The sequence below is a fragment of the Ornithorhynchus anatinus genome, chromosome 3 (genome assembly GCF_004115215.2).
Source record: "Ornithorhynchus anatinus isolate Pmale09 chromosome 3, mOrnAna1.pri.v4, whole genome shotgun sequence".
Taxonomy (NCBI): domain Eukaryota; kingdom Metazoa; phylum Chordata; class Mammalia; order Monotremata; family Ornithorhynchidae; genus Ornithorhynchus; species Ornithorhynchus anatinus.
The window spans coordinates 29,928,907-30,068,674 of record NC_041730.1 but is presented as its reverse complement, the minus strand read 5'-3'; the positions used below and the strand labels follow the sequence as shown (position 1 = coordinate 30,068,674).

At 41.4% G+C, this 139,768-nt stretch overlaps 1 protein-coding gene across 10 annotated transcripts; it reads left to right on the top strand.

Moving 5' to 3' along the window:
- Nucleotides 1-46,227: 46,227 nt before the first annotated feature.
- On the top strand, nt 46,228-137,458 carry CD44 (CD44 molecule (Indian blood group)). Of its 10 annotated transcripts, none has more exons than XM_039911435.1 (16): nt 46,228-46,413; nt 79,790-79,955; nt 85,644-85,777; nt 91,204-91,272; nt 92,027-92,263; nt 101,183-101,293; nt 103,483-103,599; nt 112,606-112,779; nt 114,358-114,459; nt 116,077-116,220; nt 118,365-118,454; nt 119,409-119,501; nt 123,132-123,188; nt 127,520-127,585; nt 129,046-129,124; nt 134,095-137,458. In XM_039911435.1, the coding sequence occupies exons 1-16, from the start codon at nt 46,347-46,349 to the stop codon at nt 134,306-134,308; spliced, it is 1,920 nt and encodes a 639-aa protein (XP_039767369.1). In that variant the 5' UTR covers nt 46,228-46,346; the 3' UTR covers nt 134,309-137,458. The 10 variants fall into 10 exon arrangements, with proteins under 10 accessions (XP_039767369.1, XP_039767368.1, XP_039767373.1 ...); XM_039911434.1 differs by having other exon boundaries at nt 116,074-116,220; XM_039911439.1 differs by lacking the exon at nt 101,183-101,293 and having other exon boundaries at nt 46,229-46,413; nt 116,074-116,220.
- Nucleotides 137,459-139,768: the final 2,310 nt, after the last annotated feature.

Genomic DNA, 139,768 nt, shown 5'->3' with positions numbered 1-139,768 from the left:
CTGGTCCCTTTGGGAGGTGGATGCTACCTGGAGGGAGTGCCCCAAGGCTACCCCAAATCCCTGTGGAGATTCCAGGGAGGCTAGGTCTAAACTCAGAACTTCTGGTGCAATTGGCTGGTGGTCAATTAACTGCCAGTCTGCTGGGAAATCATGCACACTGAGTATTAGTAAATTGCTCATTCACCATTTCATCAAGTCATCTACCCCCAAACCTGCAGCTTCAGTGGGGCCTATTTATCTTCTCCTGGAATATGTTAATATTGGTCAGGATGAGAGACTATCGACAAGGCTCTAGAAATTGAGGCAGCATGGTTTAGTGGAACGAGCCTGGCCTTGGGAGTCAGAGAACGTGGGTTCTAATCCTGGCTCCGCCACTTGTCTGCTGTGTGACCTTCAGCAAGCCACTTAACTTCTCTGTACTTCAGTTACTTCATCTGTAAAATGGGCATCAAGACTGTGACCTCATGAGAGACAATCTAATTACCTTGTATCTACTCCAGCGCTTAGGACAGTGCTTGGCATATATAAAAGCTTAACAGATTCCATCATTATTATTTGAGCAATTAAACAGTCTGTAGATGGCGCTGAGTTTTGGTTCCTGTCCATCTTGGTCACATTAAAACCCCAAATTTGGGATAGTTGTGTGAGCCTTCTACCTTATCCCCTTTTAAATTTCTTCTACCAGAGGCATTACTTTGACGCCTCTGAACAAGTTTCCTAGGCAGTGATCCTTCGGCTGGGCTCTTCGCCTCTTTTCACGTTGTTCTCATGCTGCTTGTTATCCTCAGAAGAGAACACATTTTCTCAAAGCACAGGTAAGGACTTCTTATTCCTGGCATTTGTTGTTGTTAAGCCACTGTCTCCATCTAAAGACATGACAGGGAGAGTCGTCAGCAAAAAGGAGTTATTGTGGTTAATGAAAGGGCTAAGCAGGGAGTGGGGAAGGGTTCTCCAGTCTGAAAGATTCTCATTAAAATGCTTCTAACACTCTTGCTGTTGAAAGCTCTTGGTGTCCACTGGATGTTTATTTCAACACCCAGGGCTGCAGGGAACAGAGCCTTCAAAATAGATTGGGGCAACCCAACCAGTATTGTAAAAACTTTTCCGGTTCTTCAAAGAACGAACCTCACAGAAATCAAGAACAAAAATAAATAAGTATTTGAATGTCCAGCCCAGATGTTGTTTTGACTGTTTCCAGCAATGTAACTAGGGTTAGTGCACTGTCATGGTGCAACCAACCTGACTCTGAAGAAATATTTCCTGATGTTGAGGGTACGTATTCCTTTACATGACTCTGTTCTGCCTTTCCTTTGTAAGTGTGGTTAGCTGGGTCCTGCCTGTCTCTTCCTATATGATTGGGCAACCTTCTTGTTTCACTTTATAATCTGTGTGGTACCTAGCATCCTGTCCTTGCTTTAATAAGCATACTGAGAGAAATTGCAAAGAGTAATAATCATAATTGTGGTATTTGTTAAATGCTTACTAAAGGCCAAGCACTCTACTAAGGTCTGCAGTATATCCAAATCCCTGTCCCACATGGGGTCGCAGTCCAACTAGAAGGGAGAACAGGTATTTCATCCCCATTTTACGGATGAGGAAACTGAGGCACAGACAAGTGAAGTGTCTTGTCGTGGCTCAGTGGAAAGAGCCCGGGCTTTGGAGTCAGAGGTCATGAGTTTGAATCCCAGCTCTGCCACTTGTCAGCTGTGTGACTGTGGGCAAGTCACTTAACTTCTCTGTGCCTCAGTGACCTCATCTGTAAAATGGGGATTAAGACTGTGAGCCCCACGTGGGACAACCTGATTCCCCTGTGTCTACCCCAGCACTTAGAACAGTGCTCTGCACATAGTAAGCGCTTACCAAATACCAACATTATTATTATTATTGTCCAAGGTCACCCAGCGGGCAAATTGTAGAGACGGGATTAGAAGCCATGTCCTCTGACTCCCAGGACCAGGTTCTTTCCACTAAGCCCGGGATAGAGGGTGGAATCAAATCTCTAAAGCTGTCAGGTTGCAGAACTGCTGCCAAGAGCATTTTCACATAGATTTTCAACAATCCTTTAAGAAAGTCCGAAGAAGAGAGTCGCCAGTAATAAATTCTTCTGTCCCACGTTCCCTGCATCCCAAGCTGTGACTTGTCCTTGGCTTATGGGCCTAATTTTGACTTTGGGAGAAATACTGTGTCATAGCAGCTTCTGTCTGAGCTTGAGGGTGGTGGAGAATCAGTCCTCCCTTTTGGATAAATGCACCAAGGACTGCTCTCTCCATCTCAAAGTAGAAGAGTTCATTACTGTAGCTAATGGGAGATGCTGCCCTGAATTTTGACTTTCTTCATAATAGATGATGTTCCCCAGCAAGGGATGTCCACTCTGCATTTAGAATGCGAGGGTGCAAATTTGCGAGGTGAGGAGGGTGTCAAGCATTGAGGTGGCAGGGCTTGGGGAAGAAATAGAGAAAGTGGGGAAGAAAAGAGGAGGAGTAGAAGAAGAAGTTCTGGGAGGGGGGAGAAAGGAAGAGGGAGGAAGAGGAAGAAAAAAGTACTTAGTGCTTTCCTTCCTTATCTACTCACTTTTTTTCATATTCGTAACGAAGCACCAGGGTGACTTACAGGAGGAGGAGGGGTGGAGGCCAGGCTGCAGGGTTGTCTTGGAAGAAGCAGCTAGGAAATAGCTATTTCTCTTGTCTTTGCCTTAAATTTTCTGGAGGTGCCCCATTATTCCCATCAGCGATCAACAGGAGCTGCACAAGTCCCCCTTGGCTAAGCAGACTTGCAAATGTAGCAGAAACCACACTAACACAAGGGCTTTGGAAGCTACAGGCTCTGAGTTCCAAGATAAGGGGAGGCCCCTAGAGGTGCACAACGCATGTCACTGCAACTTCATACCCTCCAATATGGCCATCATCAGGGACATTATGAAGATGGCATCCAAAACCGACCTGCCTAAAATGGCCATCAAGCATGTGCAACACTGAATGGAGAGGGTGAGGGGGACTATGCTGAGCATATGCAGTGGCCATTTTAAATTTCTCCCCTTTTCTCCCCTCCTTTAAGAGACCAGCTAATGGAAGAATGAAGCTTAGCTCCTGGCCTTTGGTGCTCCCCAGCCTCTGAGCACAGCCCCTAGAATGATGCAGACAAGTTCAGGGTGGGGAAGGAGATGGCCAACCTGATAAAGAAGCCTGCCTGTCCCAGAGCTAGCAGACAAAGTATTCAGGACTGGGGCTCTCCTCGGCTCCCAATTGCTACACCCCCTAAGCAAGTGCTGGTAAAATCTGTCCTAGGTAGGAGGTCCTGGATGGGTTTGGGAATGAGGCAGGTACCACAGCAGTGATGGGGCTGAGGTCCGACCAGCCACCTCCACCCACCCTTCCTCATCCTCCAGCATTTCACGATTTTGTTGCTGCTGCAGGAGCTGAACAGCAATGAGACTGGGGCCAGGAGCACTGGGTGGTGAGTCAGAGTAGGGGCTGCCAAGTACTCTACATCCCTGCAACACTTCCTTGTCACTCACCCCAAGTGTCAGTCTGCTTGACTCACCGCTGAACCATCTGGGCAGGCCTGGGGTCGTGGGTGCCAGAATCCCTGGACAATGGAGTCCTGGGTTGCTGATTTAAAATTTCACCTCCTTTTCTTTCCCCACCCAAGTTAGCGGTCAGTCCACCCTAAGGAATGACATTGAGCTATCAGTCAGTGCTAATAGGCAATCTTTAGGGCTGAGTGACACACCTCCTCTCCTCCCCATTTTGGGTTAGCGCACCCATGAACTTCACAGTGAAATGTCAATGCATATTAATGTACAACCAGCACTCATTGCTTTTTCTCTGTTGAAATCTTGGCTCTGGGATGAGAGCCATGATTCAGCGGTTTAGTAGCCCAGAGAAGGGGAGTGAGGGCCTGCTCTGAGCCCCAGACCCCAGCAAGGGTTGATTTGGCTGTGACTGAGGAAGAGGCCCAGTACTACGGTTGTGGAAGACAACCTGGATGGTTGGACCTTTGAGCCACCTGGGTTCTGCGGTGCTGCGAAAAAAATGGTCCCATACCTGAAAGCCCACCCAGTATTGATACTCAGTGGGATATGCACATAGTGGATTCCTGGCCAGGTAGCTGCCACTTCCCATGGAAACATGAAGCAGGGGAGGGAAAGCTTTTTAGCCACTGAATGCCCACAGCATGGTGGATCCATAGTGCTGGTTCCCAAGCCTACTAGATAGGAGATGCAGCAGGTAGGTGGCTTTATTTGTGGAACGGGGTTCGGGAATTGGGAAGCTGCCTGGATCAGGGTCCAACAAGATCCTAAAAATCAGCAGCATCCTCCTCTTCTTCCTCCCCTGCTCATCTCATCCACTGGGCCAGGCCGGGCAGATGCTCCTCGTGTCCATTTCGCTTTCCTGGTGTGACACCCATTCTTGAGAGCTCCAGCTTAGCCAGCCTGCTTTTGCAACATTGTTACTAGCAGCCGGAGTTTGCAGAGGCAAGGGGCAGCTTGTCCCCATGGCAGCAGCAAAGGGGTTGGCTCACTTCTACAAGGGTCTGATCTTGGGGAGGTGTCCTACTGAAAGAGGGCAAGGAGTAGAGCTGCCATCTTGCTACCCCTCTGGCCCCTTTCCAGCTCCACTGGGCTGAGCAGATCGGTTTGGTTTAGTGTGGGGACAAAGCTAATGCAGTGCTCTCTCGCTGGTAAGTTGTTGGAGCCATGGTCTCTTGGTTCCTTTAGGTGAATAAGTGAAAAGTCAAGAAATTTCCTGGAAAGTACATGGTTAGTGTACTGCAGAGAATTAATCCACAAGAAGAAGCATGGCCTAGTGACAAGAGCATGGGCTTGGGAATCAGAGGATGTGGATGTTAATCCTGTGTTCCACCACTTGTCTGCTGTGTGACCTAAGACAAATCACTTAACTTCTCTGGGCCTCAGTTACGTTATCTGTAAAATAGGGATTGACTGTGAGCCCTATGTGGGACAGGGACTGTGTCCAACCTGATTACCTTGTATCTACTCCAAGGCTTAGAAAAATGCTTGGCACATAGTAAGTGCTTTAAAGAATACGATAATCATTATTATCATAATCATTATTATTATTATACCCAATCTGTGAAACTCAAGGTTACATTTTCCTGAAAACACTATGCTGTTATGGTTTGAAACCAATTTAATCCACAGTGGAGAGCTAACCGCTTTAAAAAAAAAATCCTGGACTCATTTCAAATATGAACACCCAGAATGACAGAAGCTTTTCCATTTAATCATTTGAAATAACCTAATAGTCATAAAATGGGAAACTGTAAATTAAAGAAGTTGCCCTAAAAATAGCATTACAGCTTCACTCAAGAGACAGCCTGACACCCCTGAAGGGTGGGGCTGCATGACCAAAAGGCAGAGAGAGAGGAAGTGACTTGCCTAAGGAATTTGGGGATTCAATGTTAGGAACCCAAAATTGGCATCCACTCTCTGTGATCACTATATTACCCAGCTGATTACTTTCTTCTGAGTTGGGGGGTCATAGCTGCAGCCTATGTTATGGTGAGATTTTGATGAATGAACAGATCTGTTACAATCACATGACTATAGAAGAGAGCTTCCTGCCATTCAGTCTCTTGGACTGGAATAAGACACTGCCAGAGATTTGCACTTGGCATCAAAGGCAGAGTTATGAATGCTTCAATCATTGATACTGTTTCATCTCCAAGAATAACTGAAACTGTGAATGAGACAGTAAGTACAGGGTGCTGAATGGGTGGTGATCCTGGAATCCACACTCATATTTGTCATTTTGATATCCTGCGGGCTGAGTGGAAGTGAGCCCTAAGGATATTAGAAGACATTCAAATTCAAGTCAAATATGGTCTAAAGTACTTAATGCCACCCTTCACCCCCACACCCACCCCCGACCACATGGAAATATAATGTTCATAACTTCCAAAGCAGGACATCAGAGCTGAATCTTACAGCCTCCTCCAACAGGGCCTACGAGCCAGAATTTTATGGAGAAATAAGGGGCTGCCCTGGGTGGGAGAGCTCGTGACTTGGAAGGATTCCCGAAAGTGAAATCACCAAGGAATGCAAGGAATAGCTTCATCACCTCCATACATTCCACTGATTTATGCTTGGTAGATTATAGACCCCATAGCCCCGCTGCTGCTTGGAGTGCTGGTGGCGTAGTATTCATAGTCATAACAGTATATATTAAGCATGTCTGTGTTCAGTGCACTGTACTGTTAGGAAAATTCACAAGTGGAAATTAGACAGAATTCCACAGTCTAAAAATAAGGTCGAGAACACACAGTAGGAAAGATGAAAACATATAAATCCAGAATCCAAGTCTATTGGTAAAGGGGATTGGTAAGGGCTTCCTAAAATTTGTAGAAAATATGTGCTGCTGCTGACTAAATCTTGCTTGTCAGGCCGAGGGGCAGCTCCACACTGCATGGTGTGTGCAAAGCATGTTGTGAGTCCGGGCCCTGGCAGTCATGATGGGAAGGCAGCAAAGGTTCTTGGTGGTTTCCAGTGGGAAGAGCTCTGGATTAAGAGTCGGCAGTGCTGAGATGTAGTTCCTATCCACTACTGAGTCACTGAAGGCACCTCTAAGAAGGAATTGAAGGGCAGTTTGGAGGAAAAAGAAATAAAAAAGACAAGTAAATGGATTCTACATACTTGTTAATGGGGCAAACTTTGGCAGGCTCATTTTGCTGCAAAGACCATGTGTTTTTACATTTCACTTAAGCAGTGTGCTAGGTCTGGAAAAAGTTAGGGTGGATTTCTGGGGACAGTGTACAGTTGCTAGGAGACATGAGCTGAGGCACGTTCCTGCTGGAGGCCTCCTCTTGTCAGCTGCTGCCTGGGGATGCGGATGGCTCAGTGCTCTACTCTGCTCTACTCCTACTCTCTCCACCAGTCTGAAGGGGTAAGTCCCAGGCCTGCCCTGAGCCAGTCACTATGGCATCAGGGTCAGGGTGGTCAGGACTGAGGTTGGGGGAAGACTAACAATATACTCTCGGCTTTCTGCTAAGAATAGTACTACTATTACAGAGAGGGGTCAGAACTGGAAGCCTCGCCCCTCATTTGAGGCTATCAGTGCTGTCTCTGGCCACTCCCCAGTTCTGCTGGACCCTGGCCTGGGGGCCACCCCTCTAGATTCCTTATGGGCAGGGAACATGTCTACCAAATCTATTGTTCTATATTCTCCCAGTGCTCCGCCCAGAGTAAATGCTCAATAAAAAATATAATTGATAGCAAAGGTATTTATTAAGCACTTACTATGTACAGAGCACAGCACAAAACTTGGTATGGGCAGGGATTGTCCCTCTTTATTGCTGAATTGTACTTTCCAAGCGCTTAGTACAGTGCTCTGCAAACAGTATGAATTCAATAAATACGATTGAGTGAAGCTCTGGGAGAGAATTCAAAGGTAGGAATTACAGTGTCATTGTCTCTCAAGGGCTCACAATCTGACAGTTATTGGGTAAATCTAAGATTCTTCTAACAAACAAGTGAACACTATCTTAGAAGTTAAATTTTTTTGCCCTGTGTCTTCCTGTTCCATCCAGTAGCCTGGATTTTCACCTCAATTGAGTGTTTCTGAGGATAATGTAAGCTCACTTTGGGAGGGGCATATGTCCATTAGATTATTGTGTGTACTCTCCCAAGCACTTAGTACAGTGTTCTACACAGAATAAAAATTCAATAAATATGATTGATGAATAAATACCAGAATATTTACACTCTTGCAAAGGATGCCGGGAGTCAAAGGGACTATAATTCCCAGAAGCATTCAGGGAGGATGTCTCCCTCTACTTCCCTCATCTTCTCACACTACTTGGCAGGACGGAGCCTCCTCTCTTGACCCGCAGACAACTCACCATGAAGTGGCAGTGTGATCCGGAGCAGGGAGTCCTGGGTTCTTTCACCCCCAGCTTGGCTTGCTATGAGGTAGTTCGATGTGCCTTTGACCCTCCTCTGGCAAGCACTGCCGGCAGCCTCCTTCACCAAACATGTCGTTGACCCCGCCTTTCATCTTTTCAGCCCTCAGAGCCAGCCGTTTCTATGGAAAGTGTCTGGCACCGTGAGGTTTAGAAGGGGGCTGAGGTGTTTTTCTTCTTTTCTTTATGTATTATTCTCTTGGGCAGCCTCAGAGATGTTCAGGGCCTGCATTCTCAGACAGATTTTGAGCAAAAAAGCTCACAGTTTCCGAGACCACGCCTTTCTATTTTCAGCTATCTGAAAAATGAATCCCATCTGCAAGGGAAGGGAACTCAAATAAAGCCTTTTTAGGGTATGCTATCCTGCAGTGGTGGAATAGAAGAACAAAACAAAAAAACCGGTACCGCTGAGCACTGGTGAAGATGTCCAAGTCAAGTGACCCAGAGTTATAGAGGGCTCCTGGCCCAAGCCAGCTCTTTTCGTTATGACCTCGCCCACCTAATTTCCACCCATTACTGATCCTTTGAAGCTCATTAGAGCAGAAATAAGTGCAGAAACAGCAAAACCTTCAGACTCCACTCCTGAGGTTTCTCTCATCTTGAACCTACCTTAACCCTGGACCTAGGAACTAGTTGCTATAACTATTAGTTCTTAAAATGCTTTTTCATTTGAGGGTCTTCATTCAAAGCCTTTTTCTGATCCAAGTTATTGTTTCCATTTAGGCAAATGGAGGCTCAGAAACAGTGACATTCCCAAGGAGGTCACTCAGTAAACGCTCTATAAATATGATAGAATGACTGATCAACTGACTGAATCTAAATTCCTGGTTTATAGGATAATCAAGGTGTTGTTTTTTTCTTCTTTTGCTATAACTCTTCCTTGAGGAGTTCATTTTTTTCCTCTCCTATTCCCCTCTGGATCTTCTAGGCATTCCTTCATAACAATAATAATAATTGTGGTTTTTGTTAAGCGCTTACTACATGCCAACCACTGTACTAAGCGCTGGGGTAGATACAAGTAAATGGTGTTGGACACAGTCCCTGTCCCACATGGGTTTTACAGTATTAATCCCTGCTTTATAGATGAGGTAACTGAGACACAGAGAAGTTAATAGATTTGTCTAAGGTCACACAGCAGACAAGTGGCAGAGCTCGAATTAGAACCCTGATCCTTCTGAATCACAGGCCCGTGCTGTATTCACTAGGCCATGCTAATTCTCCATACCTGGCCCCTCCTCCTGCCTCCATCATTATTCTCCCTCTTAAAATCCCACTTGAGTAAAGTATAGGTGATACACACACTACCTAAATCTCACTTTCCATCATCATCTGCCATTAGTCTCCTCCCCACCCATCATTCCTCTTCCCCATTTAGTTGTGGATGGGAAAGGTTGCCTAATCAACCAAAGGTGGAATTTACAAAGAAAACCACATCACAAAAGATGAAGGTCTAGACCTCTCTAGCTAGCTTTTGAATGAGAGTTCCCTTGAAGGACATTGTTTCTGGGAAGTTTGCCCAGGGGTAGAATATCAATGGAGGTCACTCCTCAGGCACCGATGTATTACTGACAGCCCAAAGGCTAACCAGCTTCTGGCTCAGCCATGAAACTGCAGTTCCCTACTGGGACTCTGGCTGAGCTTCAAGGCCTTTTCCGGTCTGGAAGACCATCCCCCTTAGAAAGCTGATAGAGCACCTAACTAAGAAAACTGAAAGACCATCTATCCTCAGAAATTGGAAGACTGACCCACCCAGGAGACTGGAAGACCACCCTGTCCAGGAGGCTGGAAGAGCTCTGTAGGGGTCTCAGAGCCTCTGTGCCATTCTGGAAGACACTTAAAGCATTTGTTGGGAGCGAGACCCATAGAACCAGTCCTGCCCTTGTTCCATAAGAAACTGGAATCTCTGTGTTTGTCCAAGAATGTCTCCATTTTCCCCAAGGTGAGGCCTTTGGGGCCAGGCCAGAAATCTTGAGAACTAGATTAGCTCCAGAATTTGGTAGGGTAGGGGGATGGTCATTGAGGGACCATTTGTCTGGTTATATTTTTCTGACAGCCAAACTTACTGATGTTTGTCTAGTATTTAACCTACTGAGAAACTAGGATGCTTACATACCACTAGAGAAGAGGAGAACAGATCCTTTCCAACAAAAGACTCTGGCTCATCTATCCTGAGAGTGAATTAGAAGGCACTGTCAACATCATCATCAAAGGTAGTTAATGAACAGCAGCAAGGCCTAGTGGATAAGAAGGGTACTGGTTGTCAGAAGGACCTGGGTTCTAATTCCAGTTCCACCACTTGTCTGCCAAGCCACCTGGGGCAAATCACCTAACTTCTCTATGCCTCAGTTACCTCATCTGTAAAATGGGGATGAGTGTGAGTCCCATGTGGGACAGAGACTGTGTCCAATCTGATTAACTTGAATCTATCCCAGCATTTAGAACAGTGCTGGCCACATAGTAAGTGCTTAACAAATACCATAAGTATTATAATTATTATTTGTGCAATGGGGTGCATTTGGCAGTGAGGGAGATTTGAAAATAAGAGAAAGTCCTGCCCTCAAAGAACTGTCAGTGTGAAGAGGGGTTGAAGGGAGGGGGAGAAGACAGGCCAATCCAAAGAAATAATGCTACCCATAAATAGCAGAAAACTATACATAAGATTACACTGGATTGTAATGCAAACTCCTTGAAGACAGAGATTCTGCTTTTTGACTTATTTGTACCCTCCCAGATGCCAAGTAGAGTACACTGCATACAGTAGAAACTTGATAAACACAGCTAAATAAATGAAGCTTAGGAAGTGGTGGGGAAGATGAATAAATTGACATTGAGAGGACTGGAGAAGAGGTTATGGAAGTCTTTAGCCTGGAAATATGCTTTTAATTAGAATTCTGGAATGATAGAGGATGTTACTTAAAGACGTGTGATGGTGTGTGCTATGGGTCAGAGGAAATCAGAGAGTCAAGCCTTGATTCAATTCCCTCATTTAAGCCAACCCATCAGAAGTATTTATTGAGTTCTCTTTGTCTGTAGAGCACTGTATTATGTGCTTGGAAGTGAACAATAGAAACAGAAGAAAAATAACATAAGTGGCATAGAATGGGAGAGGAGAAAGTCTACATTTGGAAAGTCAGCTGGTAGAGTAGCCCATTGTTGGATAGGGATTGTCTCTATCTGTTGCTAAATTGTGCTCTTCAAGAGCTTAGTACAGTGCTCTGCACACAGCAAGAACTCAATAAATACGATTGAATGAATGAATGAAAGATGTCCATGTTCAAGAAGTCACATCAGAGTACCACTGTAAGGTTGACGTTAGAGAAAATGATTCCTACTGTGGTGCGTAGGGTAACTCTACTCTCTCCCCCTTAGACTGGGAGACTCGTGAAGTGGCAGGGGCTGTGCTCTGATCTGATTATTTGATATATACCCCAGTGCTTGGCATATAGTAAGCACGAGAAGCAGCATGGCATAGTGGCTAGAACATGGGCCTGGGAATAGGAAGGTCATGGATTCTAACCCTGCCTCTGCCAATTGCCAGCTGTATGACCTTGGGCCAGTCACTTCACTTCTCTGGGCCTCAGTTACATCATCTGTAAAATGGGGATTGAGACTGTGAGCCCCACGTGGGACAGGGACTGTGTCCAACCCAGTTTGCTTGTATCCACTCCAGTGCTTAGTACAATCCCTCACACAAAGTAAGCACTTAACAAATACTGTAATTATTATTACTATTATTAATTACTTAATTCAATTATATTAGTGTGTGCTTGGGAAGGGGCTGGAGATAGAAGTTTGCTGCAGAAGCTTAGTTGTGAGGTGGGACAGGTTTGCACTAGAATTGTGACAATAGGACTGGAGATGGGAGTGGCAGATCAACAAACTATTGTGAAAAACCTATTACCAAAAAAAATGTAAGCAAACAATTCACTCTTACGGCTTCTAGTTTCCCTTAAATTGGGAGCAAATGTATGGGGAATGGGAGGAATTCCCTCAAATCAGGTTCATTGTTTTCAATCCATTAATCAATGGTATTATTTAGTGCTTACTAGGTCCAGAGTACTGTATTGAGCACTTGGGAAAGTACAATACAGAGTTGATAGACATGTTCCTTGCCCACAATAGAGGGAGTTGTTTTCTCTAAAGCTTCATAATAAAATTATTTTTAAAAATTGGAATCCATGATACTTTAAGATGAAAATACTATTTTTTTTGGTGCTCTGTTGTTCAGCTGTTGGTTTCAGGAAAAACAAAAAGAGCTTTAGAAGCAGTGTGGCTTAAGGAAGGAGCCTGGGCCTGGGAGTCAGAAGACCTGGCTTCTAATCCTGGCTCCACCACTTATTATGTGACTTGGGCAAGTCACTTAACTTCTGCATGCCTCAATTACGTCAACTTTAAAATGGAGATTAAGAATGTAGGCCCTATGTGGGGCAGGAATTGTGTCCCACCCAATTATCTTGTATCCACCCCAGAGCTTAATTCAGTGCCTTTCACATAGTAAATGCTTAAACAAATACCAAAAAAACCCAAAAACCCCACCACTGCCACCACCACCACCACCAACCACAAAAAAAGTAAGCAAAGAAGGCATTCTCAGTATGCTGTTATTTCTGAATATTGGGTGTTTCAGAGAGCAAAGACCAAGCAAATCAGGCAGTCCTAGCTGAGCCTGGAAATTCCTAGGGAAAAAATACCCAAGAGGAAGTCTGGAAACATTTTTGAGAAGTACAAAAATAATGAACATTTGTTAAAAAAAAGACAAATAGTCCTATAGCTTGTTTTCCTTGTAATTAAGCTCTCTTGATTTTTTTGTGTGATGAGCACTTTCTCTACTATGAAAGGACAATTTGATCGCCAAATGTTTGCTAGGAGTATTTCTTTACATTCAATGTCATGTACCTACATGTTCAAAGCAGGCATGATTGGACTAAGGTGGATACGAGAATGTTTGTTCGGCGGCACACTGGAAAGTTTGTATATAAATCTTTGTGGAGACCATTGAAGTGTTCTTTTGGATTCCATTTTAAAGCCTGTTGATATTTCCGACAAACACCTTTACAAGCTGACTTAAAAGATGAATGGTCAAAAGTTGCAAAACTGCTCAAGATTACTGCTACTTCCTCATTAAAACTGGGACAACTCCGAGGCTGTCGGTTCCAAGGGATGGCAGACACAGAGCTGAGAAAGATTTTTCTGAGTGCCACTGTTTCCAGAATTTGGCTCAGTCTGGAGATGTGAAGAGAAGCAGTGGGTCTAACGGAAACAGTCCAGGACTGGAGGCCAGAAGACCTGGGTTCTAATCCTGGCTCCACCGCTTGCCTATGGGAAGTCATTTTTCTGGGCCTCAGTTTCTCTATCTGTAAAATAGAGATGAAATACCTGTTCTCCCTCCCTGTGTGAGACAGGGACTGTGTCTAATCTGATTTTCTTGTGTCTACCCCTATGCTTGATATGGTGCTTGGCCCATAGTAAGTTCTTAACAAATGTTATGTTATTATTATTCAGTTCTCTGCATCAATCCAGTGAAGTTCTTGAGAGAGCAGGGAAAAACTCAGAGAATAATTAAGGCTGATTCTTTGTCCATTCCCTGTCCATCCCCATGTGCAGATAGCATCTGAGACTTCCAAACAAGAGAATTCCATACTCTTCCTCTCTAACTCAATAATGACAGCTAAACAGGACAAAAAGTCAAATGTCTTTCCATTTTATCTACTCCAGGTTGGAATAATCCCAGTTTAAATTCAAATTCACAGATCTTATTTTCTAAACATTTAAATACACACGTTTGTTAATCAACACTGAGGGATCCTCCCCAAACTACACATTCCATTCATTTGTACAGCACAAAACTGGAGCCAGTGGCCAGCAATCACCTGATCAATCCTGTGTCTAAGGGAGGAATACCTATAAGTGATAATCCTAGTTAACATTCCAAATTTGGACACCCTCTTTTGCCTACTGTGCTAAACTACTGATGCAAATTCAGGTTAGTAGACGTTATGACCGTGATATGTTGCATTTAGCCCTCCTTTCTACAGCTTGTGTTTATGCAATTGTGTGTTTGCATAATTCATTCATTCAATTGTATTTATAGAGCGCTTACTGTGTGCAGAGGACTGTACTAAGCACTTGGAAAGTACAATTCAGCAACAAAGAGAATCCACATGCCCAGTGGATAGAGCAGGGGCCTGGGAGTCAGAAGGAGCTAGGTTCTAATCCCCGCTCTGCCACTTGGGATCTTGGTCAAATTACTTAACTTTTCTGTGCCTCAGTTACCTCATCTATAAAATGGGAATGAATAGTCTCCAAACTTGTATCTACCCCAGAGCTTGATACAGTGCCTGGCACATAGTAAGCACTTAACAAATATCATTAAAAAATGGATTTTCTTTTATTAGGTGTCCTATCTTGTACTCATTCTTAATAACCTGTTTTCTAAATTCAGGCTGATTGTCCTCTGCACACAAACCCTGACATCCAAGTTAGTGTCAGCAGCCAAGGTAATGAGTCTATTCTCCAGTTCATCCTCCCCTTCAGTGATGAAAGATGCTAAAAAATGGGGGCCCTAGGTCTGGCTGCTGCAGAACACCACTCGCTTCATCCTGGCCAGTCAATGATATTTATTGAGCACTACTATGGGCAGAACACTGTACTAAGCACCTAGTCCTTTGATGACCTCTAAATCCTCTGCTCCACCCCCACCAGAAAAAACCTGGTGTCGGGACCCCATTTTCCCATTTTATGCTAATTAAGAAAAGCGACTGATGTAAGAAGAAAAAGAGAAGTGGAAGGGCTTGGCTACCACTTCAGGCAGAAGAATGAAGAAGTGGAAGAGCTTCATCTCTATAGTGTTCTCCTGCCACTTCCCGTGGCTTTCATCTGCATGTCAGCAGCTGCATCTCTCAGTCCTGCAAGTGTGCTGGATCCTCTGAACACCCCTCCCTTCCCCGGAACACACCGCAGCCAGCCCTCAGACCCCAGGATAATTTCAAGTTCACTAAACTAGTGGAATGGTTTCAGCATTCTTTGGAAAGTAGGATGGCATGTTGGGGAGATCAGAAGTCAGTCAGTCATTGGTCTAGATTAAGTGCTTATTCTGTTGAGAGAACTGTACTGAGCGCTTAGGAGTACAACACATTTGACTAACTGGTGCAATTGACAGGTCTTAGAAATATGTTATCAATCCATTAATCAGTGGTATTTACAGAGCACTTACTGTGTGCAGAACTCCATACTACAGTGCCTGATACACAGTCAGTAGAGGCCTTCCCAGACTGAGCACCCCCTTTCCCTCTGATCCCCCTCCCCATCCCTCTCTCCCCCACCCTCTGCTCCTCCCCTTCCCCTCCTCTCAGCACTGTGCTCACTTGTATATATTATTTATTAGCCTATTTATTTTGTTAATGAGGTGTACATCTCCTTGATTCTATTTATCTTGATGATGTTGTCTTGTTTTTGTTTTGTTCTGTTTTGCTGTCTCTCCCATTTAGACTGGTAGCCCGTCATTGGGCAGGGATGGTCTCTATGTGTTGGCAAATTGTACATTCCAAGCGTTAGTACAGTGCTCTGCACATAGTGCTCAATAAATGCTATTGAATGAATGAATACCATCATTATTATTATTGCTAAGCATTTGGGAAGGAATAATACAGCAACTTTGGTAGACATGTTTTCTGTCTTCAAGGTGCTCACAATCTACAGTGGGAGACGGACAATGTTGCAATAAGTAAAGTATGAAGTGTACATAAGTGTTGTGGAACAGAGGAGGCTCAAGCGCAAGTCCAAGTGGAGAGCCGACACAGAAGGTCTCTGGGAGGAGATGTGATTTTAATAAAACGTTGAAGGTGGGGAGAATGGTAATTTGTCATATATGGAGGGGATCGTGGAAATGGGGTCAGCAGCGAGATCAAGGTACAGTGAGTAAGCTGGTGTTAGAGGAGCAAAGTGTGCAGGCTGGGCTGTAGTAGGAGATCCATGAGGTAAGGAAGGAGGAACAAGCTGATCGAGTGGTTTAAAGCCAATGGTAAGGAGTTTCTGTTTGATGCAGTTGGGCAACCACTGGAGGTTCTTGAGAAGCAAGGAGATGTGAAGTGAATTTTTTTAAAAAATGATCTGGGTAGCCAAGTGAAGTATGGGCTGGAGTGGAAGAGGTAGGAGGCAGGGAGGTCAGAAGGAGGCTGATGCAGTAGTCAAAGTGGGATATGATAAATGTGAGCCCGTCATTGGGCAGGGATTGTCTCTATCTGTTGCCGAATTGTACATTCCAACCGCTTAGTACAGTGCTCTGCACATAGTAAGCACTCAATAAATACTATTGAATGACTGAATAAATGCTTGGATCAGTGTAGTAGATTTTGGATGGAGAGGAAGGGGTGGATTTTAGTGACTGTGTGAAAGTAAAGCTAATGTGATTTATGTAAGTTGAAAGAGATGAGTCAAGGATAATACCAAGGTTATAGGCTTATGAGATATTGAGTAGAGTGGTGTTGTCTACATTGAAGGGGAAAGAATAATGACGGGTTTCTTTTGAACAGTTAAACAAACTGAGTTTCTTTTCTTCCTAATTCTGTTGATTGCTTTCTGCTTAATCTCCTTCTTCTAACAGGAATTATCGATCAGAAGTATTTATTGAGCACTAACTCAGAGCATTGTACTAAGCAATTGGGGTAATACAATTGAGTTAGTAGGTACAGTTCCTGCAGTCAAGGAGTTTACAGTCTAGTGGGAGAGAAAGACACTAAAATAAATTACAGGGAGAGGAAAGAAGCCATTTAAAGAAATGTACATAAGTGCTATGGGGGAAAGTGGTATGTGAGTACTTTAAGTCCTCAGGGGATGAGGACTCAGGCTCATAGGTGATGTAAAAGTCCAGAAGTGTCAATAGGGGGGTAAATTGGTTGGAAAGATTAGAGAGTAGTCATGGAAGCCCTTCTGGAGGAGATGTGATTTTAGTAGAACTTTGAAGATGGGCAGAGTGGGGATCTGTTGATTGTGAAGAGGGAGATATTTCTAGGTGGCATGGAGAATATGAGAAAGGGGTCAATGGAAAAGAGACATAAGAGCAAGGCACAGTTGGCATTAGAGGAGCAAAACATGCATTGCAGGCTGGCTTGTCATGCGACAGGAATGAGGATTACACCTGCCAGTTCTTTTTGGTTTTCCAGGCTCATCCCTGTTTCAAGGAGAGACTAGATTAGTCTGACAGAACTTCACAAAGCCATGTTGCTTCCTATCCAGTATCTCATTCTCTTCAAGACATTAAGTAGGCTGTGGTGAAATTTACTCCTAGTATCTTCCTGGGCACAGAAGTTAAAACTGTTTTTCAGAGTAATCTCTTTTTCCTTTCTCAAATAAAACTCCATACTGGTAATTTCGAACTTCAGGTATCACCTCAGAGCTCAGATCTTGTGTGTACTTGTTTTTTCCTTCTTGCTCAAACTTTCTTCTCAAAGGGAGACTTTTAGTGCTGCAGATGGGAGAGAGCTGGAAAGGTGAGTCACAGTTCCAGAGGATTAAGGACCCATCAGGGCATTCAGTTCATGGAATAACTCGTGACTATAGCCCTGAACAGGAAAAGGTCACAGAAATAAATCCTGGTGGCCCTCCTTCTCTCTCCCTCCTTCTTCTTCTCATGTCCCTTCCTATGCAATTCCTTTTACTTACATTTCATGCAATCTGCCCTGCAGCTGAGATTTTGGTTCTTAGATCCAGATCATGGGCTCTGAATATGTAGGGCTCACCACTTAGAAATCCTAAAAATAGAGATAATAAGGGCAGTTATTAATCCTTCACTTGACTATGGCTTGTTTGGTGAATGACAGTGCACTGGGGATTAACTTGGACTGTCAATACTGAAGGTGAGGAAAGATGAATGAAAGATAAGGAGGGACCCTATTTCAGTAGTATTTATTGAACAGCTACTGCGTGGAAAGCCCTGCACTAAATACTTGAAGAGTATAATAGAGGTAGCAGACACTCGCCCTGACCTCAAGGAGATTACAGCCTATCAATATGCCCTCCTGCAGACCTTTCCATAGTCTTGCATCCACTTTTCTGAGTAATAATAATAATAATTATGGTATTTATTAAGCACTTACTGTGTAGTAGGCATTATACTAAGAGCTGGGATGGGTACAAGCAAATGGGGTTGGACACAGTCCCTGTCCCATATAGAGCTCACAGTCTCAATCCCCATTTTACAGGTGAGGTAACTGAGGCACAGAGAAGTGAAGTGACTTGCCCAAGGTCGCACAGCAGAAGCAATGTGCCCTAGTGGAAAGAGCCTGTGCTGTGGGTCTGGGAGACTCTGAGGACAAGGGTTCTAGTCTTCGTTCCACCACTTGACTGCTGTTTGACTTTGGGCAAGTTACTTAACTTCTTTGTACTTCAGTTTCCTCATCTCTAAAAAGAAGATTAAATACTACTGCCTCCTACTTAGACTGTGAGCCCCATATGGGCCAGGGACTGCATCCCACATGCACATACTGTAATTACTCCAGTGCTTAGTACAGTGTTTGTCACATAGTTAACACTTGATAAATACCAAATGATAATAATAAAAAAGAATTAGGCTGGAAAAGTTACAATTTTGCTTATCTGCCACTTTGGGGCACATCCAAAATTGCACCTGCAAGATGTCTTTAATTATGAGATGGAGTGGTCTAGTGGAAAGAGCATGGGACCAGAAGTCAGGAGATGCAGATTCATTCAATAGTATTTATTGAGCACTTACTATTTGCAGAGCACTGTATTAAGCGCTTGGAATGTACAATTCGGCAACAGATAGAGACAATCCCTGCCCACTGACGGGCTCACAGTCTAATCGGGGGGAGACTGATGGACAAAAACAATACACCTTAATCACGATAAATAGAATCAAGGGGATGTACACCTCATTAACAAAATAAATAGGATAATAAAAATATATACAAATGAGCAAAAATATATACAAATGAGTATTCCAGTCCCAGGTGTTACTCACCAGCTGAGCAACCTTGGGCAAGTCACTTAACTATCATCTCAACATCTCTAGTCCTCAGTTTTCTCATCTGCTTAATGAAGATAAAATACTATCTCTCCCTATCTCTTAGATTATGAGGCCTTTGTGGAACAGGGGATGCCTTGTATTTATCTGACACTTAGAATAGTGCTTGACACATAAGTAATTGCTCAATAAAGATAATATAGTAATGTAATAAAAAATAATGCATAATAAACAGTAAATTATTTCATATTAATATCTGTCTCCCCCTCTTGATTGTGAACTTGTTATGGGTAGGGAATATATCTACCAACTCTGTTCAGTCAGTCAGTCATATTTATTGAGTGCTTACTGTGTGCAGGTCACTGTACTAAGTGCTGTACAATATAACAATGAACAGAAACATTCCTTGCCCACAATGAGCTTACAGTCTAGAGGATGAGCTTAGTTGGTTGCATATTACTCTCAAGAGCTTAGAACAGTGTTCTGCACACAATAAGTACTCAAATACAATTGATTGATTATCAGTATTAATAATAATAATAACAATAAGCCATGTGGACCGTATACAGTGCACTGAAGTAACCTGCCAACTGCCACATACCTTCATGGTTTGCTCATCCAGACTGAGAAAGAGGCGAAGATGTGTGCTCCGGCTAAATAAGATAAAGTCAGGAAGCAGACTTGGAAAAGGCTGGAAATGGATCGGTCTCTTAAAGCATGCAACGTCCACATCTCTTCATTCACAAACTATAGTACAGTTGTTACCTCTAGGTTTATTCACAATGTAAATAGGAATTTGTAGAAATGTTTGAATGGTCTTTAAATGGTCTTTAGTGTTGGCCTGTAGGGTCCTAGAATTTAGATGATCAGAATTACCAAAGCTTGAGGGTCTGGCCTCAAGCTTTCTTTCTTTTTTCTTCTTATATAGGCCGGCCTTAAAAATCCTCTCAATGACTCAGCAAGCCAATCCTTTTCTTCCTTTCACTTCCCCTCAAAAGCATTAGTCTCAGAAGTAAGAACTGGAGGCTCTCAAAAGTTTTTGGTGCCAGTCAGGGATGATGGCGAGAGTGGGAAGGGAGCAAGCAGGACATCATTGCCTCCTTTTCCCAGAAGGTGTCATGATCACCGGGTCCAGGGACCCCAATAGGCTCGCTGCCTGAGTGGCCGGCTGGGTGGATGCCAAGGTGATAGCTGAGGGGTCAGGTCAAACTGGACCAAACCAAGCTGGAGAGATGTCCCTCTCCACGGACAACACTACAGCTCTGGAGTCCAGCCTGGCAATACTAATTCCCCGAAAGGCTCTCCAAGGAGGAACAGTCCCCTTCTCCTGAGCGGCCTCTGGCCCAGCCTCCACCATCCTGATCCAGGCCATGTTCAGTGGGGGCAAATGGCACTGCTGCTGCACTTTAGCCTGTGTGCTACCCGCGGGCACCACCCTAGGTCCTGCCCCTGGCTCATTCTGAAGTCTGGTGCCTGCTGCAGCTGTGGCAAGGGGAGGCTAGGCCCCTCCAAATAATTCATTGTCTTAACCAGGCCTCAGCTCCTGGTTTTTACTTTTGCTTTTGCCTCCAGAGGCTTGCTGTGGGTAGGGAATGTATCTGCCATCTCTGTTATAATGTACTCTCCCTAGGGCTTAGTACAGTGCTCTGCTCACAGAAAGCATTCAATAAATACATTTGACCAATTGATTGATTGACATACTCAGAAAGAAGCAGCTTAATAAAATGATTTTTCCCTCTACTTGGTTTTCCTGGGCTCGTGGGTGTCTCTCATCCTTCTCACCATCGCAGGCAGAGGAACTCTGTCATTCTGAGGGATTCACTCAGGAAAGAAGTCCCTTGTACACCTCACTTGGAATAGAGCCTATCTAGTACATTATCACAGGCAGATAGGTATCATTTGTATTTCATTTTGATCAGCATGTACAAATGTGGCTGAAAAGACTGATGGGCAACCAACAAACTCTTCCACAACAGGTGTGTGTAGATCTAGCCCTATTCTGCCCACAGTGCCTGCTACCACTTATCTCTGGTGAGATCTGCTGTTCTAAGCGTCAGTTCTGGGAGTCACCCCCTTTCTAATTGCTGTCTGTCTCTTGCTGCGGTTTCCCAACAACCCCACCACTGCTCTGCCATATCGTTTCAGGTTTTGTTTAAATTGAAGCATTTCTTTTGCCCTCTCAGTTTGTGGTCCTCCCAATTCAGCTTCTTGGGAGTAGTGTTGCTCTCAGATCTTCTCAAAAAAGGCAGCTGCTCAGTAAATATCTCTGATGTTGAGGTTCATCCAGAAAAGGCCTCACACACCTGGATCTATACTGAGGATGGCTAAGAGGAAACCAGATGGACTCCAGACATTGTGAATTTGGTGGGAGAGTGAGGAACTTAGAGGCGGTTGAATGACTGTGCTCAGCTTCAGTCTTAGCAGTGTTTCTTTACAGGACGAGAAGTTCAGGACTCGACTCAAATTTCCATTTCCCATTTCCCAGCATAAACTTTGAGTAGCATTACTAATGTGACTTCACTGTGGCCTGTTAAACTAGCAGGCTGCATTTTTCAGCCTGAGAATGAATTCCAAGAACATAGTGCTCTGGGGGGGGGGGGGGGGTGAAATTGAATCTGGCAATGAGCACACTCTTGATGTGAAAAACAGTGAGACCATGGCCTTTCTGTAGTAGGTAGAAGTGGTAGGTGGTATTTGTTAAGAGCTTACTATGTGCCAGGTACTGTACTAAGCAGTGTGGTGGATACAAGCAAATCAGGTTGGACATAGTCCCTGTTCTATATGGGGCTCCGAATCTTAATGCCCATTTTACAGATGAAGTAAATGAGGTCCATAGAAGTGAAGTGACTTCCTCAAGGTCACACAGCACACAAGTGGCAGAGCCGGGATTAGAACCCAGGTTTTTCTGACTCCCAGGTCCATGCTTTACCCACTAGGCAATTCTGCTTTTCTAGGAGTGGAGAGGCAACAGGAAGGAGATTATTCTCCTGGACCCACCTGAGATGGTTACCAGAGTTTGAACTGGATAGGCCTAGGATAGGTACAAGGTTATCTGATTGGATGCAGTCTCTGTCCCTCATGGAACTCACAGTCTAGATAAGAGGGAGTAGGATTTAATCCCCATTTTACCAACGAGGAAACTCAGGTGCAGAGAAATGATTTGCCCAAGGTGCCGAACAGAATTAGAACCCAGAACCTCTGAATCCCAGGTCTGTGCTCTTTCCACTAGCCCATGCTGCTTTTCTGGGGTTCTTCTGAGTTTACTTTGTATGAACTCCACACTTTAGTATAATGTGAGTGGCAGTGGCAGGAGGGGCCAGGTCGTCAGGGGGACCCAACAGTTATGGAGCTGTAAGAAAAACTAGAGGTGCAGTGCTAGGGTGTGAAAGGAAAGAAGCCATGTGAGTCACTTCTGTGGTTCCGGGAGCAGTGAAATGCACTGTTCTGACAGGAACCTGGCAGGGGATGAAGAGGTTGGGGATAGCCACATAGAATAGATGAAGTCATGGGAGCAGATGAACTTCCAAAATGAGTGACACTGTAAAAGGTAGGGGGCTCAGAAGAGAGCCTTGAAGAATAGCAGGAGTTGTGAAAGGTGGAAGAAGAAACTGGAAAATTGCCAGACTGGTAGAAAGAGAACCCAGAGAGAATTCTCAATAAAGTCAAGGTTAGGTAGCATTTCTATGAGAAGGCAAATGTCGACAATGATGAAGACAATTGAAAGGTCAAATAGGATTAAGATGAAATAGAGTTTGTTAGATTTGACTGTGGGCAGTGTAATGTGTCTACTATATTGTTGTATTTTATCTTACTGTCCCAAGCACTTAGTAAAGCGGTCTGCATACAGTAAGCACTCAGTAAATACAATTGATTATTGAAGAGGTCACCAGTTGACTCTGGAGTGGGCAGTCTCAATGGAGTGAAGGGGCAGAAGCCAGTTTGTAGCGGATCCCGAAGGAGTTGGAGGAGTGCAAGTGAAGGCAGTGAATGAAGACAACCTATTCCAGGAATCTGGATTAGAAAGGGAGTAGGGAGATGGGACAATAATTGGAAAGTACAGTGGATCCAGTGGGAACTTTTTAGTATTTTAATAGCATAAATGTACCTGATGACCCTTCCACTGCCCATTTTCTACCACTCCTTAACTCCACTTACTTCCTGCTCCACCCAAGTTCGCCTACTCACCAACTTGGATATACACTTGATCTCATCATCTCTAGTCATTGCATAATCTTTACCCTCACCAACTCTGAAACCCCTCTATCTGACCACAACTTTCTCACCCACCTTCTCTCCCACACACCTCCTCCCCGCAAATCTATCCTGTTTGCCTACAGAGACCTCCAATATTTTGACCTCATCCAATTTTCTCAAGTCATCATGACCCATTTAGCCTTAATAATAATAATAATAAAGTTATTTGTTAAGCACATACTATGTGCCAGGCATGGTACCTTCCCTTGATGACCAAATTTCAGCACCACCCCTCTCTACAATAGTAATAATAGTAACTGTGGTATTTGTTAAGCACTTACTATGTACCAGGCACTGTTCTAAGCATTAGGGTGGATACATGCAAATTGGGTTGGACACAGTCCCTATCCCACATGGGGCTCACAATCTTAACCCCCATTTTTCAGATGAGGTAACTGAGGCTCAGAGATGCTGAGTGACTTGCCCAAGGTCATGCAGTATACACATGGCAGAGCCAGGATTAGAATCTTCTAGACTGTAAACCCTCTCCTCTATTGCTTAGTCGATCTCAAAGCAGTAACCCACAGTTCTGAGTCACCTCCACAGTCCACTTCCTTTGCTCCTGTGCACAAGCAGCAGTGCATTGCTGGTGGAAATCTACGTATCAGGCAGAACTCGTCCGCTTCAAGTTCAACCATGTGTACTTTAACTCTGCCCTTTCCTCTGCCTGGAAAAATTATTTCTCCATCCTTATTGACACCCATACCCATTGTCTTCATCAGTTGTTCCAGATGTTTAACTCCCTCCTCAAATCCTCCTGCCTCCCCCATCTCTTGTCCCTAATGAGTTGGCCACCTACTTTACGGAGAAAATTGAAACTTTCAGGTGTGGTCTTCCTAAAATCTCCCCTACTCCCCTCTAGTCCCTCCCTTCTCCTGCCCCTTCTTTAACTCTCCCATCTTTCCCAGCAGTATCTTGAAAGATCTCCTGCCTCGCTCAACATCCATCCCCTCCACCTGCACATCTGATCCTATCTCTTCCCACCTTGTTAAAACACTTGGCCCCTCCCTTCTTCCCTCCTTGACTGCCATCTTCAATGGCTTCACTCTCCAATGGCTTCTTCCCTACTGTTTTCAAACATGCTCATGTCTCCCCTATCCAAAAGACCCCTCCCTTGACCCCCAAAGCTTCCTCCAGTTTATCGCCTCATTTTACTCCTCTCCAAACTCCTCAACTGAGTTGTCTACACCCGCCATCTCAATTTCCTTTTCTCCAATTCTCTCCTTGACCTCCTCCAATCTGGCTTCCACCCTCTTCATTCCACAGAAACTGCCCCCTCAAAGGTCACAAATGATCTTTTTCTTACCAAATCCAATGGTCTCTACTGCATTCTAATCCTCCTCAACTTCTCAGCTGGCTTTGACATTATCGATCATCCTCTTCTCCTGGAAACATTATTCAACCTCAGCTTCACTGACCCTGTCCTTTCATGATTGTTATTACTATTATTATTATTATTATGGTACTTGTTAAGTGCTTACTATGTACCCAGCACTATTCTAAGTGCTGGGGTAGATACAAGTTAATCAGATTGGATACAGTCCCTGTCCCACATGGGGCTCACACTCTTAATCCACATTTTACAGATGAGGTAATTTAGGCCTAGAAAAGTTAAATGATTTGCCCAAGGTCACAGAGCAGACACCTGGCAGAACTGGGATTAGAAACCAGGTTCTCGTCCTATCTCTCTAGCTGCTCATTCTCAGTCTCTTTCACAGGCTGCTCCTCCTCTGCGTCCCACCCCCTCACTGTCAGTGTCCCTCAAGGTTCAGTTTGTGTCCCCTTCTTTTCTTCTACACTCACAAATCCTAGCTCTGCCACTTGTCTGCTGTGTGACCTTGGGTAAGTCACTTCACTTCTCTGTGACTCAGTGTTCTCATCTGTAAAATAGGGATTGAGACTGTGAGCCTCAAGAGGAACAGGCACTGTGTCTAACCTGATTTCCTTGTATTCACCCTGGTACTTAGCACAGTGCCTGGCACATAGTAAGCACTTAACAAATACCTCAGTATTATTATTATTATTATCTTCTGGAGGGGTGGATTTTCACAGAACGGGCTGGCCTGAGGCAGGTTCAATAGCAGAGGTGGTCCTCCACTCCGCTGAAGCAGGGCCTGTCTTCACATGCGCACAATGTGAAAGAGCCTGTTGATCATCTCAGTCTTTCCAGAACACCCACATGCAGAGGCAGGATTTCCCCATCAGCCTCATCATCTTCAAACATGGAGGGCTGGTTACTTTTATATCTCATCCATTCTCCTAGGGGGCTAGGAGAACTCAGAGTAGGTCTGAGAATGCGGTTTTAGGATAGGAGACCAGAATGTCCCTAATGAAACCACTAGCTCAGGGCTTTTGTCCCTCAAAGGGTCACCAGGCTTCTTGCAATTCCAAGCAGGGTCCTAACATTAATTACAATAACAATTATAACATTAATAATTTTGGTATTTAAGTTATAACTATATGTCAAGCCCTCTACTAAGTGCAGAGGTAGATACAAGTTAATCAGGTCAGACACAGTCCCTGTCCAACATGGGGCTTGCAGTTTAAAGAGGGAGTAAAATTTAATCCCCATTTTACAGATGAGGGAACTGAGGCACAGAGAAGGTAAGTGATTTGCCCAAGGTCACACAGCAGGCAGATGGAGGGGATGGGATAAGCACCCAGGTCTTCTGACTTACCTGCTCATGCTCTTTTCACTAGGCCATGCTGTTTCTCCTTCTGCTCTGAACTTTTCTGCCTGCCTGCTCTACTGCCAGGGCCAGGTCTCTGGATTCTGGCCTTTCATCCTCTCCCAAGTGGGCACCTAGTGTCTGGGCACAGGCACTAGCTGCTTTGAGATGAGGGAAACAATGTCTGTGTCAGTCCTTCGACTTCAGCTTGTCTCTTCTTGCTGGCCTCTTGTCATCTCTGTGGCCACTGGTTCCCATTAGCCTTGTAGGCAGCTCTCCAGGGGTCCTCTGGCCTGTCTCCCTCAGGCACAGAGAGACTCTGATATGCATCTGCCCAGGGGCTTGGAGTCCAGGCCCAGCTACCAAATACCTTTTCCCCTACGGCTGAGGCTCAGGTGAAACGGTGGCTCACTAACGGGATTCATTCTCTTCAGACAACTTCCCCCATTAAGCAGTAGGCATGGCACAGGGGGACCTCACTTATCCAGAAACCCACCTCTTTCCTAAGCTAAACCCCCATAGTTTCCCCCTCATAACCAGAAGAAGCATGGCCTAGTAGAAAAAGCCTGCCAGTCAAAGGGTCTGTATTCTAATCCTGGCCCTGCCACTTGCCTGCTATATGATCTTGGATAATCATTTGACTGCTCTCTGCCTCAGTTTCCTCATCTGTAAACTGGGGATTCAATACCTATTCTCCCTCCTACTTCGACCCTGAGGCCCACTTGGAACAAGGACAGTGTCTGACCTGATTATCTTGGATCTACCCCGGCACTTAGCACATAGTGAGCACTTAACAAATGCCTACTTTTATTCTTAATATTATTATTATCAATAATGATTGATACTTGAGCAATGCTCACTCAGGTGGCAAGGTGCCAGAATAGGAGTACTACTACGTTTCTCCAGACAAAGTGGGGAGAAGATTTTCTCTCTCCCTCAAACACAAACAAGAGCAGGATGCAGTTCCAAAGTCAGCTGTGGCATCTTTGAATGGAAAAACAACTCTCCTCAAAGGAGAAATGGTATTATTTATTAGGCACTTACTGCATGCAGAGCACTATTCTAAGTGCTGGGAATGATTTTACAGGTAGGGATTAGACCTTGGGCCTCCAGGGGGTTCCCAATCTACTCTTCTGGGCACCCTGGCAGAAAGAACTGCTGATCGCAAGTCTTGCACAGACTCGTAGTCCCTTCCAGAGCCTCTCCAAATTGTGCCTTCAGAAAGGAAGAGTAATTTTCCCGGTGAACATTCTTCCTTCAGAATCGATGGAGTCGCCCTCCTGGAAGGAGTAAGCACCCTCCCTAGCCAGGGTCTCGAGATGCTGAGGTGGTGAATCTCATGATCTACTCTGATCAAGACGACGCAGGCCTCCAGCTGTGACACTTAGACACAGGGCGTTTTCCAGGGAAGAATCATTTTTCCCCTCCCCCCGCCAGCCCCACTGCTGCTGAGATTTAAATAACAACTCCAGCAATGCCAGAGCCTGACCTCATGTGTTTGACTTGTTGTTTAGAGAAGAGTCATAGTATAAATAGACCCAGTTACTAGCCAGCAGCTGCCGTCTAATATTCACACTCCAAAATATAAACCATCTGACCCAACAGAACGATTTTAAACTCCAGGCTCAGAGCTCAGCCTTTGCCAGGCCTTCCTGGAGATGGGGGAACTGAATAGTTTTGGGGTGCAAATGATAGGAGGGGCAGGGCAGGTGTAGCCAGCAGCAGGACTGTAAACGCTTCCCCCACCCAGCTGAACAAGTCTCCCACAGTCTGGCTTTTGATTCTGGTTTCATTTGTTTCTGTTGTGAAGATCAAGGTGGCTTCAGTGTGAAGACACTAGAGAGGCATTGGTTCAGATCAAACACTGGGCTGCCATATGCTATGCCCAAAGCTGGAGACAAATGGAAGAGCTTTGTAAACAATTTACCCAGCGCTGCAAGGGAGGAGCTCTTCAGATCCATTTTGGCCTCCATTTGTAGTTTCTAGGAGCCAAGCAACTAGTGCATTCTGTACACTGTGGACTGGCTGGTTTAGGTCTCTGGATTTTTCAATCAGTTAGTATTTATTGAACACTAGGTGCAGAGCACTGTACTAAGTGATTGGGAGGGTACACGCTAGTGGAAAAGGGAGATATGATCTCTGCCCTTAAGGAGTTTACAATAATAATAAATAATAATAATAGCAATGGTAATGGTACCTGTTATGCACTTACTATGTGTCAACCATTATTCTAAGCAGTGGGGGAGATATGAGTTAATCAAGTTGAACCCAATCCCTGTCCCCCATGGGGCTCACAATCTCAATCCCCATTTTCCAGATGAGGGAACTGAGGCTCACAGAAGTGAAGTGATTTGCCCAAGGTCACACCTCTACTCCCTCTGCCATCCCCCCTTTACCTCTCCGCAGCTAAAGCCTCATTTTCCCCTTTTCCTTCTGCTCCTCCACCTCTCCCTTCCCATCCCCACGGCACTGTACTCGTCCGCTCAACTGTATATATTTTCGTTACCCTATTTATTTTGTTAATGAATTGTACATCGCCTTGATTCTATTTAGTTGCCATTGTTTTTACGAGATGTTCTTCCTCTTGACGCTGTTTAGTGCCATTGTTCTTGTCTGTCCGTCTCCCCCGATTAGACTGTAAGCCCGTCAAACGGCAGGGACTGTCTCTATCTGTTGCCGACTTGTTCATCCCAAGCGCTTAGTACAGTGCTCTGCACATAGTAAGCGCTCAATAAATACTATTGAATGAACAGCAGAGAAGTGGTGAAGCTGCGATTAGAACCCATGACCTCCTGACGCCAGGCCCAAGCTCTATCCACTATGCCATCTAGCAGGGGAGCCATACACTGAAATAAATTACAGCAACAGAGTATAGGACTATGTAAATAAGTGCTGTGGGGGTGGGGTGAGTATCAGAATGCTCAAGGAGTATGGATTTAAGTGTCTAAGTGATGCAGAATGGAGGGACGATAGGATGAAGGAGTGAGAGGTTAGTCAGGGACGGCTTTCTGGAGGAGATTAGATTATAGTAGGGCTTCGAAAATAGGGAAAGTGGTATCTGTTGGATACAAAGGTGGGGAGAGTTCCAGAAAGGAGGGAAGGCATGAAGACAGGGGGTCAGTAAGAGAGATGAGAATGAGGTAGAATAAGTAGGTTGATTTTAAAGGACCAAAGTGTTCAGACTGGGTTGTATTGGGAGAGGAGCGTAGATAGAAAGGGGGAAGAGTACTGATTGAGTGCCATAAAGTCGATGACAGAGTTTCTTCTTGAGGTGGTGATGGATGGATGGAGCTGAGAACTTCCTCTTAATTAGGGAAAGGCGTATGCAGAAATTTCATCATCAAACTGCATCATTAGAGATACTGCCAGATTAGACTAAAGAGGTCTGCCCAAACTCAAGAATGAGGCAAGTCTTATTCCAGCTGGCTTTAGAAGCCCTTGTTAAAGAACCAGAAAGATGGAGTAACCACAGGTAGTGACACAAAGATGGAACTGAGGACAAGAGGGATGCCATTAAGAACAAGGAGATGAGGAAGACTTCACTAGGTAAAGAAGTCAGGGGTTAAAATACAATTTGCAGACATTAAGTAAAGCAACTATACCGCCTGAGCTCTGAACCAAATCTTCTCTTGGTTCTTCTCATAGTCTTACCCCTCCCCTGAGTATTAGTCAGTATTGTCAAATCAAGAGAAAGTACCACATTCTCCAATCTCCCTACAAATCAATCAATCAGTCATATTTATTGAGCGCTTACTGTGTGCAGAGTTCTGCACTCAGTGTTTGGGAGAGTACAATATAGCAGAGTTGGTAGACATGTTCCCTGTCTTGCATTGTCTCCTAGATGGTGAAAGGTTTAAAGGTCATTAGAGTGCAGGGCTCTTCAACCTTTTGACTGATAGCACCGCTAAGGTGGACCTGCCACTGGTTCAGTATGACCAAGAACTCTCATGGTGGGAGATAAAACAACTGATGAAGCCTGAAGAGAGACATAAAATCCTTTTATGGCTATACCAAATTTTAAAAGTAAACAGTCCTCTTTCAGCTGAAGAGACCTAGTAAGTCTCTAGATTGAACCAATAGATAATCCTCTTCCTTCCTTAAAAAAGCGCACATGACAACCTTATCATTAAGGAGTTCAGACTGAGTTTCCCCTCATAGGCTGTGAATTACCAGAATTTACTTTGTGCCAAGCATCATATTAAGCACTGGGGTAGAGACAAGACAATCAGGTTGGACACAGTCTCTATCCCACGTGGAGCTCATGGTCTAAGTAGGAGGAAGAACAGATATTGAATCTCCATTTTACAGAAGAGGAAACTGAGGCACAAGGAAGTAAAGTGACTTGCCCCAGGTCACACGCAGCAGACACATGGCAGAGCTGGGACTAAAACACAGTTTCTTTGATTCCCAGGCTCATGCTTTTTCCACTAGGTCATGCAGCTTTTCAGGGCTATGTAACAAATGATTGAAAAACACTGGTCGTGATCTTATCATAAATGTCAGGGATCTTGATTATTCTCTTATGCACTTTCATGCCCACTTTCAAAAAACATTATCCTTGCTTTGATTTATGGTCCCTATTCCATACAGTAATAGCACATGGGGTTCATATGCCATCAGAGCAGATAAAATTGGACTACTTCACTCTGGCTGAGTGATTAAACATATTTTGTGCTTAATTATACACAGCTAATATTAACAGATATTAAGCACTTACTATGTGCCAGATACTATACTATGAGCTGGGGAAAATACAGGAAGATCAAATTAACCCTGGGCCTCTGGCCCACAAAGGATTCACAACCTGCGGGGGAAGGCAACATATATAAAAGAAGGAAGTCCTGGGAACACAATGAATGAGGCAAGTCAATATAAGCCAGTGAAATAATGAACAGTGAATAGTGCCAGCACTTAGAACAGTGCTTGGCACATAGTAAGCGCTTAACAAATACCATCATTATTAATAAATGTATTGAACACTTCTCGGAGGGGGAAAGGCATAGGTATTTCACCACTTCAGATCAGCCATATCCTTCCCGTGTTCTAATAATTAGGGATGTAGCTTCTGCCTGCTCTTTGCTCCTGTTTGGAGGTGGGGAGAATTCACCTATCTCAAACTCACTGTCCAGCTCTTTCTGTCTGGAACCCCCTCACTGTCTTACACCTGTCAAACTACGACCTTTCTGACCTTTAAAGCACTCTTAAAAAGCCACCTCTTCTAATGGCATTCCCACTCCGCTCCCCTGGTCCTGACATCCTATCAATAATTGCTCTTTCAATGCAATCTTTGAGTCAGTTCCTCATCATCCAAAAGTAAGTTAGTGATCTAGGCTGGACTTTCTTAGCTTGTCTAGGTGGCCTGACCTTCTCTCTTGGAAGGACTGTAAATTGGCTTAACCCAATTTGCTTTTCACAGAGTCACCTTGGGGTTAGGGCTTAGGGTCTTGTGATCCTGAAAACCATGAGAATCAAATTCTGAAGTAATTATTTTGCCATTTAAGTTCACTATTGTCTTCTTACGAAAAATGTAAATAGTAGGGAAGACACTTCAAAATACACCCACCAATGCTGGGCCCTGTAACTGAATCAGCAAGATTGCCTTAGCTCTTTTCAGGCCTTCTGGATGGTTTAAAATTAATTATCTCCCTTCCTCATTAGAAGCCCAGGGGTTGCTCCTTCTCTGATAGCCATATTGGTCAGGTTGTTGCTTTAATTCTTGGAGGAAGACTTTTGCCCCTTTTGGCAATGGAGCAAGGCATTCTGGGGATTTGGAAAGTGGATGAATGTTTTCAAACTGCCCAGAGGACAGAATGAGAGGAAATGTTTTAACTATAGCAGGAGAAATGAAAGTTAAGTATGAGGAATAACTTAGATAATAAGAGCTATGCGATTTGGGAGAGGCTTCCTAGGGAGGTGGTAGAAAACCATTCTCTGGAGAAATATAAAAATGAGGAAGACTCCCTGTGCTCTGAGGTGGGTTAAAGGCTGTTCCACTTATCATCTTCAATGGTATTTATGAGACCTTACTATGTGCAGAGTACTGCACTAAATACTTGGGAGAGTACAGAGTTGACAGAGTTGGCGGTCATATTTCCTTCCCACAGTGAGTTTATAATCTAGAGGGAGAGACAGACAATATTAAATGACTTGTATAATTTAAAGATATGTACATAAGTGCTGTGGAATTGTGGGTGGGACAAATATCAGTATCACATTGTGAGCCCCATATCAGGTAGGAACTGTGTCCAATCTGATTAAGTTGTATCTACCCCACCATTTAGAACAGTACTTAACTCACAGTACATACTTAACAAATACCATAATTATTAAAATTTTTATGGAAATAGGAAGGTGGGCCAGGGAAATAGGAAGGTGGGCCAGGGAAATAGGAAGGTGGGCCAGTCCAATCTGGTTCAATGATCCTCCAGGTTTTATGAAAAGGTGGTTCAATATTTCCTGCTCTCTAGCCAGGAGAAAAGCAGGCGGTTTGGACTCCAATAAACCCCAAACTGTGGAATCAGAGGGCATGAGGGAGGGGAGGCAGCAAAATGCTGACACTCTGGGCGTGTCCCAAACCCCATCTCCTTTCCCTGAGGCCGCCTCTTAGATTGGCCATTTTTGGCTCTCGGATGCCAGTACTGAAACAGTCCCAGTGACAGTAAGGCCCAATTGAGGCCTTTCCTTTTCAGTCTTTCTTTGTTTCCTTAAAATGAAGGCATTCTGACAGCAAAAGGTCCCTCTGGGGCAGATGTTCTCCAGGGTTTGCATTTTTTTAAACATGCAAATAGTCACTTGCCCACTTACTCTTGCCAAGATTGATTTAAACAGGTGAGTAATTGGCAGTTTAACCGATTTCATGTATTTGGGTTTCTGGGGGTGCTCAAGGGAAGACAAAAGAATGGCATCTTTTTGTGGGTTGTTTTTTGTGTTGCATGGTTTACACTGAGGTGGGCTCACCAGCGGGATTTCCCCTTATTTTTATGGTATTTGTTAAGCACTTATTATGTGTCAAACACTGTTCTAAGTGCTGAGGTAAATTCATAATAATCGTGTTGGACACAGTCCCTGTCTCACATAAGGCCCACAATCTAAATTGGAGGGAGGAGGACTTAATCCCCATTTTAAAGATGAAACACAGAGAAGTTAAGTGACCTACCCAAGGTCACACAGCAGACAAGTGGCAGAGCCAGGATTAGAACCCAGTTTCATTCAATGGTATTTATTGAGTGCCTACTATGTGCAGAGCACTGTACTAAGCACTTGAGGTTCTCTGACTCCCAGACCCGTGCTCTTCCCACTGGGCAATACTGCTTCTCTTCTCTCTTTCAGTCAGAAGAACTGGCTCTTGCCAGTGGGGCCAGCTTTTAATCACCCCAAGGTGGGAAAAAGGTTGCTACCCACTCTTCATGTTGGCCTCCCTATTGTACATGATGCTGTGGGAATGGTATTGGAACCGTAGTGTCTTGCGACATGGTCATCCAGAACATTTTTCAGAAATCCACCCCATGTTAAAGGAATTATAATAATAATAATGATAAAAATAGTATTATTAAGCAACCACTAATGCTAAATGCCAGGGTCATGTAAGAGAGTCAGATCAGGCAAAGTCCCTTGTCCCACATGGGGGTCATATTCTAAGAGGATGAGAAAACAGATATTTTACCTCATTTTTCAGGTAAGGAAACTGAGGTACAGAGAAGAGAAGTAACTTGCCCGAGGTCACACAGCAGGCAAGTGATGGAGCCTGTAGTAAAGCCTGGGTCTCCCAACTCCTGGGCCAGTGGTTTTTCCACAAGGCTACTCTGCCTCAAAATGCATGATACATTCAGTCTGATCTATTTTAATCTTTCCATTGGTGGATCCTAAAATTGCCATATTTCAAGTTCTGAATAGAAAATTCTCAGAGTTGTGAGGCCGTACCAGCCTGTGTCTCTCCAGGTGTCTCTCTCTCTGACAACATGCCCTGAGGCAGCTACCTTTCTTGCTTACTGTCTGAAAAGGGAAGGCCCTGCTGATCCCTGTCAGAGACAATGTGATTGGATCGCTAGTACTCCTTTATGAAAGTCCATTTTACTTTTCGTTCCTGTGGCATATTTATGTGCTACTCCCTGAGTTGGGGCTAGACCCTGGGTTTCTGCTTTGCCCTTATGAGTGTGCAAATGGGAACAAATTTTCCTTCTTCAAACTTCTCCCTCATCACAACTTCTAGTTTTAACTTGCAGGAAACAATGGGTAGTTCCACATGGCAAGCCCAGGAAATATGAAAATATGGTTTCCTCCAGATGGCCAGCTGGGAAGGAAAAGATTCAGTCAGTTATTGTCCTCCTTGAGCACTAAGTTCCAGAAGGCAGTGAGTGTTTCTCTTTTAAAACTATCGAAGGCAATTGCAACTGCTTCTGACATTATGAGGGGAAGGTGGTGGTGAATTGCAGAGAGCACCTGAAAACCAGAGTACTCCCATGAGCTTTCTCTTCAGTGGAAAAAAAGAGAAAAAAATTAAAGAGTGTAAGGGAGTGAGATTGGAAAAAGCTTTAGGGAGAAGTCATGGGCAAAAGAGTCAAGAATTATGGTTCTGCGTCTGCTCCGAGCTTCGGCCCCATCCCATCCTACACGGCAGGCCTTGAATGAATGTCTCCAAGCTAAATTACTTTTGCCCTTCCTTATGAATAAGACAGATACCTTGGTTTGTCATGGTTATGGAGTCAGTGAAAATGTGAAAAAAACCCACCCTGCTCCCATAAAGCAAATGTAGCTGCAGAGAGAGAGAAACTCCGGAGGTGGGGAGAGAAAAAGGGACAACCCCAGAGTTAGAGACTGGCAAGAGACAAATGAAGAGAAACCAGAATGTGGGTGGGGGAGAGAGAAGGAGAGTGAACAAGTTTTGGGTAGAGAGAGCCTGCAAAAGACCACCGGACCAGGAGTCAGAAGAATGGTGTTCAAGTCCCAGCTTCACTGCCGGCTTGCTATGCAATCCTGGGTGAATCACTTAACTTTCTGTGGGCCTCAGTTTCATCATTTGTCAAATGAGGATAAAACACCTGTACTCCCCACTGTTTAGATTTGGGACATCATGAGTGACAGGGACTGTGTCTGGTATGATGATCTACTCCAGTGCTTAACACAGAAAAATAGTAGGTGCTCAGGGACTGTGTCTGGTATGATGATCTACTCCAGTGCTTAACACAGAAAAATAGTAGGTGCTTGTTAAGAGAAGGAGAAAAGGAGGAGAAATTAATAATGTAATAATAATGTTGGTATTTGTTAAGTGCTTACTAAATGCAGAGCACTGTTCTAAGCGCTGGGGTAGACACAGGGTAATCAGGTTGTCCCTCATGAGGCTCACAGTCTTAATCCCCATTTTACAGATGGGGTAACTAAGGCACAGAGAAATGAAGTGACTTGCCCACAGTCACACAGCTGACAAGTGGCAGAGCCAGGGATTCGAACCCATGGCCTCTGACCCCCAAGCCTGGGCTCTTTTCCACTGAGCCATGCTGCTTCTTATTGGAGAAAGAAGAAAGTAGGGGTAACTCAGAGAATAAAGGGAAAGTGAGGTAAGAAAAAAAGGAAAGAATGCAAGATGAAATAATTGTCCTTTGGACCTCAGCTGTGCCCATTTACAAAGCACTCCTGAAAGGCCACCCCCTCCATGAAGCTTTTAGGAATTCATTTTCTTCTCCTCGGGTCACAGCTTCTCGACTCTCAGCATTTTTGCATTCACAACCTGCTGTTGCTCTTTTGCACACAGCTATTTACATACTCTGCCCTTTAAGCATTTGCTTCCTCTTTTCTTACTACTATTTTGTGCCTGTCTCCCCTGTCAGATTGGAAATTCTTTGAAGGCAGGAATAGTGTCTTCTAACACTATCAAACTCTCCCAGAAGCTTAATATAGTGCTCTTCATACAGTAGGTACCCAATAGATAGTACTGATGAATTGTCTGAGAAGAAGATGGCAAAGCCATAGAAGAGGATAGGAGGCAGGGGGTCAGGAGAATGTTATAGGTACTGTATAGGTGAATGTATAGTATGTGTATGCAAAAGCCATATACATATATATAACACATGCACCCCTGGAATTCTACTAATCTGAAAAGGTTTGAGACAGATCTATCACCACTCAATCACTAGCCTTTAAGATGGCCAATAGTGGACCATCTACCATCTATTACTTTCACCCCCTCTGAGAAGGGGAGGGAGAATATGGATTTTTTATTCCTCTAAGAGCACCTTCAGACCCCTAAATTCAATGTTTTATTGGGCTGAATGACTTAATGCTTCTGCTGTCTGTTTGCATGGATGTCTGAGATTTGGCTACCAGTATCGAGAGGATGGTGCAAGACTTCCTCTCTACGCTTCTTCCCCAACTAGGTTGATGGTGGGGGAGTGAGGGGGGGGGGGAAATGAAGCTTCCTGTTTAATGTTCTGCTACAGGCAAAATGGGTAATGAACAGCATGAAGTGTAAAAACTGAAACTGGTGGGGGACATTCACTACAGGCTGAAGGAACTGTGCACCAGGGCTGGGTGGATGGGTATATGTGTGTGTTTGTGTATATGTGTGTGGAGTGTTGGGGGGTGAGGGTGGAAGAAAGCAGCTGCACAAGTGTTGTCTGACACTTATCTCTAATTGTACTGTAGCGGAAGATGGAGCAAAATGAGGTCACAAACTAGGTTGGTTGTCTGAACAGCTTCCTCTGAGAAAGGGTGGGTCACTTTACACCCCTCCCTTGGCCAACCAGGTGAATGTAGTGTTTGTGTGTTAAGACCGTGTTCAGAAAGGGACTTTGAAATGATGTCAGTGATTTGAGCAGGGAGGGGGGCAGAAATACACCTCTCTATTGAAGGGGGAGGTGAAAAATACACAACGGATGTTCACCAAATGTTAGCCCTCCCAGAAAACAGGTTAGATAGGAGAGAAAAAATAATTGGTACCTCTGAGCCCCAGTTTGACATTCCCAGTTCTGGAGTCAAGGCCAACATTATAAAGCCTTACCACTTTCCTCTCTGGCTCCTCCCACTGGACACCAGCCAAATTTGGATCAGACATGGACATTTGTGGGAACATTTTAGAAGAAAAAACTCACTGAGATTATGTCATAAGAGCCAAGCTTTAGAAGTGAGGACTGTACCTTCTAGCCAACAGCTCCACCCAGCAAAGCCTCTCCTGGGCCCTCTGGGAGAAAAGATCCTGCCTTTCAAGAGACTCCTCTGAAGTCATTCTCTGGTCTTCCACCTGAGGTGCCACAGATCTGCAGAAGTGTGTGGAAAGGATAAAACTTCCCAGAAGCCCATTCCTGATACAAACAGCGATTCTGAGAACCATCATTATAAAGTCCTATAAGTATGGCGTCAAGACATTGTCTTGGAGCCAGAAAAGTGTCTCTATTCCTGGCTTGATTGGCTGACCTTGGAAACACAAGGCATCTCAGAACCTTGTTATTCTTATTGGTAAAATGGGGGCTCCCTCTCAGCTGCATTAGAATGTGGTTAAGAGGAACATAATTTGGTGATGAGCAACTCCTGAGAAGGAAAGATGCATTTTAAAGTGAGGTTACTGGGGCTAGTATCCAGGAAGAATGGAGTTTTGTCAGAGTGCTAGTCTGAAGATGTGACCTCAGATGGGGAAATATTTGCATGCCTTGTGTATGAAAAAAAAAAAGACAGACCGAAGTCACAGTGGGAAGTTCTTTGAAACGGAAATTGCTGCTTGTTTGTTCTGCTGAGATGAATGATTTCAGGTTAATTTAGCTTCCTCCTAGTGAGGATTTACTCAATCTGAGTGTCCAGTAATAGCATTTTCATGCATCAAAGGCCCTGGGTCTAGTGGAAAAAATCATGGGCTGGGAGCAAAGAGTCCTGGAGTCTAGTCCCACATCTACAGTGACTAGGGAAGCAGCATGGCCTAATGAATAAAGCATGGGACTGGGAGTCAGAAGGACCTGGGTTCTAATCCTGGCTCCACTATTTGTTTGCTGTGTGACCTTGGGCAAGTCAATCAACTTCTCTGTGCCTCAGTTACCTCAGCTGTAAAATGGGGATTGAGACTGTGATTCTTATGTGGGACAGGGACTGTGTCCAACCTGATTAGCTGTTATCAACCCCAGCACTTAGAGCCTGGCACATAGTAAGTGTTTAACAAATACCATGGAAAAAACCCCAAACAAACAAACAAATGAAAAAAACTAACTGGAAGACTTTGGGTAAGGTCTTTTTGGCCCTCAGTTTCCTTAGGTAAGATCTGTTTGGCTCTCAGTTTCCCCATCTGAAAAATGGAGCTCTTAATTCTTGCCTCTTCCTACCTCCAAGGTGTTGTGACGACAAGAGTCAAATATGTGAACTTTTTTGAGTTCTTAAGAAAAAAAGAGACTATAAAGCCAAAGTACAATGTCATTATTCCCTTCAGACTTGCCCATCTTTTCTAATTCTCTCACAGGTAGGTGCTTTCCTCATAACTCTTCTTAGCCATTCAAAGTCACATGTAAATGGTACATCTGGTAATCGAACAACTTTTCCCTTTAGTTCAATAGCCAAGTTGACGGATCTGGATATACACCCATGTTTCATACCTGTTCTCTTTGCCATGGAAGCTGAATCTGAGCCCAGGGTTGGGTCAGAGATTTAAGCCTGAACTTAGATGTTTGGCCCTTTGGGCATTCTGAAGAATAGCAGAAGCTACAGCCTGCCAGTCAAAAGGTTTTCTTTTGAAAAGCCTCTCGGGCATGTGCAGGCAGAGCGGCACAGGGAACTGGGCATTGGGTTGGCAGTCAGAATCTTGAGTTGGACCATTGCTTCGGCTCTTATCTTGCAAAGTAATGGGGCGCAAGTCATCTTTCCCCAGTGGGTGTTGATGTCACTTGCAGCAAAGTGAATATAATGATTCTGAACACTTAAGCACTTGCTTTATGGAGGTTTTTTGTTTTTTTAATGGTGTTTATGAAACGTTACTATGTTCCAGGCACGGTACTAAGTGCAGATGTAGATGCAAGATAGAAGATACACTTTATGTCCCATATGGTGTTCACAATCTTAATCCCCATTTTACAGGTAAGGTAACCTAGACATAGAGAAGTGAAGTGACTTGCCCAAGGTCAGACAGCAGACAAGTGGCAGGATCAGGATTAGAACCCAGGTCCTTCTGCTTCCCACGCCCATGCTCTATCCACTAGGCCAGGCTGCAACTCATACCTGAGTTTCAAGTATGATTAATCATTATTCACTAAACTATGACTGCAGAGTCTTGGTAAATAAAAAATTCTCAAGAAATAAGAAATGTCGGCAGGTGGCATGACAATATTTTCACAACCAAGGTTCAGCACCTGTGCCCCCATTCTATAACTGGATTATCTGGCTAGCTCGAACTCTGAATTCCCTCACAAAGGTCTCATGGTCTAGTGGAAGGAGCACGGGCATGGGAGTCAGAAGACCTGAGTTCTAATTCCAAATCTGCCACTTGTGTGACCCTAGGCAAGTCACTTAACTTCTCTTCGCCTTAGTTACCTCATCTGTAAAAGAGGGGTTAAGATAGTGAGTCCTATGTGGGACAGGAGTTGTATCTAACCCAATTATCTTTATCTACCCCAGTGTTCAGCACAGTGCCTGATACGCAGTAAGCATTTAGCAAATACCAAAAAAAAAAAAAGCTATAAAGAAGTACTGGTACTGGGCACTGGTGCAGAGTCACCAACTTTTGGCCCTCCTGTTTTCCTCAGCCACTGAGGTGAAGGAGAGTGAAAGAGGGAAGATATCTGACAGATCAACACTTTCTTCACCTTCACCATCTTATTAAAATCACATCGGCTTCAAGAGGGCTTCCCTGACTAAGCCCTCATCTCCCCCACTCCCTTTTCCTCTGCAATTGCCCTTGCACTTGGATCTATCATTTCCCCTATCTGTAGTTTATTTCAATATCTGTCTCCCCTTCTTAAATCTAAGCTCCTTGTGAGCAAGAATGGTTCTACCAACTCTATAAATTGAACACTTAAGCACTTAGTATAGTGCTCTGCAAAGAGTAAGAGCTCAATAAATATTGTTGATTAATTGACTTTGAGGTCATTTTATAAAGTGATATTTTAAAATAGGTTTCATGTGATTAAAACCAAGACATCCAGACTCCTGGCCTTCTTGTGTTCAGAAAGGCTTGGCAGTAATTTAAATTTCACCATAATCGCAATGATTAAATTCAGACTAGAGCAATTAGCTGGTTAATCTGCCATTTTATCTGGAGGAACACCTCCCAAATTATTAGTCTGCTTAGATTGCACTAGCAGTTATTTAATTAGAATTTTCATAATTATTCTTTGGCAAAAGTAAAATCCATTCTCTGTGGCCAGTACTTGAATAGGTTGTTTGTGTTAGATCATGACTGTATTTTATGTTTACTTTACAGTACAAAATGCACTTGTTTTCAGGATTTTAAGCACTGAAGTTAGCTGGCTGCAATTGGTTCCAGATAACATGCCTACTCATATTAATTCTCCAATTCTGGGATTTTCTGATCAGTCCACCCCCTCCCTGTTCAATCCTTTCTTTCTATTCCCTAATTCTGTCTTGGAGCTGTTCCTGCCCAGTCTGTTCCCCACCCCCAGCTCTGCTTCTACTTATAAATGAGATTGTGAGGAGTTTGATTATTGTGTGGTGGCCCCCCGACACAGAAAAGAGGTAAAGGCTCCAAAGTTTCTAATGCAGAAGAATTGCTCATTCCTCAGGCCCCCAACCAAAAGGAAAACTCATTTCCCTTTGTTCATATGTTCAAATTCTGGTTTCACCCTTCCTGAAATTTATTTTAGTGACTGTCTCCCCTGCTAGATTGTAAATTCCTTGAGGGAGGGGATTGTGCCTAGCAAACTCTTTTTCAGTCTCCCAAGAGATAACTACTGTACTCAGTACTATTGATGATTGATTGATTGATTGACTGATTGATTCGCATGGATGGCCAGACACCTACCTTTTAGATTATGAGCCCCCTGAGGAACAGGATGCCTAACTCCCAACTGTGTATTCTTTTCCAGGGTTTAGCACAGTGCTCCGCAGAGTAAGTGTTTAATAAATATCATTACTATTTCTTTCTGCAAGAGCACTGGCCGTTATACAGGAGAAATTGGGCAGGAAGAAGGGGACTAGCCAAATGGGGGAAGAGACCCCAAACCTATCTTTAAACCATTCTTAGACATCCAGCAGAAATGACGTGGAGGGGTGGAGAGTTGGAATTCACCAGGAAGGCCTGGGGGTTCAGCAGGGTCAATGATCGGGAAGAACTTCGGGTGCATTGCCCACAGAAGAGCTGCTAGGTGAAGCAGAGTAGTGGGTTTTGGGAGGGTTCAGTCACTCTGGATTCAGTTAGGGAACCGTACAGGATTAAGGGAGAAGATTATTCTTGCATCTAAGATTTCCAATGGCAACAGACTTGTAAAACAATCTTAACTAAAGAAATGCCAGTTATCTATTTATAACCAAAGGTGTCCATGCCATTATGTGGAGAGCCTATTAATCTAAAGACCCATCAGTAGTGCAAACCAAGTACCTCCTATGTGGTGAGAAGTCTACTAAGCAAGTGGGAGGATACAGTAGCAAAACATGCTCTCTATACTCAAGGATTTTACAATCTAGGCAGGGATAGAGGCATTAAGTGATAGAGTACATAAGATATATATATATATAAATATAGAAAGATGTGCGTATACACATATATAAGTATGCTGGAGGATTGAGAGTACTAAATGTTTAGGTGGTGTGGAAGTGCTGAAGTGGCAGTTAGACATATAAAGTGGGGAGATTAGAGCACCGGCCTGGAAATCAGAAGGACCTGTGTTCTAATCCAGGCTCTGCCACTTGCCTGCAGTGTGACCCTAGGGAGATCACTTCACTTCTCTGGGCCTCAGTTCCCTCACCTGTAAAATGGGATTTAAGACTGTGAGCCCCATGTGGGACAGGGACTGTGTCCAACCCAAGCCACTTCCATCTATCCCAGCACTTAGTACAGTGCCCGACACGCAGCAAGCGCTTAACAAATGCCATAATAATAATAATAATAATCAGGAAAGACCTCCCAGAGGAGGCGTGATTTCAGAGGTTCTTTAAAACTGAGCGGAGGAGTTGTCTGACAGATGTAAAGGGGAAGAAAATCCCAGGTAGGAGATGGTGTGTGAGCCAGAAATCATCAGCAGGAGAGATGAAAATGAGACTCAGTGAATAGGATAATTTAAAGGGAATGAAGAGTGTGAGCAGGAGTGAAGTGGGAGATGAGACTTGATAAGTAGGAGAAAGAGAACTGGGTGAGTTCCTTAAAGTCAATGGATGGACAGGAAGAGATGCATTCTGGATGTTTTATGGAGGAATAACTGTCAAAATTTGTTGATAGACTGAATATTGGGCTTGAAAGAGGGGGGATGAGTCAAGGGAGGAGTTATGTGGTTGAGAGACAATAATAGTAATTATTATTATGGCATTTGTTAAGTGCTTACTATGTGCCAAGCGCTTTCAAAGCACTGGGGTAGATACAAGGTAATCAGGTTGTCTCATGTGGACCTCACTGGGGTAGATATTTTACATTTTACAGATGAGGTAACTGAGGCTCAGAGAAGTTAAGTGATGGGCCCAAGGTCACACAGCAGATAAGTGGCGGAGCCAGGATTAGAACCTACGTCCTCTGACTCCCAAGCCCAGGCTCTTTCCACTAATCCACGCTGCTTCTCCAAGGGAGGATGGTAGTGTTGTCAATTGTCATGGGATAGTTAGGTGAAGGACAGGATTTAGAAGGGAAGAAGAGGATTTTAGTTAGACTCCCTCATAGGGGATTGGGGCTTTTTGTCATTCCATCAAGCCTTGGTAGGTAGCCCTTAGGTTGCTGGACTGGCTAGCTGAACTCTGGAGGCTTCTCATGTCCTATGGGGGCTCCTAATATGAGAATTACAGGAGAGTAGCTGCAAACTCCTGGGTCAATCATGAGGTATACTAAAATGGATCCCCAAAATTGACCTTACCCTGGCTGTAAATAATCGAGGACTTTGGAACGGGCCCTGGGGCTACCTGGGCATCTAATGTTAGAAGTGACTGTAAATGTCACAAAGGGTCATGAAAAATATGACACATATTTTCTTTGATGGTGCACACTATGCAGCAAAATATAATACATACTGAATATGTTTAATATCCAAGCCCTTGGATCTTTCATTCCTCCTAAGCTACTCAAGCAAATTGTGCATTTTTCCAGTCTGAATTCAATTTAACTTGCTCCCTTTTCCCTATTTACAAGTCTGGTGTCAGTAAGGTGGATTAACCTGAAAACTTCAATTCCCCTGAGGGAACCAACTGATTGGTTGAGTTTCCCAGTGAACAGACACTTATTTTAGGCTCCTGATCCAGGAAGAACAAAATCCTTAAAATCTCATCTCTACCCCTTTTTTGCTAAATAACTCTGAGCAAAATCATTTAACCCCTTGGTACATGAAGAAATTCATCAGGGAAAAATGTGGAGAGTAATAATGATCTCCTCAGCAGTATTTTGAAATTAACATTAATTTGAGATCGACATTTCAAAAAGTGTTCAGATAAAAGTAGATTGCAACTTCAGTACCTATTAATATTGTTATTATTGACCAAATTAAGCTCTTGAGGAATAATTTCCCCCCAAAAGTCAACTTGAAGGTGAAAACACTGGAAACCTAGAAAATTCTTAATGTGATTTTAGGGGTTGTTGCAGAATGAGTGAAGGCTGGGAGAAGTTTCTTGCTGCTGGGAGTCACCTTCCATCAAGTAGTAAATTCACTAGCTAAACCTGTGTGTGAGGAGGAACCCTCATACAAAGAGAAGGATTGTGGCCTAGTAGAAACAGCACAGACCTGGGAGTCAGAGGACCTGGATTCTAGTTCTGGCTCTGCTACTTGTCAATGCTGTGACCTTGGACAAATCACTTAAATTCTCTGTGCCTCAGTTACCTCATCTGTAGAATGGGGACTAAGACTGTGAGCCCCACATAGGACTTGGACTGTTTCCAACCTGATTAGCTTCTATCTACCCAGCATTTAGTACCAGACCTGGCAAATAATAAGTGCTTAACAAATACCATAAACCGCTCTCCCCAGCAAAAAACCCAAAAACCCTCAGGCACCAGAAAGCCCAATTTCAGATTCAAAGGTTCATTAAGTTTTTCCAATCCATGGTCACTGACTTTTCCCTTTCTTCCCTAACCCAATAATCTCATAATCCTCAAAGACCTTAATCACATCTCCATCCAAACTATGGCAGAATTTCCATATCAAGTCTTGGTGGACAGGGAATGTGTCTGTTATATTGTTATATTGTAGTCTTCCAAGTGCTTAGTACAGTGATTTGCACACAATAAATATGATTGATGAATAAAAAAGGGAGAGAAACATTCTTTTGAATCACCTCAGAGAGGAGAGCTATCTTGTAGCAGCAGGTAGGGAACAAAGTGATAAAAAAGAATGTGGTGATATGAGGGGGGGGCCGTGTGGGGTGGTGGTTAGTGATGGAATGAGAGTCAGAAGTTTGCCATGATGATAATAATACTAATAATAATGATTATGGTATTTAAGTGATTGCTATGTGCCAGGCACTGTTCTAAATTTTGGGGTAGATACAAGATAATAGGGTTGGACACAGTCCCTGTCCCACATAGGGTTTACAGTCTTAATCACCATATCAGATGAGGGAACTGAGACATAGAGAAGGTAAGTGACTTGCTGGCTTTGCCTTGGCGAGTCTCCTGCTTTGGATGCCCTGAGGGATAGTTAAGTTAAACTACTTCTCCAGGACGCTGGGAAGTTTGCAGACACAAGAGCTTAATATTTTAATTCATTCATTCAAAGCTCCAAAATGTGGACAGGGAATGTGTCTGTTATATTGTTATATTGTAGTCTTCCAAGTGCTTAGTACAGTGATTTGCACACAATAAATATGATTGATGAATAAAAAAGGGAGAGAAACATTCTTTTGAATCACCTCAGAGAGGAGAGCTATCTTGTAGCAGCAGGTAGGGAACAAAGTGATAAAAAAGAATGTGGTGATATGAGGGGGGGGCCGTGTGGGGTGGTGGTTAGTGATGGAATGAGAGTCAGAAGTTTGCCATGATGATAATAATACTAATAATAATGATTATGGTATTTAAGTGATTGCTATGTGCCAGGCACTGTTCTAAATTTTGGGGTAGATACAAGATAATAGGGTTGGACACAGTCCCTGTCCCACATAGGGTTTACAGTCTTAATCACCATATCAGATGAGGGAACTGAGACATAGAGAAGGTAAGTGACTTGCTGGCTTTGCCTTGGCGAGTCTCCTGCTTTGGATGCCCTGAGGGATAGTTAAGTTAAACTACTTCTCCAGGACGCTGGGAAGTTTGCAGACACAAGAGCTTAATATTTTAATTCATTCATTCAAAGCTCCAAAATGTGATCACGAAATGTGCTAGACAATGCAGAATAGTGAAGGATATTAATACCCCCAGTTCTAGCCACAGCATGTTTTATGAGAGGCTGGTTACCTTCCAGCTGCTAGGATTCTTCTTCAGTCTCACTTTATGGGTTCCTAGTACAATGTTTTGCCTACACTGCATATGCAGTAAATGCTGTTGACTGACACGTTATTGAAAAGGTGACCTTAACACACTGGAAAAACAATCCTCCCTAAAAATAAAAATTCCAGCAACTAACTAAGCATCAGTCAGAGCTGATTGTCTCTGGGATCCAACAGTCACTGAAGGCTGTGTGATTGAATCTTAACTCTACTGCAAGAAGTGGATAGAGCCATGTAAGCAGGCAGAGGCACCTCAAATCCCACCCCTGCAACTGAAGAAAGAGGGTGGGGATGACTGGCACCGTTGATGCCCAAAGGGTATCTGAGCTCCGGAATAGTTGCCCCAGGAACTTTCATTGCACTTCAAATTGATTTGAGAATCCAACGCCAGGAGAAAAATGTGATCTTTCATAATAATAATAACGATGGTATTTGTTAAGCACTTACTATGTGCCAAGCACTGTTCTAGTCAGAGCAACTTTTGTGGGAGAGTAAGGGAGAGGAGGGAGTTGACAGTTAAGGGGAGAAATTTCTTAAATCCCAATCCTCTGGCTTCTAACTCAGTCTAAAGTAAATGTTCTCATTTGCTCTATCCAAAAACACTGTTAAGAAAGACAGATTTTTCTCCCAGCAAACTTATGGGAACTCTGCATTATTTTTCCACAGAAAAAAGCCTGATTTAAAATCTCATTACACTTTTCAAAAAAAGAAAGAAAAATCAAAGAGTGTTGTTACCTCTTTAAAGCTCTGTTCTGGCTGCTTAGTCAGAGCTGCTCGTCTGCTGGTTCAATCATTTAGTTGCAATATGGGTGTGACTTTAGATACAGCCGCCCTCCCTGTTATGTCACTCCTTCAAATCATTTGAATCAGAATAAAAACTGCAGCAAACTTCAGAGGCTCCCTCATTGCGGGACCCACTGGAGTTGGGACTTTCCTTTGTCTGAAAAGCTCCAGGACACTTTTGGTTTGCACATTAAACTCAGCAGAAGACAATGACCAACTTTTTCTGGTGTGCAACTTTGGGATTATGTTTGGTGAAGCTGATTCTAGCCCAGATAGGTAAGTGGATTATGAATGAAAACTCAGATGTTTGCTAAATTTGTGCCTCTTTCAGGAACAGCTGCTGCTTGCTGCTGCTGCGGCTAGCCTGGCAGTTTGTGAGAGTTCACTAGTCTGTTTGCCTCACTAGAATTTGTCTCTGCCTCAAGTTTTAGCCTTTGTGAGCAACTCTCAGACAAAGAAGGCTTAGAAAGCCCCAGACCAGTTTTCCTGCCATAAAGAAAAGTGTTCTGAAATGCACTGGGCTTCAGAGGCAGAACATGAACTTGAAATGGAGTGCTAAAGTCAGTTCCTGAGAGCTGAGTTTTCAGCCCATCTGCTTTAGATTTGTTAGTAGATATGACTTGTTCATTTCAGTTTCAGAAGGCTCAGTGTAACAGAGACAGTTCGGAATGTCTTGATTGTCCTTTGCGGAGTGTGGCCACATGGCCAAGAGGACTGTGAACTTAGATCTGCCCAGGTTGAAGTGGAAAGTCGTCCCCTTAGATCTGGGGTGCAAAAGAAGATCAGGTACCCAGCAGGAAGATTGAGTTTTGGAGAGTTTAAACCCACGGAGCAGCCTTTCTGCCCACTCTGTTTTTCTCCTGTTAGGGTAGTTTCGATAAGGGAGTTGAAGCAGTTTGGCGGGTGTGAACCATACTGACATTCTTTCCTAAGCATGCCAGAGTAAGTCACTTTCCAGGAACAAAAAAGTCTCAGGCAGAGCAAAAACCTCCTGCCCCAGCCCACCAGACTCTGGCCAAGGCTGGACACGGTGGCATCACAACAGGGCTGTGGATAAAGAGCTCTGCCACCGTCCACAGGATTCCACTGTGATACACATTGCCTGGGGGAATGATGGCAGGGGGAATCAATTAAGTTGCCATTTCCCTTGCTGCCTTATTTTTTCCAGTTTGTGGAAGTCCAACAAAATCCTCCATCAGTATTGTCCTAGTCTCCATGTGTATCTCTGGTACCGGAGCAATGCAGCCTTTGGCCATGGCTCCGTGGAACTGCAGAAGGGTGGGAAGAAAGACCGGCGGCTTGTAGGTCTTGCCAGGCTGGGGAATTATATAACATGGGAAGGCTTCTCCCGGCACCCAGACTACCAACTCTGCATTAAAATCCAGATCAGAAATAATGCAGTTCTCTCCAGGAGAAGCGGCAGCAGGCATGTGTGAGGTATTTGAAGTGGGACTGGACTTTATGCTTTGACTTTCTTTGTCTAGAGAGGTACTGATGATTATAGTTGATTTTCTTATCGCTTGCTAAATTAAGCCACCTTTTATGCAATGCCAAAAGCGTTATTAAAACAGCACAGTCTAGGGTTACTCTAGGATCATCTCTTTTATTTTTATTATCATTTTTGTCGTGGAGAAAGTCTCCTGTAATCTAAGTAGGTTAGGAAACAACGTGCAAAGTTTCTTACATGCCCCACAGGTAAGTTTAGGAGCTTAGGCTTAGCGAATGTATTAAAACTCTTAGGGTATTTCGAGGCACATATTCCAATTATTTTTATCATGAGCAACAAATATTTCAGAAGGCTTAGGATCTGCTAAACAGAACACAGAAAAATAGAACATATAAAACAATGCCGCCTCCCTGGCAGAATTCCGACTCATCAGTGGCACTCTATAGTTGTCTGTGATATTTACAATCTCTTCAGGATGGTGGTGTGGAGAGGCAGCAGAACAACCCGAAAGCCCTGGCTGTGGCTTTCAAAGGTCTGTAAAGTGGTTGGACATTTTATGGCTGTGGTCTTGGAGGAGACACGGCAGATAGCCTAGTCAAGCAAGACACGGGGGCCCATGAAAGCTCATGCTGGTGGGGGAGGAAGAAAAAGAAACTTCAAGAACTAGTTGAAAGTTCTGGTGCAGTAGACAAGGGGTGTATCTCAGAGGCAGGAAAATGAAGCATTAGGGGATGGAAGAGCTCATCACTTGCTAAAGGAAAAAATGAAATGCTAGGGTGAAGTGGCTGGCAAAGATAGGAGAAGGAGCGTGTCAACTGATACACCAAGGAAGAGCTGTGTACACTGACAAGGGACATAAAAAACAGGCAAGTGGCACCCAAACAAAAGGAAGGAAATATGGTTTAAATGGTAGTGGAGGATCACAGAATGTGAGTTTTGGATACTATCTTCCTATTTTTGGTGTATGCAAAATCATTCATCAATCATATATTGAGTGCTTACATGGTGCAGAACACTGTATTAAGTGCCTAGGAGAGTGCAATTCAATTGGTAATCATGTTGAGGAAATGCAGTCTTAGTCACCTTTTAGGGAAGAGGTGTTTGCTAATAAAATTTTGGAAAGGTGAGATCCCTGGAATTTCCCTCTATCTGCTTAGTACAGTGCTCTGCACTTGGTAGGTGTTCAATAACGGATGATGCCAGAAGGGACTATAATCTTGGTGTAGCTCTTTGGAACCATTTTCTAGTTAGTCATGGAAGAGCATAAACCCTCTAAAGATTGATATTTATGTATTCCAGTGAGAGAACCAGACCTATGATTCTTAAAAGTATAACCTTGAATTCCGAGGATTCAACTCAGCCTAGAATTGAATGTTAAAGATATGAAATTTGGTGCAAAGCTTTGCAGGTCAAATCTTTGTAAACTGGCTTCTCTTCCCAGTTACTTCTGCCCCACAAAGTAACTGGCTACTCAAAACAGATGGCTTCACTTAGCTACTATCCTTCATCGATTAGACAATTTAGATAGCATCTTCAGGAGCAAGTAAGCTATAAATTTTAGAAAAGGACCTCGTTCTCTCCCATCCCACTGTCGACCCCTGGCCCACATCCTACCTCTGGCCTGGAATGCCCTTCCCTCCTTACATCCGCCAAACTAGCAGTCCAATAGAATGGGTGCAAGAGAGTTCTTACTATATTTTAACTTTTGTTCAGGAAAATAAACTGAATTTAAATTCATCCAAGATGTTGATAACTGAGTCTGAGAAACGAAGGGATGATTCCATGATTAAACAATGAGCAGGGCTTAAACCAGGCAAGACCTCCCTGGATCTTTGATCAGCCCTTTTTGTTAGTGGAGAGAATGAAAATTTGAGAAAATGTTCCTTTGCATTGATCCAACTGTAAAACTAATTCAGAAGAATCAGGGTTGAGTGCCTGTGGTGACTAATTTCACCCTCCAGAGCAAACTGGAGGTGGCCTACCAGGAACCTAGGTAGGTTGGGCTTGGAGCATTGGGCAACTCTCCCATTCATTTCCTATCTGGAAGGAGAACTGTAGTTTTTGGACTTGGCACTGTGGCTAATGTGGATTTTTTGAGTTCATGAGAAATAAAACACATAAAAAAAGCTCATCTGTCTTCAACATGCTCTTTTTTCTTTACGAGAGGGAAAGTTGCAAATATTGACGGGTCTGAAGGGCTGGTTAGGAAGATGACATAATAATAATAATTATGGTACTTAAGTGCTTACTATGTGCCAAACACTATTCTAAGCACTGGGGTAGTTACAGGTCAATTAAGTTGGACACAGTCCCTTTCCCACATGAGGCTCACACTTTTAATCCTCATTTTACAGATGAGGTAACTGAGGCACAGAGAAGTTAAGCGACTTGACTAAGGTCACGCAGCAGATGAATGGTGGAGCTGGGATTGGAATCCAGGTCCTTCTGACTCCCAGGCCCGTACTCTATCTACTAAGCCACACTGCTTCTCCAACGCTTCCAATGCCTCCTCCATTATTGATTTCAAGGACTGCTTGGGATTATCCCTTGCTTTGTAGTGGAGTTTCTTCAAGACATTAAAGGTTCACTAGATTGCCAGGTGCCACCAACGAGGGTAATCCACTAATCCTCTCTTTAATCCCTTAAGGGACCAGAGAGCTTAACTTCAAGGCCTTCTCTTTAAATGTCAGGGATCCCAATTTAATCCCACTTTGTGACTCTACAGGCGACGACAACGGGTTTGCTGATTTTAGTTCTGCTCCTATGCAAAGATCACTGGTTTCCCATGCGGAGTAGTCACTTTACAGGGGTGTTGGGGCAAAAACAGGCTGTTCTGTCACCTCCCTGAAAGAGGTAGCCTCTGAGTGATTGACACTGTCTCCATAGTAGGAGGAGGAGATCTACGCTGGTATCATTTCTTTTTCTTCCAAACCACAAACGGTCCCCTCTGTTGGAGTATCAACTATAATGCAGTAGCAGCTGCCACTATTTCCCCAGTGCCTCTTTTTGCCGACCCCACCCCAGTGACTTCCCTTTCAGGGATGAATGGATACATAGCTGGTCAGTGAATCAACATTAAAAAAAAAAAAAAGAGGTGCCAGTCAGAGGATTAGTTTCATGAAGAGATCTTACATCTCCCAGAGGAAATGCCTTGCTCATTTCTCTGGATTGGACTAACAATGTGGTCCAACACTCTATTTTCTTTGTGTTGCAGCTTGAATTGGTTGGTCGGGGCGGAACTCACAAGAGACTGCATTGTCACTGAATTCTGTTATTCCATCAGCTGTCAGAAACATTTATGGGAAATGAAAGTCTGGTGCAGGGGTGGGGAGAAGGTGTATTTCAGGGAGCTAGTTTTCCCTAGCTCAGAGGTATGAGGGATGTCCAGCCATTTCCAGGTTTGGCACAGAAATCCTTTCCCCACTCCTCTGAACCTACTCTGACTCCCTAGCACACCACAACCATACATTATATTTCTTAATGCAGCAGAGCTGATGATCCTTAGCTGAGTGTCAATGTTCCGTGGCTCTAGAAAGGAGCGTGGCTCAGTGGAAAGAGCCTGGGCTTCAGAATCAGAGGTCATGGTTCGACTCCCGGCTTTGCCACTTGTCAGCTGTGTGACTGTGGGCAAGTCACTTAACTTCTCTGTGCCTCAGTTCCCTTAACTGTAAAATGGGGATTAACTGTGAGCCTCATGTGGGATGAACTGATTACCCTGTATCTCCCCCAGAGCTTAGAACAGTGCTCTGCACATAGTAAGCGCTTAACAAATACCAACATTATTATTATTATTAGATAAAGAAAGGCAGGAGTCAAAGCTACCGAGGGAGTGTGGTAATGCAGCCTGGGTTGTTAAACCAACGCCCACGCTGGGACAGGAAGAAACCATCCCCTCAATGTGGAAATAAGAAAGACCTGGGGGAATTTATCTTGAGGGTCCTGCTACTGTAAAGAGGCACACCACTTTATTTGTTTATTTTTCTGTGAGAACAAATCATTACCGTAATGCTTGTAACTGAAAGCCAGTCAGCTGAGGTGTCAATGCATTTGCTGGAAGCAATTGGTGTTCTCTTCCTGATACATTAGTGTGAGTGTAAAATATCTCTCTACCAGGTTCCAGTCTGAGCAGGTCTCTGATGCCAGCGGCATTTTGGTGCAAAGGGAAGAGAAGATGACAGGGCAAAAAGACACCTGATTCTGAGGAGAAAATCCTGCTGTGATCTGTGGTTCCCCTAAACTCAATGGCCTTGTGGAAAGATCCCAGGCGTTGGAGTCAGAGGACCCGGCTTCTAATCTTTCTCTACCACATACTTGCTGTGTGATTTTGGGCAAGTCAGTCAACTTCTCTGTGCCTCAGTTTCCTCATCCATAAAATGGGGATTAAATACTTGTTCCCCCTCCTACTTAGACTATGAGCCCCATGTGGGATAGGGACGGTGACCAACCTGATAAACTTGTATTTACCCCAGTGCTTAGAACAGTGCTTAACACATAGTGAGCGGTTAATAAATGTCATTATTATTATTATTATTATTAATAAGCTCTATCACAGTAAATCCTAAAATAGCCTCTGGTGGCAGCCTAATCACTTTCAGCTCTGCTTCTTGCATTCATCGAGGACTGTCCTTAATGTTAAAGGACTGTCTGAGGGCATGGGACCAGGTAGGGAAATGCTGAAATCGAAGGCTGCAGGGGGAGGTCTATATCCAAGGGTTTGTTTCTACTAGTGTCTGGAAGTCGCTTTCCCAAGGCCATAGAATGAATGTGGAGGTGGATAAACCCCAACTTGGGACCTATGTGCGTGCCCTTCTGGTCTGTATTTTTGCACTCACTAACACTCAGACAGGTGGGCAAATGGATGAGTCACATGGAGGGGTGATTCACCAGACATGACCTGTAGAACTCTTCCTGTCTTCAGCACTTTACATTGCAGTTTACTCTCAGAAAAGCAGAGGGCTAATTGCAAGACTCCAGAAGAGAAAGAGATAATTAGATTACACTTCAGTGCTAGAGTTATTTTTGTCATTTATTACTTTGCAAACTGCACAGTAGAAATGAGTCTTTGGTAAGACATGTTAAGTGTCAGCTACCTCCCTTCCCTCCCATTACCTTTCTTTTATTTATTATTTATTATCTCTCTCTTCCATTCCTTTCCCAGGGTATTCCCTCCCTGCTCTTGCCCCTAACCCACAGACCTAAATTATTCTTATCCTTTTTCCTCTGGGAGTTTTCTCTATAATTTAGACCAACATGGCAATATATGTCTCACCTTCCTTCTCTCCTTCTCCTCCCCTACATTGATCCTTTAGAACTTCACTATCTGTGTGGAAATTCCTGATGCCCTTCCAGTAGTCCTCTTCCTTTTTACAACTTCACTTTATCCCACCTTGCCCACTAACCAACTTGGACACTCACTGGATTTCCTCATCACTGTCCAATTTCTAGACTCAGCAACTCTGAATTACCACTTTCCAACCACCATCTCAAAATTTGCCTCCTCTCCCATAACCACTTCCTCTCAAAACTGTCTTCTCCCAACACAGGGACCTACCGCCCCCTTCCAGTATCACAGGCCATCATGCACAATTCGATCACTATGGTCCCCTCTCTTGATGCACCAATCCACACTCTCAGAACCACCCTCTCCAGTGAACTCAATTCCCTCACCCTCTGTTACTCCATAGATCTTGAAGCTCCCACCTCCCCCCGCCAGCCCTGGACCACGCTTCAGTATACTTATGCTCTGCCCTTATACCATAGACAGAGCACACTGCTGGCAGAAATGCAGGCACCAGGCTGACTCTGGACACTCTGATGAATTCATCCTTACTTGCTATCCCTCTATCCTATCACCTGCCTGGCAATATTACTTTTCCCCTTTATAATAATAATAATGTTGGTATTTGTTAAGCGCTTACTATGTGCCGAGCACTGTTCTAAGCGCTGGGGGAGACACAGGAGAATCAGCTTATCCCATGTGGGGCTCACAGTCTTAATCCCCATTTTACAGATGAGGTAACTGCAGCACCAAGAAGTTAAGTGACTTGCCCAAAGTCACACAGCTGACAAGTGGCCGAGCCAGGATTTGTACCCATGACCTCTGACTCCAAAGCTCGTGTTCTTTCCACTGAGCCACACTGCTTCTCTTATCTACTCCCAAGCCCTTTTCCCCCATTCAATTAATCCAGCCTTTTAACTCCCTTGTAAAACTTCCATTGCCTCTACCTCCCCACTCACCCCCAGTGATCTTGCCAACCATTTTGTTTGTACAGTTGAAGCTATTAGGAGTGAATGCCACAAAGAGTCCATCTCTTCTCCTCAGCCCCCTTCCACCTCCACATACATTCTTGCATCCTTCTTGGCCTTTGTCAAGAGGATAAATCTCAATCTCAATCACCCACCTACTTTCAAAACCTATCACCTCTGCATATGTGCCTTTAACCCCATTCCTTCACATCTTAAAACACTCGCATACACATTTCTTACCTTCCTGACTGCCCTCTTCAACCTCTCAATCTCTGATGGCTCCTTCCCCTCTGCCTTCAGACATGCCTATGACTCCCCTATCCTAAAACAACTTTCTCTGGATCCAAGTGCACCATTCAGCTATTACCTTATCTCCCCTCCGAATTTCTGGCACAGGCTGTATACTCTGACTGCTTCTTTTTTCTCTCTGTAAACGCCCTGCTCAACCCTCCACAATCTGATTTCTGCACTTTTATCCACTCTCTTCAAGGTCACCAATGACTTCCAGTGATTGTGCCAAATCTAATGGACTTTGTCCTAATCCCCCTCAACCTCTCAATCTCCCTCAATATTGTCGGATACTTCTTTCTTCTTGAAATACTATCTTATTTTGACTTTTCTGACACTGTTCTCTCCAGGTTCTCCTCTTACCTTTCCAAATGAATCTTCTCAGAAGCTATCACTGGATCTTACTCTGCCTCCTGCCACCTAATTGCAGGCATCCCTCAAGGGTCTGTTATTGAGCCTTTCACTTCTCACTGGACCCATTCTTTTGGGGAGCTCATCTGCTTCCACAGTTTCAACTCCCACCTGAATGCCATTGACTTCCAAATGTTCCTTGCTAGCCCTGACCTTTCTTCTCTGCAATCTCACATATCTTTCTCCCTCTAGGACATACTTACCTGGATGTACCCCTATGACACCTCAAGTTCAATATGTCCAAAAGTTAACCCCTTATATTCCCTCCTAAATCCTCTCCTTCAACTTACTAAGCCATCGAGTTGACAACACCACTATTCTCCCCATCTCTTAAGATCATAACTGTGGCATTATCTCTGATTCCTCCCTCTCTTTTAATCACCATATTCAAATTCTGTCAGGGTTTCTTTCTCTTTAACACTTCTAGAATATGCCCCTTTCTTTCCTTTTAAATGCCCCCCCATGATGGATCCAGGTATTTATAGTGGCCTGTCTTGCTAGTAAATCATCCTCCAGTCTCTTCCTTCTCCAATTCATACTTCCCTCTGCTGCCAGGCTCATTTTTCTCAAACATCATAATGTCTAGGTCTTCCCTCTTTTTAAAAACCCTCTAATGGCTAGTCATTCTTCTCTGCATCAAGCAGAAACTCCCTATCAGCTCTCTCTGTCCACTCTCTTTTCTCACACACCCCAGCTTGCTCTCCTTGTTCTTAAACGAACTGACTCACTGCCACCCCCTTGCTCCCGCTCTCCCTTCTGCCTGAAACTTCTGCCCTCTTCATATCCAACAGACCACTTCAATTCTCTCACCATCCATCATACAAGAAAAAACAAACAAAACAGACTTGGATTCTTCAGAGTAAAGTGTCTCAGCAAGAGAGAAGAGTCATGATCAATCAGTCAATCCATAGCATTTATTGAGCACGTCTTATGGGCAGAATATTATACTGAGTGCTTGGGAAGGCACAACAGAAGTAATAGACGTGATTCCTACTATCAAGAAACTTACAGTCTAATGGGGAGCAAATTAGAGAAGCAGTGTGGCTTAGTAGAAAGAGCACTCAGTTTGTTTGGGTTTTTTTTTTCCATGGCATTTGTTAAACACTTACTATGAGCCTGGCACTGTTATGTGCTGGGGTTGATAACAGCTAATCAGGTTGGACACAGTCCCTGTCCCACATAGAAACCACAGTCTTAATCTCCATTTTACAGTTGCAGTAACAGACACAGAGAATTTAAGTGACTTTCCCAAGGTCACACAGCAGACAAGTGGCAGAGCCGGGATTAGAACCCACATCCTCTGACTCCCAAGGATCAGAAGAGACACCATTCTGAGATAGGAGCCAGCCACTCCACTGCCCTGGCACATAAACTGGAGCCCTATCTAACCTTCATCTCCAGAACCTGGGCTTCAGATCAGTTTTAAGCGATTAGGGCATATTTGCTCTTTCTGTGTCTGAGTGACTGAGAGGGAAAGTGCTGAGGCTAGTGTGTCTGTTATCACAAGATGTCTAATCAAGTGTTGCAGAGGCCTGAAGAAATTTAGGTAAGGTTTGGAGAAGAAATCTGAACTTTCCCACCATGGAACAGTTCCAGATAGCATCACATTAAGTGCCAATAGGCTTGGTATCTTTCAGCATTATAAGCCACTTAAACATAAGGGAATTTCTTTTGGGCTCTTTCAGTTGAGAAATTAGCCACCTGAGGAAGGAGAAGAGGATGTGACACACTGGGGAAACCCCAGTGCTTTTCCGCAGAGGGCCTCGCGCAAATTAGTGGAGAGAGGAGGAAGAGGTGGGAGGAGGGAGAGGAGAGGTGACAGCTTCCAGAGGGCCACTGTGAGGCTGGAGCCCAGGACCCCTGGGATGAGTGTCTCTGTGTCCTGTGAAGACATTAAACTGAGAAGTGGCAGATAACTGTCCCAGACTATTGTGCTAGGTACTTACCCTGTTCCAAGACTTAAGTGGAAGAGGCTTAAGGTTTTCACGCTTTGGGATAAAGATGGCATATATTGTCATTGCAATATGGCTAAATAAACAGATCTCAACTGAGCGGTTCTGCACACCACCCGGGCATAAGGTCTAGGACTGTCTTTCTCAATAATAATAATTGCAGTACTTATTAAGCACTTACTGTGTGCCGTTTACTATGCTGGGAGCTGAGGTAGATCCAAAATAATCAGGTGGGACACAATGACTCTCCCACATGGGACTCACATTCTAAGGGAGGGAGAACAGGAAACAGAATGTCAGGACTCAATAGGAAACGAATGGCCACGTTCTGGCCTGCCAGACAGTTGATTAGGCTTCTTGAGCAACAGCAACCTCAGGGAACAGTTCAGAGAGTTCAGGTGACCCATATAGCTGCCCACCACAGCTTCTTGTGGCCATGTGCCATCCACACACCTGTCAGTGGGAGGAAATGGTCTGCTCAGTTCAGATCTGCTGAAGTGGGCAAACTAAGGGAGGTATGAAGTGAGGTTTGTTTTTGTCCATTGCTTAAGAGAACAAGACCCTGTACTTCAGAGGGACACTTGGTTCTGTTTGAAAAGTTTGGTGATTGGCTGATGCCCTTTAGAGAAAATAGTGATCAAATCCCAGCCTCAATTAGAAGCTGAGGATAGGCCAGGACTCAAACAAGGACAGAACTTGTTCTGTGGTGTGGGAGGTGCCTGGAACAAGCTTCCAAAATGCTCTCCCCAGCCCTGTCTTCTTGCTAGCCAGTTGGAAAATGAGAGTGGAAAGGTTCAAAGGACCAGTTATTGCTGGCACTCAAAGTAGTCCTAGACTTGGGTCCCTGGATTAGTCATCTCAACTGCCAAGTGACTCAAGTGAAATGGGTAACACAAGTGGTTCTGATAATAGTTTTGCCCCTCATACATCATCTATTTCCCAGACTCTGTTGGAGAAGTATTTTTAAACCTAAAAAATGACTCGGGGATGGGTATTTAATACCCATTTGACAGATGAAGTAACTGAGACATAGGGAAGTTAAGTGTCTTGCCTAAGGTCATACAGTAGACAGGTGGTGGAGCTGAAATTAAAACTCAGGTCCCTTGACTCCCAAGCCCATACCTTTTCCTCTAGTCTACACTGGGGTACTAGGTTGACGAAGCTGTCAGACCTTTGGGCATCTCCCATTCTCCCTCAGTGATAGTTTCCTCTGGACAGTGATCACTCATTACCTTCTTCCTCCTATGATTTGGGACCAAAAATATTTTAAGAATTTTATTCCAGACATGGAAGAAACCAGTGAAATGTTTCTGGGGAAAGCAAACCTCTCTCCTGGCTCTGACCTCATCACTGACCCCACCAGCTTAGAACCAGCACTGACCCTTGTCTGAGCAGGTCAACCCTATACCCTGTCTGGATCAGCTGCCTGGAAAGTCAACAGAGCCATCTGATGAGCTCAATCCCCAGTCCAGTGCCCATGCTAATTGCTGAGGCCATCCATCCTTGACCTTGCATTGCTACCTTTGAGTAAATTTAATTTCTCTTGCTGGGCACCCCAGGCAGCAGCCTTGTCCAATTGAGGACAGCATCAACCCAGAATCTCAAGGAGTAGTTGCTGCTTATTCTGCCTGGACCATGGATTGATTCTGGGTGGACCTGTGCCTCAGTTTCCCCACCTGCAAAAACGAAGCTGCAATTCTAGACATTTTCCTCCACCATCATGGTTATTTTGTGAGGAAAGGGAGGTTTTTGGAAGAAAGATGCTATTGAGATTTTTATTAGGATCTGAGGTCCCTGAATTAATGGGAAAAAGCCTCTTGGTATATGATTGATCCTTTGTGAGATTCATTACAGAGGCTAGAAGTTGCTACATTGCAAATTCAAACTGGACCAGAGCTGAAATTCTGGTCTCTACCTTACTAAAAAGATTAGACTGGCTCTACTCAGACCAAAACTTCAGTGGACCTATTTATTTTCCTAACCAGTGTTTTTCTTCCATGTTTGCCAAGACCCCTGAGTTCTCCTGGATACAGTAACACTGGATTAATATTAAAGACCCCCATCAGTCAGTCATCTTACTGAGCACTTCCTGTGTGCGGAGCATTGTAATAAGAGCTTGGGAGAGTACGATATAACAATAAACAGACATATTCCCTGCCCATAGTGAGTTTACGGTCTACGCCTGCCCACATATGGACCTGTGAGAGCAGAACAGAACCCTGCAGTCTTTATGCTGTCCCTCCAGGGCAGTGTTCAACCTTAGAGATAAATGCCCATGCTGCCCTCACCTCCCTTGTGACTGGCCCACAGAGCTGTCGAACTTGTCTTAGAGGGCAGCCAGAGGTCTGAGCTTAGGTCTGCCTGGGAGCCAGGGATTTCTGAGTTGAATCTGGCTCCCTGCCACTCCATCTTAATGCATCAGTTTCTCCATCTGTATAAAAATGAATGCTCAGCCCATGGGGGTGATATGAGGAATAATTAGTGTAAGTGAAGTGCTTTGAAGATAAAAGTGTTGGATAAGCATGGTAATGATTACTCTTATCTAGCCCTGGAGCACTGGTATACTCAGTTGCACCCACCATGGGTATATGTTGTGTACCTCAAGCTACAAAAGCGAACAATAACCCCTTTCCACATATTAACTTCAGCACAATCCAGCTATGATGCACCATTTTCTGGACTTGGAATTGCTACCAATTATTCTGCCCTTGTTCTGGCTGATTCTATGCTATCTGCTATAAAGCTACTCCAAATTCAACTCTAAGGGAAGGAACTGAGTCCATGGCCATGAAGAATATGATTAGAACAGATCAGTGGTTTTTCTAAGAGGTTTTGGCTTGGTAGGCAGCAGTATCTGAGAAGTAGTGAAGCAATGTGGCTTAGTGGAAAGAGCCCGGGGTTGGGAGTCAGAGGTTGTGGGTTCTAACCCTGGCTCCGCCACTTTCTGCTGTGTGACTTTGGGCAAGTCACTTAACTTCTCGGTGCCTCAGTTACCTCATCTGCAAAATGGTGATTAAGGCTGTGAGCCCCACGTGGGACAACCTGCTTACTTTGTATCTACTCCAGCGCTTAGAACAGTGCTTGTCACATAGTAAGCACTTAACAAATACAAATAATAATTATTATTATTATTATTATCTGGACCAGGAGTTGGGTGACATAGGTTTTAGTTCCATTTCTACCAAAGGCTGAATCTCAATTTTACCACTCTATAATGAGGATACTAATATTTGCCCCTCTCTCCCTCTCAGAGGGAGTGTTAGGACAAATGATCATATATCAAGTGAAAACCCTAAGAATCCTTAAAATAAAAGGTGTTCCATAAATCAAAGCTATTATTAGGATTATTCAGGGTAGATGACACCTAACCTTATGCTTATAGCTATATGATGTTTTGCTTGAGGTAGTGTTTCCTTTAGGGGGCTCCTACTAACGTCTCTTTCCTGTCATTTGTTCATCTTGTACTTTTTCTGCCTCCTCTTCCCCTTCCTTCTTTCTTCCCATCCCCACCCTGTTTTCACTTCCCCATCGGCAGCTTCCGAAGGAAACACAGGACCTCAAGGCCTATTAACTTTCTGCTCATCGTTTTTGCTTTCTTTTGCAGCAAAAGAGTTTTGATAAACAGTGATCTAACATTATTTGATCCAACAGTGAATTTCTAGACTGGGCAGATGGCAATTTAGAACTGGGTAAACATAACTTTCATCTAAGAGTTTGGCAATGTGGTAATTCCATTATCATCATCCAAGCACTGTGCTAAATCTAAGGTAGTCAGATCGGACACAGTACCTATACCACATGGGGCTCAGAGAGAAAATAGGTATTTAATCCCCATTTACAGATGAGGAAACTGAAGATAAGTGACTTGCCCAAAGTTAAACAGCAGCTAAATGGCAGATCAGGATTAGAATTCAGGTCCTCTGACTCCCAGGCCCGTGCTCTTTACACTAAGTCATGGTGCTGCAGAGATGCCCCACTCCATAGCTTTTACTGCTCTTAGAAATGGACCCTTAACCTCACTCATCCCAGATATCAGATGAGACTCCAGAGTTTACAGTGAGGATGAAAAGATCCCAGTGGCAGCTTTCTGGCTTGTTAGTCCTTGCCAGTCCTCATTTTCCCCCCACTTATGCGCATGTGAACACACATACAAACACCCCACACCTCCAACCCCCACTTCCCTTCACCTAAAATCTCTGCTCCCAGTGAGAGGTTGTCACCCTTGTCCAGATGGATCCCTGCTCATGTAACACAACAAACATTGGGCCCGAAGGACAAGGAGGAAATGAGCTGATCAGCATGTAAGGAACTGTGGTGTGCTGAGTTTAGAGGGAAGGCAAAATATTGCATCTCAGAGCAACCTTTCTAGCACAGGTTGGGAGGAATGGATATGGCTTGGCTATCCACAGCCAGGGACAATTGGCTGGAAGATAGATGCTGAACAGGATTAGGGGCTTGAGGTGACCCAGAGAGAAGAGAGCTGAAAAAGTCACCTGAGAAGAATAGAGGCTGGACCCCACTTTTGGGGCCCAGGGATCAGCCTGCAATTTGGTTCTCCTTTCTCTTGAGGGTGGCTGTGCTTTGAATTCATTTCTATTCAAATTCTCTCCTGATCCCAGGAGCATAGGCCTGAAGCAACCCTGCAGTTAGAAACTAGCACCTGCAGTATGGCCCAGACTATAACACTACAAGAAGAATTCAGGGTTTCTGCAGCTTGGTGATATAGAAAGAAGCCTTATGATGTGAAATGGCTAAAAGAACATATTTAGGTCTACTATCTATAATCCCTAGTCATGCTTTCTGAAATAAATGATAAGCACACACCATTGAACTTACTAAACAGATAAAGGTATAACCAAACAGTTCTCAGGAAGGAAATTGGGTATGGTAAAGGCTGGGAAAATATTTTATAAGTTATTAAAATAGTTCTATCTAGAACTGCAGGTAGACATTGGTGGTTAGTCAAAACCCCTTTTTTCTTTCCTTATGTAGATTCTTGAAATAGTCTTTTTGGAGAACACCTCTCTGACCAGAAAAGAAAAGTCTAATCTAATAGTTTGGAACGTACCTTCTTAAGTTATCTGATCAATCCCCCTGGCTATAGGCAAGGTTACACAATAATCCAGAGACTGAAATTTGGATGTTGGGTTGTTTTACATACAAGTGGATTCAGTTTCTGCTCAGCATTGTGGCTTTTCAGAGATGACTGCAGATTCTTGTGGATTCCTCCTGGAAAGCTGCAATATATAGGAACAGAGTAATGATGATATTAATTGTGGCATTTGTTCAGTGCTTATTTTGTGCCAAGCACTGTAGAAGCAGAGTGCCCCAGTGGATAGAGCCTGGTCTTGGGAGTAAGAAGGACTTGGATTGTAATCCTGGTTCTGCCACTTGTCTGCTGTGTGACCTTGAGAAAATCACTTCACTTCTCTGTGCCTCAGTTACCTCATCTGTAAAATGGGGATTAAGACTGTGAGCCCCATATGGGGCAGGGACTGTGTCCAACCTGATTTGCTTGTATCCATCCCAGCACTTAGTACAGTGTCTGGCACACTGTAAACTCTGAGCAAATACCACCATTATTCATCATTCACTGTACTAGATATGATCAGTCACAGCCTTTTTCCAATATGGGGTTCACAGTCTAGAGGGGAGGGCGAACAGGTATTTAATCCCCATTTTATAGTTGAGAAAACTGAAGTGCAGAAAAGTTAAGTGCCCAGGGTCACACAAAAGACAGCTGGCAGAGCTGGGATTAGAACCCAGGTAATAATGTTGGTATTTGTTAAGTGCTTACTATGTGCAAAGCACTGTTCTAAGCCCTGGGGTATACAGGGTAATCAGGTTGTCCCACATGAGGCTCACAGTCTTAATCCCCATTTTACAGATGAAGTAACTGAGGCACAGAGAAGTTAAGTGACTTGCCCAAACTCACACAGCTGACAAGCAGTAGAGCTGGGATTCGAACCCATGGCCTCTGACTCCCACATCTGTGCTCTTTCCACTGAGCCATGCTGCTTCTTCTGACTCTCAGTCCCAAGCTCTTTCCATGCTGCTTCCAAATCTCTTGTTGGCACTGAAAGGTGCCCTGAAACTAGTGTATTACTCTGCCTGTGGGAGGTCACTAAAAACTTGACCGTCACCCCCTCTCCCCCCACACACATCTATGCTAAAGGAAAAACTAAGTGTAGCTCCCTAGTAGTAAGCTATTTATGGTGGTGTCTCCAGTTGTAGGTGTTAGACAAGCCTTGGACAAATCATAAAATCCCAAAGACTATGGCAATAGGAAAAGAAATTGATTTTAATGCTAGTGGTTTGTGCAGGTGCTTCTTATATGCTTTCCTCCTGCCAGCTGTGTTCCCACTGGGGCGTGGAGTGTTCCCAATGGGGCGTGGAGTGCAGCAAGCAAGTAAGGAGGGAGGGGTGCAGCATACTGTGAAGAATATGAAAGATTTGAGTAGAATACTCAGTGTCACCAACAGTGTACACAGATTCAATAAAGGCTTATAACTCCTCAGACAATGAGGAGACATTTTGTGATTAACTGCAGAGCACAAAATAGTTCCCTAATGGAAACCAGAGTGGATGCCCCTCCTTTAATATCCGTGTTCTACCAGGAAGTGTCTTTGGTTCTGGGGAAAATGCTATTCAATAAATAAGGAATTCTTATAGAAGACACTGAGAATTTCTCAGGTAGGAATCAATTTCCTGATGGCGCCTAGAAGCTGAAAACTTCAGCATCAATAAGCTTTGTGATTTTGGAGAAACAGCAATTTGGAATCTCAGTCATTGATTTTCAGTCAGAACCATAGATCTGAAAAGGCTTCAGAGGGTTTGGTTACCCAATCCAGTCACTTGCCAATGGGCTGTTTTGTAATGTGAGAGGACAAAAACAGCTTGGTTTAGACTTTGCCATGTGTCTTTCCCAAGTGAGAGAGGGAATATGTTCAACCTGGTTAACCAGTGCTTAGAACAGTTCTTGGCATATGGTAAGTGCTTATCAAGTACTATAATCATTATAATTTATTTTATTAAGAAGAATGAGGTTTTGCGGGTTAAAAGTACTGGGATCTTACAACCTGGGAAGAGCAGGTTTGGGGCAATGATAATTACCTTTAAAGATGTCTTATGCAGACATGGTTAGTTGTTACCCATCCCACTGAGGACAGGACAAGAGGAAAGAATCCCCCAGCTGAGATTTGCTAAGCAATGATACCTTTGCATCCAGAGAAGCTGTGGAATCTTCTCCTATGGAGGTCTCTCAAGACTCAGGTCGATTCCCATCTGTGTGGAATGTTTTCTCTGTAGTCCTGACTGGGGGAATGAGAAAGAGGTGAGAGGGTTAGGGTAGATAACTGTGATTCACAGGAAAGGAGGGAAAAGTAGGGTCTATGTGATCTAAAGCTGCCCTGAGGGAAATGTCAAATTGCTCTTTAAAAATTTACATCCTCATTTAAAAAAAAAAACAACGGATGTGCAGGAGACATTTTCTCTCCCTTGGCAATTCTGCCTACCTTTCTTCCTCCTACATGCTGTCCTCTGACTTCTCTGATCTAAGTACCAGGGTCTTCCTCCATTTCCAGCAAGGACACAGCACTAGAACTAGTTTGTTTAGGATTACTGACTTTTCAAGATGGATGAGAAAGAAAAGTCAGTCAGACACATGCCCTCTCAATCTGTGGGTAGGAGGGAGGAGGGTTGGTGGGCAAAGTGTGGGAGGGCTCCTGGCACTGAAACTTTTGGGCAGCAAAAACCCCAATTTGAGTCATCTCCAATAAGGTCTGGAATGGCTCCTTTTCTGATCTTGGCCATGGGTTTTCTTTCTGTGGGCAAATTTGAGGCAGCTTTCTCTTCTGCTTAGCAGAAGTTGCTAGTGAATCCCTAGGCTTCAGAAATGGCTATTTCTCAGAGGGAGAAACCTCTTTCATATGGTTGCTCGCTTTGTAATTATTCATGGCAGATGGCTTTGATCGTTAAAAATCAACAGCCGCTTTTGTATCCAGTGTTTTTTCAATTCTGGCACGGGAAACCTTTTTTGGTAATGAACTTTCCAGGCAATGCAGTGTTGCAGATGGACTATGGGGAAGAAGCATTATTTTCTCCCTCTAAATTGCCTGAGAAACTATACTTGAAAACTGGTATCCAGAGGCCCAGTTACCTATCCTCTCGGAACCTAACTACCTTCTGGGTGGGAACGATTTTTATTCTATTCCAGGATGGTTCAACTGTGTTTTGAGGGTGTGCCGCTGTGAGTATATGATGTGTATCAGTTACTATACAATCAAACACTCTGGGTGGCTCTCCCTGTCTCCCTTTTGTGGGACTGGCTCCTGCGCACCGCTGTATCTCATCTTGATGCAGTTTGAAGATTTTCATTCTATTTCTGGGCAGAGCCATGGCTAGCAAAATAACATTTAATTTAGGGAAAGGGGAAAAAAAAAAGAGTTCAACCGTTGGGATTGTGACACCACACGTATTTACTAGACAACTGTTGCCAGGCATATAAAGCAGAGTCGGATGTTCCATTAACTACATTTTACTGCGGCAGCTGGAGAAAGATGGAGAAAAAAAAAGATCTGTCCTTACTTGTTCAATTACAGTAAATCTTCCCTGCTGCTTGTCTCAACAGCATTTATTTTATCCTTCTTTGTGTCAAACATGGATCCAGGACTCACAGCCTTTGCCAATAGAAGGGCTATGGACCCAGCACCTCTCTACCCTAAGAACAAGGACAACTGGTCATTCCAGTTTATTTTTTTTCCTTCCTTCCTTCTTTGCCAACACCAGCCAGGAGGGCCCACTTCAGTCCTTAAAAGCTGTCCAGCCCCCAATCTCTTATTGGTGAGGGGGAATCGTTTCCGGCAGAATGGTTTTCTTTTGTCACAGGAGAGCTTATAATTCCTGGGACAGGAGGGAGCCTGTTAACTTCATAACTGTTGTGTGACCTTGGTCTAGTCACTTAACTACTCTGCTTCTTCCATTTCCTCCTCCGTAAAATGGGTAAAGGTAGATTGTGAGCCCCATGGGAGAAAGGGATTGTGTCCATCCTAATAAATTTTTCCCTTTCCCAGTACTAATAGTAATTTGGTGATAAGCAATGTTTTGTTTTTTTCTGTCATTATTAAGATCTTATGAAGTCATTCAACTGCATATGCCCTGACGTTCATTTATTTTGTCTTAGAAAAAACTCTTCACATTCTGAAGAAATTACATTGATTTAGTCTTCCTACTGCTTCATCATATCCTCCCAACTCAAAGAAGCTGTGCCGAAATGCCTAAGGATAATGGGCACAGTTGCAAAGTGGGTTCTGCTTTAAGTGTTTGAAACTTCGGCGGCATAAGTCTGTTGCTGTCATGTTTTGCTTAGATTGGTATGTAAGGCAAGGAGAACAGGACTGTCTTTTACTCTGGAGAAACACAGAGGGCAATGAATCTGGAGGGCCCATGGTGCTGGATGGACCCTCACTTCTCCAATCAGGTGTCTGTTTCAATGTGCCTATTGAATGGAGGGGGAAGACCAGAAATCCCAGCCCTGTTCCCAACCCCCCTTATCACTTTTTGAGCTGGGAAAACTTCACTGAAGCACCTCCAAATTGCTGGGGGACTGAGGCAGGATGGGAGTTCCCTGCTAGGGTGGGATGACTCCATATCTCCATTGGCAGACACAGGGATTTCCACTGACCTTCTCTTGCTCCAAAGGGCCCCAAGAGAAGAATCAAACACATCCCCTATAAGCTCAGTATTAGGAAGTATAGAATCCTCTCATTTCTATGAGCTCAGTGCATCTGAGTTCCTCAAAAGGAATTGTCTCATAAGTAAAGAATGGTTGAATTGGCACATAGTTCCCAAACTTTTCACGAGAGGCACTGAGGCTGTTTATAGTAATTTAGTGGGAGACCACACTAAAGAAAATATTAGCTCCATTGCATTTCTCTAAATAGAAAGCCCCTTCACCCCCACAACCCTGCCACAAACCTCTATACTGAGTACACTGCCCTCTGTTTCTTGGAATATGTCTTTCGTGGTGTAACCTGATAACAGAATGTTGATAACACTCCCCTCCTCTCTCTTTGTCTTTTTCCCGTCTCCCTTGCAGACCTGTCTTCTCAGCTTGACAAATTAAGCACACTACTGTAATAAGTTATTTCTTCAAGAAAATGATACAAACAATTGGCAGAAGGACGTACTTTGGTTTCGTCTGACAGGATAAAGAGATTGGTTTCCCACTGCTAAGATTTTTCTTCCATACCTGACACTCTCTAGAAAGCTTGATTCATTTTCGATAGCTGGAGCTGATGGACTGCAATCCATTATCATCTACACCCAAACAAAACTGTCCTAGAATCTATTTTTTCATGAGGTATAAAATGCTCTTGGTTGGGGGCATTCACATTTTAGGCACCTTTATTTAGATCATTCCTGGGTGAGTAAAAAGTGGAAGACATCTCTTGCAGAGGCCTTTGCATAGATAGAGGGGTAGTAGTGGCACTGTATTTCTTGATTCAGTAAGCAGCATGGCTCAGTGGAAAGAGCCTGGGCTTCGGAGTCAGAGGTCATCGGTTAGACTCCCGGCTCTGCCACTTGTCAGCTGTGTGACTGTGGGCAAGTCACTTAACTTCTCTGTGCCTCAGTTACCTAATCTGTAAAATGGGGATTAACTGTGAGCCTCACGTGGGACAACCTGATTACCCTGTATCTCCTCCAGCACTTAGAACAGTGCTCTGCACATAGTAAGCACTTAACAAATACCAACATTATTATTACTGGCCCAAATTCACTTAAGGATCATGGGAAGCTAAGTTTTTGCTCCCTATAGAACCCTTGTATTCCTTGTGCACCTTATGAATGCTGTGTTTTAAGGACCTAGTTGGTTCTTTTCCTTATTGACTACAGGAAGTTAGAGTCCAACCTTGAAGAGAAAGTCATTTATCCCCTTAGAATTCTCTTGAATAGAAGTAAAAATACTGTAAATATGTGCAGGACTCAACAGTGGAGGTGACTTTGAGTTGACATTTTGGCCCATGCTTGGTGGGAGGTGTTTTTAAGAATGAGAAACAGGATTTTCATAGGGAAAGGCCAGTTTGGCTTTGGCAGGCTTTCAGGAAATACCTTTCCAAATGCCACTGGCAAAAGCCCCAGTGTGTTTTAGCCAGAATGGATTCTCCTCTTTAGGAGTCCTCCTGAGGCGTAAGGGAAATGAGATCCACGTGCTTCATTAACAACTCAGAATGTTGCCTTCTCCATATTACTTATTCTGCCAAGTCTCTTTCATGATCCATTTCCGTAAAAGTAGAAAATTATATTTTTTTAGTTGTAGTTGAACTCAAACTCCGAAAGTTGAAATTTCAGAATACAAATAAAGTAAAAAGGCATGACTTCTGAATTTCCAGTTTTGTCTGTAGGAGTGGAGTGGCTGTCCAGGAACAGATATGGTTTACAAATCTGATTTTAAAATCACAAAAAAATGATTTTTTTTCCTGTGCAGACCCTCATCACCTCTTAGCCACACTTTGAAACAGCAATACCTTTAATGTCTAATTTAAGAAGTACTCTTCCTTGTTGAACAGAAAAAGTCCCATTGATCTACATGTCTAGAGAGAGAAAAAAAAGAGAGTGTGTATGTATTTCAAAGAGTGAAGGAATGGCCAAGTGGGTTATTAAAATGTGAACTAACACTTCTAACTCTTCAGACCAAGCTACACATTTCCCCCATAAACTCTTTTAGGCCAGCACAGTATATGGTAGAATAACCACCCCTCTTTGGCAATATCAGGTTTCAAAACACATTTAATAGAGTTCAGAGGTGTAAAAGTTACTTTCCAGGTGATAGCGGAATGTTTGGTTAGGCAGAGAGAATAGGATACCACTTTCTGACAACCCATTCTAAATAGCAGATTCTGCCTCACCCCTAAACATTCTGATACCCTTTCCCCCTCCACCCCAACTCTGCCATGTGAATAGTCGAGTGTCCAAATCATTGTGGGTGAGGATAATGAGTACATGGCCACCAGGAAGTGTATTTTTCTCATCTTCTAATTGACGAGATTGGCAGTTACCTCACTGGACCTTTAATAAACATTTTCTTAAACTTAGGCTAAGCACATGGCCTAGTTTAGTCAGGACAGTCCTGAATGCTTTGGAAATGGTTCTGGTCAATTTCCAATATGTATTAATTCAATGTATATATATATATACAATATGATATATATATATATCAATAGATAGATAGATGCAAATGGCCCTGAAGTGGGCCTGACCTGACTCATCTAGCTCCTTTGAATACTTGGATTTCCACATTTGGTTGGGAGCATGCTCAGTTATGTTCCACAATGGACAGTGATAGAAGGGGTGTCTGACAATGTTGGGTGACTTTAACTTCCCATTTCTCTCACCTTTTCTCCCTCTTTTTCTTGCCTGTGCACTTATCACACAGCTGCTGAGTGGTCCCAATTTAAAACAATAATATGGTTAACTTACTTAAAATCCATGATTTCTGAGGTTTTGGCACACGTTGCAAACAGTTAATTACTTTACACTGCTTCAGACTACTAATCAAGTCTTTAGGAAAAAAAACTGCTTATAGACTGAAAACACAAACAAAGTATGCAAATAATGCAAGCCTCTGAAATCCAATTTGGTCTGAGATAGCTTATGAATTTAGAACAAAATGATCCATCTATATAATTTGCATAACACCCAGAACTTTTAGGCAAACAGTGATTCTTCCAGAGCCCGGTTTACTCATCTGTAAAGGGTTAGTCAAAATATTTTCCTGGGATATTCCAGTGATGAATAAGTAAAAAGTGTACGGAAAGCATTTTGATCAACCTGGAGAAAGGTGCTGTATGGATGGCAAAGTGTTAATAATTACATCGTGGAACATCTTGTACTGTATTTGAATGGGTATGGAAAATTAGTAGAAAAGCATGTTGATATCCCATATGCATGTTATCGTAAGTTAACATGGTTGTGCCATGAAGGCCCCAGCTGAGTACCTATAGTACCACATTCACTCTGGCCCATTTGACAGAACATGCTTCAGTTCTCTCCTCCCTCCCACTGATGACACTCTGTGACCAAAAATACCCTGTGTCCACCTCAAGCTTAATTCAACTTTTCCAGCTCTATCCTGTGGAACTGAGGCCAAAAGATCTAATCACAAGTCTCCTGGTTATTAGCTGATCTAAGTGTTTTAATATCATCAACACCATTAAGAAGTAGGTGGATTCCACAGACTTTTTAAACCTTGCTCGGGTTTTTTTCATGAAAACAGTTTACTCTTTAAGACAACTCCATCATCTATTTATAATCTATGTATCTGCCTCACATTTTAAAATTGATTTAGAGATCACAAATGATTCTGTTCAGAGCCAAAAAAGATAAAGTTTTCTAACCATCCAAACCAGTTTAGCACGGAGCAGCAGTTGGATCATCCATCTTTCCATGCTGTGCCACCCAACACCTCAGGCGTGGCCTGAAGGAACCATAGCCAGACCAATAAGTGTCATGCCACTTCAGACCCTCTCTAGCCCATGCCTAACACCATGCTAACTTTCACATATGGACACCTGCCCACTAGACTCAGGGCTAAGACCTGCAGTATGTTGACAGGAATCTCCAGAATAGATACCTGTGACTATAAAAACTAGCTCTTTTCGTGGACAACAATCTGAGAGCGACAGGATTTGTACCTTTAGCTATTCAGTTCTCTGGAGACAAGGACCTGAATGTCCCTTCAAGAAATCAGAAGCTTTCCAGGAAAGAATAATGTAGGGTGACTTTTTTTAACAAATGCGGGCTGGTGGTGTCAGCAAAACAATAGACACCTAAAACAATGCATGAAAATGTTACTTCTGTGTAAACAATTCTCCTTAACCAAGGCATGTTCTGCATACTTCTTAGAAACATAAGAATCTCCTCTCATTGGTGCACAGGAAGCAGACTTTAACACCATTCCTTAATTGGGGCACAATTTTTACTGCCAACTCCGAAAAGCTCAACTTTTTTGCCTCATGCAATTCTATCCGGAACCCTGAAGTATTATTTTCAGCTCACAGTGCCTGATTACCACATCCTGGCTTAACGATCACCAATCTGTTAAACCAAAGAAGACATAAGTCTAAGGGGAAAGAGTGGAACACTTCCTCATCTCCTTGGCAACAGAGATATACATGAACATGCATGCACACACACAAACACTGTGGTTTTCCTCAGATGTCTGACTTGAGACTTCAAACATTAAAAGATCATTTGGTGTGGAGGATTCCTTAAGAGAGAGGGGGACAAATTCATCCCAACCATTTGGACAAAGTTTATTATTCTCAAATAGGACCCCAGTTTCCCCATTTGGAGGTGACAGCTAACATCAAAGTTGTCGTAGAAGGTTAGACTTCCTCCAACTGCCAAGTGTATAGAACCACAGTGTCTATCATACCTGAGCCATGCTATGCTGTCAGACAACCAATCAATGGTATTTATTGAGTGCTTACTGTGTGTAGGCCACTGTACCAAGCCTTTGGAAAAATACAGCCTAATAGAGTTGATAGAAATTCATTCATTCATTCAATTGTATTTATTGAGTACTTATTGTGTGCAGAGCACTGTACTAAGTGCTGAGTACAGCATGATTCCTGCCTACAAGGAGCTTACAGTTAACAGAGGGAGACAGAAATTAATCGTGGCAGCCATCTTGGCTGGAGCCTTTGGTGAAATGATTGAGACTCGATTTGGATCCTGACCAGGGACTGTGGATATGAACCAAGAGAAGCAAGAGGATGATCAGAGCCAACCAGCTTGTATACTGGTTGAAACAACGGGCCCTCACTGTTCTATTCCTTGAAGCGAGTAAGTTTCCTTGTTCAGCTCTTCAGAAGCCATCTGATAAATGGGTTGGCCATTTCCTTTCTGAAGACTGCAAGGAGATAAATAGAGCTGCAGGAAAGGAGGCCTCAAAGCTCCAAGGAGAAAGGACTGTGTGTGCTTATGTGTGATGATTTTCCATGCTTATTAAATCCTAAACAGCCTTAGGGGCATTTCATGGATAGAATGAGTCATTCGAAACTCATGGGCTGTTCAAGTTATGCTAGTGGAGAGGCAACCACAATGAATGATTTTTGCCCCATTCAAAAACAATCTCCAAACAATATCTTCTTTTAAGTGGAGCCCGTCATGTGGGCGTCAGGGGGCGAAGGACGCAGTGGCCACACTGAATGCTGCCAGTCTCTGGATTGTTAGAAGAGTAAACAGAGTGATAGAGCAGGTTCAACAAAGCTGTAAAGCCCTTCCTGAATGGAAACTTCCACACTCTCAAGTCATTAATCAAACAAGCCGTGAACAGGCATCACTCTCCAATCAAGGTTAGAGACTTCGAGGCAAACAGTTTACTGAACCTGAATGTAGAGAAGAGTCTTGGCAGAAAGTTTTTAGGTTGCAAATAGTTTTTAAAACTTTTATACTACTATATTCCAGGCCAGGATAATCTGCGATATGTTCTTTAGTTCAGCATGTGAGTTTTAACAATCTGAATGCAGAAATCTTGTCTTTAACAACAAATACAATTAAAGAGAGTATAGGTAATTGAAAAATCCCATCTTCCTTTCCAGATCCATTGACCAAGGGTCAAATGATAGACATTCCTTCTGACAAAAGAAGAATGGCTGCTCTCTTAAGCCTAGAAAGGGAGTCAACTTTTTACTATCTAGAATTTCAAAATTCCAGATTTCGGGATGTTAATTTGGAAAATATGTTTCTTCAGCATTTTGGAGTGTCAGGTTGTAAAAAAAAACCTGCCATAGAAGACTTGGAATGTTGATCAGAATGTCTCCTCAGAAGTTCCTGAGATTACCTCCTCACAGAATTGTTCTTGGGCAACTCTGGTTGATAATTGTTTATGGGGATTCGAAGGGTGGAGAAAAAAGAAATCTCTTAGGTTCCTAAGGGAATAACATAGGGAGCTGTGGGATGAAAATTAAAAAGAAAATTATCTGAATACTGGAGAAAATCAACTAATGTTGGCACCTATTGGTTTATTACATCCATGGGAAAGGGTGTAGTAAGTCCTATTAGTTAGGCTATTTAAAGCTAGATTAGACCAAGACTCTGTCTAAAGTAGAATCATGTCCTCACCAGGGAGTTGGGCTCCATAAGCTAATAGAGGGTGTCTCTTTTCGTGTAATTTTCATGATTCTCTAAGGTCAAATCATTATTTGAAGATTTTCTTTCAATATTTGTGCCCAAACATTTCAAAACTATATAAGCCATATCTTTCCAAGCTATAGACCCTGATCGAAGAACTGTTTTAAGTTATCAACCTCTACCGTGCTATTTGAATTTGTTCAAACCACTTAACCTCAATAGTTGGCTCATTTAATAGAGGGATAGCCGCAGAGGTGTGTCAAGCCTCTTGGCAATTATTATTAGCAAACAAATGATAGATTCCACCCTAAAATTGCTGGAGAAATGACACAGGAATCACGAACCCACATGACAATCTTGGTGACTATTAAAAAAAATAATCAGCTCTGCACAAACTTAAGCATTTCTGAGTTTTCCAGTGAAACTCTTCTCTCAGAAAAAATGTCCAGCAAGTGAATATCCTTTCATGTTCAATACAGGACATGCTATGCTTAAAGTCCATTTTGGGGATCTGGAAGCAGAAATATTTGAATTGTTGGTGTTGATTTTATCTATGTATCTTCTGGGGAGAACAACATGGCCTAGTGGATACAGCATGGGCCTGGGAGTCAGAAGGGCATGAGTTCTAATGGTGGCTCCACCATTTGTCTGCTGTGTGATTTTGGATAAGTCACTTCACTTCTCTGTGTCTCAGTTATCACATCTGTAAGACTGTGAGGCCTATGTGGGACAGGGACTTTGCCCAACCTGATTACCTTATATCTACTCCAGCACTTAGTACAGTGTCTGGCACATAGTAAGCACTTAACAAATACCACAATTATTATTATTATTATTGTTCTCAGTGAAAGAATAATTTCAAGTTTACAACAATTTAAAAAACAGTTAAAGAACTGAACAAATGCTTTGAGTCATAGCATGTATCCTCTGCTTCTAGAGGTTATTTGAATAAAACTTCAGTGAGAACCCTAACCCCGCTGACTTTACAAGGAGCAACCCAGGTGGTTGCCAATCAGAAATGATGATTTTCCACAAACTCATTTTAAATGATTCAGTTTCTTAGCTATGGATAAACCCAGTAGAGGCCTAGAAAGAAGCAATCCTTATAAGGAAAGCCATTGGCTTCAAGTAATTCCACAGAAAGAGCCTATATTCCCCTCATAGAATGGCATAACAAGGACTGGTTAGGAAAGGGTCCTACCGATTAGAAGATTTCACTTAGGTTTTAAATAGGAGCAAGACTGGAAGTTGTGTTCAGCAGATCAAAGCCTGGTTAAGACTAGTAAGCCTTTTGACCTGACCAAGCTCTTTCTGAATGTCAATATGACAGGAAAAAAATGTTATTATTATCATTATTAGTGTTAATAATAACAATATCTGTTAAATATGTACTCTGCACCAAGCACTGAAATAGGTAAAAGGTAGTCATATTGAACACAGTCCTTATCCAACATGGTGCTCACAGTCTAAATTGAGAGGGAGAAGCGTGTAATCCCCATTTTGCATATTAGGAAACTGAGGCCCAGAATAGTTAACTTTTTCAAGGCCATAAAGTAGACAAGTGGCAAACCCATGGTCTCCTGAATTCCAGGCCCGTGCTCTTCCCACTAGGTTATTCATTTGGAGAAATAGCCTACCCCAGAAAGGTTTAAGTAGCTGGTTATGACACTTTGCCTCATGTTAACAGCTCTCGGTGTCATGTTGCTCTTTGGTCTATGCGAGTTTACCCTGAAGATCCCAGATAAAAGTTTGATTTGGGGATAGCTTAGTCAATTCAGTACAAGACATATGGAAAAAAAGGGCAAAGGCAAAGGGTATGCCTCCACTAGTCATGTTATTCCACTGGGACTCCCTTCCTGAGAGGTTTTCACAAATGTTTCTCTGTGGCAATTCCCTTCAGATGTACTAAATCAATTTTAAAATGGTAGACCAGTGGCCTCTGTAGCTTCCCAAAAGACTCTTTTCATTGCTCTCTGTAATTTCACCATCTGGAGGATTTGGATCACTATGTTTCAGGACAAAACTTATTAGGGAAGAGAGGTATCTGAAGAAAATGTCATTGATTTTCTCTCTCATATAATCCATATATTCAGTAAGTCACCAAATCCTGCTGGTTCTACCTTCACACCACCACTAAAATCTGCCCTTTCCTCTCCATCCTAACTGCTACTCAGCTAGTCCGATCATTTATCATAACCCACCTTGACTACTGCATCATCCTCCTTGCTGATCTCCCTGCCTCTTGTCCATCCCCATTCCAGTCCATACTTCAACTCTCCTGCCTGGATCATTTTCCTAAAAACAGTTCAGTCTATGTCACCCACTCCTCAGAACCTCTAGTGGTTGCCCACCCACTACTGCATCACACAGAAACTCATTACCATCAGCTTTAAAGCTCTCTATCAGCTTGCCCCCTCCTATATTACCTCACTGATCTACTGCAGCCCAGCCTGCACTTTGCTCCTCTAGCACTCGCTTGCTCATACTGTGCCTTGATCTTGTCTATCTTGCTGCCAACCCCCTTCCCACATCCTGCCTTTGCCCTGGAACTCTTTTCCCTTCTAAATATGACATCTACTCTTCCTACCTTCAAAACCTTATTAAAGTCACATCTCCAAGAGACCTTCCCCAACGACATCCTCTTTTCCCAACTCCCTCTTATGTGTCACCTATGTACTTGGCTCTGTACCTTTAAGCATTTGATACTCACCCTATCCTCAGCCCCTCAACACTTATGTACATATCCATAATTTATTTATATTAATGTCTCTCTCCCCCTCTAGACCTTAAGCTCACTGTGTGCAGGGAACATTTCTACCAACTCTGTTGCATTGTACTATCCCAAGCACTTGGTACAGACTTCTGCACACATTATGCCTTTACATATCCTCTTTACTGATAGTTTTTTTTCTAATTTCAATTATATGTATTTCATATTCAGAGATAATACCACTGAAAGTAAAGATTATCTTTGTATGCATGTGGCTGAAAAGATCAATGCAGGACCTCAGTTCCTACCACACTGGGCACACAATTTTGTCATGTCATGTCAGTAGAGCCCTACTTAATATTTCTAGCAGTATTGTCTACTAGTTTTTAGATGCTGTTAAAACTGCTTTTATGCTGCACATCTCTTCTGTAACTTCCCCCAAGAAAGTGTCTGATATGCATTGGGAATATGGCATAACCTGTAGCCAGTAATGTTAGACTGAAACAATTTCTTCTCTGTGAGCTAAGTATTAATGGCAGCTTCCTGAAAGAGGCATTCAAAAAATCACATTTGGGCACTGTTGTCACTCTAATAGTAAGGGATTGAAGTCACTATCTGCTTTCATGCTTTCGTCTGCCAAACATCTCAGTATCTTGCATAATTGGGTACCACATTGCCCATATGGGAAGGAAGATATGCATTCTTCTATTTAGCACCCTTTTTTTTTCCTGAAAGGAATAGAGGGAAGGTGTGTAGAATATACTCATGTGACTGACTGGTGGAGGCTGAAGTGGACAGAGACCAGTGTTTTTTTTGGCTTTGTTTTTGGTGCCACTGAAGTTGCCTAAAGCAATATTATAGGCATGTAGGTGTTTGTTCAGTCAGTGAATCAGTCAGTAAGTCAATCATTATTTATTGAGCACTTCATTCATTCCATTGTATTTATTGAGTGCTTACTGTATGCAGAGCACCATGCTAAGCACTAGGGAGAGTACAATATAGCAATACAACAGACACATTCCCTGCCCACAATAAGCTTATAGTCTAGAGGGGGAGACAGACATTAATATAAGTAAATGAAATTACAGATATGTACATATGTGCTGTGGGGCTGGGAGGGGGGATGAATAAAGGGAGCAAATTAAGGAGGTGCAGAAGAGAATGAGAGAAGAGGAAAGGAGGACTTAGAAAGGCAAGGCTTTCAATATGGCTTTCATTATGCTTTCAATATGGCTTTGAAGGTGGGGAGAATAATTGTCTGTTGAGTATGAAGAGGGAGGATGATTCAGGCCATAGGTAAGATGTGGGCAGGAGGTTAATGGTGAGGTATATGAGACTGAGGTACAATGAGAAGGGTAGAACTAGAGGAGTGAAGTATGCAGGCTAAATTGTAGTAGGAGAGTAATGAGGTGAGGTAGGAGGGGGCAAGATGATTGCTTCAAAGCCAGTGGGAAGGAGGGTCTGTTTGTTGCAGAGGTGGATGGACAACCACTGGAGATTCTTGAGGAGTGGGGAAACAGGGACTGAATGATATTGTAGAAAAATATTCCAGGCAGCAGAGTGAAGTATGGACTGGAGGGGGGAGAGACAGGAGGTAGGGAGGACAGAAAGAAGGTTGATACAGTAATCAAAGTGGGATAGGATAAATGCTTGGTTTAACATGGTAGCAGTTTGGATGGAGAGAAAAGGGTAGATTTTTTGTGATGCTGTGAAGGTTGAACTGACAGGATTTAGTGATGGATTGAATATTTGGGTTGAATGAGAGAGAGGAGTCAAGGATAATGCCAAGGCTATGGGCTTGTCAGAAGGAAATATAGTGATGCCATCCATAGTGATGGGAAAGTCAGGGGAGGGACAGGTTTTGGGTGGGAAGATAAGGCTTTCTGTTCAAATGTTGCTGGGGATGTTGGTGATGCTTTGCTCTAAATCAGGTCTGTGGAACCCGTCTCACATTTTTCCAAGTTAAAGAGGACCAGTAAATCTAGGGATACTTTTTTTCTTTTTTGTATGCTCCCAAATTAGGAGGGGCAAAGTCTCTAGTCCTATGTCCATAGATCATTTAAAAAGCAATAATAAAATGCAAAATGTGAATAAATCTGGTCATTTGGATAAAAAGATATCTTTTTTTAAATGAAATATTGCCTTGCAACCCAAGAGCTCTGATTTTATATATATATATATAAATAAATATATAAATTTTATATAGATTTATATAATTATAGATTTTATATATATATACGTAGGCTGAGGAAGAGATTACAAGCTCTGAAGTATTTAATAATGATGGCATTTGTTAAGCGCTTACTATGTGCTGAGCACTGTTCTAAGCGCTGGAGTAGATACAAGATAATCAGGTTGTCCCATGTGGGACTCATGGTCTTTATCCCCATTTTATAGATGAGATAACTGAGGCACAGAGAAGTCAAGTGACTAGCCCAAAGTCACATAGCTGATCAGTAGCAGAGCAGGGATTTGAACCCATGATCTCTGACTCCAAGCCCCTGCTCTTTCCACTATGCCATGCTGCTTCTCTATTTTATTAGTATTTAAAAGCAGGACCTCATCGAGGGCACTTGAGCTGCCCGCATTTTACAGAGCAAACACTCTGTGTTTGGCTAAAGCCTTATTGTGTAACAAACCGTAGCTGTTGCCAGAATGAGAAGAAGTATTTTCTAGTGGAAAGAGCCCAGGCCTGGGAATCAGAGAACTGGGTTCTAATCCCAATGATGCCTCTTGTCTGCTGTTTGACCTTGGGCAAGTCATTTAACATCTCTGTCCCTCAGTTACCTTATCTGTAAAATGAGAATTAAGACTGCAAGCCCCATGCTGGACATGGACTGTGTCCAACCTGATTAGCTTGCATCTACCACAGTGCTTAGTATAGTGCCTGGCACATAGTATATGCTTGATGAATTCCATTAAAAAAATGATAGTTTGTTGCCTATTGGAATGGAAAAGTAACAGCCATTCATGTGTCATTAATAAAAAGACACTTTTATTCTTGAAAAAGTAAGAGTACTTTATTGAGATCTTAACTATGAAAATCAGATCAGAGAATAGGGTATCTCAAAAAGGTGTTTTTGCTTTACATTCTTCAGTATTACTCTTGCCTCTAATATAAAACTCTAAGCCAGGCATGTGGCTGCTAAAGGAACTACCTCAAACAATGACAAAGTATATGGTGAAGAGAAAATTTGTGCTAGATGTAACATAGAGTTCTGTGTTACTTACTAAGGAAACAACCATAAAGGAAAATTAGAAATTGATTTCTTCACCTTTCAAACATAAGATATACTTTCCCTTTTTTTATGTTCTAGGGGAATTTGGAGAAATTGTTTCTGTAACAATTTTATAGTGGTAGGTTGCTGTGGTTACTTTACACTTGTTGGGCTTATTGTTCCCCTTTCTTCAGAGGAAACAGTCTTTACTAAAGGCACATATTGATAACTAAGGCACCCTTTCAATCCCCTAGTAGAGGTTCTACTTATCTCTAGCCTCGCATGGGACCTCTGTGCAGTACTGCATAGCTTAAAGGCACCTATCTGAGGGAAAGCTCAATCCATCAAAGGGGGAAGACCTGAGGAGGCATGAGTTGGCCTATAGCAAGAAGAGACCCAGAAAGTGTCTCAAACTGCTGGCAGATCCAAGAAAGGAAGGGGTAAGGATACATTTGAATGGGATTATGACAGCTTTTCCCTCTCAAGCAGTCATGCCATCAAACTGTTTAGTCTGTTTAGTGGAGTACTAGTGTGGTCCTGACTGAGTGTGATTGCCACAGGAACTAAGAAATGGGGGTAGACATGGCTCCTCAGCTTTCTGACTTGTGAATGGGTAAAAAGTGAGCCTTAGCCATGAGCTATGTATGATTACCAGGGCTTTATATTTTACCTGAGTAATGTAAATAATTTAACTTCTCCAAACCTCAATTTACTAATCTGCAAATGAGGATAATGTACTCCCAGAACAGTAATGAGGTTTAAATTAAGGGTTTTGAAGTCTTTAAAGACTACTTCAAAAGAGAAACTATTATTGTCTACTCACAATTGAATTGGTTAACAGGCTTCTGACTACAAACTTCAATAAAAGCTTTGTTTATGCAGGGTTTTTTTAAGGGTTTGGTTTTTTTAGCAGATATCAAGAAGAGGGCTTTGATTTTCCTGGTCCCTCAATTGAGCATGCCATGTTGTCTGAAGTACTAGAAGGCCAGTCTAAAGAGCACTAAGTTGTATCTTGGTGTAGTACTCAATTATTTATTTTGAGCACTCTAGTTGTAAATATATTAGTTTCCCTCCCAGATTAGAAGGTAAGCTCCTAGTGGGCAGGGAATGTGTCATGATTTTATTTTGTATTTCCCAAGTGTCTAGTGCTCTGGACACAAGATGGTATCTGGTGATGTGAAGAATGTTATGCCATTCAGTGGAACCAAAGGGTTTAATTGCTAGTTCTCTTTTTCTTTTTCAACAGAGTTAAATGTAACCTGCAGATATGCAGGAGTTTACCATGTGGAGAAAAATGGCCGATACAGTATTTCCAGAATTGAAGCCGAGGATCTCTGTAAAGCTTTTAATTGTACCCTGCCCACATTGGAACAGATGGAGAAGGCACGCAAAGTTGGATTTCAAACCTGCAGGTAAGGAGTTCACCAAAGACAATCCATCCATCCTGCCTACAAAAGACTTTAGAAACGAAAAGCGTAGCTGGCAATTGAATGAAAAATGTTCTGAAGACTGTGATCCACCTATTCATTTGGCAAACCCTGTGCATCTGAAACCTGTATGACAAGTGAAATTTAAAAACTGTTTTCCTTTGTGAATCATAGATTGGGAGCCTAGAAAAGTCCTTTAAGGTCATCTGGTTCAACCCACTTACATTTTTCAAGTTAAACTGCTCAAGCAGCTTTATCAGTGCTTTGAAGCAACTGGCAATATAATTATCTGAACTATAAGAAAACCAAGTCGAATAAGAGTGTTTAAAACAAATATGTTGGAGACAACAGGCCTCCAGTACTTGGCTCAAGGATGATTTCAATATTGTCTTTTTTTCCTGGGGCTTTTTTTTTCTGCTTTACTGTAGTCTGTGATCTGAAAAAATTAAATTTAAGGCATTTTTTTAAATGTTTTTGAAAACCATTAGAAGGGCCATGGAGACATTCTTGAGGTATTTCTTTCCAATAACACTAGTGCTCATCATATTTTACTCTCTATTCAGCTTTGTATAACTTTTTGTTGGTTTCTGTAGAGTATGATGCACGTAAAAGGAGTAAGGAGTACCACAATTTCAGAGTTCTTTACCTACCTTAGAAGTCTTCTATTTTATTTGTGATTTTTTGGTGTCATTTCTGTCATTTTTGTTGCTTTTCCTTTATGCCTTTGCAACCTGATGAGGTAATTTATCACTGCATTCCCACAAGTTCACAGAAACACACACGCACATACACACCCCCCCGTCTATCTCATTAAAAACCAAGCAGTGTTCTTACTTTAGAAGCTCCTTTAAACCTTAATTAAGAAGTTCTTTCAAAGCTTCTTCAAGAAGTGGTGATGGGATAAAGGAATTGTACATTTGCTAAGGTAGCCATATCTGCCCAGAGCTTGAGTATTTTTCATTAGGTTTTTGAAATAATTTTCAATGGAAGATTAGAGAAGCAGCGTGGCGCAGTGGAAAGAGCACGGGCTTTGGAGTCAGGGCTCATGAGTTCAAATCCCAGCTCTGCCACTTGTCAGCTGTGTGACTGTGGGCAAGTCACTTAACTTCTCTGTGCCTCAGTTCCCTCATCTGTAAAATGGGGATTAAGACTGTGAGCCCCACGTGGGACAACCTGATTCCCCTGTGTTTACCCCAGCGCTTAGAACAGTGCTCTGCACATAGTAAGCGCTTAACGAATACCAACATTATTATTATTATTAGTTTCTGGGACAGACTGAAATGAAGGAAACTTATCTTTGTGTGCCCAGGTTATGATAGGAGGCATAGTGCTGGTCACACAAGGTTAATGCTTTTTTGAACCATGAACCACTTGTCCCACTTCAGACCCAGAGCTCCAGAGACCTTCATCCTCCTGATTGACAAAGAGGGTTTTGAGCTTTTCCAGTTTTCTTCTTTGTCCTTCCAGAAGCCTTGGCAGAGGGTCAAAGCTCAGACAGACTGCTAATGGGTGAGAGGGGGTAGCAAGGCCCACCCGCAGCCCCAGGTAGCAACTGTCCATCTGACTAAATCACATCAGTCACAGGGCTCACAGAACAACAGTTTTTCAGGAAAGAAAATGTAGGGAACTAAAAGGAATGGTAAAATAAGTAAATCCCTTTATCGTCTGCTAGAAAAAAGTCAAAAGTTTTTTCTAACGTAAAATTAGGTTTGTCCATGCAGACTCAGCCACAGAGTTGGGCTACATAGCTGCAACTGTATACACAAATATATTTATTGAGTGCTCACTGTATGCAGAGCACTGTACTAAGAGCTTGAGAGAGTAGAATATAACAATAAACAGACATATTCCCTCTTCACAGTATAGAGATAAATATTCCATCTCCATGTAGTCATATGCACACTAACCCATGTTTATGCAATCTATTAGATATATGTTAAATTTAAACTATAATGTATGACAGACTAAACACACATGGAATAAAGAACTGGCTAGGATTTGCAATCGATTTTTATTGGATTCTAGAATTTCAGTACCATCATCCAAACATCATCCAATGCCATCAGATTAGTAGAGAGCAACTGCTAATATAGAAGCCTATTGTTACACCCATAATTTGAAGTTAGTATTGCAAAGTCATCTCCATAATTTCTCTTGCCTGACTAGTAGTCAGATATAGGCTATCTGGCAGATGTCAGAGAATCACAGCTGAGATAAAACTGTGGCAACTAACCATCCCTTACCTACCCCTCCTTGATAAGTAGTAATTCTCAAATACAAGGCACGTATTACTGTTTATCTCCCTCAAGCTAAGGAGACTTCAGGGAAACCAGCAAGTCCATTCAAATGAGGAATCAGTTATTTGATCTACAATGACAACATAGTGATGATCCGTTCTATGCAATGAGAAACGATACACCATGTATCTTCAGGGCTCTGCACATAGAGTAAATGAAAATTAAACATGATGGTTTAGCCACTGTGACATGTCTGAAACATTGCTGAATCAGAACCTTTTTTCCCATTTCCAATTCTGTCACATTTTACACATGCAAGAGACTCTGAGGCCTTAATCATCACAACCTCTCTGTGAGGTAGAAGATCCGTGTTATGACGGATAAAGATTTTTTTGAGCTGTTTGGGAATTGGCTGGTTCTATCCTGCATCCTAATCAACCTTGGATCCAGTTGCTCTGTTTTACTTCCTCAACTATTTAACTCTTCCTAAGCAGACTATCCAGAGCTTATCCTCATCCTATCTGCTGATGTCACTAATAACCCAAAGCAAAAGAAGACAGTTTTCATTATCGTCACTTTAAGGGCAGGGAGAATAGATTTAAGAGTGGTAAAGGGAGTGTGGATACACTCATTCTAAGTTAAAAACTTGTTTTTTGGGAATTGAGCCTACCTTGTATTTTAAAGATCAGGCTCATCCTTTGTACATGTTTGTGTCACATCTTTAAGCTCAAGTTTCGCTCTGAGCCGATTATGAGGTTCCTTCTCTCTGCCCTCCCAGAATGCTTGAGAGAGGAGGGCAGGAGCAAGAGGAATTGAATAAGGGGATTGGGTTGTTAGCAACAGGTAAAGCTTTATTAGAGGCATCTTCCTAACTTCTCTTGTTTGCCTCTTACCCATCTCTCAGTACATGTTCAGAATGTGACCAGAGCTTTAAACATTGCTATCTGGATTTAAAGCAGTACAGCTCCATAATAATAATACTGATGATAAAAATAATAATAATAGTATTTTTTAAGTGCTTACTATGTGCCAACCACTGGATTAAGCCCTGGGGTAAATACAAGACCAGTGCCTGTTCTATGTGGAGCCCAGCAGAGTGACTCAGTGGAAAGAGCCCGGGCTTGGGAGTCCGAGGACATGGGTTCTAATTCTGCTCCACCGCTTGTCAGCTGAGTGACTTTGGGCAAGTCACTTCACTTCTCTGAGCCTCAGTTCCCTCATCTGTAAAATGGGGATGAAGACTGTGAGCCCCAAGTGGGACAATCTGGTCACCTTGTACCCTCCCCAGCACTTAGAACAGTGCATTGCACATAGTAAGAGCTTAACAAATACCATTATCCCTGATTAGACTGTAAGCCCGTCAATGGGCAGGGACTGTATCTGTTGCTGATTTATACATTCCAAGTGCTTAGTACAGTGCTCTGCACATAGTAAGCGCTCAATAAATACTATTGAATGAATGAATAAGTGTTAGAGAGGACAGATATTGAATAATCATTTTACAGGTGAGAAAACCAAAGCATAAAGAAGTTAAGTGACTTGCCAAAGGTCACACAACAGGGTAGGACCCCAGCTCCCCTGACTCCTGGGCCTGTGTGCTTTCTACTAGACATTCTACTTCTCTTACTCCAGAATTGCTTTTAGGGACATTAGTATTCGATTTATTATCATCTTGTATTTTCTTCACTTACAGTACTACTTTCATATTCTTAACTATTGTTTTATCAATTTACCTCAGTTTGTATTCCACATTACACAGTAAATGCTCCAAATAAAAAGATCTTTAAAGCACTGCTATTTAGATTGGGAGCTCCATGTGGAACAAGGACTGTGTCTGACTATCTTTTATCTATCAGAGTGTTTAGTATAATGCTTGGTACATGGTAAGCTCATTACTACAAATAATTATAATATTATAATATTTGTTAAGTTCTTGCTATATGCCAAGTACTGTACTAAACACTGGGGTAGATACAAGATAATCAGGTTTGGACAAGTCACTGTCCCATACAAGGCTCACATTCCAAATAGGAAGGAGTAAGATTTAACCCCCATTTTACAGGTGAAGAAACTGAAGCACAGAGAAGTTAAGTGACTTGCCCAAGGTCACACAGCAGAAAAGAGGTGGAGCTGGGACTAGAACCCAGCTTGTCTGATTCCCAGGCCCATACTCTTTCAATTAGGCCATACTGCTTTCCTTCTATTATAATAACAATATAATAGTATATAATAACCTATTGTATTATTTTAGAGGTATATTTTACTATATAATAACAGTATGAGTAAGATAATAATATTTCATTTATCATTTAAAAACAGTGAGGGAAAGCATATATTTGAAGATCTATAGGAAGGATTTGGGGCAAAGATAATTTCCAGCCCACAGTAGCGAATGGGTCCAAATGATGAGGCAATGAGAAGGGATGAGGATTAAATAATGATAATGATAATAAGGTCCTGTAGGACTTTGTACAGGATGTTGCCAAAGCAGCACTACATCATTACAGTTGACGATGGGGATGATGATACTAAGATTTGCCTCCATGGATGCAGGCATTTTGGGGGCAAATTAATCTTCTTTCTACTTCAAATAGAACTTTCCAAACAGCTTTCATCTGCGTTGCTAAGAAACACCCAGACTCAACAACACCCACCTAGCAGCGGTATAAATGACACTGGCCAGAACAGAGCTCGTCTGGGAAGAGCAGATGTGGCAGAGCCGGGATTAGAACTCAGATGTTCTGACTCCCAGGACCTTGCTCTTTCTGACAGGAGGATGGTTGAGACTCAGAGAGGTGTCCTGAGTCATGCCGCAAAGGGAATCTCCCCTCCCCAAAATCTGGGTGAACCTTTTGACTCCCTTGTCATTTTTATCCAATCACTACTGTGGGCTACAAATTTTCTTAGCACAAAAATCTTCTAATAGATCTTAAAAAAATATGTCTTACCTCACTGTCTCAGTGTATTTTTTTCACTTTCTCCACTTCTACTGTTTAAATTTAACTTTTCTGAACTAAACTCTTGAAACTACAAGGATAGTTTGAATAAAGGGCATCAGCTTGGCCTAATGAAGAGAGCATGGGCCTTGGAGTGAGGAGACCTGAGTCCTAAACCCACCTCTGCCACCTGGCTGTGTGACCTTGGACAAATCACAATTTCTCTGGGCCTGTTTCCTCATCTGTAAAATAGGGATTCAATACCTGTTCTCCTTCCTACTTAGATTGTGAGCTCCATGTAGGACAGGGATTGTGTCTGATTTGATATCTCTGTATTTATCTTAGCACTTAGTACAGTGTTTGGCACATTGAAAGCACTTAAAAAAGTCATTTTATTGTATTTAAAAAGGTAATCAGAAATAATTCAAGTTCAATGCAATTGTTTTAGCCTAATTTCTCATGCCACAGCAGTAAGTTAATCAACCCCTGCTCTTTTGCAGATATGGATTCATAGATGGACATGTTGTCATTCCACGGATCACCCCCAATTCTCTTTGTGCAGCAAATAACACTGGAGTTTATATACTGCCATCAAACACATCGTTATATGACACCTACTGCTACAATGCTTCAGGTGGGTTGGAAGTGATGTTCTTAACTCTTGCAGTTCATTAATATTTGGGAGCATGGTCACAGCTGAAATCAGTCCAAAGTGTATTTTAGTTTGAAAGTTATAAGTGGGTATGAATGGTGGGCAAGAGGATTGAATCAGAGACATCTCCATTTTACTTACTCCATTTACTCTCCATTTTACTTACTCCATTTACTCTCCTAATTTTCTTTGACCCTTCAGCTGCCTTTGACACTGTGTAACACTCCCTTCTGGAAACTCTACCTAACCTTGATTTTATTGACACAGTTTTCTCTTATTCTCCTCCCACATCTCTAGCCATTGGTTTTCAATTTCTTTCACTGGTTCTTTCTCTTACTTGCATCCTCTAACTGTGGGTGCCCCACAAGATTTTGTTTTAGTTTCCCTTCTCACTTTGTATTCACTCTGTTAGGGAGCTCATTTGCTCCCATGGCTTCAACTACCACCTTTATGTGGATGATTTCCCAATTTACCTTGCTAATCCTGACCTCTTACCTACCTGACAAATTTACATTTTGTCTTGCCTCCGGACATCTCCTCGTGGTTGTCCTGCCGACATGTTAAGCTCACTATTTCTAAAGTAGAGCATCTCATCTTCCTCTCAAATCCTCTCCTCCACTTAATTTTCCCATCACAATTGGCAACAATCCTATCTTCTTTGTTTCTAAAGCCCCCAAATCTTAGCGTTAAGCTTGACTCCTCGCCTTTCTTTAAACCTCCATATTCAGCTTATTCTTAAACCCTGTTGGGTTTTCCTCTACATTTCCCGGATCCATCCCTTCTTTTCCATCCAAATGGCCACCACCCCATTTCAGGCTCTTGTGGATTCCTGGCTTGACTACTGCAGGAGCCACTTAACTAGTCTCCAGTCTCTCCCTTCTCTAGTCTATACTTTGCTCTGCTGCTGGGATATGTTTTTCTAAAATGTCATTCTGCACACATCTCCTCTCTCCTTAAAAATCTTCATTGGTTACCCCTTCCATTCACATCAAGCTGAAACTCCTGACTCCTTGCTTCAAGACATGCAATCAGCTCTCTCTCTTACTTATCCAGTCCCTTCTCTGACTACAGCCCAGCTTACACTTTTTAGTCCATTCAAACTAACCTAATCTTTGTTCCCTATTGTTGCTGCTCTTGTCTCTGACCCCAGTTCACAATCTTTGTCCTAATAAGAACTCCCTCCCTAATCAGATCTGAATATCCACAACTCTCTCCATTTTCAAAGTACTACTGTGCTAATTATGCCCTTTTGCAATCACTTTGACAAAAATAAATCATCCTACTTATGCACTTTCTAAACTACATATCTATATTTCCTTTCTCTTTTTCTGTAATTTTTGTGTGCCTGATTCCCCAATTAGATTGCAAACTTCCTGGGGGCCCGATCATATATTCTAATCAATTGATAGTATTGATTCACTGTGTGCAGACCACTGTAACCAAGCACTTGGGAGAGTATATTATAACAGCATTGGTAGACATGGTCCCGCCCACAACGAGCTTACAGTCTAGAGATGTTCTAATTTATTGTGCTCTCCCAAGTGTTTAATACAATGCTCCAATCACAGGTGCTTAATAAATATTATTGATTGATTAATTAAAAGATTCCCCTGGCCTAAAAGAAAAGGCCCTCAGAACCTAAGAGTAATGCTTCCACCCTCTTCTTCTGAGAGGAGACCATTGGAGAAAATAACTTCCCCTTTGGAGATATGTAAACTCAAGGGCTAGAAGTTTGTCAGAGAGCAGAATTTCTCCCCCTATTTTACAGCGCCCCATATGCCTCTGGTAACAGACACAATTAATGGGTAGAACCTTTCAAATTTCTAAAAAAAACCCACAAAATGATGTCAAGCCCCCTGTACTTCATCTTTATCTCACAAACTGTTCATTCAGCATTCTGCATTCATTCAGCACTCAACAGTAACTGAGATCAATTGCCTTGATGTTACCATATTGAAATAACTTCCAAAATCCCTTCTGGAAAGTAATAGAGTGCTGTTCCTGTCAATCAATCAATTAAGCAATGGCATTTACTGAATGTTTACTGTGTGCAGAACACCATATGGTAGTTAAGATTTGATGCATTTCCTAAACGGTTAAATTGGGTATCAAAAAATGCATCTATTTCCAATGATCCACTGTGCCATTGTCAGCCTGGATCATACCTCACTGTACCCAGTAGTGTGGCTGTGTGAATTACCTTGAATTTCTGGGTTGCAAGATATCAAATCAAATATAAATGAAATCAGGCTGTGGAGAAAAGAAAAATGTAAGAAAAATGGACAGTAGGAATATTTTAGTCACTAAGTAGTAGCAGTAATGGTATTTTTTAAGCACTTACTGTATGCATAGCACACCACTTGCCTGCTGTGTAGCCTTGAGCAAATCAAGTCACTTCTCTGAGCCTCATTTACCTCATCTGTAAAGTGGGGATTGAGACTGTGAGCCCCACATGGGGCAGGGACTGTATCCAACCCAATTTGCTTGTATCCACCCCCGCGCTTAGTACAGTGCCTGGCATATAGTTAGCACTTAACAAATTCAACAATTGTTATTATTATTAAGCACTGGAAGAAAATACCCAGAAATTAAGCACAATTCCTATACAAGTACTCTTGCTAATGACGTTTGTACTATTAGACAGCATATTTGGGACACTAGAATGAGGCAGTAAATGGAAACTTTGTGGGTTATCAAGTTTTTTGGTCATATTGCTTTTTTCATTATCTTTTCTACAGTGCTATTAGGGTCCACTTCTGTGTGGTTCTCAGAGGAAGTTCCACCAAATGATAATTGTCTCATAAGGCAGATGTGCCTGTCTACTGTTTTGTTTTTCTGTCTCTCCCTTTTAGACTGTGAGCCCATTGTTGGACAGGGATTGTCTCGATCTGTTGATGAATTGTACATTCCAAGAACTTAGTACAGTGCTCTGAACACAGTAAGCGCTCAATAAATACAAATGAATGAATGAATGTGGTGCAAAAAGTTAAATAACTTAACCAGAATCAGTGAGAAATAAGAGCCAGGATATATTTTCAACCCACTCTGATGTTTAGACTCTATCCTTAAGTAAGCTCGAGTCCTCAGTAGAGATTGCTTCAGTGGTGGAAATGGAAGTACCATGGATCTGAAATCCACAAAATAACCCTTAGATATTCATTCATTGTTCCCCATAAGTCCAGGACTTTAAGGAAGCCCAGATGGATATCACTGAGTTTTCAGTTTCCAATGTTAATTGGAAATTCAGTTCCAATGTCCAGTGTAAGCAATAATGACCCATCGGCGAACAGTAATTAAAACCTAGGATAATAAGATTCTGTCACTGAGAATTGGGAGAATCAACTCACTAGGGACCAGAGCATACCATATTTACTTGCATAATTGCTGTCACCTCATAATTGCTCCAACCAATTTTTGAAGAGGAAATGGATTATTTTTTGCACCACTTAACCGCAAGCAGTGATAGCCAAGGGATAGAGGGAGAAGGAGCAGAAGGGTGAGAATGTGAAAACACAGTTTGGGGAAAGGAAATATTAACTCATTAATATTGCTGAAGACCTGGGAGGAGGAGCAGAAGGATGGGAACCCAAGCCAGGAGTGGAGAGGAATGTGGGACTGTGTTATTAATTGAATTCCTATTGTTTTCCATACTTAGAAGAGATGCAATAGAAGTAAGAGATTGTGTTCCAAGTGTTCCCTTGCTTTTGTCTTCTTTCTCCTCTCCTTGCATCATCCTCTTTTCTCCTGCTCCCCTAATTGCTAGACTTAATTCTTATATGACCCTTTTAATATCCTCCTTCCTATTTGTTACAAAAATTATGAAAAATCAATTATACAAATTAATTATAAATAAATTTATAATGATTTATATAAAATTAATTATACAAAAATTATACCAAAAGGGGGACAATTTATGTGAGTAAATATGGTACACCCAATTGGTGGGTTTAATCAGTGCAAAATTCTTCATCATATTTTTAGAACATAATCAAGGTATGCTGGAACTAATGAGAGGAAGAGAGGAAAAATTTGAAAAGTAGTATCATGCATCTACCAAGGGAGTTTTGCATAATATTTTTACCCTTGTCTCTGGGTCCACTTCAGTACAATGAGTTAGCAATTTCATTTTCCCATCTGTTTTAGCTTTTACAAATTGGCATTCATCTGCTCTTAGTAAAGTCCCTCTCTAAACAGCTATCTTTGTGTAGCGGCAACTTTTACCACTGTTGCGCAATGGGTTCAGAATAATTCTCTTAGATAATAATTATCCATTTCTCTCCTTTATCTGGTTGATTACTAAAGATTTTCTGTCAATGTATAAATACCTCCACTAAACTGGTTTTCGCCAGCTAATGTGGCAGGTTGGAAAACTGGGCTTCTATTTAGACTTTTCATGTTGGTGATAGGTTCCCAAAATACTGGAGGAAATTTATTTGACTCACCTTGGAAAAGAAAAAGGGAAACTCCAGAGAAACCAGGGGGCAAGAAAAAGAGTATCTTTTAATGTTTGGTTTTAATTTAATTGCAGAGGAATCCAATGCTGTATATTCACAGTGCTTCATAAGAATTGAAAAATGTTTCCCAGACCAGTTATTTTTTAAAAGAATATATCTTGGAAGCTCTCACAATGGAGGAAAATGTTATCTTTAAATAGGGTGAAATAAAAAGTAATTAGATCTAACCATTATTAAAATGGAACAGGCAGAAGGAGCTCTACAGTTTCTAAGCTGTATTTGAAGTTCGGTTTTATTAAAAACAAGCACCTTTCTAACAAAATCTTTGGCCAGTGCTCCCAAGAAAAGCAATTCCTCCTAAAATCTGGTGCCTGAAGTTTCAAAAGATTTCTCTCAAGAACAATCATGAAATTAAGAAACTGGATGAAATTGGAAAGTATGGGACTGTGAAATAAGCTCCCTTGATCCTCCTGCCTTGTGAAAGACACACAGAGACACTCTATCTTGATGAATCAGAGGGGGTTTCAAGCATCCAACTGCCTTGATATAGGGAAAAATTGGTCACCTCATCTTAGTCTGTATAATGTCATACAGGAGTCCTCCCAAATTCCACAACTCTACAGGGGACACTGGTCCTCTCTTTTGCTCCACAGTCCTTGTATTTCCCTCCCAGGCCCCTGTACATGTGGGAATCACTTCTGGCTCCAGAACCTGACTGCTGTAAAGCTTTAAAGTGTCACTACCTGGCAGCCACCTCTTTGAGTGCCCTGAGAAGCCAGCCTCATTTATTTACCATCTGAAACCAGTGTCTCTTATTGGCAGTTCCATTGGCTACAGGAGAAAGTGTGTTTTAAACAAGCTGGAAAAAAAATTGACTGCAATTCAGCAAATGGGACCATGAATATTTAACAATTTCTGAAATTAACTTGTATTACTTTATCTTCTCCCCCACAGCACCAGAAGGAGTGTCATGTGAACCCGTGACAGATCTACCCAGCGCATTTGAAGGGCAAATCACCATAGGTACTGTATTAGTTTTGTTGTGCCAATCCCAGGGATATCAAATAGTAGAGCTTTATCTAAAAGACTCAAACTACATGATTAAATATTCATTTTTTTTTCATCCACTGTCTCCACCCCACAGGGTGAAAGGAGGAAAGATCAGATGCATCGTACTTGATGTAACTTCTTGAAAAGATTCCTGCTAAAATCCCTACCAGGTCTTTAGGAAAATTTCAGTCCTTCATCCTTCCCCTTGGCCTCAGAGCCGCATGGCAGGATATACAGGGGGTTTCGCCCCTTGACCCCTCCCTGGCCAGAGAGGACTAAACAGTTTTGGGGAAGGTGCAGGGTTCCAATAGTGATTCTATCAAGCTACAGATTAGACTAAAGCCCAGAAATGATGGGGAGCCCCTGTCCCACCTCTGGACCTGCTTTGTATCAGTTGGACACCCCAGTGTGATTAACCTATAGATCTGAAAGACATTTTGGAGCATCAAAACATACGTTTTTGATGCTGTGTCCTACTGGATGAATCCTTGCCAACTTTCCAGCACCGTTGTTAGGTTGGAGGCCTCACAGTGACACAAGGGACAAATCCTCCTGATCCAAGGGCTGTGCCTTCAATAATAACATGTCTATGGCTATATTTCTTAGGCAAACTGAGCTTTTCTGTCACTACCGCTTTTATTCTGCAACTTAATTCTTGCAGTCTTCACTTTCTGCCTAGTAGGATCCAGTTGTAAAGGGCTGGCTGACTTTCTTTTCTTTACCTCAGGCATTGTGAACCCCGATGGAACACGATACACCCAGAAAGGGGAATACAGAACCCACATCAATGAGACCGATCCCACCCTCCATCCAGAAGATGATGGGAGTAGTGGATCTGAAACAAACACACAGGGGAGCTCCACCATAATCAAAACTACCTACTATAGTCCAGATTCATATCCAGATTCAGATTTCTATACAACTCCTTCAGAATGGGATATGACCTCAAGTCCTGCAACTACCAGTAAGGATTGTCCTCCCTTATTTAAAGCATCTTGTTTTTGTTGAATGAAGTTCTGCTGTGACATCATCAGAGGAGGAGGGCAGCTCTTAGGCAATGTTACTGATGATGATGTTAAACCCATGTTGCCAAAATAGGAATCTGGTAATTCAATGTCTACCTTCACACCCCTTCCTGAAACTTTAGCACTGGAGAAGATGAAATAGTTGGAATTCAACCAAAAATACTCTAAATGGAGATACTTTAAAATAACATGGACATAGTACATAAATCCCATGTATCCACTCTTCTCATCCCTTCTTTTCCCCTCCCTCTATTCTTCCCCACATAGGGTTTTGACTCTTTTTAAGGGTGGTCTCATACTGCAGGAAGGTTTGAGTTGGGGGCGGGGGGAGGGACTGATGCGATTTGAAGAGGGAAAAGGTTCAGTTGTCTTCATATCAGACAACTATTAACCTATGGTCAAATCAGAAATAGGAGTAATGGTAATAGTATTTATTAAAGGCTTACTGTGGGAAGACCACTGTACTAAGTGTTCGGAGAGAATACACAGTGGGAATGAGACGTGATCCCTGTCACTTGGGGACTGATGTGAGTTAATTTAACCATTGGTTTCTCCACTGTGTTCTGGGTAGGCACTGTACCATTTGTGATGTTTGTGGCTCATTAATCAAAACCGTAACATTGTCCAGCACAAAGAGTACAGTCCCCAAGGACTCTAGTAAGAATTATGAAGTACTTAGGAAATCTGAATGAGATTTCTTAACAACTACAAAATGTCGCACCAAGCCTGGGTTTTATGCTGCAATAACATTGGATGAATGCTGAGTGATAACGTAAAACAGTTGTCATAACTAATGGTGAATATTTTTCTTCAGAAACCACATAAGAGAACATTGATAGGTAACATTTTAATTGATCAAGTTAAAGAACAAATAAACCCTTTGTTGGGAAAGATTTTTTAAAAATAAAATAACCCAGTTATGAGGTTGTAGGATTGAGCTTCTGTACTAATCTCTTTGCTTAGGCTTCAAATGAGAAAAGATGTGTAAACACTGATATATGCTCTCTTGGCTTTCTGTGTCTTCTGTTTTGGTATGGTTTCTGAAAAGGTTTTCCCCTGGACTTACTTTGGATCCTGATTTCTGGTTGTTTGTGGCGCCCCATGACATAGATGGGGGAATATTTAATTTAAAAGTACTTTTCTGGGGTGTTTGTTTCCTGGACTGGTTTTTTCCTGCCCTTGTTGAAACTCTTGATGGACTATAACTTTGTGGCACTTAAGAGTACAGGGGAGTTCTAGTGATATTCTTGGGAAATGGCACTTTCTTATTCTTGAACTATTCACAAAGCAGGGCAACATCCAGGGATTTTTCTTGGATTTTTCTTATGTTTACACTTGCCTAATGGGTATAATGGTGTTGTCTTAACCTAGTTTTCCTTCATCATTAGCATATAATGCATTGATGTTGGGTTTGCTGCATTACATGGTAATTGATGGTTATAATTTTCAACTTTTCTACATTCTCCAGAATGTTTGCATTGGACTCACTCCCTGGTACTAATTTTATTACTTCTACCCTAAAGCAGCAAACACAGGAAATAGCATGAACTACTTGCTACACTGAGGGCTCTCATTCTTTCAAGCTTATCTCTTTTGAGGGAAATACATCACAGTGTTGCATTTTGATTGCTCTATTCCTCTTGGCTACATCAACTCTAAGGCAATGAGTGATCATATCAAAGACTTGTCTTAGGCTGTCGAGTCATCTCTGACCCATAGTGACTCCATGGACTCACCTCTCCCAGAACACCCCAACTCCATTTGTATCGTTCTGGTAGTATATCAATAGAGTTTTCTTGGAAAAATACGGAATGGTTTACCATTGCCTTCTTCAACATGATAAACCTGAATTTCCACACTTTACTCTCTCCCATGCCACTGCTGCCCAGCACAGATAAGTTTTGACTTGTAGCAGATTTCCTTCCACTCACTAGCCATTGCCCAGGCTAGGAATGGAATGGGTGTGCCTCTGCTTGACACTCCCTCCGGTAGCCAAAACTGAAAGAGAGGGCATATCAAAGACTGCTCAGGACCAAAATACTATAAAGTTTCTGCCCCTCTTAGAAAAAACCCAACAATATGTTAGCATAGAGATTAAGTGTAAGCATATAAAGGGTAAAGTAAAATGTGCTACTTTTTCTTTCTAAACAGTCACCCAGAGTTTAATTACTTTATTTTTAAAATATACAAAAAACTTTGAATAAAAAGCCTTGAAAACTTTGAAAGGAGTGATTTGCTTTTCCCCTCTGAGTTAAAAAATGATAGTGTTGAGGAACTAGCAAATTAGTACGAATTATTTTGTACCTTAGGTTTGGAAATGAGTAAATCATGTCACAGGCAGATGTATGCTGCATGGTTTTAGGGTTCTCCATTCTTAAAGAGCACTTGTTTGCTCCTCCAATGAAATATACATAACTAATGTGAGCCTCATCAAACTGATATAGGCTCCAAAGAGGCAGCTGAAGGTTTGAAACAAGAGCCATTGACAACTAGAGGAGATGAACAGGAAAAATCAGGAGGAGGACTTCCAGGGTAACAGTAAGGATCATGAATGAAATTATACTTTCTGAACTCAGTGGGAAGAAGTGCAAGAACCTTATGGCTTCAGAATGGTTTCTCTTAATCTAATATGGGGAGTAATGGGAGGGGTTAATACAACCTAGTTCGAAAAGCATAAGAGAACATAAATCCAAAGCAATAAATGGAAGTGATTCTTTGGTTTTGGAATTTGTTGTGTCCTAAATGGGTCACAGGAGGGGAAACCCAGTAAATTAACTCATCTGTATAGTACTTTCCCTACTTCAAATATGATTTTTATTATAAAGTGTTAATTTGGGAAAGGTTGGAGGTTTGTTGGTTTTTTTGTCCTTTGGTAATATGGAATTCTTGGGACTTGAATCGAGACATCTTAACAATTATCAAAGGAAGTTTCTATTATTCTGTCATGGGAGTTTGCATTTTCCTTTGCCTCTGGGTGTAGAAATCACAAATGGTTTCCTGTCTTGCTTTCCAATGTGGAGATGGTTTGAGGATTATTTTACTGGTTGGGACAAGTCTGTGTTGCCTGGTCATTGGCTCTCTTCACCTTTGTAAGTGCTGTATCTTGTGCACTCTCACCCTCACATAACCTTTTTATAAACTACAAAAAATACAAGCAAGTTCTGTCCCACTCTTGTATTTTTATGTTTCTTTCATCTGGCCTGAGTTTGTGTATTTATTAGATGAAACGGATTGTGGTGAGAGTGACAGTGTTTCTGGACTCCTCAATCTTTGGCTTGATTTAATTCTTCAATGACATTTTTAAGAGTGTGGCTCTGTCTCTTTCTTGGAAAAGTACCTTTATAGTATGGTTTAAATTTCTAGAACAGTCTGGTTGATGATGATCCAGGTACAGTGCACTTTCTAGGCTATGGTACTTCTGAATCCTTTTGCCATTCTCAGGACAACGAAGAATAATATCCCTAGAATTAATGGTGAGGTATTACATCCTAAGGGGGATTTAAATGGGATCGCCCATTTTGTATTTTGGATGCTGAGTATAGAGAATGCATGGTCAAGTCTATACTAACAAATTACCTGGATATTTCAAAACACTTTCAACTGAAATAGCCAGATGATTGAGACCAAAATACACTGCAAGCTACTTCATTAAATTAGCATGGTCTTGGCCAAAGACTGTGGAAACCATTTATTCTCTTGCTTTTATTGGAACCATTTTTTAAGGTCATTTCTTTATTCTAGGCATTATGCTCCCTAAAAAGAATGGAAAGTTAACCATTAGTTAGTAGGGGTGAGAAGGGAAAGATATTGTGTGGAACAGTAGAGAGAGCTCTTCCTTCATCCTCCACTGTGTCCACTTTTAAAAGTTTTTGTCCAATATTGATTAATGGGAGCAAAGGCTTACAATTATAAAGTTCATTATAGATTCAATCTTCAACACTACAGATGTGGAAACGTCGCATGGGGCCCATCAAAATAACTCCAGCCATCGTCGCATGATGCCTAACCTACATGATGGATGGGGCAATAAGGACCCAGGCAAGCATCTCCAAGTCTATTTTTATTTATTTATGGTATTTGTTAAGTGCTTACTGTGTGCCAAGCACTTTACTAAGCATTAGGGTGGAAACAAGTTAATCAGGTCAGATTAACCAGGTCCCTGTCCCACATGGGGCAGACACACAGTATAACTAGGAGGGAGAATCCCCATTTCACAGATGTTTCTTAAGAATATAATTCCAATGGAAATATCTATTTCTGCTCTGAAATAAGACCCCATGTTGCGGTACAGTCATGAACTACTAGCCCCACTACAGAACCTCTTCACAGTTTCCTGATGGGAGAGAACTTCCTGTCAGATTGTGTTTAGGGGTTTTCCACCTGCCACTAAGTTCTATTCCCTTACCCCACTAACTGCACCTGCTACTCTGGGAATTCTGGTTAGGCCAAAGCAGAGATGTCTGCAGGGCCTCTCCAGGTGAGGTGAATGTGAAAACTGCTCCTGCTTCCTGTTCGGCTGTGGCTCTAGTTAGCATACGTTAGGGAGTGAAATAATTTGTATAAGCAGAGAAGGACTTCCCCTATCTAGCATGTAAATTATGGAACTCCAGAGTCAATGAAGAACCACGTCCAGAGTTGAAATTTCACCATCAAAATAGATTTGAGCTTTAATGGATTCTTATGTACTGTGGTCAGACTTTCAAAAAATCATCCTCCCTTCTTCTATCTGTTGGGTTGAGATAGAGGCCACAGACACTTCTTCTAGAAACAAAGGATTCCTGAACCTTTACCTTCAAATGTCTTTTTGCTTTGTCCAAGGCATCCTTGAAACAGTAAAAGAGACTATTTTTTTAAATCCAACATCAATGGACAGGTTATACTAACTTTTTTCCCACAACTACTTCAATATTAAGAACATTTTCTTCAAAGATTGATTAATAGTATGGTAAAGTGAGAATAGCAACCCAGAATTTATATTCCCAGATCTCCTGGAGGTGCTGAGTGTCTTCCTGCTGATCCCTCCCTTTTTGTTTCTAGAGTCATAAGAAAGACTATAATATAGGAAAATAACTACAAATGAAAGTCATGGTGGTAGGAACTCAGTAAACAGCATTGATCAATTATTTAGTGAAATAAAATTTTGACTATTAATTTAACCATCACCCTGATAACTGTGAACTCAGGTAATCATGAAAAACAACTCAGGAGCAGGATAACCATTGGATCCCTGGTGGTTCAGTAATGTACAACCTAAGACTCAGCTTCTCACAACAGGAAGAATGGGTAATGAGATATATATTTGATATTTTGCTTATGAATTTTCCCTAAAGACTATATAGAAGCATGGCAAAATTTTTATGGCTAAGATCTCTTAGTATCATGAGTCTTGAAGTGTTCACTAAGAATTTATTGAGCCAAACTGTTGTTAAACTATATTCTGTTTCTCCATCAAAGATGAGCATTTGCTTGAGTTTTCTGGCTCTTTTCCTTCAGAGGCTATTTTTCTATAGAGGTTGAAAAGATCTATTTAATCTAACTTTTTCAGAGCAAATAATGAATTCCACTAAAAACCACACAAGGGCATTTTTTCCCCAGATCACTGCTACCTTAGGTTGCCCGGTCTCTTTGCACTCCAGTGATGCCCAGAGCAGCTGGTGGCTATACTGCAATGCCAATATCTTGGGCTCAGGATCACATTTGTACATCCCAGCTACTTGGCCTTTGACAAGGGTTACCAGGGTGCACTGGATCTGGAGTCCTGAGCTGCTACCAGGTCCCAGACCAGTTAGGGGAGAGATTTCCTGCCTTTCCAGCCATTCTGCCATTGAAGAAACCACATTCCACATCCAGGCCCACCTAAATCATACAGTGAAGGGAAAGGGCAAAGTTACAGATTCCCCTCTGGATCCACGGCTATGGAATATTGCTCAACAGAGTCAATCTAAATGAAGGAACTGATAAATTATTAGATACAGCAAAAAGCTCATATTAGGTTAGTAGTACTGAGATGAGTGAACTATGCAGATGCTGGACCTTTTTCACTTCCATTTCTAAATGCACCAGTAGGAATTAGAAGGACTTTATCAGGAAGCATCAGAGCATTTCGTAGAAAAAGGAGTCTTTTAGGATGGCTCATCGAACACCTTCATAAGAGGGTATTTCCTTTATTTAAAGTACACAAGGATACCAGACCATGAAACGTTGTTGGTGAGAAAGGGGTGGATAAAGTAAGCAAAGGGTAATGTGGTTTCTAAAAATGGTTACAGAGCTTGTCTTCATAAGGTGAAGTGTGAAGAAACCATCTTTCACCTCACAAGGCTTTCTTAGAATAGAAATTTATCTAAAGTAACAGAATGTGACCCATATTTGGTATTTGGGGATCCTATAACTGTGTTTCAATATTGATACTGCCTTCCTTTGACTACCGTAATCCTTATGATCTGGGCTTTTGGTTAAATAAAAAAGTCTTTTTATCTATCTTAATTTCTTTTAATATTCTCTTTATCTGGAACTCTTGCTTCTGATTGTGTTATTTAACTTCTATTCACCCTACTGATTGGTGTTTGTATCGTGGAATGATAATCATATTGTTTAGTAATTTTCAAAATAGGTATTGACATTCATGAACCTTAATTGAGAGGTGTCATTTTTTTCTAATCTATTAGAAACTGTTTTGACTTCAAAGATTCAAGTAGAATAATCCCTTTTACTTGGGAATGCATGAGAAGGAATATTTCCTGATCTTTCAGTTTAGTTGATATAATAATAATAATTATGGTATTTCTAAAGTGCTTACTGTGTGCCAATCACTCTGCCTTTCTTGTCACTACTTTCATCAATAATATGACTGGGATTTTTGCCGGTCATGAATCCAGTCCTGAACACAGCATGATATTGATTGGCAGGATGATTTAGAAAATCTAGAGACAACTGCTGAACAAAATAGAAGGTTCTTCTTTCTTCTTCATTTTCCACCATCTATACCAGCTATAGATGATTATCTTGGGTAGAAATATGAAGCAAAAATAGGAAAATACTACTCTTTGGAACTTGGCATTTAATCCTTTCACAATTGACTCAGACATCATTACCACAGCTTTGACTACTTTTGGTCAAACAACTCAAGAGACCACAACCCAGAAACAAGATGATTTTGATTGGCTACCCTGGTGGCTGCACCCTTCAAAACAAGAAGAACAACTTCACACAACAAGAATGGCTGGTAATGGGCTATGAATATTTTGTTTACTGTGCCTTCGTCAAATTCTCCAGCAGTTTTAGGTATTGATGAAGGACACTGAGGCAAAATGAATCTCTACTGTGGTGTCAGAAGTTTCTAATGAGCCTTCATAATGAGGCTGGAAAAAAAAATAGGCTACTTATTCCTCCTTCCCCCCGGCCCCTCAAGTGATGCTTTCATGTCTCCTGGTGTATTCGCAAGAGTTAATATGTAATAATGATTATGTGAGGTAACAGCTGGGTCTATGTCAAGAGGAAGGTCTTTATGGATACCAAATTATTTCTTACCATCATGAAAGCTTCTAGTGACTTAATTGTAATGATTGTGAGATCATTTAAAACTTATTTTGGAGGTCAGGGCAAATGCTCTTTTAGGAAGCATTTAAAATCTCAATTTCCTTCAGCTGAGAGAATAAAGTGATTGAGACAACAGAGTTTTTTTTGTAGAGGTGATTAGATTTACAGGAAAGAATTACATAAATTCTGCCTCTGTCAGTGCATATGAAGTTTATAATAATTGTTAATATCAAGTTTATAATAATTGTTACTGTCCTGGCAACACACAGATAACAAATGAATTTAAGAGATTCATGGAGTTTCTGTAGAAGACAGTCCCTCATGCCTGTTACTACCTTTTGGAAAATTATCTCACAAGAAATGCTGATGATATTTGATATGATGAAGTTACTACAGTTGACGATACTGTGTCATTTCAGTACATAAAGGTGTTGAGATCCTAATTCCTATTCTTGAGAATGATGCAAATTAGCACTTCCTTGGGCTACTCCAGGGCTATTCCACTTGTGTAGGGTGGGTGGAAACACCAAAATGTCACCCAGGACTCCTGAGTTCTCTTCAGTCTCTCTTTTTCAGTGTTACATTTGACCTATTTCTACCAGCAGTCAGGTTTTACAGTTGGTCAAAATCCAAGTATCATTTTCCTAGAAAATGTGTTTATTTCCAGTATTCTGATGATCTATTTTAGGCTGAGATCTGGGGCTATGCATTCTTTCCCAGAGTTTAGCCTAATCCCTCTGTTTGGAGATTTTCTCAAATTAGCCCACATATGTGAGAAAAGAAAGGGTTATTATATTAGCACTGCCATTCTCACTTCAAACTCTTTTGACTAAGTCAAGACTTTGATTAGGCTTATGAGATCCACTTCTACCCCTTGTTGGGTCAGAGGTAGCAGTTCTCAATTTTAAAAGAACATTTGTGATTTGTTTTTTTTGGTTCAAATTATGACTGTAGTTTGATTTGATGAAGCAAGTGTATACCCTATGGAAACCTTTAGTTAACTAACTGACACTTTGATTAGGCCAGGAGCTACACTTCAAGTGACTTTTTTTTCTCCACTGCTTTTTTTAATATGAATTCCTAGGTCTTTGTTGCAGTGTATGCTTTGATCCACAGAACCTAGTGTCAAGTTTTGAATCCTCATTTAATAATGGAATGATTAGGAAAGGGGGACTTGCAAATCAGGATACCAAGACATGGTTGGCTCTGCTCTCACGTTATTAGGAGTAGTCATTGAATACCCTTTATGCTTGGTTTCTTTCTTTTGTCAAATGGGTTGTATGAATTTTAGTTCAGCCAATAACAACAGGTCATCACAACAGGTATGGACTCAACCACCATCAAAACAGGCCTGGAGTCAAGGGAGGACAGTGACGGATCAGGCAATATTGGTGATGATGAAGATGATAACGAACATGATCTCTTCAGTACCAGTAAGAATAATCAATTACAGCCAAGTGCTTTTAGTAGAGCACACAATTTTCTGTGCTCTGTATAAACAGAGAGAGCAGTTGTCAATGTAAATACTTGGGGGGAAGAGTTGAAGTACCCTATTCTGGTCACAAAGTCCCAGCCAGTGTTACAGTGCCATGTTGGGAGATGAGCGAACGATCACTTCAGCACCCTTCCTTAACCTCCTCTTGAAGCAGATATAGGCCATCTGCCCCACTTTTCTCCAAAATGTTGGCATGTTGGATCACTGTCGGGTAAGGGATTGGAAGAGTGATAGCAGTGCTTTCCACTTCCGATACCAAATCACTCTCACTTTAGCTTGCACCCAGGCATGCCCTCCAGTGGGTATCTACTACAGTCATTTTTATTCTCTCTGGTAAATTCCAGGTTTAGACAACTCTACCTCCCCTCTATGGTCTCCTATTGCCAGTTGATATTTAGGAAATGTTGAGGATGAGCCTTCAAAACATAATCTCTTACCACAAGTAATGTTAATGTCCTGATCAGTTTGAATAAGGTGTGAGGCGGAGCAGATTCACGTGTAAGCTTGTTGCAGGTAGGGATTGTTTCTGTTTATTGTACTCTCCCAAACTTTGCAGACTGCGAGCACTCAATAAATACGATTGAATGAATGAAATTTTGGAGATCTATAATGTATTTGTAAAAGTATTTTGAAAGGTCAGGAGAATTTTAGGCTGTGAAAAGTAGTATCTGCCTCATAAGTAGCTCAGAGGATTTTGAGATCTTGTCAGTTGAGGGGGGCAAGTGAAGGTCGGTATATGTAGTATTGTTTTTGAATTGTTATCAGCATCATATTTATGAGGCAGTGTGGAAGTGAAGAAACCTCTCTCACCCGGTGGGGCTTGATCTATGGTAAAAAAGAGTCTTGAACTAGAAAAACAAAAATATCACTTTCTTTGATATTTTTGGAATTATCATAATTTCTATTCCCTATGCTTCCCTTAACACCCCTGAGTAGTTCCCTTTCCTTGTGCAGTGGCAAGCACTTTATCTGGGTCTTGGAGTTGCAGTTGAATAAGAAGTGGAATTTTGAAGCCTCTGACTTGTCATGCTGAAGCTGTTCTTTTAATGCTGGTGTGTAAAACAGTTGTCAATTCTATACCGCATTTTCCACAAAAAATACAAATAATAATGAATCCTGTCCTATAAAGTTTCACTGAGTAAAAAATATGTTTTTCTTAGAAAGTTTCATATTAACCTTTTCTGAAATGCATTGATACTGAAGAGTCAGATCCTGCTCCTTTAGCATATGCATTTAATACATCCAAAATCTAAGTTTTAGATTTCAATCAGTAGATTGATCCATGACTTGATTTGGTGAAGCCTGTTCTATGGTAGCAGAACTCAGAGATTTTTGTTTCTATTTTCTTTAATGACCACTGATGGCTTATCATTCTTATAATCTGTATAGAGTCAGGACATTATGGGAATACAATACATGGTTTCAATATATTCAGCATCCAGTTTAAATCAAATAGAAACTCAACTACTGCTGTGGATGATGGTGATCATTAATTGCATTGGCTCTTGCCCAGAATATGAATTGCTTTCACTCAATCAACTAGTGGAAGATGCTGTTGGCTTTTGTTAAAAAGAGAGCAGCTAAAAACACTGGTGCACAATTAATTGTTCCTTCCTTGCTAATTCGATCACAAAGCTTGCCAAGGCCTATTCAAGATTTCTTCTTTGAATTGATTTCTATGATCAAAGGAACATCTCCATAGCAAATTGAAAAGCTTGCATAGCTATTTCAGAATCGAAGAAAGAGCCCCTGCCACTGATACAAATCCAGCTCCCTTTGGCTCTGCAGGTGTGGGGATCACCGCATGGGCTAGACGCTCCTATTCCCTTCAGGTCTGTCTTTGGAGAGCTGGCATTTTCACTTCTGCTTTTGGTGCCTCTGCTTGGGCTGAAATGCTTGGAGTGGTTTTCCATCAGAATCTCATGTCCTGAACTCCAGGAAGATGAGATAAAATGCAGGGGATACTTGAAAGTACTGCTGAAAGAAAAACTATTACAGGGCTATCCCTGCTTTCTCCTCCTACTTCTTCATCAACACCTATATAAATGATTCTCTTCAGAAAGATAGTTAATGGAGAGATCTGCAAAAAAAACCCTTTTCACGATTGCTTCAACCATTATTATGCAGCTTCAGCCAGCTCTAGGAGAATAAGTCAAGAAACAAGCTGGAATGAAGGTTGGCTACCAGAGGACCCCATTCCTATAACGCCTGAAGACCAACCTCACCCCACAGCAAGGACAACGGGTAATGCAATACTCACATTTTTTTTTTAATGTAATTTCCTCAAGGCCTCCAATTCTTCAGAGTAGCCAATGCCAACAACACAAAGTTCAATCTCTAGCCTGGTGCCACAAGTCCACAAAGGGCCTTGGGCCATAAGATGGGGAATGTATTTTCTAAGGGAATTATTCATATGTGCAGTGAGGACATGATATATTGCTCTTAAAAGCAATAGGTCTTGTCTGGGTATCAAGAGTGATGAGTGGCTGCTTCAGTCCCTTGTCCCTCTTGAGGTCCCGCCACTATTACTCTTTGCAAAAGGAAACGTGACAGAACAACATCCATATGTGCCAGGTAGCAAATAATGAGAAACAGATGAAATGATAAATAACTCTGTCCTGCCAACAAAACGGTCACCATGCATGAAACCATCATCACAACAGATACGGACTCAAGTGGTATGAAGGCTCAGAAGAAGTTTCATCTCAAGAACCACAAACTCCTGTTATTCTTGGTGGGAGCAGTAAAAGTGGCAGGAGTCATCTTTCCACAAGCACCAGTCAGGGTCAACCATTAAAACCGCCTTGATTGAAAGCTAGAGAATGGCTATACAAATCGATATTAAAAAGTCAAATGGGTTGGGAAAATTTCTGTTGATAGAATTTCCCATTTCAATCTGGTCTCGGAGGCCCACTAAACAAATCATTCTTAGTATTATTATTATATTACAATTATATTAACATTATTGTTATTAGACACTGGAAACTATGTTGCATAGCAGCTTGAATTGTACCTTTTTTTTTACATAAGGCCCAAAAGAGTTAAGAAGTATATTTGTGATGTACTTTTTCAAAGTTATTTCAGTGATGCCATGTGTATGGATATGTGTGGAGACTGATTCTTGGTGTGGTTCTTGGGCAGATTGAATGTTATTGGATCCACAGAAAGGAAGCCAGATGAATCTATCCTTTTTCCTTTGGGATCTTTGGTTCCCATTATGGCTTTTACTTATTTTGGGTGTTGCTTTCTTTTCTTGACCTTATGTTATTGTTGTATATCTGTAACCTCTGAAAAATGAAATGACATAGATTCTCCTTTCCTCAATTCCAGTTTACATACCTTTTCTAACAATTTCCAGAAAAGGGAACTTTCATAAGCTCTTTTGACACTGCAATCTTTAGAGTTTAGATTTAGACACTATTCACTCTACAGATTTTGTGTACTACTACAGACAACTAAGAATAATTGAAGTTTGGTAATCACCTTCTGGAAAGGGATTTTCACTGCTATCAAACTTTCACTTACTCCTATTGGTGCTTCTCCACCAAAACATCTCAGATGTTTTACTATGAGAGAATGGAAAGGAAAATGGTAGAAACCAGGTGATTCTGCTTTAAAAGTGGAAACTCTTTCTTTATTTTCTTCATTTTTAATCTCTTCATCTATACCATCTATCCTTGGGATAGATGACTGGCTTGTGGGAAGTAAAGAAGAGAAGGATATTCAAATGTAGTCATTGGATGATCCATCAATAACATTTTTTCCAATTGGTTCAACCATTACACTGACAGTTTTGGACACATCTAGTGGTCAAGAAACAACAACTTGGAGTAGATGGTGGTGGGATGTTCCACAAGAACCCAAGAAGGAGTATCACACTACAACAGTGACAACTGGTAATGGGCTATGAACATTTTACTCAACCACTTTGGTAGAAGCTTTCTTCTGTGGTAAACTGCTGGTAGTATTTTGTGGACACTGAAGGAAAATGGGCTTATGATGATTCCATCCACTTTTACCTATATTTTCTGGAAGTGGAAAACCAAGATGTTTATGCTTTCCCTTGTTTCTCTGTGGAAGTAAGCGTGCATTTTGGGAGGCCCAGGACTGAGGCAAAGGTATAGATACTGGAAAGAAAGGCCTCTGTAGGAAACTGACAGCCTCTTAGCTGTCATATCATATACTAATTCCTCCCATGAGTCCATAAGATCTATTTTAGAAATCATTTAAGACCTTTTCCACCAGGGAAGGGAAAATGTGAGGAATCCTTATTCATTTACTTCCTCAGATTGTTATAATTATTATTATTATTTTGGCGTTTGTTAAATACTTCTTATGTGCAAGGCCCTATACTAAACACTGGGCTAAATTCAAGATCACCATATTGGACATAGTCTGGGTTTCCTAGATTGAGGGTGACAGAACAAATATTAAACCCCCATTTTACATAACTGGAAACCGGGGCTCAGAGAAGTTAAGTCATTTGCTCAAGGTCACCCCTGTATTTGGATTTGTACCCTTTATTTACCCCTCCGTAATAAATAATAATGTGTCAGACACTGTTCTAAGTGCTGGAGTAGATACAAGCTAATCAGGCTGGATACAGTCCCTGTCCCACATGGGACTCACAGTCTTAATCCCCATTTTACATATGAGGTAACTGAGGCACAGAGAAGTTAAGTGACTTGCCCAAGGTCACACTGCAAAGTGGCAGAGCTGGAATTAGAACCCAGTTCCTTCAGATTCCTGGGCCCATATTCTATCCACTAGGCCATGCTGCTTCAGCTCCACACCACTTATGTACATATCCGTAATTTATTTGTATTAATGTTTGTCAAAAGAGACCTCTAAGACTGTAAGCTTGTTGTGGGCAGGTAAAATGTCTTCCAACTCTGTTATATTGTACTCACCCAAATGCTTAGTACAGTGCTCCGCCCCCACTAAGTGCTTAATAAATACAATTGATTGATAGATTAATTGTAAACATCAAATTACCTGATGCTCCTCATTTTGTTGACCCAAGAATTAGCACAGGTCCACGCCTTTTTCCCATCAGACTTTTTAAAGCTCTATGATGGTCTTGAAAAGAGACCATTTGTTAGTGGTCTTAGAATCAATTGGAAAATTCTTTATCTCATCATTCATATTTTTATCCTCCATTTTAGAAGGTGAGATGATGTTGGCACTATATGTACACAAATACACACGGTATGAAATAATCAGGCTAAAATAACCAACTTTTTGATAACTCAGTAATGATGATAATCTCATAAATTGTGGAATGTCAATTTCATCATCATCTCAGGTCACTTCTGCTGCTTCATTTGTCAAAATCCATCATTATTTTCCAGGAAATCTGAATCTCAATACCTGAAAAAAGTGATTAAATGTATAATGAACTTAGAAATCCATAAATTACTTGTTAGTAGACAGAAAACCTTTCATGTTTTCATCCTTATCCTTCTGGGCCAACTAGGAATAATTTATTTGCAGTAAAGAACTATCCATAATTGCTATTGGTGTAGGGTCATCTGATAAATCTTTCACAATTGATTCAACCCACATTCTAAGCAGCCAAGGATCTCGTTAGTGTGGTAAGTCAAGAATCAACCACTCAGAAGCAAATGGATACTCCTGGAGATGGATCTTGGTTGGGACCTTATCCAACATCTGAAGAAGGACAGCATACCACAGCAACAAAGACCGGTAACTGGTTATTGATATCTCCTCCAACATATTAGAAGAAGCTTCTGTTTTTGAGTTCTGGGTAGTACTTTGAGAACACTGGACTAAGATCAATGCCAAAAGAGGTTCCACAAAATGCCAAGGAACCATAAGGGTGCTGCTGGAACTTCTATTCATTCCTAGTTTTCTTTTAAACCATTGATGGACTTCTTTTTATGCTTTCAGTGGTTTTCCCATGAGTCTTTACGCATATTCAAGAAGTTTGCAAGGATTCAGCAAGGGCATGAGACAAATATAGAGAGCTCATATGCCATTGAGAACAATGTCCGTTACCAACACTGCCTGTCCTGCAATGAAAGATAATCTTTGGTTGGCTACTGGGTACCTTGGAAAATTGAATATCTTAACTGATTTCATAAGTAACAATGAGTCATCATGATCCTGGTTCTTTTGGATTCTAGCTAAATTTTCCTTTCTGTTCCTTTCACTTGAGGTTTAGCAAGGAAATTCTTCTTTATAAGGGTGGATATGGCAGCTTGTAGTGAAGTAGTCAGAGTTTATTTTTCTAGAATCATGGGGCTACATACATCATTCCAAAAGTCCCCTCTGGGTCTCTTTGATGGGTAGAAAACATTATATAAGATGACATTTTCAAGAGGAGAAAATATAAAAAGGCCATCTTGGTTTTCTTCTGCCAAAGGGAATAAATAAGCAAGGGCTGACATGATTTTCTCTCATTTTAATTTTTTTGTTTTCTTTAACTGAATTCCGAGTCAGTGAATTTAAAGATTACACTTTCTTGCAAAACTCTCACAATACATGAAGGCAGACATGAAGATGCCAACGAATGGCTTGAGTCTGTTGTTCATGGGAAAAATAACGATGGCAAGAGCAATCATTTCACATATTTTATTACAGTACTATGATTTTAACAAAAATATAGGGAGAATTTTGTATATAAGTGGGCACTCAAAGTTGTACAGGAAGGGGAAACTTCAATATAAGCCAAATTGATATTCTCTTTCGCAGCAGTATTTCCGCTTGGCAGTGGTCTTGGGACAGGAGCAACATAATGACATCCTTTTGTAAGAGGTTAGGAAGGTCTATTTTGTCAGGTCAAGTAAAGTCTATACCATTCAGAAAGAAGGGTTTTATATTTCAAGTTTTACCAGTGGGCGTTGTTTTGTTGAGTTTTTTTTTGGTGAAACGGTTTGTGTTCATGTGAAAACTGGGTAAAATTTCTCAATTGGAATGTGGTCAAGGTCACAAAACTTTCCATTCATGATACTTGATTGCTTCAAACTGGCAGAAACTCCTTTCCATGATCCTTTTGGTTATTTTGATGGTCTTTGGGCTTTTCTTTTTCTCCTCCTTGGCTCATACTGGCTTGTCATGGTTGCTCTTGTATGGGAGCTGATGTTTGGCTAAGAGGTCCCTCCTTGTCATCTTGGAATTTTTCTTATTGTCTCGTGAGACAACATGTTGCCCTTGAGACAGCTGTTTTTTCCTGTAGAAAAGAGGGACTGTGGGTTCTGATTTCTTGAGTTTTACAATTCTGATCTTCTCTTTCCATCATTTTGCATTTAAACTAATGTCAAAAATGCATTGCCACAAAAGAATCATATTTTATTCTTCTTTTCCTTACATGCATTTTGACTTCCAAACACTGATCTTTTGGGGGACAGAGTTTGTGGGTCTAGGATCAATTATTTACTAAAGTTAATGTGTTGAAGAAGATCTTGTCTATTTCTCCAATATTTCTCTGTGGTTTAAATCCACCACTGAATGTGCTAGAACCTTATGTTCAGTTTATCAATTCCTGACCTGATATAATTTACTCCATCAGCCTTGTTTTTTTGAAAGTGACACACCCTACTCATTCCCTTGATGTGAATAAAATGTCCACAGTATGACCCATCCTTTCTATGCTACTAGGTGAATAAAAGCCCGGGGCTAAAGTTCTAAAATTAGACTGTAAGCCCGTCGATTAGACTGTAAGCCCATCGATTAGACTGTAAGCCCGTCAAACGGCAGGGACTGTCTCTATCTGTTGCCGACTTGTTCATTCCAAGCGCTTAGTACAGTGCTCTGCACATAGTAAGCGCTCAATAAATACTATTAAATGAATTGAATAAAATAGCAAATTTAGAGAATTAATGGGGGATGGCATGCTTTGGTTGAATACCTGCTCCTTCCTATCTTATTCTGGTGCTAGTTTCACTTCTTTTGCTTTAGACTATAAAACTTCAAAGCTTTCTGAGAACATCTCTTAAACTGAATACAAAGAAGAGCATGGATTAGCAGGAAGCTGCAAAACATCAGAAAAAACAACATCAGTATTGTTTTCCTCTTATCCTCCATCACCTATAATGGCTCATACGGTCTACTGAATAGGGTAGAAACAGAAGAGGTTTAAAAATGATCCATGGCAGGCTCCCATGTAACCATGTAAAGAAGAAGTAATGTGGCCTAGTGGAAAGAGCACAGCCCTGGGAGTCAGAAGACATGGGTTCTAATCCCATTTCTGCTAATTTCTCTGTGCCTCATTTTCCTCATCTGCAAAATGAGATTCAGTGGGGATTTTCCTTCCTACTTGACCATGAGCCCAATGGGGGAGAGTGATTGTGTCCTACCTGATTAACTGGAATCTACTCCAATGCTTTGAACAGTGCTAGACACAAAGTAAACACTTAACAAATATAACAATAACAGTAATTAATAATAATAATAACAATAATAATTCAACTGCCATCATAACAGCTTCAGCCCATGAAACTGATACAAGTCAAGAAATGGTAACCCAGAGTCAAGAGGAGTCCTGGATAGACTGGTGGTCCCCGATGGAACATAATAAAACAGCAAGGAGGATGGGTAAAGATATTGGATCAATTATTTCTAATACTAGTTTCTCTAAGTCAATTTGACTAGGCCTCTTGGGACATGCAGGTAGCCTATTTGTATCAACATAAGGGATGAAGAAACTTTCAATTACCAGAATTTCTCTCAAATCTTCAATTCTTGCTGAGGAATAATAGATTCTGTGCTTCTCTATTTTTTGTTGAATGTCTGTGTGGGATGTTTCTTTTCTGAGGAAAGCTTCTGTGATAAGAAGGAAACTGTTCTGGATAAAAGCAGGGATCCTCAGGGTGATACCTATGCCATTTCCTCTAGGGGTATATATAATGTGACTCTATGGCCTATTTTGACCCTTATTTTGGAGAGACCTCTTCCATTTACTTCTCTTGAGCTGAGAGAAAAGATAATAGGGACACATCCTATTACTCCCCTCTAAGAAGATTCATTGCAGGATTACCCATCCTCTGTCTTTCTTGAGGAGCAATGATGAAAAGAGATCTCAACCCAAGCAAGCAACAAGAATAATGGTTTTGGGATCAAGCAGCTTTTGTAGCATCATTACCTGGGCGAAAGAGCATGGGCCTGAGAATCACAGAACCTGGATTCTAACGTAGGGTCTGCCAGTTGCTTGCTGGGTGACTTTGGACAGGTCATTTAACTTTTCTGTGCCTCACCTTCCTCATTTGTAAAATGGGGTTCAATGCCTATTCTCCTTCCTACTTAGATTGTGAGCCCCATATGGAACAGGGACTGTGTCTCACCTGATTAACTTATATCTATCCCAGCCCTTAGAACACTGTTTGACTTATAGTAAGTACTTAACAAATATAATATCATTATTTATAATAATAATAGTAATAGTAATAAAGTTGTTTAGCCTGAGACTGTGACATCAGTCAGTATTATAAAATATAAGGCAGTGCAAATATTCAGCAAAGGCCAACCTCATCCATTTGTTCTTGAAACATTGATGCCATGATATATCTCCTACCCTAGACTACAAGCTCATTATGGCAGGGAAAGTGTCTGCTAATTAGGTTGCATTGTACTCTCCCAATTACTTAATACAGTGCTAGGCACATAAAAAGTGTTCAATAAATAGCATTTACTGATTGATCAATAGAATTGGTATTAGACATAGGGAGGGCAAAATCGAACCCTATAATATTAATAAGAAGGAATTCTGTTAAGTTGTTGAGTTAGATATTTATCCAATTAAAAGAAAAAACAAGAGTGAGTCTTCTACATAGTTAAGTTGCAGCTTCTACTGGATCCTATTTCCTCACCTATTTACTTACATATGATTAGACCATTTTGCATAATGGAATTTTCCCATTAACTATTTTTAATGAGAAGTTCTTAATTTGGTAAGTCAAAATATAAACCCTAATTCTGCAATTTACAGGATGTCCTCTCCTTGTATGAGTTGATAACTTCATTATAAAAATTTGTTTTACATTTTCAGTTTTCATGGAAGGATTTCTCTGGGTAGGGACTCTTAATTGCACCATTTCTTTGTGTAATTCTCACCAATTAAAAGATTGCAGTGTTTCCTTTGATGAAGAAAGGGCTGTTTAGCAAAATCCTACTAACCATCTAAGAAGTTTTTTTTTCTTCCTACTTCTAAATTCCTATTGTTAACAGTTTGAAGTTATTAACCAGATCAGTGCTATCAAATATTTATGGTATTATTTAGAAATTAGGGCAGAGGTGAAGCCTTTTTTTCAGAATTTTTATCAATTTTCTATTTTCAGAACCATTTGTTTCTATTTTCAAAGTTCTAAAATGGGAGATGGTGTGATGCATGTATGTGTGTTTGCGTATGTCAACAAATAGGTACACATGGGAAGCAGCGTGGCTCAGTGGAAAGAGCACGGGCTTTGGAGTCAGGGCTCATGAGTTCGAATCCCAGCTCTGCCACTTGTCAGCTGTGTGACTGTGGGCAAGTCACTTAACTTCTCTGTGCCTCAGTTCCCTCATCTGTAAAATGGGGATTAAGACTGTGAGCCCCACGTGGGACAACCTGATTCCCCTGTGTCTACCCCAGCGCTTAGAACAGTGCTCTGCACATAGTAAGCGCTTAACAAATACCAACATTATTATTATTATTATTACACAAATATACCCTCAATAGTGCACATTTAGAGAATTCTTCCAGTGGATCTTGATTATTTGTTCAGACAGTCTGTGGCCTCTTTTATTAGCCAGAGTCACTGGTATAAAACTAGAAGGGAACTTTCTTTAGTAATGCCTACTTTCTTTATACGTGGTATTTCTGGTGGTATTCTTATTCAGTTGACTTATCTCTTTTGTGCTTGTTTTTCTTTGGTATCTGTAGAAAGGAATGATAGAACTCAACATCTCTCACCCAGGACATGATTTTGCTTAGGCTCCTCAAAAATAAATTGATGTAACCTCAAAAACTGCATTCATCTTACTTTAAAAATCATTTCTGGCTTTAGAAGGATGCATTTTCTGGTTTTGTAGCTCTGCTAGAGATGGAACTGCTTGTTTTTCTTACTTTTACTCTATTTGGTTCTTCCCAAGCTGCTTTTATATAGAATGTGGCCCCAGTTTTTTCAATTACATTTTTCCATCACTATCCCTTAAACTATCTGTACCCACAGTAAGAGAGCAGGACATGCCATAAAGGAAAGCCCTCATTCCTCAAGCATTGTATTTATAATTGATTCCACCTCACCATGACAGATGGAAACCTGCAAGACAACTCTACCCAAGATCCCTTGAAAGGTGTTTTTCACCCTTTCTCATTCTTTGAGGACAAGTCTCCCATTCCAACTTCTACCCCCATGAATAATGTGTCATCTGAAGTTACCGAAGTACTTTTTCCTGGAGCACCTGATTCCAAAGAACAGCAAACAGGTAATTAGGCCACACAGTGTAAATTGGGGATGCAAGCATCCAATCTCAGTGTGTCAACAAATCAACAAACTCTCTGGATCATAACTGTCAAGTAAGCAGATGTGTAAAGCAAAACTATAATGAGCTCTAATCAACCTAAATAATGTTATTTAAAGATTGCTTGGTCATCATTTAGTTATCGCATTTCTGTAATTGTGTCCTGGCCCAGTAGCCTCAAAGCATATGAACACATATGAGCAAAGAACCCTATCTGTTTGTGTAGGCACATTGGTGTGTGGGTGCCTTTATAAATGTACAGGAACACTATCTGAATTTGGTAAAAGCAAACTTGAAATGAATCCCTAGGAAGAAAAATAATTTAAAATTTAATTTGTATACAACTATCAACTATAGTCCAAGTGTAAATTAAATTTCACATGAACAGTATAAGCTAGTTCAATAATTCTGGCACTTCTGATGTTTAAATATTTTTACTATTGTCTTTGAAAATCGGAGACCGAGTGTTGGTGAGGAAAGAACCTGTTTAGCATAGCATAGACTTGGTGTGACAAACTGCAGTCCCAAACTATCACTTTTGTTTAACAGTTCAGGAAATGGTTTGATTCTGAGTGTTGCTGGTGGTATCATTTTCAGTTTTTCTCTTCCTTCGGTTCTGTGGTTCATTCTGCTAGAGAGTCACTGCTGAATCCTCTAGTGGAGTCAAGTTAGAGAACTAGTAACTATGCTGGACAGTGAAGCAATGCTAGTGGACTTCTACCACTAACTGTTCTCAAACTCTCTGTTGTTAGCGTTGGCTTCTCCTCTCAAATAATTCTGCTTTCAAAATGTTATTTTGTCACTGGATTTCAACTAAATGCTCTCTTCATCATTTAGTATTACAGGAAGTGAGCTTGAAAAAGGACCTAACTTTTTTTTCTATGAAAGCATTTCTAAAAGTGAAAAGCAAAGCGAGACGGAAGGTAGACTTTCTTAATCTAATTATCCCAGTGGAAGGTTAAAGACCTTGACCTATAGATGCAAATCTTAGTTATATTTTGGTCCATCGAGAGTGGTTAAGTCCCACTCTATTCTTGTTCCTACAACCACTCCCTGCAGCCTTGCAAAAAGACACTTATCCACATGCCAAGGGTTCGTAATGATGTATGCCAGGAGATTGATATTTTGTGTTTTACAGGAGGGATGTTTTGTGAATATTTTGAGGGTCAGCAAATTGTGGGAATGATACATTTTGGAAATCTATTTGTAACACTGATTTAGCAGATTTTCAGTGAGAGTTTTGGGGTTTTTTTCCCAAGGGAAAGGTAGAAGGGTATTGTTTTGGTCTTTTGACATGTACTCTTTGCTTTGTCTTTTCTGTCTCTGTCTCTTCTCTCTATGTGTGTGTCTCTCTCTTTTTCTTTCTTCCTTAAGTTCCAGCAATAAATTGCCATCCAGCACCCACTGAAAGTTGCTCTCAGTTGCTGGTTTAAGTAGTGAAGATAAACCCTGGCTTTCCAAGGGTCTATATGTTTATATGGGATTGGGAGGTGAGTGCTTAGAAAATAATCCTAACAATCTATTAACCCCTCCTTGTAACAGACATGAGCGATGATAGAAGTGCATCCCAACACCCAACAACAGATCCCAACCCAAGTTTGGGAGAAGATCTTGTCAGGACAGAGTATCCTCAAAAGTCTACTTGTAAGGAAAATGACTCCTACTTCAGCTGTTCCTCTGCTTAGGCTGTGACTTTGATCTTGGTGGAGGGATTCAGGATCAAATACCCTCTGTGGAGGGTATTAGCTGGGCTTATTGATAGGATGCATCTGGTGATCATTTCTTGGGACTCTTTTAGGTGATTTGTGGTCTAAGCATGTCCTTTTCTACAGTGATTATTTTACAACTACATTCTCATTTTCTAAATTTGGGTTATAACATGGGGAAATCATCTGGGTCTGATTCTGAGGGACTGATCAATGCCTACTGATCAATGCCTTCTCAACCCACATTGCCTTAAATGTGCAGAATGCTCTTTGGTTAATTATTTTAAAATACTTAACTTTCTCTATTAATCACCTCACATTAATCTTCATGTGATTACAGTTTGATGGTCTAAACACTAAAGTCAATAATCTATCTAGAAAATTGATGAAATAATGACTTTTTTCCAGTTTGATTATAAGACATGATCCAGATAATTGAGACCAAAAAATATACTTTGATCTCAATTATCCAAAAATAGTTTTGTGCCCTGATTGTACAGTAAAATACAAAGATAATTTGGCTTAATACTCAGCATAAATATATGGAGAAGTCAGGGGAGGTAACTCTCTTTTCTATACCTTTGCATGTCTCCATCCCTCTTTCTTTAAGTTCTTATTGGTATGAGTAGAGTTTGGAATAGGGTATTCTTCATGGCTGCTCATCATCATCATACTGATTGACAACATTTATTGAGTGCCTGCTGAATGCAGAACCCTGAAATTTGGGCCTCTGGGAATACACACTATAAATAAAAGATGTGGTCCCTGGTTTTAAGAAACTGGTACTTTGACACATGTTTAGTGGTGGAATGATTCTCAGATTGTTTGCCCTTGGGAATCAGGATCTTTACAGAAAAACACCAAATGAAGAAATCAAAGCTATGTCAATTTTTATTACAAACTGATACTCATAACTGAGGGTTTGCTGCATAGCTATGAAAGTATTCTCTTCAATTTAAGGAGGAAAGGCCCCAGTTCATGTCAGGACAGGCCCTGAAATAAAATGAAAAAGAAAAGTGGGAGTTGTTTAATCCATATCTCTTTACTCATAGACCTCTGAGCTATGTGAGCAAGTTTTTGTAGCCAATTTCTTTTCCTCTAATGAGTCTAAAGTGGTTATCATGGTACTGGTGTGGGTTCTAGTCTCACTTCCCCAACAGAGGCAAAGCATTGTTCATGGCAACCCATTGTGTTATATCTGCTTTTCTCTTCCCTGGGATCTTTCTATATCCTTCCTTCCTTGTAACAGTGGTGCAGCTAGATCAGGATGATCTGGGGTGAGAACTCACCCCACATTTCTTTGAACATGGGACTGACAAGGAAGAAGGCTTCATGGCATGTAGAGGAGCAGGCAAGGAAATTCTTCCACCAATTGGTGGCAAGTGCTCTGTACTAGTCACACCTATCCTTTGCTCTCACCTTCCTCTAGCACTTAGCCAGACTATTAACAAGTAAAGATGAGGTGAATGCATAGCAGGAACTAAGGAGACCATGTGGTGAATGTTGTGAGCTGCAAATAAAGGATTCACAATTGATTCCACCATCACCATAGCAGCCGTGGATCACACCAGGGATGGAAATCTTCCAGATCACACAACCCAAGGTCCCCTGGAAGATGGGTCCCCTGTTTCAACCACCCCTATGAATGAGGAGAAGTCTTCCGAAGATCCCATGATTTTTCCTGGATATTTCCCATCAGGTAATGAGGTCATAAGAAGTCAACCAGTTTGAATGTCAACATATGGTATATTAAAAATCTGAACACTAAGCTGGAATACAAGTTCCAGCAAATAAGTTAGTAAGGAGTAGTAGTAAGCCTTTGATAATGTTGAGAGTTTCTATTCATTTTCTCATTATAATTTATATTTTTTTTGTTATTTTAGCTGTCATTCGTATGTTGATACATATGCCTACAAAAGTCCTTATGACTCTTCCTTTTTTTTTGTAAGAGAATTTACAAGTTGCTTTCTGGAATTTTTCCCTGAGCTATTGTTCCTAAGTAGGAAACCCAAGAAGCAACTTTAACTTTGCAAAAACACCCCATGACAATAGTGTTCAGGTTGTTATCTCTTCAATAATAATAATAGCATTAACCACTTACTATTTGCTAAGCCCTGGGGCAGACACAAGATAATCAGACTGAACAGTCCCTGACCCAGACAAATCTCAAATATAAGGAATGCAGAGAACAAATATTTTACCTTTTCACTGCTCCAGTTTCCTTATTTGTAAAATGGGAACAAGTAACTTGCCCAAAGTCACCCAGTAAGTCAGAGACAGAACTAGAACTAGAAATTGGTTTTCCTGAAACCTTAGCCCCATGCTAAGCAGCGTGAAGCAGCGTGGCTCAGTGGAAAGAATTGTGAGCTGTATGACTTTGGGCAAGTCACTTCACTTCACTGGGCCTCAGTTACCTCATCTGAAAATGGGAATTAAGACTGTAAGCCGCACGTGGGACAACCTGATTACTTTGTATCTACCCAGCGCTTAGAACAGTGCTTGGCACATAGTAAGCGCATAACAAATACCAAAATTATTATTATTATTATTATTATGCTCTTTCCACTCAGCCATGCTGCCTCCCCTTGCTATATATTGGCACAGATCCAGGTAAAAATCTCTGTGCAAATAACATTTTTCAAATTATTTCAATGTGGTGCGAGATACTGTAGAGAAATTGCCTCTCCCAAGGATCTGGTCAATATCTTAAGGATGGAGAGAAAAATTTAGAATAAAGCATGGCCCGAGAATGTCTTAGAGGTAAATAGTAAAATGACATTAGGCCTCAGATTCTCTTCATCTGTTTACTTCTCCCCAGAAGGTACAAAATAAGCAAAATCAGTATCCTTTATGCCTCACCTAAAATGAATTGTTACTCTACCTGAATGAGAAGCAGTGCTGCCTAGTGAAGATAGCACAGACTTGGGAGTCAGAAGGACCTGGATTCTAATTCTGGCTCCACCAATTGTCTGCCTTGGACAAGTCAATTAATTTATCTGTGCCTCAGTTACCTCATCTGTAAATTGGGGATTAAGATTGTGAGCCCTACATGGGACAGGGACTGTGTCCAACCTGATTAGCTTGCATCTATCCAAGCGCTTAGTAGATTGCCTGACACATAATAAGTGTTTAACAAATGCCATAAAAAAAAGCATAGACAAGAAATTGTTTTTGAAAGGTTAAAAATGTTTCTTTCTTTGATGCTGTGGTGACTGTAGGGGGATCAATGCTCTGCTCAGCTAGTTAAAATTTACAGCAAAGAGAAAGACACCTCTATCTTGGCCCCTAGCTATAATTCATGAGCAGCAGCTAATCAGTAATCTCATACACACTTTAATTAGGGGTATGTGGTGTTGCCCTCTGGTTTCAGTTAGTTCTGGAGTCTTATTTTGCTCTTTTTTCCCTACCTGGCTTGAAATCAATGAATTTCATTTTAAGAAAAGGAAAACTCAGTTCTGCCAGAGCACAGGTTTTCACTGCAAATTTTTTTTTAGAAATTAGCAGCAGAATTAAGAAATGGTCTTCCTACAATACCTGTTTTAATGGATCTGGAACAATGTGATATGGGAAGAAATGCATGTGCAAGATGTTAGATAAAGGGAGAATACCACAACTGATGTTTTCTTTAACATGAAGTTCTTCAGGAGCTCACTGCATTAAAGGAGAAGTAGGAGGTGGTGATTTGGGTGAACATTGCCAATGGGCACTTCCACTTGCCTCCTTTCCTATATTCAAGACCAGAACATTTTCTAAACCCAAAAGGTGGAATGAATGGATGGGTGAAAGGTAGGGAATGAGGTAACAAGGAAATGTTAACAACTGAGTCAACCCTCATCCTCACAGAGCAGGATCCCAGGCACAGTACCTCCAGTCCAAACTCAGGTTTGGAAGAAGTCGAGGAAACCACCAAGATGCACCCTCCAACAACTCAGCGTAAGAATCACAACTTCCAGTGGTTTTCCTAAACATTCATTCTGCCTCTGCTACTGACTAGTCAAAATTAAGGGTGACCCTCTGTGTCTGTGGTGAAGGAAGTGAATGGAATCAACTGTCATTCATGCTATGGGAGCTGGTATTCTGTGGAAGCTGGCATTTCTTGACTTTTGGGTGTGCAGTGATTTTGGTGATGGTATCTTAGCCCTTTGTGAGTGGCTTGGTGGCTTTTGCTTTCACAATAATTTTTATAAATTTAAGGTCAATTAATTTTTAAATAATATTGAATCACTTTATATTTGGGATAGAGTGGTAAGACTATCAGAAGCAGTAGTCTGCATCTTGCACCAGTATCTTCATTCTTATCACCAATTTGACAGTCATTTTTGATGTTTTGTGTCTGTAATTCTGATCTGCATAAGTGATTACAATTCTGACTCACAATCTCTGCTTTCTGGCTAATATAATAAATAGCATAATGTAATGGTTTTTATGGTATTGATGTAATATTTCTAAATTGATAAATACATGGAATATGTGCTGACTTTGAGGAGGCAATGGTTAGTTCACTTTAGTTCATTCTCAGAATATCTAGCATCTATCTAAAAACAACTTCTGATCTGGGATAATCAGGGGAAAATGCAAATGATAAATGTGTACTTTCTTTGGTTTTATGGGACAGAGATTGATTTAGATAATTCCTGTGACAGCACTGCTGAGCCTAAATCTATTACTACCATTTTTTGGTCTTCCAAAATATTATCAACGGGAAGATATTGTTGATTTGGAAAATGGATGATGTACTCTTTTTGATTGTCCTTCACCTTTCTGCTCCTATTATTTGCAAGGTATAGAAACAAGTTGTGTTAATAGTAAGAAATGAAGGTAAGATGGGCTTGGGTGTTGGATATGCAAAGACTAGAATTAAAAATGATCAACCAATCCTCATAACAGATGTCAAAGGTAGAAGAGGTGAAAAGCTTCCTGAAGATTCAACCCAAGATCCCTCGGAAAGAATTATTTATCATTCCCCAAGCACTAATGAAAGTGAGACTCCCATTACAACTTTTCCTTCAAACACTCAGTCATCTGGAGTTACTGAATTTATTGTTCCTGCAGACCCTTATGCTGATAATACAGGTAATTAGGTCATTAGCTACTTGGTTTGCACTCATCTGAGGTAAAAGCAGTCCAGCACATTATTATGAATAGCTTTTCATATTTTTCAAGTACCTATGATGTAATGATGTTGAGGTGATAAGGATGAGATGTAGGTTCTTGACTCTGTGGTGATTGTATAGGGAATTTTTTTGTCTCTGCTGATCTTGTGGTCTGTGTCTGTCACCCAAAAGCCTTCATTTGCACTGCTCAAGGTTCTGTGATCATTAGTTTTCTTTGGTGAAGGCCTGGTAGATATGCAGTTCTCCTGACTGAACCTTCCTGGTGGTGGTTGTGGTGGTGAACTTTGCAGGATTTTCTGACTATATCTGTAAACTATGAGTTTTATCTCTTCTTTATTGGTGGCTTGGCTATATCATATCTTTTAAATTGCTAAGGCACCTGAAATATTATTTTTCAAACTACTGTTTTCCTATGTTTGCTGGCCAGCTTATTTGCATAGATCTATAAGTTTTCTGAAAGACATTATTCATTACAAAAGAAATCAAGCTGAAGGCAAGTTAGAGGTTTAATTAAAAATGTGTGGGTCTAGTATTGGCCTTGTTCAGGCCACTGATTTTCCTGATCATCAGATATTTAATCAGAATTACAGGTTTATGCCTGGGAAAGCCTGGTAGAAATTTTGTAGGCTGATAAATCTTATATTTGCAGAGATGGATTAAGAAACTGTCTTCCTTCTTTTCTACTCCACAAGTAAAGACATGGTCTGATATCAAACCTTATTCTGGAGTGAAAGTAGAATCACTAAATTAGCCCTCAAGAAAGCACCTGCAAATATAATTCATGGTAATTCCCCAGGAGCACAGAATGAGAACACTTGCTGACATCGGTCTTGTTTTAGGTTCTGTATTTTATTGGATTGTTTGGAGTTAATGTCCCATGATCCAGTTGTCACAGAGGGTATATACTGACCTCCAGGGTTCTAGGATGGACCTGAAGGCGACATTAGTCAGTCAGTTTTATTTATTGAGCACTTAATGTGTGCACAACACTGAACTAAGCACTTGGGAGAGTACTATACAACAATAAAAAGATACATTCCCTACCCATGGTGAGCTTACAGTCTATAAATCAATTGATCAATGTTTTGTATTGAGTGCTTACAACATGCAGAGCACTGTACTAGGCTCTTGAACTACTGAAACCTGACTCCAAACTGCGATCCTATCTGCATGTTACACCTCTCTCAAGTTAGCTTTTCTCCTTGAAAGGCCAAAGATGGGCTTTTCTACCCAATACTTCTCTACCGCAAACATGCTTTACCCACACAAAGCAAATTATTTATTTTAAGATAACTTTTAAAGCATGGACAAGTCAAATTCCTGTTTACTCCCTCTCTACCGCAAACATGCTGTACCCACACAAAGCAAATTATTTATTTTAAGATAACTTTTAAAGCATGGAAAAGTCAAATTCCTGTTTACTCCCTCTCCCTTTCTAAGATTAGAGAAAGGAGATAGAAAAGTGCAGACAGTGGTTCAGGAAGTGTGCTAATGATCAGTTCACCCTCCTTGTATTAGATGAAGAACCCCATCATTATTCAACCACTGAAAAGCATATTCTGCACAATGCTGATAGGACAGAGCAATCTACTGTATCATCAAGTAAGGGTTAATATCTAGTTCTTATACTCAAATTGTTGCCATTTCTACTGTGGAGAAATCTGAGTGGCATTTTACTATGCCCTTAAGGAATAATGGCATGGAAATCATGAACTAACATTTCCGAGAGTGTGGCACTTGATTTTCTTTGCTTGTGGATAATTTAGTGATTCCTGCATTGATAGTTTGGGACCTATTGTTTCCATATTACTTTCATTTTCCAGGATTGTTAATAATGTTTATCAACTGGAATGCTCCCTCGTTAATTGTCACATTTGTGATCTATATTAAAAAATCATCTGCTTAATTCAAGTTCTTCATCATTTTAATATTTTGGGCCCCAAAGAAAACCCACTCTGACATATATAGGTAATTGAATAATTTATCTCTATGTCTACCCAGTCATAATCTGATTGTCATTTTCAAATCATAATGATATTTATGGAAACTTAAAAGAAAGAAACTATTGAATACCCTAAGGGAACCTATATCTTCCCATACATTTTTCTTCTTTGTTTTTTCAATGCCAAGAATTAAAACCTCAAGAACTGTGGTAGTGATGATGGTAGGGATAGTGGTGATTCTCCAGATGTTAGGTTTATGGTTGTTTGAACCATTATATAGATGAGGACAAGAGTTGTGGTCATTTCTCAATACAAAATTTATGGGGAACTGGTTCTTCTTTGGAATGGTTCAGTAAAGAAGCTGCATCTCCTAACTCAACCTACCCTAAAAATGTGGACTATGTTGATCTTGTGCCAGTACAGATGTTTTAGGTATTATTAAGGATCAATTATAATAGCCATTTTATCAAATCTCTTACCTTCTAATTAATGGGATTTTCACATATGATATGGAGAAATGTGGAATTTTGATTTATCTATTGCAACCAGTTGTTGCTGGACTTAGTAATGCATGCTCCTGATGTCCAAATCTGGACTCTCTTGGTGATAGATAATTAACAATTCCATTTTCTGATTACTTGGTGCTAATGGCAAAGCTATCTAATCGAAAGATGATTGAATTTGTGTGATTCTCCTTACACTTACCACAGTGTTGTGATCCTAATTTAGGATAATTTAATCTTAGTTGATGATTGCCTTCATATTGAGACTTTGATGGAAGGACTGTTGGGTTGGTTAATTGCTGAATAATGTTCTAATGATGAACACTGCAGAATTTTCTATTACAATTTTATCAAACATCTTCAAACATATAGACTAATGTAATGTATTGCCTTTCAAGTGTAATACTCTTTTGCTAACACACATGTGATTCCAACGTGCACATTCAAATCTCTTATCTTTTTACTTTACTTCACTGAAATATCCATTCTTCAATTCACTGACCCAGAGTTCATGCTCTGGAGATGGATAAATCTCTTGTGACTACAAGACTATATGGTCTGAACTGCACTGGTAAATTATGCAGCTAATTCTGGCCAATAATGCCATTATCTGGATAATTCATTCATTTGTTCAATCATATCTATTTAGCGCTTACTGTGTGCAGAGCACTGTACTTAGCACTTGGGAGAGTACAATATAACAATAAACAGACACATTCCCTGCCCAAGTAAACCTCATTAAAGAGTTCTTCAGATGGAGGTATATGGTTTTGCCACTGGATTTACCCTGGAGCTTCTTTCTTTATTTGCTATTCCTAACACTTTGTTTCAGTTCACTAGATTTCAGTTTAAGGAACTCTTGTTTTCACACTAAGTAAATTGAGAGGTGAGCAATGAATAATAGAGTTGAACTCCCTCTCCTATGCTTTTTTTGCTAGATTAGTGGTAAAAAATAAAGCTTTACTTTCATCATAACTAGAATTCAAAGGAAAGAGAACCCACAGATGATGGTGCAATTTAAACTTACTGTAATATTGTTGATTTTAACAGATGAGGATTTACATCAACTAACCAAGAAGCCACACGCAGACATCCCTAATGAACATGGTGAGTTGGTGGGGCCTCCCTCATCTACCAGGAAGGCCACAGTGAATTGTGACTCGATGATTAGGGTGGTTAAGAGGCTCCTTCTGGCAAGAAGGGGATCATTTATGACCTTTGAGATGGGTTTAGGAATCAAGTCCCTGAGTTTCCATCTCCTTTCTTCTCCAATATCTCAGTTCATGAAAGAGCCTATAAACATAAATTTGACTTTTCCAGTATTCTGCTAATTCCAATCATTTGTGACATTAAGAAGATGTATGGCCTAGGGGATAGATCATGGGCCTGGGAGTTAGGAGACCTGGGATCTAACCTCGGCTCCACTACTTGTCTGCTGTGTGACCTAGGGCTAGCCACTTAACTCCTCTGTGCCTCAGTTATCTCATCTGTAAAATGGGGATTAAGGCTGTGAGCCCTATGTGGAACAGGCAATGTGTACAATGCAGTTCCCTTATATCTACCTCAGTGCATAATCCAGGGTCAGGCACAGAGTAGGTGCTTAAAAAGTACCATAAAAAAACATGGTGACAGTCTATCAATACATATGTGTAAGTACCCCAGGCCTTTGCCATCACAAGAACTAAAAATCTCTGCCAAGAGCTAAAGGTGAAGATAACAAGTGGTAATATCTAAATTAAGATAAAGTGACATTAATAGAATGTAAGAATTAATCATATTTGCTGAGTACATACTATGTGCCAAGCACTGAACTATGCATTCAGAAGAATTCATTCATTCAATCAATTGTATTTACAACAGAAATAGAAGTCATGCTCCCCCCCCCTCAAGGAATTTACCATTAATCATGGGAGAAGACAATAAAATAAATTGCAGGTAGGAGGAAGGTAGGTAAAGAGATATCTACATGAGTTAGGCTTAAGTAATAGGGTACATATGTGCTATGAAATGTAATGAGTCTTTAGGTGGGTTAGAAATTCTGAAGTGGCATTTGGGAGATATCAACTTGAGAGAAGAAAGATAACTTGGGAAAAGCATCCTGGAGGATATGTGACTTCTGAAGGGTTTTGAAGATTAATAGAGCTGTAAACTGTTGGATTTGAATAGGGAGGGAGTTCCAGACAGTGGTTGGTGTGTGAACAAGAAATCCATGGCAGAAGAGACAAGAATGAGACAACATAATGAGAAGGGAGAAGAGAATGGATAAATAGGAAAGAGAAAGTTGATTGAATGCTGGAAAGCCAATGGTTAGGAATTTCTTCTTGATGTCAATGGGAATAGATGACCATTCAAAGTTATCTACAAGATTAGAGTATGCTTTTGTAATATGCTTTTGAGAACAGCTCTTTCTCCATGCAAATAAATTGAACAGTCATGTGGTTTTCTCCAATTTTAATAGGTTATAAACATTAAACACAAATGGGGCATCCCCGCTCCAAACAACTCAAATCTTATCCTTGAGTGTTTGTAACCTTCAGAATTTAAAATATTTAGCTATCTTTTGAAATCCATTTGTGTAAGTTCATTTTAGGTTCTTAGATGGATTTTTCCATATTGGGAAATATTCACAATAATAATAATGTTGGTATTTGTTAAGTGCTTACTATGTGCAGAGCACTGTTCTAAGTGCTGGGGTAGACACAGGGGAATCAGGTTGCCCCACGTGGGGCTCACAGTCTCCATCCCCATTTTACAGATGAGGTAACTGAGGCATAGAGAAGTGAAGTGACTTGCCCACGGTCACACAGCTGACAAGTGGCAGAGCAGGGATTTGAACCCATGACCTCTGACTCCAAAGCCCGTGCTCTTTCCACTGAACCACGCTGCTTCTTCACAATATGGAGAGCAGTATGGCTTAGTGGAAAGTGCATGGGCTTGGGAGTCAGAGGTTTTGGGTTCTAACTCCAGCTCCATCACTGATCAGCTGTGTGACTCTAGGCAAGTCACTTGACTTCTCTGTGCCTGTTACCTCATCTGTAAAATGGGGATTAAGACTGTGAGTCTGACATGGGACAATCTGATTACCTTGTATCTACCCCAGATATTAGAACCGTGCTTGGCACATAGTAAGCGCTTAACAAATGCCATTATTGTTATTATTATTACTATTCACCCATACATAATGGGGAAGTGTTCTCAGTTCTCTTAAGAGAGCTAGGAAATAAAAGTGAAAGAGAATGGAATTCACTTAACCCTTGCTCCAAATGAAAAGATTATTTAAAAATTGTTCCCTCTTTGTTATGTTAAACTCCTGTTCTAACTTGGGGCTCCTCTTCATTATTTTCTGATACTGGGGAGGTAAAAAATGTATTTTTCCAGAAAACAAGAGAATGCATAGTACTGTGATAATATAGCAACCTAAATAAGGTGAGTCATTTGATGATAAAAGTTGCTATCATCCCAAACTCACCATCTATAATGGCTCCAGATCTCAAATGCATCAGGAAAAGTCATATGACTGAAGATTTGTAAATAAGGTCTCCCTTCCCCCTGTTTCTCCCCACTCTAGTCTTCATTCTTCATTCAAGATGATCATTCTGTAGGATCATCTTCCTACAGAAACGCTCTGGGCATGCCACTCCCTTCCTTAAAAACCTCCAGTGGTTGCCCTTCAGCCTCCACACGAAACAAAAACTCCTCACTCTTGGCTTCAAAGCTCTCCATCACCTTGCCCCCTCCTACCTCACCTCCCTTCTTTCTACTGCTCACTCCGAACACTTCACTCCTGTGTCGATCACCACTGAGGACCCTGTCCCTCATTCACGCCTATCCCACCGTCGACCCCTGGCCCACATCCTACCACTGTCCTGGAATACCCTCCCTCCTCATGTCCACCAAACTAACTCTCTTCCCCTCTTCAAAGACCTACTGAGAGCTCACCTCTTCCAAGAGGCCTTCCCAGAATGAGCTCCCCCCTTCCCCTCTGCTCCCCCCCACCTTCTGTCCCTCCTCCTCCCCCTCTTCCCCTCCCCTCAGCACTGTCCTCATTTGAATATATTATTTATTACCCTATTTATTCTGTTAATGAGATGTAAATCCCCTTGATTCTATTTATCGTAATAATGTTGTCTTGTTTTTGTTTTGTTCTGTTTTGCTTTGCTGTCTGTCTCCCCCAGTTAGACTGTGAGCCCATCATTGGGCAGGGATTGTCTCTATCTGTTGCTGAATTGTACATTCCAAGCGCTTAGTACAGTGCTCTGCACATAGTAAGTGCTCAATAAATACTATTGAATGAATGAATGAATCCGAATCTTCAAGAATTCCCAGGCAACGTAATGATTCACCATGAATGTTGAGGCAATTCTGGCCCCAGGGCCATCTGGAGTAGGAGGCCATCATTTATAGACTCCATTTCACCAACTGCCTGGGAATCTGGCCTTTCTCATCAATAACTATTTTCAAGACCTCTAGAATGTAAACTCCTTGTGGTCAGGGTACATGTCTGCTAACTCTGTTGTATTTTACTCTCTCAAGCCCTTAGTACAGTGCTGTGCACATTGTAAGCACTCAATAAATACCATTGATTGATTGACCTCCAAATGCCAAGTACAAGGTCTGATTGTGACTGAGTTAACAGAGTCATTTAGGGCACCTTTTGGAAGGATGGAGTTTTTATGGCTCTAGAAAGCAAAACGGTTCTTAGAATTTGCTAGTTTGTTGCCTGCCTTCAAGAGAAATGAGGAAGAAATTCAAAAGAAACTGAAAGGGGAGGCATAATTTTGATATTTCATAGTACTTTCCATACACTGAGAATATTTCATTATATTTATTTTGTACTCAAAGATCAGAAGATCTTTCAGCTTTAAAGTACTGGACTAGCCTCAGACATAGTTTTTATTACTCAATCTTTATGCTTCACCTAGAACCCTCATTGCTGTAATGTGATATTTTTCACATGACAATCATTTCTTCCATATGCAATTTCTAGAACATGAGATGTCATCTGTGACTTACTGAGTGATTTGGTTCAAAGGAGCCATCTGATGTCAGTCAAGAGGATAAGTGAAGAGGGGATTGACTGGGTAACTGATCTCTAGGAGACATGAGTTCCCCTGTTGCCAGTGACTAACTGAACACCAATAAGCTCCATACAATTCACTTTCTCTCTCACCGTCTGGAATCACTCTTTAAGAGTAACTCAGGAGGAATTTAGGCATGGTGGGGAGCTGAGAGATTTAGGGACCTATCTCGTGAGGGAATTCTCACTTGTCTTTGAGAAGAATGAATCACATTTCCAAAGTCCAGTGCTAATCAGAATAATGATTTTATGTTAGGTTTTTTTTATTTCAATTCAAAGAATTCTAAAGAACTTGAGATTGTGTAAGAAGTTCCTGAATATTATCTGAAAGTAGCTAAAATATGTGTTTCTAATTTTCTAGGAACCAATGAAGGGAGGAAAGATGCTGAACCCACCAGTGCTCCACGGAGGAGGCCCCAAATTCCGGGTAGGTTTAAGATGTGGCGAGATCTTGTGGTCACCCACACCAGATCCCATTGAACTTCCCACAGTCCTGTTGTAGCATAAATGAAACAAAATTAAGTTCAGGGCCATAGTCTAAAGTATAGACTCCCTATGATTCAGCTCCATAGGCTGGGCCAAGCAAAACACTTGCTACTTTTATTGCTAATAATAATTGTGATATTGCTTAAGTGCTTACTCTGTGCCAAACACCATAGTAAGTGCTGGGATAGATGCAGGAGAATTGGTTGGACACAGTCCCTGCCTCATATGGGGCTCACAATCTAAGTGGGAGAGAAAACAGGTACTGAATCCCCATTTTACAGATGAGGAAACTGATATGCAGAAATGAAGGGACTTGCCCAATGTCACACAGCAGGCAGGAGGTGGATCCAGAATTAGCAGTTCCTCTAACTCCCAGGCCTGTGCTCTTTCTACTAGGCCACGCTCCTTCCTCACTTTAATGTTACAGATAATAGTGAGGAGCACTTTATTATAGCATTAGAATTTGCAATAATTTTCATTACTTATTCCTCAGAAAGGTCAGCATTTTAATGCCATATTTCAGATGAGGAAACAGGCCATGCTGAGCACGTAAGTGAGTCAGTGATGAAGACCAGAATGGGAACTCACAATCTCTGTCAGGGTAGTCCGATACGGCCTTGAATAACCCCCAACATTTTGGTTCAACTTGATCAGAGGCAGTCGCAGATCACCATGAGTTCAGCCCCATGCCTGGGTCAACACTTGCCAGGGGTTAAAAATACTTCGAGCCTCACTTTTCCGGGGGCTAGAACTACCATCGGGACCTGTAGTCCCAGCAGTCCAAAGGGAAAACTGCCTGAAATGAACTCATTGCACATTTACAAATGCACCATCTGTGCCATAGCACCCCCTGGCCCTTACGGCCCTAAAACAGGGTGGGGAAAAGGCAACTCTCTTCCAGCTCAAGCTTTTTTGGTGTTCGTTTTAGCCCTGTCCTGTCCAAGCCCGCCCAAATACTGGGTTGGCTGAGATCCATGGGCTAGCCCAGCCCAGGCAGAGATTGTGCTCTGACATGGTGAAAGTTTAAACCTTAAAAATTCTGAAGCTGGGCCCTTGTTGCAGTTGATTTATTCTGTTTTTCTAGCCAGACTCTGAACAGCGGTAAGGCCACTGGCTAGACATGAGAATGGGAGAAAAGTGTCTTGGGGAGTAACATAATTTGAGGTAAATGAAATTCAGTGTTTTGAAGTGATAATTGTCATGTGCGTATTACACCTGCGTGCCCCACATAATCAGATGAAAAAAATTTATCCTCTAAATAGAAAGGAATCTAGCTTACCTTATCACATTGCAAAGCGGAAATTCATTTGAGTGGATTTTATGCTGAATTATGCTAAATGAACCCACATATGAACCCACATTTCATATTTTATTTGCATATTTTATCTTCCCCTCTCTCAGAATGGCTCATTATATTAGCATCCCTCTTGGCCTTGGCTTTGATTCTCGCGGTCTGCATTGCTGTTAACAGCAGGAGAAGGTAAGGAAATTATCTAATGAGATTTCAGTTAAAACCATAACTATTCTGCTCTCTTTGGAGAAGGGTGAGTTGTGAAATGCTTTATTAGCTTTGTAGAAATCCAGAGTGTTGTGAATTGGCGAATGGTTTTTAAATCAAACTGATTTTATATTCTCCGGAGGCTGTCAAGGAAAGCCTTTGGAGGATATGAACGGCTACAAGGAAGAATTTCTGATGTGAGAATTATTGAATACTAAAGTGGGTGATTGAAGAGAAATCGTGGCATTTCTTTCTCCAAATGTCTTTGAATATAGGCTAGACACCTATCTCTCTGGGATGATTGAGTTGTAGCCCTGTATTAAGAGGGGCAGGGGACTAGATTTTATGATCTTTGAATTTTTATTCAATTTTATACCACGACCAACATTAGTTTTCAACCATCCATGAAATCAGTAGATAATTAGATTAGACTGTAAGCCCGTCAATTAGACTGTAAGCCCATCAATTAGACTGTAAGCCCATCAAAGGGCAGGGACTGTATCTGTTACCCATTTGTACATTCCAAGCACTTAGTACAGTGCTCTGCACATAGTAAGCACTCAATAAATACTATTGAATGAATAATGTTAGGTGGTATGCAATATGCAATTTAGAAAGCACATTTTTGCATTACGGAATTTTATTAGCTTTGTCCAAAATAAACAGACTTTATGAAGCCCTTAGGTCACAAAATCCCTAAAACAAAATAACTTGGATGTTGTCGACCCAATGCTAAAAGATGTAATTCAGTGTAGAGGTAGACCAATGGTGAATTTTAGGGTTTGCATTTGATCTCCTGCTAAAGTCAGATAGGAGACCCACCCTTCCCCAGATTAATATATAATTCTTTCACTATCTCTGGCCTCCCTCCATGTCTCATAAGCTCTGAGACAATTTAGGAAAAACCTCAGTTACTCTGTGGTGCTCCTCCTTGCTGATTTTGTTGCAATGGTTACCTAACATTAAGCTTTATGCCAAGAACAACAGAGTAGACATTTCTAATCATCTGATAGAATCAAGCCATTCAATTCCAAACAAAGTTACAAGGATATGAGATAAATAAATAATATTGCTGAAGAAAAGCTGCTGAATTACAGTCTCCTCTCCTCAGGGTATGAGAGGAATGATAGCTAAAAGGAGAATGAAGGAATGAGCTAGCCAAAAGTATGACTACTTTGGGAGATAATTAATCAATTGAATTGAAATCATTTCATTTGAACCGCCTTCTTTCAAAGAATCATTTATAGTTTGGAGTTGTCCTCCTCATTTCTTTTAAATTATTTTGAATAACAAAATAGACATTTCCCATAATTGAAAAAAGAGGGTCTTGTGTCTCCGAATAGATGTAGTTTATATTCACATATCTTGTTTCACAAACAGTTCTTCTTTACCAGCGTTACTATAGAAATGTCAAAGATGAAATGTCAGCCATATGGTAAGATTCACGAATGGCCTCCCAGTTGTTCATTAGAGCAGCTGGAATCTGCACTTTATGGCTGGCTAAACTACATGTCGGTCTCTGTTTTGTCTTCAAAGCTTAAGGCTCATTTCAATTCCCCTTCCCCCTTGCAAATAAAGTAAATCTCCATAGAAACAGACAAACAGAAAGCTGTGAACCAATGCAACTGGCATGAAGCTGGGAAAGATGATGCCTAGATGCAATGAAATGCTCTGTTCTTTTCTTATGGCTGAAATTGAATTGTTCATTACCAAGGGAGGTGAGTGGAGTGTGCTGGGCTGTGTGCTTAGTACAGTGCTCTGCACAAAGTAAGTGCTCAATAAATACCACTGCTTTTTGCTATTGTTATTTTTTTATGGTATTTATAAAGTGCTATGGAGCAGGCACTGTACTACGTGCTGGGGTAGATGCAATATAATCAGGATGGACCTAGTCCCTGTCCCATATGGAGCTCACAGTTTTAATCCCCATTTTATAGCTGAGGTAACGGAGGCACAGAGAAGTTAAGTAAATTGCCCAAGGTCACACAGCAGACAAGTGGAGGAGGCGGAATTAAAACTCAGGTCCTCTGACTCTCAAGCCCATGCTTTTTCCACTAGGCCACATTAATTCTCAGATTGATTGATTTATTGTGTAGTTTACAGTCCATCTTAAGATCCTATTTACTACTAGAGGTTGACTCTTTTCAGGATTTTGTTTAAAGAAAATCCAGAATTACATTTTCATGGGGAAAGTCTGGGTTGAAATGAGTACAGTAAATTAGGGCTAGATTCAGAGTTCACTTGTGAATTGCTCCATGTGTGTCAGGGCTCACTGAGAGCTCCAGAAAAGGGGCAAGAGAAGCAAAATGGGGACTTTCAAAGTTATTTCATATATTCTATTTCCAGAGCACCTGAAGAGCTAAGGTGGCTGTTTTAGATTGAATGACAATTTTTTAAACAATGAAAATATTTAGATCTCATAACAGGGAAAATAAATAGACTGGAAGCAGTAAGGTGGAGCAGGGAACAACAAATTCCAATGATGATAATTGGATTGATTCTTCTCTAAAACAATGGGAGGATGGGAACAGCTGATGGTTCATCAGTGGTCACAGACCAACATCTCATAGAGGAACCAAGTGTTTGCAGTTGAAACCATATGCCATCTGAGACTAGGTCAGCTCAACTCACACACACACATGCACCAAATGACCATTTGAAAATGCTGCACTAGGGAAAAGAGGGAAATTGTTAGACTGCCAGATTAGTAATGCAAATGTAATGTACTTAGAAGAGGGAAGTGCACTGAAACATGCAAATGTATAAATGCTTGTAACTCCTGTCAGTTTGAAAGAGAGAGAGAGTGAGAGAGAGAGAGAGAGAGAGTGTGTGTCCAAATGAATTTCATTGAGGTATGCAAAGCCATAGTGTAAAATGTCATGCTTTATTCTCCATTTTCACCAGAGTTTAGCATTCATCCAATTTAACTCTTGGCCCTGACTGTGAGCTTTGTTTGTTTTCTCTAAAGAGAGCCTGGTAAAGTGAGCAACCAACCACATTATGACAGTGGCAGCTATAGCTTTATTCAGAATGTTTCAAGGGACCTCACCCTATTTCCCTTACTATTTTCCCTTTTAGAATAAAATGCTTGCAAAATTCTGATCTTTTTAAATTTTTCCTCCATGTCACCTTATAAATAGATAAGTAGTACTACCCTTTTTACAGAGGATGACTGAGGCACCCAGAGATTGAGTAGTTATCCAGAGACGTACCAAATCATGCTTGGTAAACTCACCTAGGTTTATTTGGTTTTTCTGTTCTCTGATGATAATGATGATGGCAGCATTTGTTAAGTTCTTACTATGTGCCAAGCTCTGAACTAGGAGCTGGGTTAGACACAAAATTATGCGGTCGGATACAGTCCCTGTACCACATGGGACTTTCAGTCTTTCAAATTTCCCATCACTGTCTCTTATATTGTACTCTCCCAAGTGCTTAGTACAGTACTCTGCACACAGTAAGAACTCAATACATTTGACTGATTGTCAGGGAATCCTGCCAGTGCCATATCTGTCATTTCTAGTTGAGATGAACACCACTGAAGAGACATGCTGCAGGTGGACCCATTCAGGAGATTTAAAATGACCCCCCCCCCGACCCTGAACTACACAGAGAGGCTGAACCACTGTCTCAATTCAAGGCAACACTGTCATCAAGCAGATGTAGTGCAGATTTGTGGACTATATACGTGGAGTGACATAGTGAGTTGCTCAGAGTATCTTGAATAAGAACATTTCAAATGTGTGTATTCCTTTATATTATTCCCAAGCATTTTGGCATCAGTTATCTCTTTTTATCCCCAACCTATCCCTATGTGGTAGGGATTGTACTCTCCCAAGTGCTCAGTACAGTGCTTTGCACACAGTAAACACTCAATAAATCCAATTGAATGAATGTTCTGTGGGCTGGAAGCCCATATGAAGGCCAAGGGAGCAGCCATTTTATATGTCCAGGGGAACCCCTTCACCCAGAGAACTTTCCCCAAGGATCTGGGGATCTACTGTCAGACCTCTCCCCAGTCCTCACATCTCCTTTACCCCCCTGTGCCCAGTACTAGCCAAAAATGGAACGATTTTATGGGGTGGAATTCCTCTCCTCAGAAGGTCAGGTTAGTCATGCTAACCTGACCTTCCAATGTGTATCCGCTTGAAAGAGTGGGGAGAATCAGACTGACAGAGTATAGCATTGTTCATTCGAGCACCTTCTGTGTGTAGAGCACTGTACTGAATGCTTGGTAGCATATAATAGAAGACATGATCCCAGCTCATGAGACGCTTACAGTGTAGCAGGGGAAGAGGACATGAAATAATTTATAAATAATAGTAATAGAATTCAATGAGCATCCATTTGGTGGGGCACTTGGGTGGTTCAGAATAAAGAAGTGATTTGTTCCTTGCCCATATAAAGCTTGCACTCTAATAGGGAGACAAACATGAAGTGCTCAAGTAGAATATGTAAAATGATGTGTACAAAAATGCAAAGAGAAGTAATGAGTGCTGAAGTAATAAGGTGGTGCAGAGATACTGAGATGGTAGTAAGAGGGGAGAAGAAAAATTGGGGAAAGGCTCCTGAAGGAAGAGAGGTTTCAGAAGTTTTTTGAAGAAGGGGAGAACTGTGATGGAGCAGATGACTTTTAATCTTCCCAAAAGAAGTCTAGAAATCCTGGAAGTGACACTAAGAACAAAATGGTGCACATTACAAAACAATTGCCAAATCAAATCAGTCCGTTGGCAACAGATGACCACAGTTTGGGTATATTAAAGAACAAGTTGACCTGACTGAATGAATGTGCAGTTTCATGGTGAATTATCTTCACCTGTATCATCAGTTCCACCTTGCCCTGAAATTCCTTTGCTATTTAATCTTTCCTAAGAAAGCCACAGCCGTGCCTTGGCTCCAATCACCCCTATAATTCTATACATTTTGGGTTTTTTTTGTTTTTTAATAACTAGGTGTGGGCAGAAGAAAAAACTGGTGATTAACCGTAGCAATGGAGCTGTGGAAGAGAGGAAAATGAGTGGACTAAATGGAGATGCCAGTAAATCTCAGGAAATGGTGCACTTGGTGAATAAAGAACCATCAGATGAGCGGACGGGACAAGATGAGTTCACGGTAACTGATGAGACCAGGAATCTGCAGAACGTGGACATGAAGATTGGGATGTGAAGACAGCATCAGTCATCTTTGTCAGGAGAGATGGGGGAAACACCAATCAATGGAACTGGGACAGACACTTACAGATGCAATGTGCTACTGATGTGTTTTATAGCAAAACTCCTTTCTCCTCCTTTGGTTTTATTTTTTTTTTTTCTAATTCAGGTACAAGTTAGAAAATTGACATTGCTTTCTGATATAAGAGCCCAAGATTTGCTTGAATTTAGCAGATACCAGTTCCTACCAGAGATCTGCTTCCACCTATGTGTGCTCTGAAGGGCAGCTTGCTGAAACTAAAGTTACATTTCTCCCATCTCCCCTCACTTCCCCAACTGATTGCAGGGTCCTTCCTTTAACATTAGAATGAGGTTTCTGAAATTTCCCCAGTTTAAACTCATGTAACAGAGAGTTAGAAAAATAGAGCAAAAATTTAAAGAAAGGGGCTCCCCCAAAGCATATATACCAGTAAGATTCATAGGCATATAGCATATTTTACTTTCTTGGCATTTTCAGGGTGTGCCAGATACATGCCCACTCTGATGTCTCTAGAAAGTTTGGAGTCCTTTTCACAGCAGCCACAATGGGAAAGCCCAAGCTTGAAGCTATTTAATTCTAGTAAGCTATTTATCTTTGTTCTGGGAAAAAAAACAAACCCTGGAGACCCTGTTACCAGTATGGTTTTTGTCTTTTGTTTTCATTGTCAGAAAAATGGGAAGGCTTTCTTAAGCTGATCCATAATAAACACCTCTATTTCTGCCACTTTACCATTTGTGCTGTTATCCTTTAGTTGCTAAATTATCTGTATTGACCACTACCCTGGTTTACTGACCTGAGAAAATACTTTTCAGTGATTCCTAGGGTGCATTGATTCTAAGACTCTTGATATCCTTGGCCCAGGTACACCAGGAAAAATCTAGCAGCAGGTCAAAAAATATAGCAAAATGATTATTTCTAAAACAAATGCATTATAACTTCTCCCTCAGAATTTTAATTGCAAGGGGTGGGGCATGAAGGTTTTTTATGTTTAATTACCAGCTGTTCCAGCAACTTGCCACAATTGAAAAGCCACATTAAATTTGTATGACCCATGCTTCTTTGGTCCCATTTCATCTGCTGTTTTGGACTCCTATCTTACTAATAATCCCTATAGAAATAAGCAGAAAGCCCTCCAACTCTCCAAACCCATGGAAGGTCCACAGAAATGAAAGGTAAAGTGTAAATAGCTAGAATCCAGTTTAATACTGAATACACCTTTGTTTCTTTTTTCTTTTACATAGTTTTTTTTTTACTTATTTATCTATTTACCAAAGCCCAAGTCACACTCTCATAGGAAGTTAGGAACTTGAAGTTCCAGCTCTTTCAGGTCTCAGTTCATTTGCCTTCCTAAGCACCTAACTTACTGGAGGGAGGTAACTGAGTAATGGGAAGATTAAAACTTCGCATTTGATACTTGGCGAGAAACCCAATAAATAGCAGCTTTTCTTCCCCTAAACCATGATAAACTGCATTTACAGTGGAGCCTGTAGGCAATGCATTGAATAGAGAGTCCACTAAAATAAATTTTATTTGGAATTTAAGATGTTGAATCTAGGAAATGGGTCACAGAAAACTACCCATCAGGATGTTTTACAGCCTGAATGGATATCTGCATTTCTGGTAACATTTCTCCAGCCAATTACCGGGGCCTGACTCATAAAAGTAATTGACCTTGAGACTCAAACAAAGGGAAAGTGGCCTTGGAAAATCCTTGAGCTTTTCTCCTTTGACAATGTTGGCTAGTTTTCTCCCCAAACCTCTGACATCTTCCATGTAATTTAGGTCAGATAGACTGGTGTCCCAAAGAGGTATTTTCTGGAAGAAAGGCACCTCCAGCTTTGGACATTTCTCTCTCAGTTATGTATAAAAATCTGGAAACATCACCACAACACTCTTGGGCCCTTCGACCTCACATATTCTGACCCTTCTGGTCAGTCACAGTGATGCTTTGCCCTCTGGCAAATGCATCTCAATGGAGCAGTGGTGTGGTATGTGGCCACCACCATGGAAAGCAAGAAAGGGACTCTCAAAATGGGGAAAATATTGTTTGACAGGGAAACCCACTCACAAACATACACAGACACACACACACACACACACAGACTCTCTCTTTCTCTCTCAATCCTTACACCATAGAAATTGTTATTCTGCCAAAACAGAGAATTTTGATTTCACAAGTTTGAAATGAATTTGGTTCAACTGGGAAACCAAACAACTGACCAAGATTTGTCTGAAGTGCCTATTGTTTATGGTAGACCTCCCACTTGAAATACTTCTCTAAAAATGAGTAGAGACTGATGAGGTTTCCACCCCCCCTCTTGGGTATTAATTCATGTAGCTGGGCTGTTTACTAATATATAACCAATAGAGCCAACCTGGAAAATATTTGTTTTCATCATTTTATTATTGGAAGCAGTATGGCATTCTGTTTTATCATGTATGTTGATTCCATCTTGTTTATCCCACTGGTTTGCTCTGTGACCAGGGCAAGGCATTTTATCTCTCTGAGCCTTGTTACAAAATGGGATTATTAGCACTTTCTTAATTGCAATGCAGTTGGGGAGCTAGAGTGTAACCTTTTTAGTCTACCATTATAAATCAACCATGTCTCTTGAGGGCTGTGCTTAAATTAGTACTGTGTGAAAAATGAAATTGGTTGAGACCCAAGCTTTGGTATGTCTTTTTCTGGTGAAAATATTCCTGGAATGTAATTTACCAGGAAACAGATAGTGCATGGAGATGATACTGTGCCAAGATTCTGCCGGAGAGCAGTGTAGGTGGCTCCTTGTTTCTCTTGCAGAAATTGTGCACTTACATTTTAGACGGTAACCATCCTCATACATTCAAGACCATGACATGACTTTTCTTTGTGTAAATAGTTTGCAATGTGGTTTTTTGCAATGTAGATTTTCCCATATGTAAAAAAAACCCAGTTATTTGTCCTTTTTACAATGTCCGACTCTTCTCGGATTTGTATATTTATTGACAGACTAGTATTATGAAAGAAAGTACCTGTAAACTGCTAAATTGAAAATACATATCGCAAAACATTAAATTGTTATAAGTACCTTCGAAAATAAACTGGACTGTAAATTCTCTAATATATAAGGGGTCAGAAGGATGGATGAAACCACTGATTGTTGACTTTGTCGATGCCTCGCTATCTAGGTTGAACAATGGGTCTAAAAGCTTAAACTGTGCATTCCTACCATATAAATGGGGACTACATTAGCAAACCAATAGGGAAAATAGAGAATATTAGCAGGAAAATTTGGGCATTAAAAAAAGATGCAAAAAGGTTTTGTTTATTATTTACCTTAAATGATCTGGATAGAATTGCCTCAACTTGAGCAAAGGAAGCAGGACTGATATCAGGCAGAAGCTGATTATGTTCCAAGAGGCAAACTGGTGGGTTGGTTTTATCATCTCTAGAATTATATTTAAAGTGACTGGTATTGCCAGTAAAATGGTTAAAAGAGGAATATAGGTTATGTGGGGTTCAACAATGTGAGGTTCTGCAAGGACTGACTTCTGAGGCAAACTAAATATAACAGTAGTCAGCATAAGTAAAAGTAGTATGTTTAGGGAGGTAAAAAATAAGAAACTTCCTTAGAGACCAGTTAAAAGATTCAGAATGATGTCATTAAGTCAATAAAGATATATGTTAAAGTTCAGGATGGCTTTGATTAGGGCTATAGATAGATCCTCCAAAAACTCACCATGTGACAAACTCTGAAAGTAGACATTTGTCCCATAAAAATTCTAGACTTTGCCCTAACACCGTTTATGAGGCCAGAGGTGCTGTGGTGTCTTGACAACTAAAAAGTCAGTTTCAGGTGGAATTGAGTTTTTCTGGACACCCATCACAGGAGCCCAGATTATTATCAGTATCAGCAGTCTTAATGGGCCCCTATTGAGTGCATTTAGCTTGTCCTGGGAGTTTGAGGATCATGTGAAAGAAATAAAATATATGATCCTTGACTTCAAAGATCCTATGGCCTAATGCTCCACCTGGTATGCAGTGTCAAACACTATTGCTACCTATTCTTCAGTGGATGACACGTTAAAAAAGACCCAGCTCTTGGAAAGGTCTGTACTTTTCTGTCTGTGAGGGAAGTCTAAATGCTTTTAGAGAATACCCCTGAGATGCTGGCTGGGTGTAGTAGCCGGTGACATAAAGGTAAAACTGAAAAGAAGGTAGTTGTCTGAATAGGATGAAAATTGGTGGCATTTTAAGGGGAACATATTTAAAACTGTACAGTGGGAGGATTCAGTCTCACAACTAGAAAAACTACCCTGGGTCCCCTCTCTTGGTTTTTAAATTTCAGATCATCGTACTGCCCAAATTCTCATTCTCAATAATGTTCCAGGGAACATCACTGAAGCAGTTTCACACATGCAGTGGCACAACTGCACCACTGGAAGCCCCATTCAATCAATCAATCATATTTATTGAGCTCTTACTCTGTGGAGAGAAGTACTAAAAGCTTGGGAGAGTACAACAGAGTAAGTAGGCACAATCCTTTGCCCTCAAGCAGCTTACAGTCCAGTGATTCTCTTATCCAGTGATGAAAAAGGACCATGGCATGCTTAGGAAGTCAAGACTGGGCCCTTGCCCTTTTGAGATCATACTTTTGTCTGGAGATTTTCATTTGGCTTAGGCCTTTCATTGCTCATTTTTTGCCCATTCATGAAGCTACCTACAGGTGGCTTCAATCTCCTGGGGTTTTTAGTGCCTAGACTTTCCCAAGATATTATAATAGTAATCATAATTGTAGTAATTTGTTAAGCGCTTATATGTGCCAAGCACTGTACTAAGCATTTGCCAGGCTGCATCCCTGAAGTTGAAATGAGTGTTTAATATTTGAATGGAATGTATAGGGGTTTTTTTACTGATTTTTGGAAAAGATGTTGCTGTTTGAGGGAGTGGAATGTTAGCATTCTTTCATAGGCTGCACTGGAAATTTTCTAGGACTCTAACCTGGACCTACACTTTTCCCTCCAATCCCCACTTCCCTGAAGTCAGCTGGGTAGAAGTCCCTTTACAGAAAGAGGAAACTGAGGTGCTTGAAAGAGCTTCCTTGCACTTCTGGGTGAAAAAGAACCCCTAAAGAAGGGCTCAATCTTGTGCACATTGTTTATTCTGATGGTTGAACTGGAGCCATTTGCAGAGAGCTTCTTATGTGCCAGGCCTGATATCGGCAAGGACAGTGGAAGGCATCTGCCTTCTTGTTTGCAAGGTTATATGGCTTTTCTCGATAGAGGATTTTTCCATGGTCTGCATAGCACCTAGCAATGCTAAGGCTTATTTATGTTGAATAATAATAATAATAATAAACCTTTTTTTCAGACTTGCTCAAATTGTGTAAAAAATTACTTCCTGGTTTAGACTTCTGTCCAAGGAGATCCTTGGGAGTAGAAATGGGGAATCTCCTT

Excerpts from the sequence above, each read along its gene's own strand:
- CD44 (XM_039911434.1), top strand. The coding sequence starts at position 46,347 with ATGACCAACTTTTTCTGGTGTGCAACTTTGGGATTATGTTTGGTGAAG. Across the intron at positions 46,414-79,789 it reads GCTGATTCTAGCCCAGATAG|AGTTAAATGTAACCTGCAGA; the intron begins GTAAGTGGATTA and ends CTTTTTCAACAG. Across the intron at positions 101,294-103,482 it reads ACATGATCTCTTCAGTACCA|CTTCAGCCAGCTCTAGGAGA; the intron begins GTAAGAATAATC and ends ATTATTATGCAG.